The sequence below is a fragment of the Schistocerca gregaria genome, chromosome 4 (assembly GCF_023897955.1).
Source record: "Schistocerca gregaria isolate iqSchGreg1 chromosome 4, iqSchGreg1.2, whole genome shotgun sequence".
Classification (NCBI taxonomy): Eukaryota; Metazoa; Arthropoda; class Insecta; order Orthoptera; family Acrididae; genus Schistocerca; species Schistocerca gregaria.
The window spans coordinates 255728744-255866170 of NC_064923.1; the positions used below are offsets into that span (position 1 = coordinate 255728744).

The 137427-nt window shown below is 41.4% G+C and overlaps 1 protein-coding gene across 2 annotated transcripts; it reads left to right on the plus strand.

Annotated features, from left to right (window-relative positions):
• The first annotated feature begins 45064 nt into the window (after window positions 1-45064).
• Window positions 45065-107954, plus strand: LOC126267023 (cytosolic Fe-S cluster assembly factor NUBP2 homolog). Of its 2 annotated transcripts, none has more exons than XM_049971796.1 (6): window positions 45065-45636; window positions 46242-46330; window positions 72020-72129; window positions 89801-89912; window positions 96837-96990; window positions 107464-107954. In XM_049971796.1, exons 1-6 carry the CDS (start codon window positions 45526-45528, stop codon window positions 107686-107688), a joined length of 801 nt encoding a protein of 266 aa, XP_049827753.1. In that variant the 5' UTR covers window positions 45065-45525; the 3' UTR covers window positions 107689-107954. The 2 variants fall into 2 exon arrangements, with proteins under 2 accessions (XP_049827753.1, XP_049827755.1); XM_049971798.1 differs by having other exon boundaries at window positions 96837-97021; window positions 107464-107600.
• The last annotated feature ends 29473 nt before the right edge of the window (window positions 107955-137427 follow it).

A 137427-nucleotide genomic window follows, 5' to 3' on the forward strand; every position in this document is an offset into this window, starting at 1 on the left:
CTGATCACATATGAACTTGACCACGCCCACAATACGCAGTATTTATCTCACTCTCCGACGTCGAACTCGTCAGTAGGCAAGTCTCAGCGTTGCCAGAAGTACGTATACAGATGCCCAGCGCAGCTCTGGACGAAACGTCACGAAGAGAAAAGTTTCTTCGACCATGGCATACAGGCTCTTCAGTACATGTTACCGTCACTTGACTCAAAAATATGCCTCATATAAGCAAAAACGTATGTATGTGAAAAATTTCGGAAAATTCTCAATGGTACAAATTTTCTCTCACACGAAAATTTGACCAGGATCTTCACCAAAAATCAGTTTTCACTTTCAGTTAAAATTTACTGTAACACTTACTTTTTTCAGCTTGTAAAAATATAAAATTAATCAGTCGCTAGAACTGACTTTCGTAATTTTAATAAGTCTGAGATAATCTGAAGGTGAGAAATTCTCTAACTTCACAGAAATCTTGGGATCTACACGGGCTTCTAATAACATCGACGTAAAGCTCACCACCACACACAAATATTACAGCAAGCAATAAAATGTACAATTTCGTGCTTAGAAAAAATCGCCTTCGTTTTCCATACGAACGGAGCATCTCAGGACGATACGCGAGTACTCCTCCCAGGGCCCGCTCTAGGGGCAGGCAACTCGGGATATTTTTTCGGCGAACCAAAAGTTATGGGCGCCATTTTGGCAGCAAGTGTGCGAAATATATTGATACGTTAAATATCCACTAATAGAAAATTATTATATTACATGAAATGTAATTTGTAGTCATGAGGGTAGTTTCCGTTCCGCCGGTTACCTAAAGTTTCATTGTTATGATGACGCCTCTCGCTGCGCGGCCTTTTGCTGCGCGATCGAGAGCGTCCGTTTGATCTTCACCACTCCGTGCGGTGGCGAAAGTTCCATTCGCTCCGAGACACGATTGTCGCGGTTGTCACTTATTGTTACGTGAGTTGCGTTAAGCCAAGTGGCAGCCGCGTGCCATTCGCATAAGAATCGCCGTAGGAGTAAAAAGGGAGTTCTCACACGAAGCACGAGATAAATCCATCAAAGAGCCAAAAGAACAATACAAGATACTTTTTTTAAAAAATTTAGCTCTCGATAACGCATTTAACCCTTTCACTGCGCATTTACTCTCAGCGGCTCCCGCCCTGTGCGCGTTATTTTCACCCGTTGCGTATATATACGACTGTAGCAATCTACCGTTATTATTGAGATAAAAATGAGACTCAAAATCCAGTGTTGTCGGGGTAAATCGTTTCCTTTTTTAAATCTTTGTTCAGAAAGTCTTATTTTGTTCAAAAAAAGTTCTTTATTAGGAGAAAAAAAAATACAAAACATATTACATTAGTGTGATATCTCTCGAAACAAAAATTCAAACATAAAGGCACATTACTTTTTACACAAATGTATCTTGTGTCACTTCGTTTATCATGTTTTGCACGTACAACACACCTTCTCTGAGCGGCCTTCTTCTTTAAAGATCCTGGGATTAGCGAGATAAAGTGGCGCTCGGTTAGGGGTAAGGGATTGTCATCATCAGCCGATCTCTTTCCACGACGTCCCTCTTCTTCGGAATCGGAGAAAGAATCGACGATAACATCAAAATCTGGATCTGCATTTACTGGTTCAACGTTTGTTGATTCACAAATACTTTTTATATTTGTGGTGACAGATTTATCTGCCAGCTCGTCGTCGTCATTATCTGTTGTTGTTGTTGTGGTCTTCAGTCCTGAGACTGGTTTGATGCAACTCTCCATGCTACTCTATCCTGTGCAAGCTTCTTCATCTCCCAGTACCTACTGCGACCTACATCCTTCTGAATCTACCTAGTGTATTCATCTCTTGGTCTCCCTCTACGATTTTTACCCTCCACGCTGCCCTCCAATACTAAATCGCTGATCACTTGATGCCTCAGAACATGTCCTACCAACCGATCCCTTCTTCTGGTCAAGTTGTGCCACAAACTTCCCTTCTCCCCAATCCTATTCAATACTTCCTCATTAGTAATGCGATCTACCCATCTAATCTTCAGCATTCTTCTGTAGCACCACATTTCGAAAGCTTCTATTCTCTTCTTGTCCAAACTATTTATCATTCATGTTTCACTTCCATCCATGGCTACACTCCATACAAATACGTTCAGAAAAGACTTCCTGACACTTAAATCTATACTCGAAGTTAACAAATTTCTCTTCTTCAGAAACGCTTTCCTTGCCATTGCCAGTCTACATTTTATATCCTCTCTACTTCGATCATCATCAGTCATTTAGCTCCCCTAGCAAAACTCCTTTACTACTTTAAGTGTCTCATTTCCTAATCTAATTCCCTCAGCATCAAGAGACATAATTCGACTACAATCCATTATCCTCGTTTTGCTTTTGTTGATGTTCATCTTATATACTCCTCTGAAGACACTGTCCATTCCATTCAACTGCTCTTCCAAGTCCTTTGATGTCTCTGAGAGAATTACAATGTCATCGGCGAACCTCAAAGTTTTTATTTCTTCTCCATGGATTTTAATAACTACTCCGAATTTTTCTTTTGTTTCCTTTACTGCTTGCTCAATATACAGATTGAATAACATCGGGGACAGGCTACAACCCTGTCTCACTCCCTTCCCAACCACTGCTTCCCTTTCATGTCCCTCGACTCTTATAAGTGCCATCTGGTTTCTGTACAAATTGTAAATAGCCTTTCCCTCCATGTATTTTACCCCTGCCACCTTTAGAATTTGAAAGAGGGTATTGCAGTCAACATTGTCAAAAGCTTTCTCTAAGTCTACAAATGCTAGAAACGTGGGTTTGCCTTTCCTTAATCTGTTCACTAAGATAAGTTGTAAGGTCAGTTTTGCCTCACGTGTTCCAACATTTCTACGAAATCCAAACTGATCTTCCCCGAGGTCGGCTTCTATCAGTTTTTCCATTCGTCTGTAAAGAATTCGCGTTAGTATTTTGCAGCTGTGACTTATTAAACTGATAGTTCGGTAATTTTCACATCTGTCAACACCTGCTTTCTTTGGGATTGGAATTATTATATTCTTCTAGAAGTCTGAGGGTATTTCACCTGTTTCATACATCTTGCTCACCAGATTGTAGAGTTTTGTCAGGACTGGCTCTCCCAAGGCCGTCAGTAGTTCCAATGGGATGTTGTCTACTCCGGGGGCCTTGTTTCGACTCAGGTCTTTCAGTGCTCTGTCAAACTCTTCACGCAGTTTCGTATCTCCCATTTAATCTTCATCTACAATTTCTTCCTTTTCCAGAATATTGTCCTCAAGTACATTGCCCTTGTGTAGACCCTCTATATACTCCTTCCACCTTCCTGCTTTCCCTTCTTTGCTTAGAACTGGGTTTCCATCTGAGCTCTTGATGTTCATACAAGTGGTTCTCTTATCTCCAAAGGTCTCTTTAATTTTCCTGTAGGCAGCATCTATATTACCCCTAGTGAGATAAGCCTCTGGATCCTTACATTTGTCCTCTAGCCATCCCTGCTTAGCCATTTTGCACTTCCTGTCGATCTCATTTTTGAGACGTTTGTATTCCTTTTTGCCTGCTTCATTTATTGCATTTTTATTTTTTCTCCATTCATCAATTAAATTCAATATTTCTTCTGTTATCCAAGGATTTCTACTAGCCCTCGTCTTTTTATCTACTTGATCCTCTGGTGCCTTCACTACTTTATCCCTCAAAGCTACCCGTTCTTCTTCTACTGTATTTCTTTCCCCCATTCCTGTCAATTGTTCCCTTATGCTCTCCCTGAAACTCTGTACAACCTCTGGTTCTTTCAGTTTATCCAGGTCCCATCTCCTTAAATTCCCATCTTTTTTGCAATTTCTTCAGTTTTAATCTACAGGTCATAACCAATAGATTGTGGCCAGAGTTCACGTGTGCCCCTGGAAATGTCTTACAATTTAAAACCTGGTTCCTAAATCTCTGTCTTACCATTGTATAATCTATCTGATACCTTTTAGTATCTCCAGGATTCTTCCATGTATACAACCTTCTTTCATGATTCTTAAACCAAGTGTTAGCTATGATTAAATTGTGCTCTTTGCAAAATTCTACCAGGCGGCTTCCTCTTTCATTTCTTTGCCCCAATCCATATCCACCTACTACGTTTCCTTCTCTCCCTTTTCCTTCACTCGAATTCGATTCAGCCATGACTATTAAATTTTCATCTCCCTTCACTATCTGAATAATTTCTTTTATTTCATCATACATTTCTTCAATTTCTTCGTCATCTGCAGAGCTAGTTAGCATATAAACTTGTACTACTGTAGTAGGTGTGGGCTTCGTATCTATCTTGGCCACAATAATGCGTTCACTATGCTGTTTGTAGTAGCTTACCCGCATTCCTATTTTCATTGTTAAACCTACTCCTGCATTACCCCTATTTGATTTTGTGTTTATAACCCTGTATTCACCTGACCAGAAGTTTTGTTCCTCATTCCACCTAACTTCACTAATTCCCGCTATATCTAACTTTAACCTATCTGTTTCCCTTTTTAAAATTTCTAACCTACCTGTCCACCCATAATCATCTGAATCGGGCATGATGATGTCCTCGTCGTCAATTTGGTTTAGAATACTCAGCAGCTCATCGTCTGTAAACGGACGATAACGTCGCCGTCATTTTATTCGGTGATGCAGAAACGGCCGCACACAAACTTGGTATTATACCGATACGAATGAACTCAGCAGAAAGAGAATTCAGTATTCGCTCTGGCTCTAAAACTCTGGCTACATATGCCAGGTGCAGGGGCAGGTTAAGCAGCGGAGCTGCTGTTCCTGCGGTGACCTCTTTGGGGTGCAGTGGGACCTAACGGGTTGAGCTGTCATCACTGGGCGTCAATTGTTCCTAGATCGGCCTGCAAGAGAAAATTACTCTCGCAGTAGGTCTGGCCGGCGTGTCGTTAGCCTGTGGTGGACCTGGCGGCCCAGACCACGAATCAGGCGGCTGCCAGAGTGTTCTGCATTGCTGTAGAACACTCTGGCGATTTGGCGGTAGCGATCCCGCAGGAAAGGGATGCCAGCTTCGTCATGCAGCAGCCTCGTCGGGTAGCGAGGCGGCTTGTGGAGCGCAAATCGCAGCGCCCTGTTTTGCACGCGTTGGAGCGTCGCAATGTGCGTCGCTGCCGCGTTACCCCACACCACGGCCGCGTATTCCAGTACCGGCCGGACAAGGGACAGATACATGGTGAGGCCGTGGCGTGGAGGAAGTGTCAATGAAGGGTTGAGCAGTGGGTAAAGCGCACGAAGGCGCCCCACTGCCCGCCCTCTGACGTCTCGGACGTGTGGTAGCCCCGTCAGGTGTCTGTCCATCGTTACCCCGAGGTATTTGCCGGTCCGCAACCGTGGGATGGGGCCCACCACGATCGTGACCGGCGGTAGGTCCGGCGGCAGCCTCCTCCTTCTGAAGATGACAGCCTGGCTCTTCGCAGCGTTGAACTTTAGGCGCCATTTCGTGGACCAGGCGCCCAGGACGTCGCATCCGAGCTGGAGGCGGCGGCGGCGCATCTCGGCCGCGTTCATGCTGCGGGTGAACAACGCCGTGTCGTCAGCATAAAGTGCCGGCAGGGGGCCGAGGACCGACCCCTGCGGCACTCCCGCTCGAATCTGCCGGTCGGTTGAAGTGCCCTCATCAGCTCGGACGTGGAATGTGCGCCCCGAGAGATACGAGCGCAGCAGGACCACGTGCGACGTCGGTACCCCGTGCACAAAAAGTTTGTACACGAGGCCGTCGCGCCACACGCAGTCGAAGGCCTTGGAGACGTCGAGAAGCACCGCCCCTAGGTACTCCCGCGTCTCCAGCGCTCGCATCGCCTGCTCCACGAGGCGCAACAGCTGCTGCGTGGTAGAGTGGCCACTCCGGAAACCAAACTGCTCCTCGGGAATGAGTTGCTGTTCCGCCACGTGGCGCAGCAGCCGCTCCACGTACAACCTCTCAAAGACTTCTGAGAGGGACGGGAGCAGACTGATCGGCCGGTAGTCCGCTGCCTGGCGTGGATCCTTGCCGCTCTTGGGGATGGCAGCCACTTCCGTATGTTTCCACGCGGAAGGGAAGGTCCCAGAGCGGAGGATGCTGTTAAAGATGTCCGCCAGAGATTGGTGTACCTCCGGCGGTAGCATCCTCAGCAGGCAGTTGGTGACACCATCTGTGCTACCCGCCTTCTGCGGGTTGAGTCGACGGAGCTGCAGCTCCACTTCCTCAGCTGTGATTTGCTCGATCGAGTCGCCTTCCTCCCTTGCAGCGAGGAAAACCGGCAGGCGGTCCTCCACCAGACGGAAGTGGTCGGGATCGATCACACCACCATCGAGTTGAAAATTTTCCGCGAACGTGTCCGCGAGGATGCTGGCTTTCGCATCTGGCTCGCAGACAACGTTCGCACCCGTATGGAGAGGCGGGACTCGCTGGAGACGACGAAGGAAACGCTTGGCGGTCCGCCAAGCACTACAGTCTGTCGTTGTTAGGGTGGCCACCAGGTCCGCCCAGTCCCGATTTCGATGTTCATCGATGGCGGCCCGAATCTCGCGTCGCGCCCTGTTGAGGCGGCGCTTCGTCTCTGGCTGCCGTGTGAGCTGCCACTCCCGGAAGAGGCGATTCTTCTTTGTTATCGCCTCTAGGCGCGACATCTCTCGCGGCCGTCCCGGCTGCCTAGGGGTGGCCGCCTCCGCTGCAGCCAGTGTGTGCCTCTTGAAGAAGACCATCGCTTCGTCAGCCCCATGCACAGCGGGATCTGGCGCGCCCTCGAGGCGGTCAAGGACCTCGTCACGAAAGCGTGCCTCGTCGATGCCACGGAAGTTGCGGCGGTCGGACGGCATAGATGCACCGATGACATCCATGTCGAAGACCACCGGGAGGTGATCGGACGACATGGCACATCTAACGGTGGCAGATGTGAAGTGGCCAACACCTTTGAGCACGGCGATGTCGAGCGCATCTGACTGGCCGCGATGGGGGAAGACAGTCCGATCGTAAGGCCCCAGTACTATCGCGCCATGCCGCTGTGTGGAGCGAAGGAGGCAACGGCCGATGGCCTTGGTGATGCGGGAGTTCCACTGCGTGAGCTTGGCATTCAAGTCACTCGCAATGAAGACTTACCCGCGCAGAGCCAGCAGGGCGTCGACGTCAGCCTCCTGAAGCAGTCCCCTCGGCGGCCTGTAGGCCGCAACGAAGGTAATGACCCCAGCCGTCGTGGTGACAGCCACTCCAGTGGCCTCCACTGCAGTGAGGGGCGGTAGCTGAACTTCATGATGTTTGAGGGACGCCTTGATATACACTCCTGGAAATTGAAATAAGAACACCGTGAATTCATTGTCCCAGGAAGGGGAAACTTTATTGACACATTCCTGGGGTCAGATACATCACATGATCACACTGACAGAACCACAGGCACACAGACACAGGCAACAGAGCATGCACAATGTCGGCACTAGTACAGTGTATATCCACCTTTCGCAGCAATGCAGGCTGCTATTCTCCCATGGAGACGATCGTAGAGATGCTGGATGTAGTCCTGTGTAACGGCTTGCCATGCCATTTCCACCTGGCGCCTCAGTTGGACCAGCGTTCGTGCTAGACGTGCAGACCGCGTGAGACGACGCTTCATCCAGTCCCAAACATGCTCAATGGGGGACAGATCCGGAGATCTTGCTGGCCAGGGTAGTTGACTTACACCTTCTAGAGCACGTTGGGTGGCACGGGATACATGCGGACGTGCATTGTCCTGTTGGAACAGCAAGTTTCCTTGCCGGTCTAGGAATGGTAGAACGATGGATTCGATGACGGTTTGGATGTACCGTGCACTATTCAGTGTCCCCTCGACGATCACCAGAGGTGTACGGCCAGTGTAGGAGATCGCTCCCCACACCACGATGCCGGGTGTTGGCCCTGTGTGCCTCGGTCGTATGCAGTCCTGATTGTGGCGCTCACCTGCACGGCGCCAAACACGCATACGACCATCATTGGCACCAAGGCAGAAGCGACTCTCATCGCTGAAGATGACACGTCTCCATTCGTCCCTCCATTCACGCCAGTCGCGACACCACTGGAGGCGGGCTGCACGATGTTGGGGCGTGAGCGGAGGACGGCCTAACGGTGTGCGGGACCGTAGCCCAGCTTCATGGAGACGGTTGCGAATGGTCCTCGCCGTTACCCCAGGACAAACAGTGTCCCTAATTTTCTGGGAAGTGGCGGTGCGGTCCCCTACGGCACTGCGTAGGATCCTACGGTCTTGGCGTGCATCCGTGCGTCGCTGCGGTCCGGTCCCAGGTCGACGGGCACGTGCACCTTCCGCCGACCACTGGCGACAACATCGATGTACTGTGGAGACCTCACGCCCCACGTGTTGAGCAATTCGGCGGTACGTCCACCCGGCCTCCCGCATGCCCACTATACGCCCTCGCTCAAAGTCCGTCGACTGCACATACGGTTCACCTCCACGCTGTCGCGGCATGCTACCAGTGTTAAAGACTGCGATGGAGCTCCGTATGCCACGGCAAACTGGCTGACACTGACGGCGGCGGTGCACAAATGCTGCGCAGCTAGCGCCATTCGACGGCCAACACCGGGGTTCCTGGTGTGTCCGCTGTGCCGTGCGTGTGATCATTGCTTGTACAACCCTCTCGCAGTGTCCGGAGCAAGTATGGTTGGTCTGACACACCGGTGTCATTGTGTTCTTTTTTCCATTTCCAGGAGTGTAGATAGCCGTCCCGCCGCCGTGGGTCGACCTGTCGGTGCGGTAGCACCGATAGTTGGTCATCTTGACACGCTGGCTTCAGGAAGGTCTCGCACACGAGGCAGATGTCAATTGCCTCGTCGCGCAAGAACTCCCTGAATTCCCCTTACTGGGGGACCAAACTGTTTGCATTGAAAGCGCAAACGGTGAGGCCATGGATGTGGCGATTATCCATGGCGACGCGGAGTTGCAACGCCGGCCTGGAGGGCCGACGTGACCGCAGTGACGAGCACCGGAAGTTGTTCGAGCAGCTGGCTCAACGACCGCAAGAGCGAACGGAGCCCGGCTGCGTCGGTGGCCGAGGGGGCGATGGTGGCCGCTGGGGCGGCCGGTTGCGGGCGCTCCGTAGTAGACGACTGCCGTGGAGCGTCGACAGCTGGTCGCGGTTGCGGCGCTGCACGAGGTGCCGTCCTCTGCTGCGGCAGTCCGATGTCCAGCGGCAGGGGTGGCCCGGCCCGCGTGCCGGCGACGCCTGCTGGTGGCGGCAACCCGCGCGCTCTGCGTGGGCGCGGAGGTTGCCATCCCCCCGGGCGAAGCCGTGGACGGCGCAGTCGGTTGCTGCGTCTCGCCCGCCACCTGTTCCGAACGTCGGGTGGTGGCGGCTGATGGTCCGCCCTCGGTGGCGGCAGCAAAGCTGGTGGACGGGTACACCTTTCGAGAAGGAGCAGCCCCTCCCCTCCGTTGGTTTCGGTCCCTTTTAAAGGCCGAACAGCCTCTGTAGCTGGCAACGTGCGCGCCGCCGCAGTTGCAGCACGTCGGCTTTTCTTCCCTAGCAAGCCTGCAAGACTTGCTCTCGTGCTGTCCCGCGCACTTGACGCAGCGGGGCAACATGGAGCAGTAGCGGGAGACGTGGTCGAGCCTCTGGCAGGAAAAGCACTGGGCCCTCTTGCCTTTGGCCCTGAGAGGTTCCGCCGCGACCTTGACCCGGCCGACCCGCTGCACCTGGAAAATCTTCCGGTTTTCCAGGTTGTCAACGAGGACAAACTGGTACAGCGGCATGTCGCGGTCCGTGCGTGGAGACTTCATCAGTCCAGTGGACCGGAAGCCGAAGTCCATGTCGTCTAGCTCCTCTCGAAGGTAGTCCGCTCCAAACTTGAGGGGAAGGTGGCGGAACACCACCTTCAGAAGTTTGAGGGGCTTAGAGGGGTGCGTATAGCACGGGTGGCCATCTTTGCAGATGGTGTCCATCACCGCGCGGTACTCCTCGTTGGATGGAACCGTGACCTTGTAGAGGTCACGGCCAGCGTTCTTGACAGTGGCGGACGTGGCCAACCTGTCGCCTGAGCTGGCCCCGACGGACGGCGATCTGCCACACCCTTCGCAAGTAAAGCATCCTCTCTCATCGACATCTCGAACAGCACTGCCGCGTGCGTAATTCAGCATTCAATAGTCGTTCAGGTATTTATAGTATTCCAGCAATTAAACTGAATTTTGCGCAACAATTACCTCAGACTCGGTGGTCCGATTGTCGGCGTTATACGTAACTATACGACTGTAGAAGGGAACCGCTGTAAGTATTTTTATAGCAAATAGTATATATACGTCTGGAGCACTGAAACGATTAGCATATATTTACGTCTGGAGCAGTGAAAGAGTTAATAAACTAGATGATGAATCTGAACAACTTGGTAATGATAGTAACTATTTTCGCTTCATATGCAATATATACGAGTTAATGCCATGTCAAAAAATGATACTAAAACACTGTAAACATTTAGAATGTATTTTAAGTGACAGCGATTCTGTTGACATAAATAGTGTAAAATTAGCAAAGGAAATTTCAGCACTATCCGCACTTTTGGGCAAGAAAGAGAGCCTAAGCAATGTACTGAGTTTAATTACAAAGTTAAATTTTGGTCCAAATCTTAGTAATCCTTTAAGAATATTGCTAGCGACACCAATAACTGTAGCAAGTGGCGAAATGAGCTTCTCTAAGTGAAAATTGATTGAAAACTTTTTACGTTTGACTGCAGAAAATCGTCTTAATGGTTTGGCCATTTTAGCAATTGAGCGTGAAGCTGCTGATCAAGTAAATTTAGAAGATATAATAAGGAAAAAGTTTACATAACTGAAAGTAAGGAAAAAGTCTTTTTCGGTACTGTAGCGTAGTTGTCGCCTTGTTTTATTTTCAAAACATGGGATTTAAAAATGTAAAAGTTACTTGCTTAACAATCTGCAGCTAGGTACAGCTATTTCTTAGTTAATTTCCGTTATTTTGTGCTGCTTGATTGTAAATATTATGCTATATGTTTCTATTTAAAAAAACGCTCCTCTTAAAACTGAAGTAAAATTATTTCATTTTTATTGGAAATAAAAAACAAATATATTTATATATGTATTAATGAGCTGCAGTTTGTGTTCTCGTCGGGCTACGAAACCTCTAGAGCAGACTCTGACACTGTCCTAGGCCTTCCACCACTGCAAAATCCCTGACAGTGCCGGGAATTGAACCCATGTCCTCGGCACATCAGTCAGACACACCGACGAATTAGCTACAGAAGTGGAATACAAAAATGCCGTCTCTATAAATATTGCTCACAGAATAATATTCGTATGCTGTGCCACTATCGTAGACAAACAAAGATTATTTAAATTTGTTCGATACATAGAGCATTACCTTGCAGTTCACGTTAGTTTTACCTCTGACTAGCTGGCCACAAGGTGTCGCTTCAGCGCCGTACGCTATTATGCTTATATGCAAGTTATGCTTTACATCACTGCTACTCAAGGAACACCTGGCATCACGTGCAGGGCTCCCAAATCTAGCTGGGACCTAGTCGGGACCGTTTGATATGGGAGTGTGGAAATGAGGTAAAAAATTTATTTAATATAAATACTGTTTTATTTAGAACACAATTACATGGAACTTGTAGCAGTAGAAGCAGAGCCCGCTCTAGCACTAAGGCCGCCCCGGACGCAAAAGTTAAAATGCCGCCCCTCGTCAAGAGCGCATCCAAGGGAGTGAGGGTTTGAGGCGCTTAGCCATGGTCCACACATTATAATAAAATATTTATATTTCTGGTTTACGAATTTCTAGATTTTGTCGCTTTATTATTATTACTATTGCAGTTGTTGTAGTTGTATTCATTTCACACAAAATCCGAATCATGACCATCTCAAAACCGATAGCCTTTCCCATCCCGAAAACCTCCATCCGCGCCTGCCGCATATAATTAGGTAATTTAAATATTTTATTTATTGAAATAAAATTTAAGTCTTTTAAATAACATAAAAATTATGTATATAAATGGATATAAGTTACAAAATTACATTATTTGCAAGGCAGAAAGTGACATCACCAGAATAAACGAGTACAGCATAGTCTCATAGTTACACAATTTACGAAAGTTAGGTAAACATACAAATAACACTGAAGACTTTTAAATGAAAACAATTTATAAAGTTACATGCTGTGTAAGACACTAAATGATGCTTCATTAGAATAAACAAGTAGTGAAATCTCATTACTAAGTTTCTTAATATCGGCGTTCCTCGCTTAGTAAGTCCTTTCTGGCGACCACCTCATCTTTATTGTTTCCCACTCAGCTACACAGAACAACGCCCTTACATTGATCTATGTGTGGAAACAATATGTCCCAAAAGCACGGAACACTGCCAAACATTACGAAAGAGCGAAAAATGGAGCGGAAAACTGTTGAGTGAGTAATACACACATCAAAAAAAGTTTTGCATCAGGAGAAAATATAAAAATGCAGTAAATGAAGTAGGCAAACAGGAATACAAACGTCTCAAAAATGAGATCGACAGGAAGTGCAAAATGGCTAAGCAGGGATGGGTAGAGGACAAATGTAAGGATGTAGAGGCTTATCTCACTAGGGGTAAGATAGATACTGCCTACAGGAAAATTGAAGAGACCTTTGGAGATAAGAGAACCACTTGTATGAACATCAAGAGCTCAGATGGAAACCCAGTTCTAAGCAAAGAAGGGAAAGCAGGAAGGTGGAAGGAGTATATAGAGGGTCTATACAAGGGCGATGTACTTGAGAACAATATTAGGGAAATGGAAGAGGATGTAGATGAAGATGAAATGGGAGATACGATACTGCGTGAAGAGTTTGACAGAGCACTGGAAAACCTGAGTCGAAACAAGGCCCCCGGAGTGGACAACATTCCATTGGAACTACTTACGGCCTTGGGAGAGCCAGTCCTGACAAAACTCTACCAACTGGTGAGCAAGATGTATGAAACAGGCGAAATACCCTCAGACTTCAAGAAGAATATAATAATTCCAATCCCAAAGAAAGCTGTTGTTGACAGATGTGAAAATTACCGAACTATCAGTTTAATAAGTCACAGCTGCAAAATACTAACGCGAATTCTTTACAGACGAATGGAAAAACTGATAGAAACCGACCTCGGGGAAGATCAGTTTGGATTTCGTAGAAATGTTGGAACACGTGAGGCAATACTGACCTTACGACTTATCTTAGAAGCTAGATTAAGGAAGGGCAAACCTACGTTTCTAGCATTTGTAGACTTAGAGAAAGCTTTTGACAATGTTGACTGGAATACTCTCTTTCAAATTCTGAAGGTGGCAGGGGTAAAATACAGGGAGCGAAAGGCTATTTACAGTTTGTACAGAAACCAGATGGCAGTTATTAGAGTCGAGGGACATGAAAGGGAGGCAGTGGTTGGGAAGGGAGTGAGACAGGGTTGTACCCTCTCCCCGATGTTATTCAATCTGTATATTGAGTAAGCAGTGAAGGAAACAAAAGAAAAATTCGGAGTAGGTATTAAAATCCATGGAGAAGAAATAAAAACTTTGAGGGTCGCCGATGACATCGTAATTCTGTCAGAGACAGCAAAGGACTTGGAAGAGCAGTTGAACGGAATGGATAGTGTCTTGAAAGGAGTATATAAGATGAACATCAACAAAAGCAAAACGAGGATAATGGAATGTAGTCGAATTACGTCTCGTGATGCTGAGGGAATTAGATTAGGCAATGAGACACCTAAAGTAGTAAAGGAGTTTTGCTTTATTTGGGGAGCAAAATAACTGATGATGGTCCAAGTAGAGAGGACATAAAATGTAGACTGGCAACGGCAAGGAAAACGTTCCTGAAGAAGAGAAATTTGTTAACATCGAGTATAGATTTAAGTGTCAGGAAGTAATTTCTGAAAGTATTTGTTTGGAGTGTAGCCATGTATGGAAGTGAATCATGGACGATAAATAGCTTGGACAAGAAGAGAATAGAAGCTTTCGAAATGTGGTGCTACAGAAGAATGCTGAATATTTGATGGGTAGATCACATAACTACTCAGGAAGTATTGAATAAGATTGGGGAGAAGAGAAGTTTGTGGCCCAACTTGACCAGAAGAAGGGATCGGTTGGTAGGACATGTTCTGAGGCGTCAAGGGATCACCAATTTAGTATTGGAGGGCAGCGTGGAGGGTAAAAATCGTAGAGGGAGACTAAGAGATGAATACACTAGGCAGATTCAGAAGGATGTATGTTGCAGTAGGTACTGGGAGATGAAGAAGCTTGCACAGGATAGAGTAGCATGGAGAGCTGCATCAAACCAGTCTCAGGACTGAAGACCACAACAACAACAACGGTCCCCAGAACCCCTGAAGACAGACGTTGACTGTGGATATTGTATCACAGACACAGTCCCTTTGACTTTTCAGAGATGTCACTAAACTCTCCCAAAGATGAAACAACCGTGCATGAGCAGCGACTATTAGCGGTGGGGGTCCGACAGCCGATCAGTTTCAGTCATTCCACCAGGAAGGAGGTACTCGGCTCGTGTTGTCTGTAGTTCAACCATGCCTAGACGCTGTGTCGCGGGCTACCGGCGCAGCTAACACATGCGGCAGCCACTTACCCCTGGCCTTGGGTAGGGTCGCTACGCCTGCAAGGCTGCGCGATCGGACGCCGAGGCAGCAGATTCCGGCATTGGCAGTTGTGCTGACCCACGCAGGCACGCCGTGCGGCGCCTTCACCGGGATCAGCGAAAAGCCGGCTGTGTACCGTCGATACAATAAAGTTAATGACACACTTGTCGGTGTTTCTCTGCACGCTTCAGCGTGAGTCACCCCTCTCTCCTAAGACATACTTCTCGGTCTTTCTGACATATTACAGCCCCTGAGCTCGGGGGAGGGAGAGTGCAACACAACTAATCTAGCAGACACCACGGGGCCCTGAATTGCTTCGATGTCTTCCTTTAACTGACCTGCTGCGAATTACAAACATGAATAGTACTGAACAGTGTGTAATACTAGTGTTCTGAAAGCGGTCACCTTTGTAGATGAGCTACACTTCCCTTAAATTCTTCCAATAAATCGAAGCCAGCCATTTTTCTTCCTTATAAACGACCTCACATGCTTATTACATTTCATATAACTTTGCAACATTACACCTAGATATTTAATTGGGCTTAGCTGTGGCAAAAAGCGTACCTCTTACACGGTGTTAGAACATTACAGGATTGTTTTTCCTACTCATACTCATTAATTTACATTTTCCTGCTGCCATTCATCATACCAAATATAAATTCTAAGTCATCCTGCATACTCCTACAGTTACTCAACGATGATACTTTCCGGTATATTACAGCATAACCAGCAAACATCTCGAATTGCTGTTCACCCTGTATTGCTGCTCACCTTATCCTTCAAATCATCTATGCACATAGAGAACAAGAACGGTCTGTCACACTTCCATGGAGCACTCCTGGCGATACCGTTGTCTCTGATAAAAACTAGGCGACGAGTACAACCTATTGGGTTCTATGACTCCTTTTTTGAACCGAGAGTGTAACAATCTCAGCATCCTCAGCATTTTCCGAGTTTTGTTATTAACACTGGAACGCCCAGTGAAGGTCAATTGATCATTTTTAGATGCGAATTTCTTCAGTGTATAAAATACATTTTTCTGATTTGATCCATTATAAAACACATTTGCTATTGGTTCTCGATGGCGGTCAATTGACAGCTTCTCACAGAAATGTGTTTTACCTGTTTTATTTGGCTCCTTTGTTAGCAAAAAATGATGAATGTCATACAGTGTTGCGTGCAACTGTTCTTTCGCCTCTGTCTGTTGTTGCTAACATTTCCACTGGTAACTGTAATGGATCGTTGTCGCAGTCTTGGCCTTTCTGAAGTTGAAACTAAAGTATTGGCTGCTCACAGAAGCTAGATATGTTCTGTCTCGTTTTCCTTACCTGGGAGAAGATGAAATGAGACACGCCGATATTAGCTTTGGGCAACATATAATGCTACGGTCATGGAACCTTTCTTACGAAAGGGGTAGAAATGTTACAACAGACAGCTTCTTGACTTCTCTCAAGCCGGCAAAAGTGCTCAGAAAGTGGAATACAAGTACTGATGTAATTTTGAACTGCAATCGAAGGGAACTGCCACAGTGTGAGAAAAGGACAAAATGTACTTTATTCAAGTGTTTCTTTCAATGTTGATGGCATGATTAAATGGGGCATAGATCAAACGTCACGCAAATATAGCGTAAAAGCCATGGCGAAGACCTAGCCCGTACTTGTATCTATGACGTTCTTTATCTCGTTAGAATCACTTTGCACGCCTTGTAGAATTTGATAACTGGCTCTACCATCTCTAAACGGTCTGTTGTAATGAAAGTCGTGGAAGTATTAGTGGTACTAGTCAGGAAGTATCGCCCTCAACAGTTCCAAGCTCCATTCATTTTGATTGACAACTGGGAAGAGGGAACATTTGGTTCTAAACGAGAAACTTGCCAAGCTGGACTGTGTATTAAAAATAATAGTAGAGATAATTGTTTTAAATATAAAAGCTTGCATGCAGTTCATATCTAAGCAAAAGGATGTACAAAGAGTGTAATTGTGCTTCTCCGAATGCAGAGTTCTCCAGAGTTGTCCAGTAAAACGTTACTTATTTGTTACAGGAGATGAAAATATTTGTCACCTTTTGTTTACAAATGTGACAGTATACATGTGATGTGTTACCATAGCGAAAGGAAACTGTGACCACTGGAGGTACTCTAGTTTACTTATTGTTTACCATTAGACATCAGCTTAATTTTTTTGTCAGAAGTTATCCAAAACCATGTTCTGAAATAGCGTCTTGTTTCTCCACTAGGCAGTGCCACAAGTTCCTCCAAAAAAAAGCGTAACACAACACACACACACACACAAATGTCATACTAACTAATGTTAATCCACCCGATGATGGAGGTTTAAACCTTTGAAACGCGTCGTGGAAATAATAAAAACGGTGACTCGTAACAGTGAACTCATTTAATACTGGAAATATATGATGTCCATACATTGTCTACCTAAAGTGCTAAAAACAGCTGTTATATACTGTGAACGATGTCCATTTGTACGACATGGTTTCACTTGTCGCACAACCAGCAGTCACGGCCGGCCCATGAAGTCAATGCAGCTGACGGAACAACAATGCGGTGCCTTCCACAGACGCCAATGTTATGCGGACGGCCAATGAGCAAGTAGCCTGTCATCCCGGCCGGCGGCGGCCAATAACTTGGATTGGCATGGTAATATAACTACTGCCTCTGTAGTTGGTCTACACTCATTCCAGAATGAAATCACAGTGTATTCAAGGTGCGACCAGTCCACAGTTTACACTAAGTTTACACACAGTCTACACTAAGAAGGCAGCAAACTACCATTTACGGCAATCGTCAGAGGATGGTGTCATTTCCAGTACAGTGGACCTCCAGGAAGTCATCTCAGAATATACCTTAAGATAAGGACTTTTGAGAGGAACTATCAGACTTGTACTACATGTCAAGTTGCGGACATCGTCCTTGGAAGTTATGTGTTTCAGGAAGTAGTTGTTATACTGAGGCCCGACGCCTGTGGTGTCAGCAACCAACATCACATCAGTGCTTCGAAGATGCCTAACACACAGGTGACAGTTTTCCGGAAGATAGACGGCAATGTCCCGACTGTCCATCAGGAGGTGGCCCAAGCACCACTCAAGGCCACGGGCTGCACCAGCCTGTTTTCTTCCACAAGACACGTGATCGAAATTGGCCCGGATCCGTCCTAGTGCCGAGTGGTACTTAGGGCAGGGCTCGGGCCAGACCAGACCAGTTCACTCCGAATGAGTTTCCTAGGCCAGGCGAACGCCTCCACAACATCTTTGCCATTCACATCTGACTTCGCAATCCTGGTAGCCACCAGCTGTGGACATAGGGTGTTCTAGGCCTCCTTGCCAAAGAAGTCAGGGACTGTGTCGTCGTGGGAGACTTGTTGGCTCCAAAATTTATTCCCATTTAACTTGAAATGGCTACACGCCAGACTTAGATGATTTTACCCCTACAGGATTTTTATTTTTATAAATTGTGTGTTTAATAAACTTAGAATCAGTGACAATACAACCGGCTGAAAGGTGGCTACATTGAGTCACTGCGCCAGAGATTGCGCCAAAGATTATTATTCCGCCGCCTCCACTGGTGCAGTAGTAGTTCAGAGGATGTCGAGGGCAGTAATAGTTCAGAGGATGTCGAGTGCAGTTGCTGTTCTGTTGGGCGAGAGACTAGATGCTGTTCGGTTGGTGTAATGTATAGATGGAAGATGTTGCAATGATCACAGTGTATTTTTCGTCAATATATATTGAGGTTAAAAAAATATATTACAGATTTCTTTAACGACAATGCCTCTTGGTCACAGGTTCAGTCAACAAAGCATCTGGCTCGTGTTCATGTATTAGACTTGTAATTCTGGTTTCTATGTGCAGTTATAGTATTTCTGGCTTTTCAATTAGTTCATTGTAAATGGTGTTTAAAATATCTTGTATCGAGGAAGAACCGAGCCAGATACATGTACGTTGAGTCCCACTACCACACACAGAACAGTTACACTTCTGCTTTGTTGTTTCGTAGCTTTTATAGTTGCAGGGTCTCAATTAATCAATTGCGTTAATGGAAATTTCTTGTCATTCTTTATTTTTATTTTATGCAGTCAGATTGCTTGCTAATACTAGTTAGGGCCAACCGGTTACGTGACTTCGTAACCGGTCACACGGCTACTAAAATTATTGCCTCTTATTCTTTTTAATTAAGCACCCATGCACGGTCTTTAGTTGCCAGAAGTATTTTTCTTCTATTTCCAGAAGTAACTTACTTCATGTTTTGTTTCAATCAAGGTCGGAGTGGACCTGATAGAAAAATGCAGTCAATGATTGCTACCTGGACAGACATACAAGTATTATTCGTTATTTCTGTTAAATTATACGAGAGTTCTATGTTCTGTTTGAGTGTTCTAATTTAAAAAGTGATATACAGATAGACACATCGCAATATCACAACTACTTATCTGGTCCGTTCAGCTCAAAAACTCTCCCAGACTTCTTGATGAATTTATTAACTTTATTAACCATCGTAGCTATGATGATATCGCAATCTCCTCCACTCCTCCAAAATAGCAGAAAGAATGACTTCCCGCACTCAGGCGGAACCGATGGAAGGAAGCAGCATTTCCCTTCATTTACTCGCTCATATAGCCGAAGTCATCACACCTGTGTTCACAGTCGCGGTGCTTAGTGAAATATTGATAATGCTTTGATTTTATATTGGGTAAATTCCGAAGATGTAAAAGCTGTGAGAGTTTCATGAGTGCACGAATAAATTCTTCACTGTCGTATTTATCTGTTCCTAAAATACAAACCTCTAGCTGGAAGTATTACAAAATTCAGTTGATATGTGAACCATCTTAAATGGCGATTAAGGCGATATCTCGGTCGACGTAACTTTTAAACAGCGTTTATTCCATCAAATGGGATTCAGTGCGATCATTCGAAAGCAGGTAGAATCGACTTGGTACCTCGAACGTAAATAAATGTAGTATATTGCGAACAAGTAGGCGAAGAAATCAGTTACTGTACAAACACATTATTGGTGATAAATAGCTGGAAACAGCAGCTGTCGAAAAATACGTAGGAGCGATCTAACGTGGCACAACCACACATCATATAACATAAATCGTTGGAAATGCAAATGCTGAGATTCATTTGTAGGTTATTAAGAACAAACAAATCACCCACGAAAGAAGTGGCTTACAAAACACTTGTACGACCGATTCTTGAGTAGTGCTTATCAATCTGGGTCATTTACCAGGTTGGATTAATAGGAGAGATAGCAAAGATCCAACGGAGAGCGACACGTCTCGTTACGGGATCGCTTAATGGGCGCGAGGCATCACGGAGATTCTCAACAAACTCCAGTGGCAGACGGTACAAGAGAGGCGTTGTGCATCAGGGAGAGAGTGACTTCTGGGAAGAGTCGAGCAACATATTACTTCCACATAGTCTCATGAAATGACCATAACGAGAAAAACCGATAACTTAGAGCTAATATGTAGATTTCCCAACATCATTTTTCCCACGCACCGTTCGCGAATTGAACAGGTTCTGTTGTTCGGGCGTCAGTCACAGTCCTTTGGATACTGAACAGAACAGGTTCTGATGTTCGGGTGTGAATCACAGTCCTTTCAATACTGAGACTGACGCCCGAACAACAGGGAACTAACATTCATCGAGATTAGAAATTAGTGCATTGATAATGGCTAGGCACTAGCCGAAATCTGGATTTGCGTAATAAAACCTGCAAAAAAGGACGACTGATTGCTGTGCTCTATAATTTATAAATTTTATTTCTGACGAATATTTCTCCAGCATAATAGGTAGAATCATCATTGCCACATTTATTCACAGCGATGATGGAAGCGGCTACTGTGTGGTGTGACAAAGATGGTAAATGCTTATTTTAAGTGATCAATGGCTGAGATCCGACAGAGGACGTGTTTTGTAATTAACCACAAAGCCGTGATGTGCAATGTCCCCGAGGAAACGGCGGTCAACAATCAGTGGCAGAACAAAAATCACGATTGCTTTGTTCACAGCATTTAAAGCTAACCTCTAAAAGAAAACTTAAAACAGAAAAAATTTAGTTTCAGCGCTAAAAGAAAACTAGAATTTCTTGCTGTCACAAGTTAACTGAAACTATCCTCACACTGGCCGCATGAGCTGCTCCACTACCAATCAATGAGCATTCCTGGTTGGCACTTAGTTGCAGATTATAGACAACACAAACAGATTCCACATGACAAAGGAATAATAAGAAGAAAAATATGAGCAAATAAAGAAATCAATACATGATGAAAAAGACGCGGCAAAGTATAGGAAGTTAAAAATAACGTTTAAACCAGTTAATTGAATAAAAATAAGAATCAAAATCTTTTCTCTATATTTAGAAACAAAAAATTCCAATGAAATTGGCGAGATTCGGACCTACGACCTGGTGCATATGAGATTTATACGCTAACTACCGCGCTACGATATAACGCTGTGAAGACTGTATTTATGACTGAAGAGTCAGTCGCAACGATTAACATTCATTCGTCAAAAATTGATGGCTATATCACTCAACAATGACGTTGGTATCACGTATTTCGGGATAATACTCTCGCCTAGTTTTCACGCGATGTTACTCGTGTCCTGTATGGCTATGGGTTCTTCCACGAAAAATCTTGCCAAGGTATATCGATTGCTTGTGTTTGATTGGGAATTCCACACTGCATCTCTCAAATATGAACTCTGGATTGGGTATTAATTATAGCGCTTGTTTGGTCTTAGCTTGTGTAATTTTGATTTTCTGACAGCTTTTACACCCCCGAATGAACTTTGCAATGTCTGCCTTCATCCCCGAGCAGTTACAGTACTGCTTTATGTGCTCATATGTTATACCCGCCACTTTAAGTCCTCCAACTGATGAAAGGTGCATTTGTGGTATAATGGCTAACTTTTCTTCCAGAATCCGACAATAGGAGCTGGAGAGATCTATCTAGGTCAGAATGTGGTTTTTGAAAAGGTTGCCTAAGACTAAAAAATAAAGGCTCTGAAGTCTGAACAGATTCATTATGCAAAAAATTGCTTGTTAAGTGATTCAACATTTACATAATTACAATGTGTATTGCTCATTATGCGAGTCACTCTTGTATAGGAGTTGCTCGTTAAGTGTGGTTTGACTGGTCTTTGTTCCACGTGATAGTAATATTGATGTAAACATTAAGCTATTTCTTCTTATGCGTTTTCTATTATCTCATTGTCAGTTCTTTCCAGAGTTGCCAACCGTTCGATATGGAGAGTATATGTACGATAATTTAAGATGGAGCATCAACATGTGATTCACCCTTCGGATCGCACGTCTGTTGGACTGTGTTCTGAAACGCTTACTATCATTAAGATTTCATCTTTTTACGATTTTAATTTTTATGATTTATTTAATTTTTGCCAGTTTATTTCACACATGCAATTCTCAGCAGCCCACATGCCAGTCTGTTCTACCGTGAAATTTCCAAATTTCATTGCGCTGCAGCCGACTATTTCAACTTAGGTTATTTCCCTCTGGGGAAATTCACCGTATTGACTGCTTTGCACCCTGTGTGGTGTTCATACATGAATGAAAACGTTTACAGTTAACTTGTTATCTAAGGTGAGGACAGTGAGCGATTTGTAAGGTGTTAATTAGTGCAAAAGTGTTTCAATGGAAACAGTGATAGTGGTCCTAGTACGCCCAAGAGATCTACAGCTGGCGTGTTTAATGTAAAAGGCGAAAGCAAAGATACAGAAAAGTCTAGGAAACTAATCCTGAAATTTAAAGGTTGGTTGTGTGCTGATGAATCGAACTCAGAAAGGCCTAGATGTAGAACCAGTAATGTAACTTTTGTACCTGAATTTAAACGTGTTAAAAAATTCTAAAAGTGAAAATCATGTCAAAAAAGTGGAGTTGATGTAATCTCAAAGCTAGACAATTTCAAGTAATTTGTGAAATCAGCTACAGCTGGTGCGTCTTTAAATAATAAGACTCACATTTCTGAAATTAAATTTGTAGAATTCGTTGCAGAACACAATCTTCCTTTCAGTGTTGTAGATCACCTGGAGGGGGTAGTTAAGAGTTGCTTCCTGATTCTAAAATCACTGACGCTATAGATCTGCGTTGAACTAAAGGTTCCCAGATCGTAAAGAACGTAATAAGAGATAGCCAAAAGCACGAACTTGCAGAAAAACTGAGACATACAGAATCCATTTTTCTTACTGATGAGTCAACAGACGTAGGATCTGTTAAAACGTCGTGTGACGTGTTTCGGTATTTTGATAAAGACAAATAAAAGTGAAAATAAATTTTGGTGATCTTCGTGAAATTTTTTAAGTAGGGTGTACATGATAAGGTAAACGAAGGTGCAACAAGTAAAAAAATCTTAATTTCTGAACTAATGCTTTAATTTTCTGAGTACAGTGTTTCTGAACTGATGGTTGTAATTCTATGATGGAGTCAAGAAACTCTGTTCCTACTCGATTAACTGGAAAATGTTCTGGACTGATTATTCTCAAATGTGTATGTGACTCACTTCACACATGTGCCAGTGAAGTTTGTAAATGTCTTCCCAGACATGGTGCAGATCTAGCTAGGAGTAGTTGGGAGATGGCGACGCTAGGACACATTTTATATCAAATTGATATGCAAATTAACTAAAGTGATCAATCCACGCACCCCCACCCCACCCCCAGATGTCATCTGTTTTCCACAGCCAGCAATCTGATCCCTGCCCCAATACCCTCCCCACCACTCCCCCCCCCCCCCCCATAACTAATCTATTGGCAGGAATTTCGAATTTTGGCAGGAATTTTGAATTTTGGCGGAAATTTCGAATTTTGGAGGGAATTTCTTTATCCCAGGGATGTGCTGACGTCCCACCCCACCAGGAAATTGGTGGGAAATTAAAGTTAGCGGTGCACTTTCTGGGACTCGAACCCTGGTTCTTCTGGACAGAAAGCCCAAGTGCACCCCCAGCACATGGAAACTGTTCAGATGCAGGTGAGGACGGTTAGGTTAGTGTAATCTATTTATTTTGTTGGGAAGCCAAAGTAAAGACTGGTCCTATTTACACAACTATATGCGTAGCGCTACACAAGGAGTGACTAAAATCGCAATACAGCTCAAAAATTGACGATATCATACAGCAGGTAGTGGAAAGGATTATCTTTATTTATTTAGTGGGAAATATATTCAGCTAACAAGATTCTGGTGTTGGAGAGAGAGGAGTTTAATATGTGTATTATCTGTAAACGTACAGCTGAGAATTTTATCTGTCACTATTTGACATCAGACTTAACTAGAGATGCCTGCTCGCAATCTCCCTCCAGCCGAGGTAATCGAAGCCAATAAATGCTACCACAGCTGATGCAAAATGCTTCACTGTTCTAATTACACATCGAAATTGTCGTGAAAAATACCAGCACTCGTAATCGACTGGTCATAATGCAACACATATACTGGGGAAAATCATCGGCTCAAAAGATTGCGTCAGGAGAGAGGGGCGGCAGTTTCAGCTGTGGCCTCCCCTGACTCTGTAACGTCTCCTAACAAAACACATATTATATGTGGTAAAAAAGGAGAAAAGAATAATTGAACTGGATGATTGTAATTGCATGGCCAATGATTGAGTCAACATTATGTAATAAAGAAAAACCATTATGTGCCATGTTTTATACTTGTATAGAATTACGTACCGATCTTTTTTAACGATAATATCTGTGTCGGCGAGTACTGAAACCACCACAAACGATACTTATTAAATATCAAAGAAAGATGAGAATATGTCACAACGAGTATAAATAGTAGTGACCGAGCATTAATATCTCTGTCGTCTTCTTGGAGTTACTTGGGTAGGAAGAGCCTGTGACCTTATATTGTACCCTTGTGTAGCATTTTTTTGTCAAGACAGAGAAGGACGTCATTAGGTACTGATTTGTAAAAGTGTATAATAATTTAATCTATCTAAATGTTTTGAATAGAATTACTTAATGAAAACTTGCATTATGATTTGTAATAAGCTTGCCTGGTATTTTATCCCATAGTTTTAAAACATTTTCAGCTATTTAAATATTATTCGTGGTGCAGAGCTGTGCTACGAATGAACGAGCCGCTGCCGGGGCGCATTCAAATTGCATTAAATGAAGCCAATCATACCGCAAAAAAAGCGGACAGGTAATAGTGAACTAAAATAATTTCTTTCAGATTTCGCAGTAAGCTATTAGTTAGGGATCACACAGAAACTTGGTCTGATGTGAGGGCAATTTTGTTAGAAAATTACGAGAGTAAACGCACTATTGACTACTATGTCCTCACCATGTTCAATAATAGACAAGAAAAAGGGGAAAGTGTGGCTCAATGGGGCTCTCGCGTGGACTCCATGCAATTCCAATTTCGAGAAGTAATGAAGACGGTCATGGAGGACGAAGAAATTACAGGATGCATTGCGCTGATAGGGAATTTAGGATGGGCCGTGTTTATACAAGGGTTGTGTGATGAGCGAATAAACACAGTAATACGGGCCCCAGATGAACGGATCACCCTGTCCGGAGCTATTGATTTAGCAGCTAAAGAGGTGTGTGCAATACACTCGGAAAGAGATAAACGCCGCGTAGCAGCTGTAGCTCGCCCGGAGAGAAGAATTAGTGCGAAATGTTTTAACTGCGGGAAAGAGGGGCACATATCGCGTTGAGTGCAGGAAAAAGTATACTGTCCGGATGACGGACGCTGTAAGGGAGGTACCCCGAAAGACAGAACGTAGTCGGCTGCCCGTAAAAGAAATCGATGTTCGTGAATTCAAAGGGACTGGGTCGCGGGTACAGTGTCCCCCACCAGAACGATGTACGACATTTAATCTGATGGGGCAGTCGCCTCCGTGTACTAAAGCCAAGCCAATGAGATGCTTCACATGTCACTGAAGGGGTCACTATGCTCGTGATTGTCGCGAAAGTATGTGGGCTAACATACGTAAGAAAAATGTGCAGGGAAGCGAGCAGCGGGCGTTCCATTACGCTGCGTCAGGCATCATAAGAGCTGCTGACTGCACAGGGAAAAATGATTACATATGCGTACAGAGCAAGGATGTGAAAGGCTCTGAAACAAAGTTATTGACAGATAGTGGTGCCCGTATTAACCTTATAAAGTCCAAAGTTCTGAAGGAACACTTGAGGTGGGATCCTAGAAGGGCGGTAACGATAAAAAGTATCGTAAACGAAGAGGTCAGGGCAGAGGGTCCTTTGGCAATACGTTTAAGCAACGATGACGTAAGCAACTGGGTCACGCAGTTCCAAGTAGTGAATGAGAGTATTGGTTCAAATGGCTCTGAGCACTATGGGACTCAACATCTGAGGTCATCAGTCGCCTAGAACTTAGAACTACTTAAACTTAACTAACCTAAGGACATCACATACATCCATGCCCGAGGCAGGTTTCGAACCTGCGACCGTAGCAGTCACGCGGTTCCGGACTGAAGTGCCTAGAACCGCACGGCCACCGAGGCCGGCAGTGAGAGTATTGATTTGCCATTTGGTGGATTACTGGAACGGGAGTTCCTGAAAATGTTCAAATGTGTGTGAAATCTTATGGGACTTAATTGCTAAGGTCATCAGTTCCTAAGCTTACACACTACTTAACCTAAATTATCCTAAGACAAACACACACGCCCATGTCCGAGGGAGGACTCAAACCTCCGCCGGGACCAGCCGCACAGTCCATGACTGCAGCGCCGAAGACCGCTCGGCTAATCCCGCGCGGCGGGAGTTCCTGGACAAAAATAAAGTCGTGTTGGATTATGGCCGTAGAAGAATGCAGGAACGAGGGGAATGAATAGAGCTGCGGGAGGAATACGAAGAAGCAACCGTCAATAGATTCACTGTAGAAGATGATAGAAACAGGAAGACTCTACGAGCAAGTTATGCGGATGTAACGAGGTTTGGAAAGATACCGGCCAAGGTCGCCGCGCGCACAAAAACAGTAGCCGCAACGCGACCGGGCGATAGATAACGAAGGTATCGGTCAAGACAAATACACGGCGAGGCGTGTCAGCCGACCGATGTCTGCGCCGGCCCAAGAGGGTTGTACGCAACCAAAGAAAAATGAAAGTAAGCGAGGTACTGGGTGATCAAAAAGTCAGTATAAATTTGAAAACTTAATAAACCACGGTATAATGTAGATAGAGAGGTAAAAATTGACACACATTCTTGGAAGGACATGGAGTTTTATTTGAACCGAAAAAAAACTAAGTTCACAAAACGGCTGACAGGTGGCGCTGGACAGCAAAACGTCAGTGACAGCGCATGAAAATCGTGTATAAAAGGAGCTGTAATGAGAGAGAGAATCATCTCCGCCAGCACCGCCTCCTTCCCGTTACCCAATGTGGCTTTCGGCCATCCTTCTCTTCTGACGACCTTCTCCTTCACCTCACTCATCTCCTTTCTGAATAGCTTAATTCCCGTCGCTCCGCAATCTTCCTCTCCCTGGCCCTCGAACGTGCTTATGACCGCGTATGGCATTCCGGTCTCCTCTTCAAGCTCCAAACCTTCGCCCTTCCCATTAATTACGTCCGTCTGATCGGTTCCTTTCTCTCCCACCGTCCTTCCTACGTCACCATCCATAACACGGATTCCTACACCTTTTTTCCCTCCGCCGGTGTGCCCCAAGGCTCCGTCCTCTCTCCCCTTCTGTACCTTTTATATACGGCGGCCTTGCCGCCGTCGTCACACCTCGTCCACCTTCTCCAGTTTGCCGATAACACCACCTTCCTTGCCCTTGCCCCCACCCTGCAGCGCTCCCAACACGTTCTCCAATCCCATCTTGACCAGTTCACCGTTTGGTATAACCAGTGGTTGCTCAAGATCAATCCCTCCAAAACCCAGGCGATCACTGTAGGCAAAACCACCCCTTCCTTCCGCCTCCTTGATTTCTATCTCACCATCTATGGCCGTCCTATCGCCCTCATCCCCACCCTTAAGTACCTTGGCGTCACCCTCGACCGTCGACTCTCCTGGACCCCCCATATCTGGACAATCCAAGCCAAGGCACGCTCCCGACTCCGTCTCCTAAAGCTCCTTTCCAGCCGTACGTGGGGTCTGGACCTCTCCACCATACTCCACGACTATAAGTCCCTCATCCGCCCTATCCTTTGTTACGCCCATCCGGCTTGGATCTCCGCCCCCCCTACCTTTTATAAATACCTCCAAATCCTTGAACGCCATGCTCTCGCCTCGCCTATCGCATCCGTCTCCCCTCCCCACACAGATAATGTACGATCTCATACCATTCCCCCACCTCCTCCTTTTCCTTGAGAGGATACGGATCCTGTACACCTCCCGCAAACTCGATCCTCCTCACCCACTTGTCTCGCCCATCCTCTCCCGCCCCCGCCCGCTTCCGCACCTGTATTCCCACGTCCCACCAGGTCTCCATCTCTCCACCCACCTTACCCTCTCCAAAGGTGGCTTCCGACAGCTCCCCCTCCCTGATGATGCCCTCCTCCCATCCATATACCCCTCCTACCAACTTTGATCCTCCCTCCCTCTTCCTCTGTCTATTCCTTTGGACATCCTCCCTCCCTCCTCCCTTTCTCCCCACCCCTCCCCTGGGCTTCCCCTCCCCTGTCCCTCTACCCCTCCTCCCATCTCCTCAGCCATTGGCATTTTTTTCTCCCCCCCTCACCTTTCTTCCCCTCTTGGCAGGTCCCCGGACTCGCACACGCTACAGACTCGCACACGCTACGTGCACTTTTGCGCGCCGGAGATCATCGCCATCTGTGTCTTGTGTGTGTGACGCCGTTTTGTGTTTTTAGTGTCCGCCGTCACGCTTCTACGTTCACTTGTGCCGTCGAATTCGTCAGTGTTCTGTGCGCTGTGTCAACGTGTTTTCAGTGTCGTTATCGTCGAGTGTGAACGGTTCCGTGTTTTTTGTGTATCTGTGACCACTATTTTTTAGCCCGTCATTATGTTCATTCTGTTTCTCCAATCTGTGTTTTGTCATTGTCAACACTATGGCCGAAGAGCGGCGTAGCATGCCTCTGACAGCCTACCTGATTGTATAGGTATTAAAACAACAATAAAGGAAGGAAAAAAGAGAGAGAATCAGTTGCGCCAGCAGTCGCAGCGTGTTGATGTTACCTGAAAAGGCGCTTTTAGTGAAGCTGTATTATCAGAATGGGGAATGTGGTAGTTCAGTGTTACGATCCTTTCGCCATGGGAAGGGGATTCGAACGGGTAAACGTCCGTTGACAAATGCAGCTGTGGCGAGAATGATTTCGAAATTCGAAGCCACGGGTTGTTTAGACGATAGACCCCGTAGTGGCCGATCGAGCACAAGGCGTAATGCTGCTTAGACAGTTCAGGAAGAAATGGAGACTGTAGCGGGTTCGTCTATGCACGGGGAAGTCAGCGCTCGCGCAGTCGTACGTCGCACCGGCATTCCATACACTACTGTTTGGTTGGCATTGAGGCGTACCCTCCGATGCTATCCGTACAAAATGCATCAGCATCATGAACTGCTACCTGGCGTTTTAGTGAAGCGGAGGGCTTTTGCAGTGTGGGCGTTTCAAAAGATAGCGGAAGATGACAATTTGAGTAACGTGTTGTGGACCGACGAAGCTCATTTCACCCTCCGAGGGTCTGTCAACGCCCACAACTGCAGAATTTGGGCTACCGAAAATCCTAGAACTGTCGTGGAAACTCCATTGCACGACGTGAAAGTCACGGTATAAGTTAGATTTACCACATCTACCCTTATCGGGACTTTTTCTTCGAGGAAATGCGTGATTCTGGTTTTGTAACTGCTACCGTGACGGGTGACAGGTACGCCGATACGTTACAGAATCGCATCACCAGCCTGGCTGATAAACACCTGCTGGAACGTACGATGTTTATGCGGGATGGCGCTCCACCCCATTTTGCTAGACGCGTGAAAGACCTCTTGCGCGCGTCGTTTGGTGATTATCGTGTGCTCAGCCGCCACTTTCGTCATGCTTGGCCTCACCATAACTCCGGACAGTGCTGTTCACAACATTATTCCTCGACTACAGCTATTGTTGAGGAATGATGGTGGACATAATGAGCATTTCCTATAAAGAACATCATCTTTGCTTTGTCTTGCTTTGTTACGCTAATTATTGCTATTCGGATCAGATGAAGCGCCATCTGTCGGACATTTTTTGAACTTTTGAATTTTTTTGGTTCTAACAAAACCCCATGTCATTCCAAGCATGTGTGTCAATTTGTACCTCTCTATCTACATTATTCCGTGATTTATTCACTTTTCAAATTTATACTGACTTTTTGATCACCCGGTAAATATCCACCCGGAAGAGCGAAGAATCAGTTTAAGGTCACGACGAGTAGGAGTGACATGTCTCCAGCCCCAGAGGATTCGGAAGAAATAAGAATCGGGCCGCGAGAAGAAAGATTTATAAAAGTTCGCATGACACGAAAACTAGGGAATGAAGCGGTAATTCGAAACAAGAGATTAGTCCAGGGGTCTATATACCGGAAGCCATAGTGACTATCCGGGACGAGATGTGCGTAACAAGTGTGATGCACACAAGGGAACAAGAGGTCAGTTTTATCGCGACGGAGGTATTCGGAACGAATACCGCCACCAAGCAGTTGTAAAATCCGATGTGTACCGCAGGGAAAGAAAGACGGGAGAAAACCGCGGTAGAGCTTGTTGAAAGAAAAGCTGCGTATAGAGCACTTAAACCAAGAAGAGCAAGAAGCCATACAGTAGTTGTGTTTGGCGTACAATGATGTCTTTCATTTACCGGGAGACGTGCTCACCTACACCTCTGTAGTGAAGCACCAGATTCCAGTAGTACCTGAAGCAGAAGGGACAGTCATAAATCAGAGGCCTTACCCAATTCCTCAAGAACAACAGGAAGCACTGAAAAAGCAACTAGATGGCATGCTGGATGACGGCACAATATCGCCGAGTACCAGTCCATTTAACAACCCTCTGTTATTACTACCGAAGAAGCTTGACGCGAGCGGCACACAACAATGGAGAGTGGTTGTCGATTATTGGAAATTAATGATATGTCGTTGAATATTATCTTCCCACGGCCCAGAATTGATGAAATACTGGATAGCCTAGGGAAGGTAAAGTATTTCTCAACCCTAGATCTCGCGAAAGGGTATTATCAAGTCCTGATAGACGAGCGGGATCGAAAAAAGATGGCATTTAGCACACCTACAGGCCAATACGAATACAATAGGATGGTTAATGAACACCTAGACGACATTGTTGTCGTAGGTGCGTCACTTGAGGACCATAATGCGCGACTTGAGGAAGTATTTGTTCGCTTACAAAAGCCAACCTAAAATTGCAAGTCGACAAATGTGAATTCCTAAGGACAGAAGTTACTTTTTGGGGCACGTTTTGACAGCGGAAGGTCTGAAACCCGATCCTACTAAAGTAGCAGCAATAGAAAACTATCCGCGACCAAGGACAATCGCTGACTTAAAAAGTTATCTGGGCATGATGGGATACTACCGAAGATTTTTGAGCAACTTTAGCAAAATTGCAAAACCCCTACACGAACTATTAAAGAAAGGAGTTCTGTATGTTTGGGCGGAAGCGCAGGAAGAGGCGTTTCAAACTTTGAAAGAGAAGTTCACCAAGCCACTGAATCTACAGTATCCAGACTTAACTAAAGGATTTTTACTAACGACTGATGCCAGTAAGTACGCGTTAGGGGCGTATTTGAGTGAAGGCACAAAGGGAAAGGATATACCAATTGCATACCTATCACGTTCTCTCAACCAGGCAGAGTTAAATTACAGTGCAATAGAGCGAGAGTTGCTTGCCATGGTATAGGCAGTTAAGTACTTCCGACCGTATCTCTTTAGCAGGGAGTTCAAGATACTCACGGATCATAAACTACTGATGTGGTTAGGTAGCATTACGGATCCACCGTCGAGATTAATGAAGCTTCGATTAAAACTGAAATAATACGATTACCAAATCGTATATAAGGAAGAAAAGCAAAGTCGCGTGGCCGAAGCGCTATCACGCATTCGGAGCGTGCAAGATGGCGCCAAACAAACACAGTAGTTTACAAAGAGGGGCACAAACGAGACTGACAGGCACGAAGATAAGCGAAGGGACGCCGCTACCCAGACCGCAGTCAAGGACTCGAGTAGCGACGAGATAACGGGACAGAGGCGACAGCTGAGATAGCAGATCCCGAAGAGACAGCTGACGCGACCGAGATAAGCAGATGCAGTAACACATCCCAGTTAAACAAAGATGATGTTCTGAGTGCAGAGTATAAATTAGGAATTCTAAACAGATGCACATATCTCCCATAGGAGGCCGTCAAGGAATGGGAAGGACGTATGAACGAATAAAACAGTACTATATATGGCCGGGTATGAAAGCTGACATAGAGCAGTTCGTAAGGACCATGCGAAAGTTGCCAAAAGAACAAGATCACGCAAGTTAAGATTAAGCAACCACTATAGCTAACTCCGCCACAGAAATTTATATTTGAGCGCTGTGATATTGATATAGTAAGTCCATTACTTGTTACCCATTCCGGGCACAGTTTTTTTTTTTTTTTTTTCAAGGCTCTCTCACGCAGTTTGAAATAGCCGAACCAATAGCTCGACAAGACGCCGATACAGTTGCACGAAAATTGATGGAAAGCATTATTTTAAAATTTGGGATCACGACGGTTCTGGTGCACGACATGGGAAGCAATTTCATAGGCGATACCATGAAACGAGTCTGCAAATTACCGAGAATAGAGAAAATACAAACGATGGCGTACCATCCGCTGTCCAATGAAGCACTAGAACGTACACACCGTACCCTGACGGAGATACTGCGACACTATGTGAACCGGGACCAGACAGATTGGGACGGATTGGTTGCATTCGCATGTTTTGTGTACAATACTACTCCTCATAGTGCCACGGGATACACACCATTCGAATTGCTCTTCGGCAGGAAGTGTAATTTGCCGGGATGGCTACAAAAGAAACCAGGAAACGTAATCTACAATTATGACGATTACGTGACGGAGATTCGACAGCGACCACAAATGTTACACCAAGATGCCTGTGAGGCAACACAAGCGAGCAAAGAAAGAAACAAGAATAACTATGACATAACACAAAACCCGAGGCAGTTTAGAAGGAATGATCGCGTATTGCTGTATGATAAGGGTGTGCGCCGGAGACGATCGAAGAAATTGGATAGCCAATAGCGAGGGCCATTTACCGTGGTTGATGTGCAAGGACATAACGTAGTAATTAGGTTAAAAGGGAAGAAATGTATAAAAGTGCATGCTAATAGGTTGAAGGAATTTTACTGAGCGGAAATGTGGACATTCTGTAAGAAGACGTGATGTAAAAGGAAGAAGGACCACAGGCGATAAAGCAGGAGAGACCCAGAAGAGTGACAAGTACGTTTCTATTACAGATGCCAAGGATGAAGGCATCTTGGCTGACAGCGATAGTCGGGAGTATCTTGCAAATGAGCCTCGCGGGACGAAAAGCGCCACCGCAAGATGTACGAGTGCAAAAATTCCAGTCAGCGCCGTGAATTTACTACGATAACCAGGGCAGCATGAGTTTGTACAGCACAACATGGAGAGTGGTGAGCTATTTTAACCTCCAGGAACTGCATGACAATTTTGAGGACACACAAGTTGTTTGCCAATAGAGCGGTAACACACTGCATGTGTAAGATGAATCAGGCATAGTCAAGCACTGGAGTGTGCGAGAATGTACAGCAAACCGTGAAGTGGCATGTGAGTAAAATTACTAGATCGAAAGAGTTGATTGATCACTTGGCTGGGCATGAACGACCAAGGATCAAAAGAGGAATATTAAATTTTATAGGGGAGGCAAGTCAGGTATTGTTTGGCACGTTAGGCGAAGATGATGAGGCATTCTTCAAAGCTATAATAGACGTTAACTGACAGGGGTGAATCAAACACTTAACGCGGTAACTAAGAATACTCAGATAATCGCGGGCGGAATAAGAAAACTAAGTATGCATGTAGAGGATTATGAGAATAGCACTAATAGAAAGGTACAACATGCCCTGATTCTCTTAACTATTACAGAGCAAATAATGCAGATTACTGGTATGTTGCCGGCCAGAGTGGCCGAGCGATTCTAGGCGCTACAGTCTAGAGCCGCGCGACCGCTACGGTCGCAGGTTCGAATCCTGCCTCGGGCGTGGATGTGTGTGATGTCCTTAGGTTAGTTAGGTTTAATTAGTTCTAAGTTCTAGGGGACTGATGACCTCATAAGTTAAGTCCCATAGCGCTCACAGCCATTTGAACCATTTTGAACTGGTATTTTCAATTAACTCGAGAGGGAATACGACTTATTAGCCTCTGCACTAGTGAACGCGCAGAAAGGTCTATTAGAACCACACTTGGTTAACCCCGTACAAGTGGCCTGATAGAAGAAGATTTAAGAGACAAAAAGTTCCCCGTTGAACTCACGGAAGACCAAGGGCTATCTGTTACTTCGTATAACAGATATAGATGTAGTTCTTGCCGGCACTAGGTTAAGTTATGTGTTAAATGTACCTCTAGTGGATAGTAACGTACATACGTTATATAGAATGTAGCCATTACCCGCGGAATATGATAAGGCAAAGAAACTAGAGCCTGAGAAACACTACTTGCTTATTGATGATGCGAAACGACAGTACGCGCTACTGTCCCGTGACCAGTTGCAATGCAAAACGGTCACGCTAAGAAGTCAGATTTGCAAGGAGAGGTTTGTTTTAATGTCCACCTATGACCACGAGCGATGTGAAGTTCGTATGCTGCAGCTTATAAGAAAAGTTCCAAAAGTTTGTAATCAAAAGTATATGTTGAATGAAAGTATCTGGACGCAGATACAAGACAATGAATGGCTGTTTGTCGCACCCAAGGACGAGGGTTTGACGATATTGTGCAATGAGTTACCCCCTAATGATCTTATCATAAGAAGTACCGGTAAATTAACATTTACAAGCCAGTGTAAGGGATATGGTGCGTAAGTCATTCTACAAGCTGACCACGTAATTAGTACTAATGCAAGCTAGGATGACATAGTACCTATGTTAAGTTTAGATATAGACTGTTGCATGGTAAATGAGGAGAAGCAGGAGGTCACAACTGTACCTGTATCGTTACCCTTAGAACATACTGTAAGACATTTAGATGTCCTAAAGATAGAAAGTCACAAAATAGATGAACTACAAAGCGAAATAAAATACCAGCAACGAACGACCTTCCGAGGATGGTCACAAAGTAAGTATTACGTGTGGGGATACACAGGTTCAGTAACCCTAGTTGTAATTATTACAATATGTTGCTCATGTATCTATTGTAGGTGTTGTCGAGGGTGTGGCAGAAGATTGTGTGAAGTAGGAGGAAATTGTTGTGCTAAAGTGCGTGTGACAAATACGGTGGTAACAGATAGCCCCTTCCCTCCATTCTGTACAGTGTGGAGAGGAGGAAGATAGTGGACAGTATGAATTAAAGTGTACACGACGTACGCCTCTCCCCGATCGATTGCAGTGGAGACAGCAAAATCAGTCGCCATGACACACTAAACAAATCGAACCACGTGCAAATGCAGTGGAGTCGTTGGTACTCAAGACAGATATAGGAGATGTGCCAGGGGTGCTTCCAGTGTATATATTCGCATGCACGAATTTATGACTGCATCCAGTGTACCATGAGCTCCCAGCCGAGTTCCGTACCCTAACTCACCCTACTGCCCTCTTTTCACTGGAGCAGGTGCACAGCAGGCAGCCCGCGACTGTCAAGTAAGTTCTTTGACGCGCAATCTTGCAGTCCTTCTACTCCCTCTCAGGACTCATCAGTGGGACACGACAGGATGATGAAGTAGCACTCCCAGAGATTTACATTTATTTTGTCCACAATGTTATGCATTTATTTAATACAACTACAGAACACTTGGAAATTGGTCATATACAATGAAATAAACCTCGGGTGAACAGCCTGGTATGAGTGTGCATAGGACACAATATTTCGGCAATCGACCACGTTGCCAACATAAGGTGCTCTGATGTACTGACCGGCGGTGGACCGGCGCCATGCATACAGGGTGGTCCATTGATCGTGACCGGGCCAAATATCTCACGAAATAAGCGTCAAACAAAAAAACTACAAAGAACGAAACTTGTCTAGCTTGAAGGGAGAAACCAGATGGCGCTATGGTTGGCCCGCTGGATGGCGCTGCCATAGGTCAAACAGATATCAACTGCGTTTCTTTTTAAAACCGGAACCCCCATTTTTTATTACGTATTCGCGCATTATGTAAAGAAATATGAATGTTTTAGTTGGACCACTTTTTTCGCTTTGTGATAGATGGCGCTGTAATAGTCAAAAACATATGGCTCACAATTTTAGACGAACAGTTTATAACAGGTACTACGGTCGCAGGTTCGAATCCTGTCTCGGGCATGGATGTGTGTGATGTGCTTAGGTTAGTTAGGTTTAAGTAGTTATAAGTTCTAGGGGACTGATGACCTCAGATGTTGAGTCCAATAGTGCTCAGAGCCATTTGGACCATTTTTTTTTTTTTGGTAGCAGGTAGGTCTTTTAAATTAAAATACAGAACGTAGGTACGTTTGAAAATTTTATTTCGGTTGTTCCAATGTGATACATGTACCTTTGTGAACTTATCATTTCTGAGAACGCACGCTGTTACAGCGTGATTACCTGTAAATACCACATTAATGCAATAAATGCTCAAAATGATGTCCGACAACCTCGATGCATTTGGCAATACGTGTAACGACATTCCTCCCAACAGCGAGTAGTTCGTCTTCAGTAACGTTCGCACATGCATTGACAATGCGCTGACGCATGTTGTCAGGCATTGTCGGTGGATCACTATAGCAAATATCCTTCAACTTTCCCCACAGAAAGAAATCCGGGGACGTCAGATCCGGGCCATGGTATGGTGGTCCGACGACCAATCCACCTGTCATGAAATATGCTATCCAATACCGCTTCAACCACACGCGAGCTATGTGCCGGACGTGCATCATGTTGGAAGTACATCGCCATTCAGTCATGCACTTAAACATCTTGTAGTAACATCGGTAGAACATTACGTAGGAAATCAGCATACATTACACCATTTAGATTGCCATCGATATAATGGGGGCCAATTATCCTTCCTCCCATAATGCTGCACCATACATTAACCCACCAAGGTCGCTGATGTTCCACTTGTCGCATCCATCGTGGATTTTCCGTTGCCCAGTAGTCCATATTATGCCGGTTTACGTTACCGCTGCTGGTGGATGTCGCTTCGTCGCTAAATAGAACGCGTGCAAAAAATCTGTCATCGTCCCGTAATTTCTCTTGTACCCAGTGGCAGAACTGTACACGACCTTCAAAGTCGTTGCCATGCAATTCCTGATGCACAGAAATATGGTACGGGTGCAATCGATGTTGATGTAGCATTCTCAACACCGACGTTTTTCAGATTCCCGATTCTCGTGCAATTTGTCTGCTACTGATGTGCGGATTAGCCGCGACAGCAGCTGAAACACCTACTTTTTTTAAAAAAATTTTGTTCACTCATTATTATGATACAATTTAACCTACTACCTAAATACATTAGTAGGTTCTATTTTTAACTATTACAATGTACAATCTGCAGCTATTATTATTATGTCCACCATGATTCCGACAAGTACTTGTGTGGGGCAGAGTCACAGACATCCGCAGCCAGGGCGATTGCGTCAGACGCCGATCGTCCTGTCCGAAAACCGAATTGTCTGTCACTCATCCCGCACAGGACTCGGTGTGCAGCCAGTCAGTCTGCTAGCAACCTCTCAAAAAGCTTGCCCAACAAGTCCAGTAGACATATAGGTATGTACGACTTGGCGTCTATGGGGTCTCTGTCTGGTCCTTTTTTGATTATAACTACCACTTGGGCATCATCATTTGTTGCTGGTCGTGGTTGACGTTTCACATGTCGCTGAACACGTCCTGTTTCCTTAAATAACGTAACTATCCGGCGAACAGTCCAGACACTTGGATGATGTCGTCCAGGATACCGAGCAGCACACATAGCACACGCCCGTTGGGTATTTTGATCACAATAGCCATACAACACGATATCGACCTTTTCCGAAATTGGTAAACGGTTCATTTTAACACGGGTAATGTATCACGAAGCAAATACCTTCCGCACTGGTGGAATATTACGTGATACCACATACTTATACGTTTGTGACTATTACAGTGCCATCTATCACAAAGCGAAAAAAGTGGTCCTACTAAAACATTCATATTTCTTTACGTACTACACGAATATGTAATAAAAATGGGGGTTCCTATTTCAAAAAACGGAGTTGATATCCGTTTGACCTATGGCAGCGCCATCTAGCGGGCCAACCCTAGCGCCATCTGGTTTCCCCCTTCAAGCTAGACGAGTTTAGATCTTTGTAGTTTGGTGCTTATTTTGTGAGATATTTGGCCCGGTCATATACAGATAACTAAAATATATTCTGTATTCGTGAAGTTGCCTATGGAAATTATTAATAGACAAAGAAATAATATCTTCGGATTCAAGGTATTACAAGAGCTTAAAAAATGTCAAGCAAAATTTGTCAGAGGAGCTCAGCAAGTATACACCTGGATTCTGGAATATGTAGAAAAATAGTTTGATTGCAGTGAAGATTCATTTTTTAGACTTAGCTCTCAGTTAAGTCTTGAAGAGCCGCTTAAAATGGAGAACATAATGAAACTTCTAGATTTGTTTCCACATAAACAGTGACGATCATTATCTGAAATATGTGCACTGAATGACATTAATTAAGGACTTAGCAGACTCAAACATTTCAGACAAGTGGGTGACATTTCTTAAGAGGTGCAAAGCACATAATTTTCTGAAAGTTGTTAAACATGTGCTAGCACCGCCACCGTCAAACGCGTTTGTAGAGCAGATTTTCCGTGTGATGCTGAAGAACTTGAGCAATGAGAGAAACTGACTGAAAGTGGGAATGGTGAAGGCCGAACTACTTGTAAATTTTAACTAGAGTGTAAAATGTGCTGAATTTGCTAAATTTTTCAAATCTGGCAATGGGAAAGAACTTGTTACAGCTGTGGAGTAAGAAAACAAGTATAACTTCAAAATATAACAAGCAAAATAAAACGTTTATCCATTATGGATGAGGATTACTGCGATTGTGATGTATAAAGGTTTCTTGAAATTGCTGCAACCAGTTGTATTTTGCTTTATTCTTCAATTTTATTTTTCCATTATCGGTTTAGAACCGCATATTTGTTGGTTGTCTGCAGCAGTGTGGAGTGGCACATCTTGCCACAATTTCACGACTCCCATACTGCTGCAGACAATCAATAAATATGTACTATTTCATGATGAATCGCTAAGCGGCTCAAAACCGGTAATGGGGTCGTAAAATTTAAGAAAAAAATGCGTCTGGTTGCTGTAATTTCAAGAAACCTTTAAAACAGGCAGAGACACTAAGAGGCTCACAGAAGTGGCTGGATTCGCAGTATGAACAGTGAGCATCGTGTTAAATAAATGCACGCTTCCTGTTGTAGCAGCTATAATGCATGTCTGTGGAATGTGTTGTGAATAATAATAATAATAATAATAATAATAATAATAATAACGGTAATATAATTATACATTTTTGAGTTGCCCGATTTTGGCTCCAATTAAGGTTGGCTACCCTAAAGAAGACCGGACTCCTGATAAGCCATGTGTCAGTACCGAGAAGGAAGACTGTCTTGTTCGACATATGACTATTGTGGGTCATATTGCATGTGTAGCAGCAGTTTCAAGAAGACAGAATAGACAGAGGATATACATTGACCCAAAATTACAACTCTGTACAAGCTTCGTGAACATAAAGGACAAATAAATTTTGTCTAATCTCTGAAGAACACCAACACGTCCTAATTCAGAATACCAATATAGCTAATAACAACAAATAATGGTGCAGAACAATTAGAAAAACCTCTGTTACTGATAATTTACCAAAATATCTCTAGATCTATGTTGACAGCAGCAATATCCCAGATAATGATAGAGTGGGTTGCACTTTCCTGTCCAAGCACAAATTACAAGGAATTAATATCACTTCCCAGTGAAACTTATAGCTTTTCAGCAGAAGCTATAGCTATACTCGCAGCTTTAAATTATTTGCAGACCTTCACAGCAAGAAGAATTTTGATTTTAATGGAATGCAGAAGCTTGCTACAAGACTTGCAGACACTTGCCATTCCCAAGAACTCTTATTCACTGGTAATGGACATCATGAAGGCTACCAAGGAAAGTAAAATTTATGTTGATCGTAGGACACGCCAACATTAAATATAATGACAAAGTAGATGGCTTAGCGAAAACCGCTGCTCAACACAGTACTTTTATAACTATCTTATTCCCGTCATCAGACAAGGTGACAATGGAACAACGAATATCAAGCCTCATTCCGCATTTAAGAGAAATGTTACAGTCTAATACAGCTGCACATTCCTTCAAAACCCTGGTTCTACACATTTTAGGCGAACAAAAAATCTATAATCTCCTTAATCCTAATGATATTTAATCATGAATCTTCCCTAGGCATTATCACTGATTACATGCCCGAGAGAATCCTTATTGTGAATGTGTTGCAATAACAGCAGGGGATATGAATCACATCTTCTTCGAATTTAAACTACATGAAAACCAGCAAATCGAATTTATTCAGCAGTTAATCAGACCCCATCAACCATTACCAACTTCCTCAGCAATTCTGCTGCATCAAAATAATATATTAAATATGAAATTTTTACATAAATGTAACCCCAGTTTGTAAAATCCCAATACACTGAACATGGCTGTATGGGGTCAGACCAAAAGTCTAAATAAGTAAATAAATACTACTACTACTACTACTACTACTACCAATACTACTACCAACACCACCACAGCTACAGATATGTCTACGCCACTATTATTATTAATTTTTTTCTTTCTCAGAGGTTATGTCTGGTTAAAAATGGAAAGTGACGTGGACCTTGATCAAGTGTGACTTCCTTTTATCTGTATGGTGTATTTTACATTGGATTTAGGAACTTCTGGGTAATTGAACATATATCAATAATTACAGATTTCTGTAACTGTATATATATGTTTGGATGTAGCTGTATTGCGTTTAAGTACTGGTGGATATCATGTGGTATGACTCCTGTAGTTGATAGAATAATTGGTATAATGTCAACTTTATCCTGATGCCACATGTCTTTGACTTCCTCACCCAGTTGGATGTATTTTTCAATTTTTTCTCCAGTATATTTGTTGTATTTGGTATGGATATTCCGATTAGTTGGGTTAATTTCTTCTTTTTATTGGTGAGTATGATGTCAGGTTTATTATGTGGTGTTATTTTATCTGTTATAATGGTTCTGTTTCAGTATATTTTGTATTCATCATTCTCCAGTACATTTTGTGGTGTATACTTGTATGTATTATTAGTTTATGTTGTATGGCAAGTTGTTGATGTATTATTTTTGCCACATTGTCATGTCTTCTGGTGTATTTTGTATTTGCTAGTATTGCACATCTGCTTGTGATGTGATCTACTGTTTCTCTTTGTTGTTGGCAAAGTCTGCATTCATCTGTTGTGGTATTGGGATCTTTAATAATATGCTTGCTGTAATATCTGGTGTTTATTGTTTGATCCTGTATTGCAATCATGAATCCTTCTGTCTCACTGTATATATTGCCTTTTCTTAGCCATGTGTTGGACACCTCTTGATCGATGTGTGGCTGTGTTAGATGATACGGGTGCTTCCCATGTAGTGTTTTCTTTTTCCAATTTACTTTCTTTGTAGCTTTTGATGTTATGTGATCTAAAGGGTTGTAGACGTGTTTATGAAATCGCACTGGTGTAGCCCATGTATTTATATGAGTTATTGCTTTGTGTATTTTGCTGGTTTCTGCTTGTTCTATAAAGAATTTTCTTAGTTTGTCTACGTGTCCATAATGTAGGTTTTTTATGTCGATGAATCCCCTTCCTCCTTCCTTTCTGCTTAATGTGAATCTTTCTGTTGCTGAATGTATGTGATGTATTCTATAATTGTGGCATTGTGATCGTGTAAGTGTATTGAGTGCTTCTAGGTCTGTGTTACTCCATTTCACTACTCCAAATGAATAGGTCAATATTGGTATAGCATAAGTATTTATAGCTTTTGTCTTATTTCTTGCTGTCAATTCTGTGTTCAGTATTTTTGTTAGTTTTTGTCTATCTTTTTCTTTTAGTTCTTCTTTAATATTTGTATTATCTATTCCTATTTTTTGCCTGTATCCTAGATACTTATAGGCATCTGTTTTTTTCCATGGCTTCTATGCAGTCGCTGTGGCTATTCAATAAGTAATTTTCTTGTTTAGTGTGTTTTCCCTTGACTATGCTATTTTGCTTACATTTGTCTGTTCCAAAAGTCATATTTATATCATTGCTGAATACTTCTGTTATCTTTAGTAATTGGTTGAGTTGTAGATTTGTTGCTGCCAGTAGTTTTAGATCATCCATGTATAGCAAATGTGTGATTTTGTGTTGGTATGTTCCAGTAATATTATATCCATAATTTGTATTATTTAGCATGTTAGATAGTGGCAAGGCACAACCAGGAAGGACTTAATGAGTCTTTTGGTATAATCCACACTTAATCTGTATTATTACTATTACTATTATTATTATTACTTCTACTAACAGTATTAAAATATGTGAGCTCGCTTCAAAATTTTGTGTATTGAACTACAGTCTAACATAACAGTCATTACACTCACTGCTGCAAAAGTTGTTACCTTTCGACTGCTGGAGTGGCACTAATGCTCCAAGCGGCGAGAGAGGGGAACTTCAAATGCGTCATAAGCATCATGTTTGTTTTGCATTCCCTTCCTAAATATTTTCATTTTTTTGCCTCCAAGAGTTTGTGTAATATCAGAAGGCATAGATGTTTCTAAAAATGATTCTACAATAAGCTCAAGTAGCGATAAAACTCATGAATCCAGAGGCAATTTACAATACATTCGTGAAGAAACATTTGTGATGTTGCATAGAACTGCAGCTTACCACGTTGATATCAACGGAATATAAACATATAGATTCACACATTTGAATAACAGACATGTACCTCTACATGCAAAAGAGATCGACACCCCATTTGTCGTTCCATACACCTACTGCGCTTGAGTCATTGTCGTCTGTTGCCACAAGTATGAACTTCATCTTTCTATTATTCTAAGTGGAAGAAGCAACTACCAAACAGTGGGAGAAATATACTGTGAGAGAAAATCCTAAGTCCTCAAAGCCAATAACACTATCAGAAGTGCTGACATATGTTAAATTTGCCATTAGAGACTTTTCACCCAATGACATATGCAGTGGTGTATCAGTATCGCAGAAATGCTGTACCTTCTGCTTTAAAAGGTGGAACAAAATGTCACTTATCCCACATTTTATTTGTATGCCTTCCATGTACCTCTGTAATGTACACACAGATGGAAGCATAAAACATTCTGATAAAACCAGTATGCCTGAGTGCTGTAATGTAATAAATTTAGAGCAAAACAGTTTAGTTTTGTCTTTCCATCTTTCAGATGGCATGCTAATCTGGTTTAACAAAAAGCCAAGGGCATCTTTTTTTTAAACATTGGGATCCTATAGTCTTCAAAATTTGTTTGTCCTTCTTCAATTGATCCTTCTGATAAAGTATCTATTGCTGTCTGTACTTAAAATGATAGATACTTTCCTAGTCCCATAACAGCTTTTCACAAAGTCTAGCGATCTGCACATTCTGATATTCCACAAGCTTTTTCTAAATACGAATAACTGCACTTAATTTTACCACTTCCACGTTAAAGCAGGTCTGTGTTGAGGAATCAGATGAATCTGGCACTGGTAAATGGAGAGTTGGCTGCTTTTCTACCATGAGTGTTCTACAGCTTTAGTCGGATTGTCGAACCTTTGGGGCAGTCTCCTCTTTGTCAGTTGAGGTTGCGTATTTGGAATGTCAAACAAACAATGTGCTTAACTGCATTCCACACGAGTTTATTATTGTCTGCATTCATGAACTGGTTTTGTTCGACATGTAGCGGACAAAACTTATTATTGTAAAGGTAAACAGGGTATTTTTTCATAAGATCTTCTCGTCTGATATTCACTAGCCATTTTGTACTCGTAAAACGAAACATTAATCATCAACATAAGTGTAATTTGCAAGCGAATCCTGACGATTCAGTTTAGTAACATAATGGTATATACCTCTCAGGGTTCTTAGGAAACCTAAAAAAAGACAACTGTAGTCTCTTCTTCTTGTTCGCGTTCACGATCGCACCAAACTCAAATTACTGGACACTTGGCACGCTGCTGCCGCAGTAGGCAACAATTTCGAGGCGAAGTGTAACGACTGTTCGGCCTAGTTTACACGACGACACTAGGTTGCAGGCAACTACGCTACCGGCTACTGCGCAAGCGCGTCACACGTTTGTGCAACTCGTTGGTGAAACTTAACAGTTTCGGCGTGTTCAGACTTTTGCGACACTAGTTGCATGGGTTTTGAGGTTATATGTGGTCGTAGAATGTAGACAAACTGAAATATGAAGTGTGGGACGGAGAGTAAAGTTCGCTTTTTGTATATATATGCTTTGCATAGGTGTTTGTGGGATTTCAGTGATGCTGATTACAAAAATAAGACCATATTGCTGCTCCTGAGACCGTGATGTGCGATCAGAAAATAGTTTGACAATATCTGAGCTGCAGGGCAAAAGTTATTTAATTAGGAGCACATATACAACTGAATTAATAAAAATGCAAGCAAATGTAACTGTAGCTGTAGAAATGCTCTTGTCTACAAGACTAAAATCCAATCGTTCGAGTTGGCCCACTCTTTTTTTAAAAAGGGAAATTGTTGACAGGTGGGAGGCTAAGCAAATCAAGTAGCTACATTCTTTATTCAATATTCATCTATTTAAAACGTCGCAGCAATGCTCCCCATTCACGTATGTTTGAATTTTGAAACATTTGCAAACCATTCTTTTCTTAAATGCGGCCTGCTTCGAATAGTTATTGCTGTTGATGTTAATAATCATTACTGTTAATAATTATTGGTGTTAATGAAAAAGCGTCATCTCAACTGAAACCGCATCTTATAACATGCCGAGTGTTCCAGATTGTAATGCATGCAAAGTGATATGTAATTTCAGTTCTGGCGACAGTGTTTCGTGCATTACAATATCTTTATTCCTTATCGCATAATTAACTCTATTTAGAAAAGACGTTAACATTTCTGGTGACGTTATAACATAATTAAAAGAGCTTCTTGAGTCTTCCATTACACATTATTTTAGCAAGGAGGCTGAGCATCTGAGCTGACGTCTTTTCTTCATCCAGTCACGAATCGCAACACGTTTCTTATTTTTATCTTATGCAGCGATTCTACGCAACAAGCTTTAACTCCATCACAACTCGTGCGACATGCAGATGCCAAAACTTTCATATCAGTCACGACTCAGGAATCCACAAAACGACGAAATTCAAGTATATTCTGGTTTCGCCGTGTCTACAGTCAAATATGAAACCATTTGCGTGCAACTTATTCACGCAACGAGTGGTGCAACCCAATGTCATCGTGTAAACTAGGCTTTATGGTAGATTGATTGTGCGACGATTTTTTGTGATTGGTACGATGTTTTTGTATTTAAAAGTTGGCAACCCTTTGCTATAAAGTCTGTGGCTGGAATGTGAACAATTGAGTGATGTTGGAGAGGGCGTGTTGTCAATTGTCATAGATGACTGTGTGATTGTTTACATCAGCGTGGAGGAGGATGTCGTATGCCATTATTGTATTGTGCAATTGTCACGCATAGAAAAATATTCGTACAAATAATACGAAAAATTCAGAATGCTTGACGGCGTGAAACACATTATACTTGTGTTGTCGGGAAAGGGTGGTGTAGGAAAGTCAACAATAAGTACTCAACTTGCGTATGCTTTCAGAGACAGCGGTTATAAGGTAATTATCATTTATTGAGCCAGTGTAACTTTATCATACTGTTCCAAATGCCTCTTCAAAACGTGAAGCGCTTGTGTGGTCTTGTCAGCAGTGTGCATCCGACAGAATGACTGCTATGGTAGGCTACTATTTTCGTGAAAGAAAGAGCATGTGGTACGTAATCGTGCTTTTAGAATGTGGCGCTGACGCTACGTAGATTTCAGACCAGACCTATTCAGCACAGACTTTTACAGAGTTATGCATAATACCGGTGGTAGTAACACTTTGCGCAGAGGTGTTTATAGCATAGCTCTGTGACAAAGTTCCTCCAGCAAAACTGATGCAGTTTTATTTTGGATGGTCTCGACTGCACGTTAGTAAACATACGGAACTCCAGTGTTACAGAATTTCTTGTCAGCGGTTCATGTTTCCTATTGATAGAGAAAAATGGAAATGATAGTAGGCTATTTAATGTTTACCAAAAGAGAAACCACTTTGTCCACCCTATACTGAGGGCGCACTTCCTTTTCGTACTTCTTGTTTCTTAGTACTTAGTTTTGTTTTCTCTATGTCGTATAACAGTAGGCTCATAAAGTGAACCTGTACAATTTTCCATTTATTTGTAGGTTGGTCTCCTTGATATTGACTTATGTGGACCAAGTATTCCATACCTTCTGCATTTGCAGGGTAAAGATGTCCATCAGTGCCCTCAAGGGTGAGTCATATACCACACAGATTGAAGTGTTACTAACATGTTTACACAATAGCTCATAGGATAAATGTAAGTGATAATTGCAAGTTGTGTTCTTCAATTGTTGCTCTTCATAACAATAGTTGTTGTAGGTAGTAGCTGTAAATTACCCATGTTTTCAATTTTTAGAAATTGTTAATGTTACTAGTCTTACCTAATTACATCCTTTTATGTTCATTTCACTTGGCATGTTGTTCGTACCATGTGTTTCTAGATTATTAGTACTAACAGAAGCATGTCACCGTCACAGTGTTTGAGTAAATGTTTCAAAATAGCAGAGCACTTTCCATTCCAAAGTGTGAAGATTATGCTGCTTGTATGTTGTTAAAAGGGAGATGCAGTTTGTTTTATTTTTTATTTGCTCTTCTTTGCTGAAATTAGTATACATGTGTGTGTGTGTGTGTGTGTGTGTGTGTGTGTGTGTGTGTGTGTGTGTCGGTGTCGTACTCTCCTACAAAGTTCATTTTACACTCTGTTTCTCACCTAACAAGGTGGAACAATGAATAAGACACTGGAACTAGAAATGAATTCGTTTCTTTTTTTCCAATGACCTGCTGTGTAATCCTATAAACACAAGAACTAATTCTATGATTAGTTAAAGATGTAGACACTAAAACAGTTATGCTTTCGTGTTGATACCAAATTAAACTGGGAGGAACATATTTGCCTTGTCTAACAAGTGTGTGCTATATCATGGAGAAATTGACAGATGCAATCACTAATAAGTTTCTGAAGGTGGCATATTTCAGTCATGCAGTTTATATGGCATACTGATAAGGTATCTTTCCTGTTATCTAATTGAAATTCTGATAATCCATTAAAAAGTAACCAGAATAATGAGTAAAGTGCGACCTAAGGAACACTGCTGAGGCTTCTTTATCAAGCTAAAAATACTGGTTGTGAAGTTATGTATCTATACAGCATTTCTTTATGTCAGAAAGCAACTTAAGTAAGTTTGACATCAGAGAGAAGGTATGCCTCAGCAGCACGAGAAGCAAACTGGACTTCGTTATATCAGACATACACTAAGACTCCAAACTCTCATCAAATAATGTGCTTAAAATTTTTCAATAAACTTCCAATATCTGCTTGATCCTTGCCCTGTAATATTTTCAAAGTTAAGATTTATGTCTGACTATTGAAAATACTATTTGGTTTATAAAAGAATATTTCTAAAATAAGTGGAATTAAATTGGAAACTTCTCTATAAGAAATTATTATTAAGTGTATATTTAAAATAATTTTGGAGCAAACAGTGATCTCTACTAGTGATCTGTACTTTTTCTGTGTCTTTGTGTCCTCAGAATTTTAGCATACAAACAAAAGCCCATTTTCCAACTTAGTGTGTGTATTCTACCCCCATGTTCGTATTACAGTAATAACCTAATCAGATTCAATGACTTTTTTTTAAATGTTTTGTTTCTCTGGACTATTGCCATATGGTCTTCATGTCAAGTTGACCACTGTAATCTCCCCCCTCCTTCCTTCTTCCATCTGTTGTCCACATTAAACAATGCCCAGTCCAAGTAATTAATAAGCAAAGTCTTTTATGAAGATTTGAGAGGAGCGAAGATTACAATAAACTTTCAACTTTACTTAGTTTGTCATGTTGAGATTGCTCCAGTTCTTGTCTAGGATTCTGATTCTTGAAGCTGAAAATCTAACATCAGATCCGCATGATTGGTTTCAACTAAATAAATTGGAATATTGTTGTTGCAGAATTTTTTATGTAAATATATTTACCACTGATTGTCAGAAATACAGAAGTGTCCGATTCCACCTGTCTGCTTTGACCCATGATGTTACAAATATGGCGGAAGTGACTATACACCATGACTCCAATATGGCGCCTATTACGTCATTACGTAAACATGACAACAAACAAGAAAATACATTGAAAAACCAACACGCACACGTACCATAAAAAAAAAAAAACCTAATGACACTAATGGGACAAGCGTGGGAAATTGGGAGTTTTGCGGTGGGGACAAAGTAAATATAAACAAATTTAAACACACACCACCATACCAAACTGCAAAAAACTACGAATAAAACCGACAACACAAAACTCTCCAAATTCCACGACACACAATATCCTCTGGAATCAAACACTTCCCTTGGCGTATATAGCTCAACAGCAACTCCCTATACCAGAACACCCACAGCCACAACCACACATTGTAATGAAACCCTTCCCTTAACCCCAACACACAACAAGTACAATAAGGACAAGAAAAATAAAAACTTACAACAACAAAGTTCTGGTACCGCAACCTACGCCGGCCACCACAATCACACACAGGCACACACACCCACACACAACCACAAACCAATAAAAAAATATACAACCTCCCCCCTCACCCCAAAATGAAATACCCATAAACAAAAACCAAACTAAATAAAAAATCTCAGTCACACACTACAACTCAACAAAAAGTGCAACAAAATAGATCCTCCACAACTTAATCGCAAACCAACACACTCCCTGGTATCAACAACTAACCCCCCCCCCCCCCCCCCAAGCCGCAGCCACCCACCCACCCAAACCACACTAACTAAAAAAAATAGCCCTCAGGAACACTCTTCCACCAACAGTACTCATCTGAATCAGACTGAGGGTTAGAAGAGCGCCTCTTCACCCTCCCAAAAACTGACTTAATGGCCTCCAACATCCCTTCTATAGTATTTGTGCAAGCCCCCATCTCGTAATTTTTGAAACTCTAAACTATGGTTAACAACTAAATGATTGTACCCCCTCTTACCCAACCCCCTATCAGAAAAAAAAAGTGTCGGAAACTATAGTGGATCCCGGTTCTATAAGCTCCTCAATTAACCCCACTAATTCCATCTTATACCACCCATCCACAATCCTAAAAACACATTCCAAATCCCCCCCTCCGGTACAACAGCCCTACACACCCAGAGACCAACCACAGACTTACCCCTCCCATACGTCCTTTTCTCAAACTGTGACTCCTCCACCACAACCCCAGGCCCACCTAACTTAACCCTGTGCTTAATAAACTCAGAACATACTTCACTGCAAAACGAAAACCAGTCAAGCACACTCCTGTCGCTCACGCCAGTCTCATGCATGCGAAAACTTTAATAGGACATATAACAAAAGTAATATGTCAACAACACAATCTCACGCATGCCCAACTTGGACTTCTCGTATTAGGAATGTATGGAGCGCCATAGGTTATCCCTACGGGACCGCCATATATAACCGTCCCTGGTCTGAGACGCCGGAACTTTCGCCATTGTCATTTCATTCTGACAGACACCGGACTTAACCACTCCGCAATCAACCCAAAAAGCTGTAGAAATTTGATCAGCTCCAGCTGAGTCGGGCCCATAACAGCGTGGAGTTGTATACTATTTATTTTACCGGTCATATCCATACCTAACAAGAGCAACAACAAATTAATTTATTCACATTAACACACAACCTACAGCGAACAGCACTCCAATAACTTTTCACACAAAACCACTAAATCGTTAACTCACTGAAACCAATTCCACTCCAAACACAGCTAAAACAAGAACCAGCCATTAGAACCAGTAACACCAAACTAAACTCAATACACCACACAACACGAAACCCCTAAACACACCACTAGAGGGTACCACGAACCGCAACACAGGCACATCTACAAACACACCACAGTCACAAACCAAACTCCGCCCTGTCGTGACATCACACAGCCTTATGTCACAGGTCAAAGCCGATGGGTGGAATCGTACACTTCGGTTGACCCCTGATTGTCTCACATTTTAGTATGTGATACAGTATTTTGATTTTTCACGTTAACAAAGCCAAAATTACATTGTTCACACCTATTATACAAAAATACATCCGTTCATATCAGAGGCAACCTTACGACATTCCACACTATGCAGGAATAACAACATTCCGAAGGGTTTATAATTTTTCTCTTCATAAAATTCAGAAATAAACATAGTAAACAGTAGAGGAGTGCATAATTAATAATAGAAATTTGAAGTGTGCAAATAATTTGTAATTTCAGATGATTTAAAAAAAAATAATTTTAATTTTACATTTGGAACTAGTATTTATCGATTATAACATCCAAAATAAAGTAATTCCTTTTCATAAATTTTAGCCTGAAATATAGCATACTGTCTATAAAATTATACCAAAGTATTTAGAAAAGCAACAGACATAATATTAAACTGTCCAAAATTCGAAAACTAATACTAGTATTGCCAACTACTGTTGAAGAAAAGTAATGCTAGAGGAGGCTGTTCTTTTACACCATGAATGAGTTAGAAATCGGTATTAAGTAATATGGCTTCAGTCTGTGAATGGTCGGATAAATTTTTTGTGTGAAAATGATTGTGAAAAAATCATCACTGTATCACATAGATACAAGGGCTGATTTCTGACCTCTAGAAAAATCTAAGTAATCTATGGAAAGGTTCTGAAAAATGCAGCCATTTTTATTCTCTCAGCTGTATATCTGCTTCTCAAAAAATAGTTATTGATGGATATGAAATTAAAGTGATATGGGAGAGGGGGATGGAGGTCAGTGATTCACTTTGAGGTTGAGTCCATCAGAAGAAACATTCAGTGTTCTTCACAGAGGGTAATTGGTGAAGAGAGAGGTAATATCAATGCTGATTTGTGGCATGTATATTGGTAGTGGAACAGCCATAGTTTTCATTTTGTCGTATGAATTGTGTTTAACTATACTCTGTTGTAGAAATTGACATCAAAGACAACACTTTGAAACTGGCAACTACATAGTAGCCAAGATAATTAAGTTAGAACATTGTCAAAGGAGGGTGATTGGTGGTTATATGTGGCTTAGACGGAGTAAGAAGTTGGCAACTGGAATTTGTACAAACTTTGAGAGTCTGTCTGAACTGTGGATTTGAAGCCATAATGGGAGTTTCTGTAATGGAAATATCAGAAATCGTATCTCTCAGAAAGTATGGTGTGGTTGACTTGAGTGTCCATCAGCTTTGACTGTTGATGGCACTGTGTTGTGTTGCTTGATGTTATGGTGGCAGTGCGCTTGTGACATGTATCGTGTTTGCAGAGGGTGTGTTGGATTATGTGGTGGCATGTTACAGTATGGGAGGTTTGTTGTTGTTGTTGTTGTTGTTGTTGTTGTTGTTGACTCCAGTCCTGAGACTGGTTTGATGCAGCTCTCCATGCTACTCTATCCTGTGCAAGCTTCTTCATCTCCCAGTACCTACCGCAACCTACATCCTTCTGAATCTGTTTAGCGTACTCATCTCTTGGTCTCCCTCTACGATTTTTACCCTCCACGCTGCCCTCCAATACTAAACTGGTGATCCCTTGATTCCTCAGAACATGTCCTACCAACTGATCCCTTCTTCTAGTCAATTTGTGCCACAAACTTCTCTTCTCCCCAATCCTATTCAATACTTCCTCATTAGTTATGTGATCTACCCATCTAATCTTCAACATTATTCTGTAGCACCACATTTTGAAAGCTTCTATTCACTTCTTGTCCAAACTATTTATCGCCCATGTTTCACTTCCATAAATGGCTACACTCCATACAAACTCTTTCAGAAACGACTTCCTGAAACTTAAATCTATACTCGATGTTAACAAATTTCTCTTCTTCAGAAATGCTTTCCTTTGACAGTCTACATTTTATATCCTCTCTACTTCGACCATCATGTTATTTTGCTCCCCAAATAGCAAAACTCCTTTACTACTGTAAGTGTCTCATTTCCTAATCTAATTCCCTCAGCATCACCCGCCTTAATTAGACTACATTCCATTATCCTTGTTTAGCTTTTCGTTGATGTTCATCTTATATCCACCTTTCGAGACACTGTCCATTCCGTTCAACTCCTCTTCCAAGTCCTTTGCTGTCTCTGACAGAATTACAATGTCACCGGCAAACCTCAGTGTTCTTATTTCTTCTCCCTGGATTTTAATACCTACTCCAAACTTTTCTTTTGTTTCCTTTGCTGCTTGCTCGATATGCAGATTGAATAACATTGGGGAGAGTCTACAAACCCTGTCTCACTATCTTCCCAACCACTGCTTCCCTTTCATGCCCCTCGACTCTTATAACTGCCATCTGGTCTCTGTACAAATTGTAAATAGCCTTTCGCTCCCTGTATTTTACCCCTGCCACCTTCAGAATTTGAAAGAGAGTATTCCAGTCTACATTGTCAAAAGCTTTCTTTAAGTCTACAAATGCTAGAAACTTAGGCTTGCCTTTCCTTAACCTAGCTTCTAAGATAAGTCGTAGGGTCAGTATTTCCTCCCGTGTTCCAATATTTCTACGGAATCCAAACTGATCTTCCCCGAGGTGGGCTTCAGCTAGTTATTCCATTCACCTGTAAGAATTTGTGTTAGTATTTTGCAGCTGTGACTTATTAAACTGATAGTTTGGTAATTTTCACATCTGTCAACGCCTGCTTTCTTTAGGATTGGAATTATTATATTCTTCTTGAAGTCTGAGAGTATTTTGCCTGTTTCATACATCTTGCTCACCAGATGGTAGAGTTTTGTCAGGACTGGCACTCCCAAGGCCGTCAGTAGTTCTGATGGAATGTTGTCTACTCCGCGAGCCTTGTTTCGACTCAGGTCTTTCAGTGCTCTGTGAAACTCTTCACGCAGTATCTTATCTCCCATTTCATCTTCATCTACATCCTCTTCAATTTCCATAATATTGTCCTCAAGTACATCGCCCTTGTATAGACCCTCTATAGATTCCTTCCACCTTTCTGCTTTCCCTTCTTTGCTTAGAACTGGGTTTCCATCTGAGCTCTTGATGTTCATGCAAGTGGTTCTCTTGTCTCCAAAGGTCTCTTTAATTTTCTTGTAGGCAGTATCTATCTAAACCCTAGTGATATACTCGCTTCTACATCCTTACATTTGTCTTCTAGCCATCGCTGCTTAGCAATTTTGCACTTCCTGTCAATCCCATTTTTTAGACGTTTGTATTCCCTTTTGCCTGCTTCATTTACTGCTTTTTTATATTTTCTCCTTTCATCAATTAAACTCAATATTTCTTCTATTACCTAAGGATTTCTACTAGCCCTCGTCTTTTTATGTACTTGATCCTCTGCTGCCTTCACTACTTCATCCCTCAGAGCTACCCATTCTTCATCTACTGTATTTGTTTCTCCCATTCCTGTCAATTGTTCCCTTATGCTCTCCCTGAAACTCTGTACAACCTCTGGTTTAGTAAGTTTATCCAGGTCCCATCTCCTTAAATTCCCACCTTTTTGCAATTTCTTCAGTTTTAATCTGCAGTTCGTAACCAATAGATTATGGTCAGAGTCCACGTCTGCCCCTGGAAATGTCTTACAATTTAAAACCTGGTTTCTAAATTTCTGTCTTACCATTATATAATCTATCTGATACCTTTTAGTATCTCCAGGATTCTTCCATGTATACAACTTTCTTTTATGATTCTTGAACCAAGTGTTAGCTATGATTAAGTTGTGCTCTGTGCAAAATTCTACGAAGCAGCTTCCTCTTTCATTTCTTCCCCCCAATCCATATTCACCTACCACATTTCCTTCTCTCCCTTTTCCTACTACTGAATTCCAATCACCAATGACTATTAAATCTTCTTCTCCCTTCACTACCTGAATAATTTCTTTTATTTCATCATACATTTCTTCAATTTCTTCGTCATCTGCCAAGCTAGTTGGCATATAAACTTGTACTACTGTAGTAGGCATGGGCTTCGTATCTATCTTTGCCACAATAATGCGTTCACTGTGCTGTTTCTAGTTGCTTACCCGCATTCCTATTTTCCTATTCATTATTAAACCTACTCCTGCATTACCCCTATTTGATTTTGTGTTTATAACCCTGTAGTCTCCTGACCAAAAGTCTTGTTCCTAATGCCACCGAACTTCACTAATTCCCACTATATCTAACTTTAACCTATCCATTTCCTTTTTTTAAATTTTCTAGCCTGCCTGCCCGATTAAGGGATCTGACATTCCACACTCCGCTCCGTAGAATGCCAGTTTTCTTTCTCCTGATAACGACATCCTCTTCAGTAGTCCCTGCCCGGAGATCCGAATGGGGGACTATTTTACCTCCGGAATATTCTGCCCAAGAGGATGCCATCATCATTAACCATACAGTAAAGCTGCATGCCCTGGGGAAAAATTACGGCCGTAGTTTCCCCTTGCTTTCAGCCGTTCTCAGTACCAGCGCAGCAAGGCCGTTGCTTAGTCTTACAAGGCCAGATCAGTCAATCATCCAGACTGTTTCACAACTTTTTGACCTTCAACTGTTACAGTTATAGTGTCTTTTTTGTAGGCACTCTGGAGAGAACAGTCCCTTTTATCTTCCAGATAAAATGACTGCACTATTTGAACTTGATGTGCTTCTACAGGATGACCATAATAGGGATCTGGTCTTCCAAAGGCTCCTTCTACAGACCTCACATTTCTTGAATTGTCTACCATGTTTTGGTACTGACGGAATGTGGTTCAAAATTGTTTTCTTTAAAAATGTCTCTTGAATAAAAGTTAAAACTTGCACCTTTTCACTGTAGGATGCACAATATTCAACAGCTGACTTGATATTTGTGATAAATTCCTGGCAAGAGGTGCAAGAGTGCTTTAGTTCATTTTCTTCTGAAGATGGAATTTCTACTTTGAAGAGTGTGGTCAGTTTTGCTGTAGTGTATTCATCCGTAGCTTTAGTAATTTCTCTGTGCTTTCTTGATCCATAGAGCTTATGACTCAACTTCACTGGCCACGGTTTCTTAACAGGACTGACACCTACATCTGTAGTTGACTGATTCAGGGTATTTAATTCTTCTTCTATACATGCAAAATTTGTGTCATCTGCACCATGAGAGGCTTGTTCAGATACTATCATTGTTGTTATTCTGTCAAAATATTTAGAACACAAAAAGTCATCACTGGAAACATGTTCGTTTTGAAACAGGCTTCAAATGAGAACACTTATTCCCAACCTGAACAAAGTCTGTTTTTTTGTTTGTCTTGTATGGCACTCTTTTTGTGGATATGCAAATAATTGGCACACTTTTCTCCTGTGGCCCCAGTCAGAAGACATTTCAAACAGTCCTTTTCACAGAACACACTGTAACTGTGTCAACTGGCAAACTCCTCACAAAAACACAGAACTCACTGGATAGTCTTAGATTTCGTAGAAGCCTCTTCAGTAACCGAATTACCACTGAACAGCAACATTACAGAAACTTGCAATGAACAACCATGACAAAGAAACTGGCAAGAAACTACAACAAAGTGTAAAAAAACAAAAACAAAAAACCTCTTAACAAAATAACCACAACTGTTAAGAGATACAGCATTAAAAAAAATAATAATTTCTTAACTTGCATCCTTCAAAATGGTGTTTGCAATGTCATCTTTGGAGGCCTGTATCTCGAGGCAGGAATTTTTTTGTAGAAAACAAAATAATACGTGTTTCTTACTTACTCCTCAATTTTAACATATGCTAATTTCAGTAACATCCGAGACTATGAAGGTAACCCCCTACCTGAATTGATACAGATGTACAGATTATGCCTAGTATATTTAGCATTGTCAGTGGAACAGCATATAACTTTGCATGCCTTGAGGTTCCTATGTTGAGAAGACTGCATTGGCTTGCTGTTCAAGGGATTGTGTTGATGGCATATTATTTTGCTGTCACTATAATTGCTAGATTTGTGTGTCAGATGACATTGGATTGAAAGTAAGTTTTATGGTTTTATTTTACTCTCTCTCTCTCTCTCTCTCTCTCTCTCTCTCTCTCTCTCTCTCTCTCTGATTTTTAGTATGTGTGGTATCTGTGTTTGTGAGTGGAATCATGTGCTTCTTGTATATCGAAAATCGTGTTATGCAGTTTATGAATTTTTTGGTTCTGTGGTAGGTATTATGGAGTTTCTTTTGCCTAAGTTGGTTAAGTTAGGTTTTCAGTGTTAGTTATATGAGCAAGTTTGGATTTTGTGGTGTTGTGGACAGGTCGACTGATATTGTTGATACTGCATTTTGCAAGTTTTCATAATTTCAGTTTGTTAGTTTTCATAATTTTTCTCTGGGTGGGTAGTGCAATTTCTATTAGGATTTCTTTAGTGGTGTCATTCTGTCAGGTTGGGCCATGTAGTTCAACTCATGTTGGCATTACTGAGTTTTGTAAGTTTTTGTGATGTTTTGCTAGGTGTGCAGTGCAATTTTTTATTTATTTATTTCCCTGCCCCCTCGATTTTTCAAGATGAGCTTAACAGCTCAACTTAGGTTGTTGAGCCCTCAGGTGCTCAGAATTCATTTGCTGAATACCGTCTTGGCGACCCCGGGCTTTCTAAGCTGGGGACTGGTAAACAACGCCAGTCCCCTGTCACTGTAAGCTGTTGGCATGCTTCAGCGAGCACCATGCGGTTCGGTGGTGGAACATGTGTCTCAGGGAATGAGGATCTTGGCATGACCACCTTTATTGCAAGGTTGGTAAAAGCCTCTATAAAAAACCCTCGATCTCAAGGTGTGCTGCGCACTGGTGGGATGCATGGCTGTTGAGGTTGAACAGTCATTAGCAGGCAACCTCTGGGGAACCTGCTGCACCCCAGTCGTATAAGGCTTACTCAGGCATGCGGGGCTCTGTCTGAGTGGACCCTTGTTTCTCCAGCTGCTCGTTGGACCGAGACAAAACCCTTGAAATCATCCTCTTGTCCTCTCAGCAGGATGGGTATAGAGCCTGGGAGTATACACACCCAAGATCCAAAGAAGAGTGGCGATTTTCGTCACAGGGTTATTTGGTAAGTGTAATAGCATTATGGAGATGTGTAGAAAACTCAAGTGGCAGACTCTGCAAGAGAGAAACTCTGTATCGCGGTGTAGCTTGCTGTCTAGGTTTCGAGAGGGTGCGTTTCTGGATGAGGTATCAAATATATTGCTTCCCCCTACTTATACCTCCCGAGGAGATCATGAATGTAAAATTAGAGAGAGATTCGAGCGTGCACGGAGGCTTTCTGGCAGTCGTTTTTCCCGCGAACCATACGCGACTGGAACAGGAAAGGGAGGTAATGACAGTGGCATGTAAAGTGCCCTCTGCCACACACTGTTGGGCGGCTTGCGGAGTATAAATGTAGATGTAGATGTAGATTCATCCAAGAGAATGAGAGAGGTTAGTCCTCCTGATAATAAGAATACTGTGGACTTCAGTAACAGAGCTCATGGGTTCGTGAACAACAATGTGTTTGTGGTGATAAAGAGGAAGGAGGGGAAATTTGAAGAAATATCCCTCTTTCGTGTCCATAAGTGTTTGGAAGGCCTGGCTGGCACTTTAAGATCTATAAAACAAGTGTGTAATGGCTCATTGTGGCTCATTGTTGGTCAAAACTTACAGGTCGGAGTAAGTGAATCTCCTTCAGAAATTAAGGAAATTGGGTGTATATGATATCATTGTTGATGCACACTTCTCAGCTCCAGTGAGGATGTTGTCACATGCCGAGATATCATGGACATGGACATAGCAGAATTGAAGCAAGAATGGCCATCCCAGGGGATAGTTGATGTGGAGCAACGAACATGAAGGAATAATGAAGAAACTGAAAAGAGAGCCACTTTCACTGTCACATTCAATTCCCCAACACTGCCTGAACATATTATTTCAGGATTTCTTTGACTTAATGTTTGGCCTTACATTCCAAACCCTATGCGGTGCCATACAACCATGAGTTGTGGAGGTGAAGTGCGGAAAATCTGCTCATGAAGTTGGGACTAACTGCCTGTCTCCAGTGATCTGCATCAAATGTTCCGGGAACCACACGGGCTGGAGCAGAGACTGCTAAGGAATGCAAAATACAGGAAATAAAAGTAACCAAGTGGATCCCCTGTGCCGAAGCAGAAAAAAAAGGGGGGGCGATGAAACCCCTTGTCTTTGCCACCTCATGTTCTTCCATGGTGCAGAAATGTATTCCCAAGGTGGACACTTTGATGCAAATGATGTCTAGTGTGCTTGTATCCACCACAAGCACTTTTATGTGCACATGTACATGCCAAGGAAACGAGTAAGGACGAAGCAATCTGGGCAGCTGCATCAGGGAAGACCAACAACAGTTCCACAGTTAGCATCCAGAAGGTACAAGAAAAGCAGAGTGCCTCTCAATGCCCCCACCTCCTCCCAATCCTCAAAGGGGCAGGGAAAGGTTCACGACGTTCAGGTCAAAAGCTGTCCCAAGCGACATCAGATCTCATTATTTCCCGTCTGACTGATGAGGAGAACATCATGGAGTTAGATGCCTTGGATCCAGGCAGCCCTTCAGTTCGCCCTCACTCTACAAGTGCTTCACCTCTGCAGTACAAAGGTAGTGGTACATTAAAAACCACCTCGATGAAATGGCTCCCATCCTACAGTGGAATTTACAGGGGTTCAGGGCGCATGTGGAGGAACTGTGCCTCCTATCTCAGGGTAGACCACTGTGTCTGTGTCTCCAGGAGACTAATTTCCATTAATTGTTTGCCCTGAGCTATGAGGCTATATCCTACACAAAAAGGATGACATGGAGAGAGAGATAGACTACCACTCCTTGCCTCTCTCCCTTACAATGACTTAACAAGCAGTTGCCATAGCATTGCATGTGCGTCATCCATTGACAATTTGTTCCCTCTACTTGCCCCCACACTATGTGCTTGATGTGGAGGCCCTAAGAAACCTTATTACACAGCTTCCCCGCCCCTTCATCCTCTGTAATGATTTTAATGCACACAATGTGCTTTGGGGCTCTGCAACTTCCTGCCCCAAGGATGGAGCAACTGAGAGGCTTCTCATGTCATCATGTGCATGCTTGCTTAATACGGAACAGTGCACAGCAACTGGGTCGTTCTTTGCCATTGGTCTCTCACTTTGGTCTCCAACTCCAGCTCTTGCTCACACTGCTCAATGGGAAGTGGTTGACAACTTGCACAGAAGTGATCACTTCCAGATCTGGATTCATCTGCTAGATGGACTGGAACCTGAAAGGAAACCACCACAGTGAGTGCTCGGTAGGACACACTGGACACTTTATAGCTAGTTGACCCAGTTTGAACATTGTGCCAATGTCGAGGCATGGGTGGATCATATTACCAAAATGATCCACCATGCCACTCCAGCATTCATTTCACACACCACAGGACAACAGAAGAGGCAACTTGTCCCTTGGTAGAGTGCAGCTCTGCATAGGGTGAAGTGTCTGCCAACTATGGAGAATCTTGCAGTATTTAAAGTGGTGAGGGCAAAGTGCCGCCAAATTATTAGAGAGAGCAAGAAGAGGTCATGGCAACTGTTTTTGAATACCATTAATTGTTCCAGCAAGAGTTATGTTGTATGGGAGACTGTCAGGAGAATTTCTGGGACAGGAGGGAGGTACTCCATGGCTGCTGTAATGGGGAATGGCACTCTCCAAACAAATCAACAGATTGCCCATACTATGGTGGCCTATTTTGCCTTAGTTACTGCAGTTGCCAGTCAGGATCCAGATTTCCAGCACCGTAGAGTGGCTGCTGACAGGTTTTAGTGTGGACCTCTGGTCCACCACTGATGAACTGCCTCTTTCCCATGTGGGAACTGGATTCTGCATTGTCTGTGGCTCATGACACATCTCCTGGTCACGACAGAATTCATTATAGTATGCTGTGGCACCTGTGAAAGGCGAAACAAAGACATTGCCATTTGGGCCTTGCCTCACTTTTCCGACTCATCTCATGAGGCAGTTTTAATTCCTCTCCTAAAACCCGGGGAAGACTGTACATTCCTGAGTGGTTATCATAGTGTTGCACCCACTAGCTGTGTGGGAAAGACGTAGGAGCAGATGGTCAACAACCATTTTGTCAGGATCTTAGAATCCAGGTGCCTCCTTAGTTGCTTTCAGTGTGGGTTCAGGAAGTGTCGTCGCTCCACCTTTCATAATCTGATCCTACTGGAGGCAGCTATACAACAGGCTTTCCTAAGCTGACTAACACCTTCTCGGTGTATTTTTTGACATTTGGTAGGTCTATGATATTACTTAGAGGCATCATATCCTCGAGCAGCTTCAAGAATGGGTTTTTCGTGGTTGTCTTCCCATTTTTATTCGGTCCTTCCTCTCACCACAATGTTTTAGATACAGAGTTGGTGACATCCTGTCTGATCACTTTGAGCAGGAGAACTGTCCACCTCAAGGTAGCATTTCGAGTATGACTGTCTTTGCCATAGCTGTTAATAGCATTACGTCCATAGTGAAAAAGTCTTGACCAGTGTTCTTTGTTTGTGGGTGACTTCTCAGTTTTTACTTGCAACGACAACACATCAGTTGCAACTAACTCTTCAATGTTTGGATGAGTGGACACAGAACAGTGTGTTCTTTTTAACAGTTCTTGTTCCATTTTAAACTTTGCTAAGGTGAGGATGAGGGACACCGTCCTTTCTTTTAAAGTCACAGTGAGATTTCTGGGCCTAACATTTGACTCTAAGCTTACGTGGTTACCACATCTTAAGGGCCCAAAAAAACAGTCATTTAAGGCTTTAAGTATTTTAAAATGTCTTTGCCACAGTACGTGGGGAGCAGACATGACTTGTCTGCTCTGATTTTACATGGTATTTGTACGATCTGGGCTCGATTATGGGTGCACGATGTATGAATCTGCGGGACCCTCTTATTTAAAGATGTTCGACATGATCTCCATGAAGGGATTCTGTTGGCCTTTGGAGCATACAGAACAAGCCCCTTACATCGCCAACCCAACGTGTTGCTGTCAGTATCAGAGGTTTAACGATACCAGCCAGTCATGTTCCAATACGACCAAACGTGTTACTTGTGGCAGGGACACCCATGAGGGTGATTTTCCACCCCCATCTCCTTGTTGAATCAACTGTATGGATGACCGCACTGGTTCCTCTAGAGATTGCCCTATTTTTAAAGATGAATGAATTATTCAGGAAGTCCGAGTGAAGGAAAAGGTGTCTACCTTTGCTGCTTGTAAGTTATTCACCAGTAGATAGCCACTGAGTTCCCCATATGTAAATATTGCACTTTCCTCCTCTCTCCTTGACCTACTAAGGAAGTAGCCACACAGACTTGAGATCTCACCTTTAGTACCATGGTTGTCAGATAAGCCAGCCCAAAGATCGCCTGTTCACCCTCCCATTATCACCCACTCACTCTAAGGCTCAACCTCCATCAGCTCCTGCTAAATCATAGGCCCCAAAATCAGATGCCTGGACTTCTAAAAAAGTGTCTACTCGTGAAGATTTTTTACGTACCCAGACCTCACAACCATAAGCTCCTCCATCTCAGTGTCCTGCTTCCAAGAAGGCTCATAAGAAAAAAGGTTCCTCTCCTTCTCCGCCATGGCATGTCTCTTCTACAGTGCCACCCAGCGGTAGCCATCCTTGGCCATCTTCCGTGTCGCTGAAACGCACCGCTGGCGGTTGGTCAACCAGCTGACCACTGGCAGCAGGAGTTGCCCCCAAAAAACCTATGGATCAGGATCTTCTGCCTCTGGCTGTATGCCATTCCACACCGTCGGCCACTGGCTCTCAGCGGTCGCTGAGTTGACGGCAACTGTGGTGAGATTTTCCCTCTCTTTTTTTTTGTGTCCATGATCTTCCCTCTGTTGCTGGCGTTCCGGCACACGGCGGACTTACGATTCTTCTCCTTGATACTATCCATTATCACCCAATGTACTTACACAGTTCCTTCCAAGGTGTCGCTATACATCTTTCCCTTTCTGGATTCACCTTCTCTCTTTGTACCTTATACATTCCATCATCTACACCAATGGCAAGAGTCAATCTCCTTCATCTCCTTGGTCAGCTCCCAACCCCCAATTTGCTGGTTGGGGACTTCGACGCCCACCGCCCGCTTTGGGGATTTCCGTGTCCTTGTCCAAGAGGCTCCCTATTGATTGTCCTCTTCCACCAAAGGGATCTTGTTTGCGTCAACACTGGGTACCCTAGATTTTTGTCTGCCTCCACATCAACCTACTCTCATTTGGACCTTTCGGTCAGTACTGTTCGGCTAGCTCGGTGCTATGAATGGTTCACTCTTGGTGATACATACAAGGGTGACCATTTTCCATGTGTCCCTTGATTACAGCCACAACTGCCATCTATGCGACCAAGACACTGGAAGTTTCCCCAAGCCGATTGGACACTTCTCCTCTCTAGCAACATTTGATGACCGTCAGTTTCTTAGCATTAACGGTGAGGTCACTCATGTTATGGAAGTTATTCTTCTATCAATACCTCGTACGGTGGAATGAGGCATTCCGTGACACAATATGCGAGTGGATATGTGCTCTTCACGTTTTCTGCCATCATCCTATGTTAGCCAACTGTATCTACTATAAGCAGTTGTGTGAGCAATGCTGTTGCATCATACGCGATAGCAAAAAGGCAAGCTGGGATTTCTTTACCAGCTCCTTTAATAGCTTCACTCCCTCATCAGTTGTTTGGAGTCGAATCCAATAGATATCTGGCACGTCCAGTTTTTCCCCGACCTCTGGGCTAACTGTCGCCCATGATACCTTACTGGACCCAGTCACAATCTCTAAATAACTCGGTCGACACTTTGCTGTGATTTTGATCTCTTCTAATTACCCATCAACCTTTCTCCTGAAGAAATGGGTAGCGGAATAGCGAGATCTTGCATTTTCCTCTCCAAAATCGCGAAAGCCATAATATCGTTTTTTTCTATGTGGGAACTCAGACGTGCACTCTCGTCCTCTTGCCATTCTGTTCTGGGACCAGATGGTATTCACATCCAAATGTTGCTGCATATATCATGCCCTAGTCTGTGCTACCTCCTTTGCCTTTATAATTGCCTTTGGGTCAACAATACCTTTCCCAGAAGATGGCGGAAAGCCATCCTCATTCCTGTTCCAAAACCTGGAAAGGACAAGCATCTCCCCTCCAGCTAGCAGCCAATCTCTCTCATGAGTAGTGTGTGTAAGGTTTTGGAACATATTGTAAATTGTCGTTTAGGCTGGTGGTTGTAGTTCTGAAACCTTTTAACAACTGCCCATTGTGGTTCCTGAAAACATCATTTTACTGTTGACCATTTTGCTGCTCTCTCCACTTGTATTTTTTGATTTGGCGAAGGCATACGATACCTATTGGAGGACAGGCATCTTGGGGCTGTCAAGGTTGGCTATCCCTTTTCATCTGTGAATTTATGATAGAGTGCAGGTGAACACTCCTCTATCCCGTACTTTCTCCCAAGAAAACAGGGTGCCCCAGGGCTCTGTGCTAAGTGTTGTACTATTTGCGATTGCCATAAATCCATTTATGGCTTTCTACTTCCCCATGTCTCAGGCTTCCTATGTGTTGACGATTTTGCAACCTATTACCACTCTCAATGCAACAGCCTTCTTGAACGACGTCTTCAAAGATGTCTTGATCACCTCCACTCACGGAGCATCGAAACCTGCTTCATATTTTCTCCTAGTAAGACTGTTTGTGTAAATTTTTGGGTCACACGGAGTTTTATCTGCCTTCCCTACATCTAGGCCCTGTTGACCTTCTGTTCGTGGACATCGCCAAATTCTGGGGACTTACATTTGACAGAAAACTGCTGGTCTTTTCACGTTTCATATCCTTTGGCTCGCTGCCTACGGTCCCTCAACACCCTCCATGTTCTGAGTGGCACCTCCTGGGGAGCGGACCAAACGGTCCTTCTCCACCTATATTGCAACTTAGTGCGCTCGTAATTGGACTATGGAATTATAGTTTACTCCTCTGCTGCACGGCCTTCTATTCTTCAACATCTAGATTCTGTCCACCACCTTGATTGCGTTTAGTGTCTGGAGCTTTTTACACTAGTCCTGTGGAGAGCCTTAACGCTGAGACTGCTGAGCCTCTGCTGTCCAATTGTTGAGCTGTCCTGAGTCATTACGCTAGTCGTCTGTCTTCCATGCTTGCTCATCTGACCTATGCCCCTTTTTTTTTTTTTTTTTTACGCCTCCTTGGATTTATGGTATGCAGGCAGCCCTCCCTCTCTATTATCACCAGGAGTCTGTTTCTGTCAATTGCTACATTCACTTTCCTTTTAATTTCCTAAAACTTTCTTGACAAATGGGTGTACAAAGCCACCTTGGCTTCACCTCCAGACCTGCCTTCTCCGTGATCATTGTCAGCTTCCCAAGAATAGTACCCTCTCCCCCCCCCCCCCCCCCCCCCCTAGTTGTTTATCGTCGGGATTTTGCTCCTCTATGCGCACAAATGGAGGATGCCACATTTATTTACAATGACAGCTCCAAGACCACCTTTGGTGTTGAGAGTGCCTATATTATTGATGACACCCCTATTAGATTTTGTCTTCCTGAACAGTTTGGTTTTTACTACGGAGCATTCCGCTGTTCTCCAGGCTATCCAATACATCCATCACCATCAGCGGATACAGTATATTATATGCTTGGATTAACTCAGCTCTCTTCTCAACCTCCAAGCTCTTTATCCCATCCACCCTCTGGTCCAGCAGATTCAGGACTGCCTCCACTTGGGGGGGGGGGATCATCTCTGTGGCATTCCTCTGGGCCTCAGGGCATGTTGGTACACACAGAAACGAGGCTGCCGATATAGCACCAAAGGCTGCCATCTCTCTTCCTCAGTCCCCTGTTCGCATTGTTCCCTGTGCCAATCTACAGAGTGTTTTATGTCATCATGTTGCTGTTTTATGGCACACGCATTGGTCTGCACATCAAGATAATAAACTGCGGGACATAAAACCTCTTTCCTGTGCTTGGACCTCTTCCTCCCAGCCTCGTCGGCGGGAGGAGGTAATTTTAACTAGACTCCAGATTGGGCACTGTCTTTTTATCCATCGACATCTTTTAAGTCGCGATCCTCCCCCCACTTTGTCCTCACTGCTCTCAACTGTGGACGGTGAGACACCTTTTACTTCACTGCCCCTATTTTAATCTGCTGCACGCCATTTACAGCTGTCGCCTGATACATCTTCTCTTCTAGCAGATGACATGCACTCAGCTGATTGCGTCCTTGAATTAATAAGTGTTAATGAGATGACATCGGTTATTTGAAGCTCTTTTCAGGAAAACCAACCCTCCTTCAATAGCACTTTTCTAAGATTTCCTTACATTTTTAGTTTTCCTCCTCCTTGAGTTTAGCTCCCATTGCTGCTGATTTAAATTCCTGTTATTACCCTTCACTAAGCCAGAGAATGGGGTTTACGACCGTAGCTGTTTTGTGCCCTAAAACCATAATAAATAAAAAAAATTCTACTGTACAGTTGCACATGTAGCATCTTTCTGTATCACTTTATATTATTTTTTTAAGAAACCATTTTTACTTCTGCAAAATTTAACAAAATTGAGTCATCAGGTTTTCATGGCTGACCATCAATATATACTTCGGAAGCCACCATCTCATCTCATTTTCATGGTCATTCACAAAATGTATGCTGATGGCAGTAGAATCATTCTTCAGTTGGCCTCAAATAATTTTTCTCTGTTTCTGCAGTAGTGCCTCAGGTAAAGACTGTTGGCTTCTCTCCAAGGATTCCTATTTGAGTTCACAAAGTATCCTCTTAATACGTGCATACTGATTGAATCTACCAGTAACAAATGTAGTGGCATGCCTCTGAATTTCTTCAATGTCTTCCTTTAAACTGACCTGGTGGGGATCCCAGACACTCGAGGAGTGCTCAAGAATGGCTCTCACTAGCGTTCTATACACCATCTCCTTTATAGATGAGCTACACTTTCCCAAAATTCTTCCAATAAAACGAAGTTGAGCATTCGTCTTCCCAACTACCAACCTAATGTGCTCATTCCATTTCATATTGCTTTGCAACATTATGCCTAGCACACTACTAGTGCTGGATTCGAATGTTAAATGCTTATTTTTCTTACACATTCTTTTTAACTTACGTTTTTCTACATTTAGAGTGAGCTGCCATTTGCCACGCAGACTAGGAAGTCTGTCTAAATCATCTTGTGTCCTCTTACAGTCACTCTATCATGACACCTTCTTGTACACTACACTGCAAGGGTGCCTGTATGATAGTTTGTACGGGGTGTGGAGTATTTTGGAAGATGAATGGTGACTTATAAGTAACCATAAAAAACTGCCAACTCTGGCACTGTTTGAAAACTTTGTTCTCATACTAAAATAATAGGCCATGGTAATCATGATCTATAAAAAAGATAACATGTTTCCATTTCTGTGAAAGCTAGCATGCCCCCCTCCCCTCCCTACTCCCCACCCACCTGTCACTGGTCATGAATGTCCTAGTCCCAGTGTCATTAGCAAACAGCCATAAATTTTGTTGTTAACCCTGTCTGCCAGACCATTTACGTGTATAGATAATAATAGTGGATCTATCATACTTCACTGGGACACTCCAAACAATACCCTTGTCCATGATGAAAACTTACTGTTGAGGACAACAGACTGGTTTCTATTTCTTAAAAAGTCTTTGAGACCCTCACATATCATGGAACCTAATCTGTATGCCTGGACTTTTGTCAACAGTCTGCTGTTGGACACTGTGTCAAAAGATATTTAGGAATGTGGAATCTGCCTGTTGTCATCCATCTATGGTTTATAGGATGTCATGTGGGAAAGGAACAAGCCGAGTTTCACATGAGTGATGCTTTCTAAATCCGTGCTGATTTGTACGCAGAAACTTTTCTGTATCAAGGAAGTATATTATATTGGAACTCAGAATCTGCTCAAGAATTCAGCAGCAAACCGTTGTTAAGAATATTGATCTGTAATTGTGTGGGTCCATTCTTTTACCTTTCTTATATGTAGGAGTCACCTGTGTTTTTTCCAGTTGCTTAGGACTTTGTGTTGTGCTGGGCAAGAGACCATCAGTAAATGCAAGATAAATAAGGGGTCAATATGCCGAGTACTGTAAAACCAAATTGGGATTCCATCTGGACATGGTGACTTATTTGTTTTCAACTTTTTTTTCTCTTGCTTCCCTATATAGTATGTCACATTTTGACTGAAAAATTAGAAATGAAAAAAAAAAAAAATTATCTGCAAGATGGGTACCACGACTCTTGACACTGGACCAAAAACGCATTATAGTGGACATATCAGAACAACAATGTTTGGCCTGTTTTAGGAGAAATGAACAAGATTTTTTGTGCCGGTTTGTGTCCACAGATGAAACTTGGGTGCCCCAGAGACAAAACAACAATCAAAGCAGTGGAAACATGCTGATTCTCCACCACCAAAGAAAGCAAAGACAATTTCTTCAGTGGGAAAGGTCATGGCATCAGTGTTCTGGGATGTGAAGGAGATTCTGTTTGTAGATTATCTCCCTACTTGGCAAACAATTACTGGAGAATACTAAGCTAACCTCCTGGACAAATTGCAACAAAAGATACACGAAAAAAGGCCAGGTTTAGCAAGGAAGAAAGTCATCTTTCATTAAGGCAATGTGCACCTGCACTGTGCAGTCGCCGTGGCAAAATTACAGGAAGTAAGGTATGAATTGTTGCCGCACCCACCTTATTCACTTGATATGGCTTTGTCGGACTTCCATCTCTTCCCAAAATTTAAAATTTTTCTCAGTGGACGAAGATTCACTTCAAACAAAGAATTGATAGCCAGAGTTAACAACTGTTTTGCAGGCCTGGAGGAAATACATTTTCGAGATGGGATCAAGGCACTGGAACATCGTTGGACCAAGTGCCTTAATCTACAAGGACACTACAATGAAAAATAAAAAAGTTTCAGTGATGTAAGTACTTCTTTTGTATTCTGTTCTGAGAACTTTTCAAATCACCTTTGTATCTATCATGCAAACTGGATGAAATGTGATGAACTAATGTCCCCTGCTGTTGTGAGAAGGATGTCATTGCCATCTTGTGCTGGAAAGGCAGAACTCCTTGGAGTCGCTGTACTTCTCATGACCTGACACTGCAGTTGGACAACTTTGTGTGGCAGAGGGTGCTTCTTAGCTGTGTTTTATGGTACAGCATGTTGCTACCAATGCTTCATAGTAATGTTACATGACAGAGAGTTCTGTGTATTAGTGTTTCATTTCAATGGGTGCTATGTACATATGTTAAGTGGCAGAGGGTGCTCTGTACATTAGTTGTGTGACAGGGGGTGCTCTGTACAAATGTTTTGTGGCAGAGGGTACATCTTATCTCTGCTGCATGGCAGAGGGTGCTTTGTAGTAATGTTACATTGAGAAAAGCTCACACAGAGGATTTAGCTCATGCCAAACTGATGATGGAGTTGGGTGACTGGCCAGTGGCTCTAGCTCGTGCCGAACTCAGCTTCACTTGGGTGGACTGCGCCATACTGGTGCTGCAGTTGGCCAGCTGGCAAATGGTCCTAGCTCACAGATCTCATCATCGCCACAAGTTGTCACTCCAAATGTCAATTAAATATGCAACAAATAACATTTGTGTCCTGAGAACTTTAAGGCATGTTGAATTGCCCTCTCTGTTTATTGATTGGATAGCCACTGAATTGCTATTTATTTATTTAATGGGACAATAATAATTATTAAAAGGTGGCAATTTTATTTAAGCAGTTTTTACTCTTTCGATTGTTGGGAGTCAGCGATAGTGCAATGCTGCTCGCTTTGGAGAATACACATTTTATAAGAATTATTTGGTCCAGGAAACACTTTTGTGATCACGGTTGCAATTTAGAAGCTATTCACGTAATTATACTGATTAAAAGTTATTGCTTCCGAAAGACGCAGGTTCGATTAAAGCTGTGTGCACTTTTGCACTTATAATGAAAATATTCATAACACGTCGCGTAACAAAAAGAAACATGTGAATCACAACCGTTATCAAACGAAGAAAATATAAAAATGTTCTTCGCTGTTATTCAGGACAGGCTCAGATTGGGCCTTGCAATTTTTAGTTATAGGAAATCACAAGACGTTACACTTTAGAGATATTTGTTTTGAATAACTTGTATTTACCTTCTCTCTCTCTCTCCTTTTTACAGCCTTTATACTTCCACATCGATTAAGGAACTTTTCCTTCTCTACCGACCAGTACGAGAACGAAATTCAGACTCAACAAAATGTCTTACATCTAATTATTACAAGCTTGACCCTTAACAATCATATATAGTTTTGTAGTACAAACAATGCTAATTTATTCCGTGCACTATAAAGTCTTTGATACACTGAGCACAAAAATGAAAATAACAAAATTATAATTACATTTTTAATATCATGAATATTTCTTTAAATCATGAAAATAAGGTTTGACATCGTCGTAGTATTAATTTTCATCGTTGTAGCACTACAATGTGCTGCTTGAATTATTTAGGTACTGGAAAGTGTTGTTCTCTGTTTGCTGTGCCAGATAAGTTGTCAGCTGGTAGATAATTAGTGCTACCCATGCAAAGCTGGGGTGGGTCGCTATTTGTGTAACATTTAATGAAGTAAAATGTGCTGTAAGTATGATCAACAGAGTTCATGTAACTGTAATAAAATTCATGAGATCAGTATATTTTTTAAATGTCAACTGCCACTAGAATAGTGATGACTGCACAGGCCAATACAAAATAAAATTACTTTCATAAACCTAAGTCAACATATGAATAATATTATCATCATTACTGACTGGTCATTCTCTGTAGCTAGACATGGACAAAATGAGTGTAATGGTAAAGAAGGGATAGTTAAAAGATAAACATGAAAGGAAAACTAAGAAAGACCCTTAGATCACATATTATTTACAACAGATTTGTAATATTCAGATCATCAAAGTTAAGTTTTATTTCCTTTCTGTTAATCATACACATTCTGACCTTGTAGAATGTTAAAGGCTTACTGGACACAGAAGTTGGTATAACTTTTAAGCTATTTGTTTGGTAAACTTGGATACAAGAAGGGTCAACATACAATTTATGCAGCCTTCAGGACCCCCAAGGTCACTTCATTGGCCCAAATGGGATGGTATTTGCTGGTTCCAATTCCACCTGTACTTGCTGTTGTTGAACCTCACAAAACATTAACTGGAAGAACTTAGTAATTTTCAGATGAGTGTATGTACTCAAGTCAGAAAAAAGTAAAACTATAATAATTTATGTTTATTGTTTGTAGCATTGATTAAATAAATGGAATTAGATTATGTGTCTTTCAATACTGTGGGTTGAGACTGTTTCTTGTGTAAATGTAATAAAATTCCACATCTGTCAAATGTATATTGTTCAGGGCCTTTGAAACGTCAAGGGAGAGAGAGAGAGAGAGAGAGAGTGGGGGGGGAGAACAAAAACAATGTCAGTTTTATTTTCCAAGTGGCAGCCCATGCTTTACTCACCCAGGCACCTGTAAATTTTAAAGCACTGCTTCCAGGATGGGGATGTGCTGACTCCAGATCGAAAGATGAGGGTCAGTGTGCCGGCCAGCCTGGATGTGATTTTTAGGCTGTATCCCACATTGAAATAGGTGAATAGTGGAGTGGTAATAAATCCCGTCGCAGTTACATGATTTGGAAACATTTAGGAGACATTCACACACTTTCACCTGAATTAAGCTACACACACACACACACACACACACACACACACACACACACACACACATACACACACAGTTGGGACACACATATTTTGTCCTGAGGGGTAACAGGGTGGCAACAGAGGGGACATCTGGCCACCCCTTAAATTAACCATGTCAAATCTGTTAATAATCATGGTGACTCTGCAGAGATGTGATACAAAGGCACAAGAAAAAGAAGAAAGTAACCCATGCTTTGAGGATTATTTTGGACAAAATTATTGTGCATTATCACTTTCCTTTTATGGTAAATTCTGTGTACCGTCGATATTTTTTTTTTCCCCCCAATATAAAATACAAGGATGTAAGTATACATTTCTCTTGCATTGGTAGTATTGCCTAAAGGCATGAGACTTTTTCCAATCTTTAAAGTATAGAGTACACAAGTTCCAAATTTCATACAGATTGGGCAATAAATAAGAAAATGTTAATATATTTTCAAAATGTTAGCAAGTGTCATTTTGCATCATGGAAACGTTAAAATGATAAAGTTTCCAAACATTGAATAGGCATAAAATGAAAACATACAGAGATAAAATGTTAAAATTTGAAATGGTTACTTATCTCCATAGAAAAACAAGTAAGTGGACATTTCATCTAAATCTTACATGGTAGGTGAAAAAAATGCTTTTTTTCTGGTTAAAATGACATGGAATGGCCCTATGTTATTTTTGTGTTCTTCGCCATTTGAGTCATTACCACAGTATTTCCCTTATTGTGATAGCTGTCAGATATACATTGATTTTGGAGGAAGGGGGCTGTACAGTGGGGATAGGGGGGTTTCTTTTTTATGTACTTTTGCAGTTAACTGTAATGTGAAAGCAGACATTCATTTTTTTTAGGTTAAATGTGAATTGTACGAATCATATTGCCCTGGCCCAACCAGTAGAAGTTTCTGGTGTGCAGAATAGATTCAAAGTTTTATGTAAGCACATTACAGTGAAGTAATTTAAATTTATGAATTATTATTTTTTTAGTACTACTTTAAATTATAATCAAAATTAGTTTAACAGAAACTTGAGTCATTTTATATTGGTTTAAGAATCTCAGTGTGGATATTCATCTGTAGGGCTGCTGACCAACAGAGAATTAAAAAAGAATTTAATTTCTATCCCTTCACAGATCTCAATATGTACTATTTTGTAGTAAATTATCATTTTGTCTGTCTTTCCAGGTGGGTTCCTGTGTATGCCGACAAAGAGAAGCAACTGGCAGTTATGTCAATAGGATTCCTTTTAAAAAATGACAATGATAGCATTGTATGGAGAGGACCAAAGAAAACAGGTGAGATATGCAGGCACACTGATGCTGTTACTTGTCTGTTGATTTCAGTGACTCACTGCATCCAGCACTTTCTCAACTTAGTAATACATCTCACACAATACTCCCATTTCACTGCGAAAGGAGCAGAGAAATAATGTCAAATTGAAACCTTTTGTGTCAGGGTAAGGTTTGCTAGAGCTTAGTTTGCAAAAGGCATAAATCTTGGTTAGAAAGCCAGTTCAACACACAGTTTGAATCATTTCGCATTGATAACTCCAGTGCATGACATACAGAGTTTGCTTTTTTAGTAAGTACAAAAGTGACAATTTTAAATTGTAAGACTGTCATTTAGGTAATATTATGTGACATATTATAAGGTTCATTCAAATAAACCTGGTCCGTGTTTCTGCCATTGCTTTAAACGTAACATGTTCTAATGTTTCTCGGGCGACAAGAGACAGTGTGTTATTGGGTTTCAAGGCACACACATCTCTCAATTCAGTTAACTTGCACGTTGTGTGTATCCGATCCTCTTCTCTGGGTAATCAGCTACGTTGATCTCCCACAAGCTTCTTTTCCAAAGACTATAGATGGTTAAGGGAATTTATTAAAATACTTCTCTATTCTTGAAATTGTTTTGGTACTCGTATAATACTTTTCAGTTCAATCACTATATATTTTCAACTTTCACATATAATAACTTCTGCAAGCTAACTTATTCCTTAAATGTTAGACTCATTTACTCATATTGAAATAGCATACGTGTGTCTTGCTTTGTTCGTAGCCAAAACATGAAACACTTCAAAAGTCTCTAGTCTCAAGCGAGTCCAATACATGAATGTGTGTACCACTCTATATTCAACTGTTCAGTAGTCGTTTTTACAATCATCACAGACACCAACACATCAAAGAATACGACATAATTATTCATTGAGTTCTCCTCACGTCTTCTGTTGCGCTGGCGGCAAACACTTGTCATCGTCAGTGACTTGCCCCTCTTACAACCTTCACATAGAAACATGTGGATCGGTAGAAACGTTCTCATCGGTTGAAGGCTGAGTGTTTCTAGAATTTACACTGAAATTCTTGAGACACTACAGTGGCACCACGTAACTGTGGCTGTTGTGGCGCCATCTATTCGTGGAGAGACTGATGTGTGTACACTTTTGATGTTGCCTAGTGCCAGTGTTGTTCCACACCAAAGAAAAGGTGGTCGGTGGTCATACAAGTTATTGTCCACTATCGAACATGCAGGCGAGTAAGCAGGAACAACAAAGTGCAATTCAATTTTTGTCAGCAGACGGAGTTGGAGGCCGTGAAATATATTGATGCATTAAGGCCATGTATAGTGAGTACAGTATGAGTCGTTCAAGTGTTGTGGAATGGCGCAAATGATTCCTGGAGGGGCACGAGTCACTGGAAGACGATGCTCATCCTGGACAGGCTCATCGTGTCATCACACTGGAAATGGTTGCGGAAGTGAGTGCTTTAGTCTTGGACATCCGCAGAATCACCATGGACGAGATCCATCGATTATTGGGTATTAGCGTGGGCCCTGCCCACACCATAATGAATCAGCACTTGAACTTTCGAAAAATCCGTGCGCAGTGGGTTCCCCACCAACCGACTGCCGAACATTGCTATGCTCAAATGGCACTGTCTTTCAGTCATCTGCAACGTTATCATGAGCAGGAATGCGGCTTTCTGCTGCTTATTGTCACAGGTGGTGAAACATGGTGTCACCATTTTGAACCAGAAAGTAAGCATCAGAGCAAGCAGTAGAAATATGCGACTTCACCACCTCCAAAGAAATCATAGAATGTGCACACCAGTTCTGGTTAAGTCATGATGTCCTCCTTTTTTGACTACAAGGGCCCACTGCTTGTCAAGTTCCCGTAACGGGAACCACCACCAATGGCCAGCGTTATCAAGCCGCTTTACAGAACCTTAGACAAGCCATCAAATTCAAACACCGAGGCATGTTGTCCAATGGCATTATTCTCCTGTGCGATAATGCCTGCCCACACAAGCCCAATGCGGTGGAGACGACATTGCTGCAGTTTTGGTGGAAAACGCTGGAACGTCCACCATATAGTGTTGACCTTTCACTGCGTGACTTTCATGTGTTTGGACCTCCAAAACAAGCTATTCGCAGACATCGATTCGCAATGGATGACAAAATGTGTGACTGGGTCCAGGCCTGGATCTGACAGCAGCCTACTAGCTCTTCGGGGATTGAATCTACTGGCTAGTGTGGCAATGGGGATAAATGTGCCAACAGTTTTGGCAACTATTTTTGAATATGTGTACTGTGTCAATAAAATCATTACCATTACCTTACACTATTAATGAGGTTTCATTTGACCTCATATTAAGGAAATGGGAGAGTAAAATTTTCCAAGAGTGAGCAGATATTATTATTCAATCATGTGGAAGTATCAACAAGTGCCAGCTGGTAACTGTAAACACTTCAGCTCCAACATTCTGTTGGGAATACAGCAAACTCGTCACTCTTGAGTGAGGCTGTGAGCGAGCTCAGCAGAAAATAATTAGAAGTGTGAGGACCAAACTGTCCTCATAAAATCGTGTAAGATACATTAGGTGGTACAGAACACCACCTAGCTGGGGTTTTACTAAATAGTAAATACACTGGAACAGATTCAATAAGTGAACGTAGTGGAAATGAAGACCTCTGATGACTCAAGAAGAGCAGAACTGATTCAGTCATTATGAATGATGTAGAGTAGAGCCTCTCCTCATAAAGTACTCCACACCCACTAGCCTAGAGCAATCGATCAGTAGGATGAATGGAGTTCATGTCATTCACACTTGATTCTCTGGTTGTGGTATGGTGACATGTTGCGTGTTTGACTGTTCTAGTGTTGGTCTTACACTTGCTGCCTTATGAGGAAAATGAGCAATCTGTAGCCATGGATAATGAAGTCCAGCATCCAGTACTGGTGTCAGCACAGCAGCCAACATGTTTGGTTAGTCCAGGGATCTACAATCATGGCTCTGGTCTAGGGAGGAAGCTACTCTAAAACTCCAGGATCACATGCATGGGACAGCCTACCATACCATGAACTGTTTCCCTTGTTGCTGGCTCACTCCTTGTAGCTGAATCTAAGTCTGAACCCTTCATGAGATCTGTCACCTGATCTAATGTCAGATGTACTTACTTTCACCCTCTTTTTTTTTTAAAAAAAAAAATAGTAATCTGGTAACCATGGTTGATTCTCTTGAAGTAGAGGTGCCTCTGAAATCCCGTGTATAGTTGAGGAAAGGCTTGACTTCATGTTCTGCCGCTGTTATTGGCACAAAAGAAGATAACATACTCATATCATGGAAAAGCACATCCACTACTTTCCTTTTACAAACACACATTTTCTTGAATGGGTGTTCAGATCTTTAGAGTTACTTGTGAATTAGAGTAGAACACACCTTTTCTTACTACATATGCCTTGAGGGCTCAACATGATGTGCCAGATGGCCTAAACCTTCGCTGATCTCTTTTCCACTGCCTCACCTTACCTTTTCCCTTCTCTTCTGTCCACATCACTTCTTCGTTGTCCATATCATGTATGGCCTTGTCCCCTTACCACACCACTGTTCCTCCTTCCACCCCCATTAGTCCAGGCAAATGATGCTCAAAAAAGCCAAATAGCGAAAAGTTTTGTAGAAGTTTTTTTGACAAGCCTTTGAGGGTGTTGAACACAATTTTTCGAAGTCTCACCAAAATTTCAGCCTGAAACGGGTTAGAAATGAAAAAAAGAAAAAAGAAAAAATGAACTTCTTCGATTTTTCACTTGTAACTCTGAAATGACACAATTTTCAGCAAAGTTGACTATTCATGAAAATAAAGACAATTAAAGTTCCTACAAAATACAGCTGAGTGACTTTCTTTTTGTCAGATCAGCCATAGTACATGAATTGTTTGTTGGTGCAATTTCAAAGCTTAGGACGTACCCCTCATGCCCTTACAGTAGTTTTTTTGCACATCCATTGTCGAATTCCATCCTCAAGTAGTATCATTATGTTATTGGAGTGGTTGATGGTTGACACTTGTCTTGGTGGAAGTATAAGATGTTTGTGAGATGCTAATCACCTCCCCCTCCTGACAGGTGGAAGGCTTGTCCTTTATGTTGGCCTCCTGTAGTGGCAGATGTTTGAGTTTGCCCTCAGATGGATGCTTAGAGCATATCTGCAGTCAGTAAATTCAGTTTAAGTGGATAAAATGTCGTCAATAATGAGTTCAAGTGGGACATGTTCTATGCGATGTTGTACGGTATCGGAGAAAAGTGTCATCACTTACACCAAAAATGGGCGTGAAGAATGCTCTTGAAACAAGTAAGAAGGGGAAGAATATGATAGCTGCCCTTAAAAGGGCAACATTTTCATTAAGGTTCATGAACCATGTCAAAGAAAATACACTAACGAAAAACTATAAGGGACATTCTAAAAGAAATGAACCGGAGGCATAATTACAGAAACCAAAACCTGTATGTTAGAAGTATTGACCCTGGCTGTTGAGACACTTGTCCCACTGTGATACAAGGTGGTGAATGGCTGTCTCATAATATTCTTGGGGCTGCGATATTAACCAGTTCCTCACGTACAGCTGGACGATGTAATCCAAGGTGAATCATTTGCCCCTCAGAGTCATTTTAAGGGTACCAAAAATATCATAATCAGAGGGAGAGAGGTCCAGACTGCATGGAGGGGGCTGAAAATTCCCATTTGAATTTCTGCGGGAATGCCACAACTGTGTTGGCCGTATGAGGCCTTGTATTGTCATGAAGCGGAATGACCTCACTGGTGAGATTGCTGGGTTGTTTTGATTTGATCACTTGGTGAAGGGTGGTCAAGGTTTGCGAGTAACGCTGGGCGTTCACTGTTGTCCCATGCTGCAGGAAGTGAATTAGAAGGGGGCAATCTGGGTCAAAGAAGAATGGCAGCGTAACCTTTCCTGCACTCATGTGGATGGCAAAGTCCAGCTGTAAGTGCAGAACTGGTTATCATTGCAGCCCCTGCAATTTTATGAGACAGCCATTCACTGCCTTGTGTCACAGTGGGACAAGTGTCTCAACAGCTAGGGTCAATATACAGGACTGGTTTCTGTTGTTGTGCCTTTGGCTCATTTCATTTTGAACGCCCCTTATAATTGTTTTGCAGGCTAAGAAGGCTGTGGCTGGTTGCAGCGGAAAAGATACTCGATCTGTTCAACCAGATTTTGATTTCAAAATCAACAATTTTTTGTGTGGGTTGGCTATTACACCAGAATTTATGGCTCAACAAAACAAGCTCCCAGCCAATCGTTGTAACCTAATGTATTTTATGCATTAGCTGCGGCTGCGATGGGCTGCTCTGAACCTTGCTGTGAGACGAAGCAATGATTTAGGACACTCAGTAATATGTTGAAATGCAACAGTTCCTGTCGTTGTTGCAGCAGATGCCCAGGATCAAATTTAACAGATGAAGGTCTTGCATGGGAATCCAAAGCAAGTTTTTTTGTGAGGGTGGGTAGGGGGTGGCAGGTCCATATGCCACAGAAATTGATAGTGCTATGCAGCAAATTTTCAACTAACTCAGTCAAAATAATGAGGAGTGTCAGTTTTACATTAAACTGTTAACAGAGCAGACCTGTGGTTACTACAATCAAGATTCAGAAAACTCAACTGTTGAAGTATGGAATTAATAAAGTGACTGCCTCATCTGCGGCGATATCAACTGTTGTTTGTTTCAAAAGCACTGAGGAGACAATTCTTACAGATAGGTGGTATCAGTCAAAAAGGTCATTTCCACAGGAAGTGTGTGTATGTATTGAAACAGCAGCACATATACATGGTGAAGATACCAATCGCACGCATATCACACAGCAAAATATCCCTCTCCAGACCAGTTCCTTGCAGAGATCGATATCCTCCTCCCTAATACTGTTCAAAATTTCATAAATCAACTAGCGATGCAGGAGAAGCAACAAAACTTCAATAAATGAAAGACCAAAAGTATGCTCACTGCGCACAGCACAATGGCAGTTGAGAGATTCAACTCTTTCTTGTCACCATTGCAAATTGGCCTGTCCACATTCGTGTATAAGGTGACTGGCTCTCTCAAACTACTTCATGTACTGTCTACTGTAAGACAAAGGATCAGTATGTTGTGAGGTGTTTGCAATGATACCAAAGGAACTGGAATTTGATCCATCCACATCATTTCAAGTTGTCTTCAACAATGTTGACTACAACACCCAAAAAATCACACGAAGGTAAGCCATATTTCAGATTGTTCTTGTTATAATTTTGCATTTTGAAATCTCATGACCAAGTTATTGTAACAAACACTGTACACTGGTTTCAACTCTAATTATTTACTTATCACCTGGCATGAACTGAAATTAGTCACCTTTTATCTTACTTAGCTGTAACGTAAATAAAATAGAAAGAAACTTCCACATGGGACAAATATATTAAAAACAAAGATTCCAAGACTTACCAAGCGGGAAAGCGCCGGCAGACAGGCACAATGAACAAAACATACGAACACACACACAGAATTACTAGCTTTCGCAACCGATGGTTACTTTTTCAGGAAAGAGGGAAGGAGAGGGAAAGACGAAACAATGTGGGTTTTAAGGGAGAGGGTAAGGAGTCATTCCAATCCCGGGAGCGGAAAGACTTCCTTTAGGGGGGGAAAAAAAGGACAGGTGTACACTTGCGCACACACACACACACACACACACACACACACACACACACACACACACACACACAGACACAAGCAGACATATTTAAAACCCACATCCTTTCGTCTTTCCCTCTCCTTCCCTCTCCTTCCCTCTTTCCTGAAGAAGCAACCATCGGTTGCGAAAGCTAGTAATTCTGTGTGTGTGTTTGTGTGTTTTGTTCATTGTGCCTGTCTGCCGGCGCTTTCCCGCTTGGTAAGTCTTGGAATCTTTGTTTTTAATATATTAGCTGTAACGTACCTACATATGTTCTCATTTTGCTGATGAATCAAGTAAAGACAGGGACATTAGTGCACAAAGCACGAAGAGGATGAAACTTCTTTGAATTTTTTTTTTTAATTCATTTATTAATGATATAATATTATGATAATTATTAGTATTGTTACCAGCTGCAAACTACATCATAATGATTGTCATTTACATAAATTATTTGAACACCTTTTGGTTGTAGGAATGGTGAAAGCTTTCATTTTGCCACTTCAATGAACATCACAGCATACTGCAAGATGAGGAGTTGGGTTTTAGTGGTGGTGCCTGAAGTGATGTTCAGACTAATTTTTTTTTTTCATGTTTGACCCACCTTCAGGCCTAAATTTTGGTGGGTCTTTGAAAATTTGGATTCAGCACCCTTGAAAACACATAGGAAGCTTGTCAGGAAAACTCCTACAAAACTTCCCTGTAAGAATTACCATTTGACTAAATTATGTGGACATTTGTCTCTCTCTCTCTCTCTCTCTCTCTCTCTTTCTCTTTCTCTCACCCCCCCCCCCCCAATCCCCCCTTTTCACCTACCCCTCTTCCTCCCTCTGTTTTCCTCTTTTCCATCCCTCTCCTTCTTTCTCTCTTCTTTCCCCGTCTCCCTCTTCATCTTCACATTCTTCTTCTTCTTCTTCTTCTTCTTCTCCTCTCCCACCTTTCCTCCTCCCTCCCCCCCTCCCTCTCTCCTTCTCCCATCTCCCTATCTCTTATATGCTCTACCCTCTGAATTCCTTTCGCCTTGTTGTGCAGCGACTGGATCACCTGTCGGAAGACCTACGCTGCACTATCCCATTACCCCCTCCCCCCATCTCACGCATCCTTCCCTATCCCCTCTCCACTTCCATCTGTCCAGGCACCTGCTATCAGTAATCAACAGTCAATCTTACCATAGCCACGGGTGTATGTGTTCGGGCACCAGTGTGTGTGTGTGTGTGTGTGTGTGTGTGTGTGTGTGTGTGTGTGTGTGTGTGTGTGTGTACTTCTGCTACAGAAAGAGCAAGAAGTGGAAAGCTAGTACAAATATTATTTTCTGTTATGTGTTTCTATGCACCACACATCAGTCAGTTGTAAGTGAGTGGCTTTTTTCTCTTTATTTTGCATAAATACGAGAATCAGAAATTGGGAAGAGGAACAAATGCCTTTTTCCTTCTGGCCATGATTAGGACATGCAAAACAGGTCACAAAAGCTAAATGCTTCACACTTCAGGTACAGAATCTACTCACTAAAAAAAGTAGAACAAATTGTAATAAGGAGCTCAAGTGCATTTTTAACCCAAAAACACAGTATTTCGCTTCCAAGCCAAAACATTTTCTCCTTGTCCCTGTATGTTAGATGAGTGGAGCTCAAACTTGTGAAGAAGTTCTGACACTAACTTGTCACTTTGTAAGAAAACACTAGAGAGTGACACACCTCAAACGAAATGTTGGTCTTCTTACACAGTTAATAAAATGTTGCTGGCTATTATGCTGTGGTCAAATAGATTTCATCTCTTTCAGTTATTTCATCCATTATCTTTTAGCAGAGCTACATAGAGCAAAGTAGATCTGCAAATTTTGAAGCCAGTGTAAGTTCATCATGTAAATGATATTGTTAATATTCCTGTTACTGCACCTGGTAACTTCATATTTTTGAAAATTGTTCATTCTTGTATACCTTTTCAACCATTTCAAGTATAATTAACTATTGACCGAAGACTGTGTAGTAATATTGATAAAGAAAAAAAGAAAAGAAGAGGAGGAGGAGGAGGAGGAGGAGGAGAAGAAGGAAAGGAAAACATTTGCAGGCAAGTCATGTAACGTACTTTTCATGTTTTTATTTGCAAACAAATATTAAGCAGCTCCGTAATATTTCCTTATCTTCTGCAGTAATAACCTGAAAAATTCTCGTGATACAGAAATAAAATTTTTGTGGGTTTATAATTTGCAGAAAATTGAAGAAAGTATGTATCTCATCTGAAAATATATCTCTGTCATCCTGAAGATTGACACAATTGGAATCCAAAGAAGCTTTTATATATCATCTCCAGACTGATGTTAATATCAGTACAGTTACATCATTGAACATGTTAGTTAGTAACACAAGTGAAATATTTAAATTTATTCCACCGTAATGCGTTTTACCAGATAGTTCCTCAGTTCGATCTCAAATATATATAATGCTACTTAAGGACTCACTTGTAAGCTATATAAATTTTTCAGGTACTCAACATATTGTCCTTTGATAAACTTACAAGGCCTTTGACTGGTATCAGCTTTTGACAAATGAGCAGAAATGTCTGTATCTCAGTAAAACAAGAGTTTTCTTAGTTCATGTACACACAGTGTTGTTTTATGCAAATGCAGCAGTTTCAAGAAATTTTACCAATGAAGGAAAAATATATTGCTACTGTAGGGGTTGCCCACTGTTCGGCTGGAAACCCCTGTTGTTTTGTCAGGGTGTAAACCAAGGGCCAATAAAACAATATTCAAAATTATTCCATTTATTACTCAGAATACAAGTCATTTTTGTGTCTTTTGCAATGATTGGTGGCTCCATAATCTGGAGAGGAATCCATTGAATGGAACAGCAGAGTCAAGGCTGCTGAGGATGCTGCATCAGCTCAGAGTGGAAGTCAGTGACATCAGGGTGCAGCAGTTTGCCACCCACTGGTGAGGTAGACACGCATCATCAGTAGCCCAACCTGGAGATGACAGTGACTGCAATGTGGGTGTTTGATTCGCATTCCACTTTGGGGGGGGGGGGGGGGGGGGGGGGTTGCTCAGTCCCTCCCAGACCACTGCCCACATTGTCCTATCATGTAGACCACAATTTCGGATGCTGTGGTAATGTGCTGGATGCTGAAACTGGCCCACCATTTGAGGTGTTATATGCCATTTAGACAAACAACATTTCACACTCCGTGTGCAGTAAAAGGAAAGATGATAGTGACAAAACAATATCAAGTAGGGAGTAAGTCACAGAATATATACTGTGCACGGGTGTTTGTTTTCGTTCGTGCAGACATTAAACATCAGGTGTGGAATATGAGAAAATGGCAAGGTACAATGACAAACAAATGGCTTCACTTGCTGTGGCTGGGACCTTTTACATTTTGGTATCCTGACTTGACCATCGAAGAGCATGTGTAATACGAAAACTTTTGTTCTACTCTAATTCACAAGTTGCTTTAATGGTTTGTACACCCATTCAAGAAAATATATGTTTGTAAAAGGAAAGTACTGGATGTGCTTTTTATGAGTAGAAGTTATCTTCTATTGTGCCAATAACAGCTGCAGCACACAAAGAAGTCAAGCCTTTCCTCAGCTACACATGGGATTTCAGAGGCACTACTTAGCAGGACCTCTACTTCTAGAGAATCAACTATGTTAACCAGACTTTTTTTTTTTTTTAAAAAAAAAGAGAGAAAGAAGTAGAAGAAAGGGGGTAAATACATCAGACATAACGTCAGGTGACTGATCTGATGAAGTGTTCGGAGTCAGCTTCAGCTATAAGGAGCGAGCCAGCCGCTACATAAAACCTTAAACCAGTGGTTCCCAACAGGTGGTCTGCGGACCCCAGGGGGTCCGCGAGCTATGCCAGACGGCTTTGCAAGATTATATCAGAATAAAAAATATGTTAAATATGTTTCGTATGATAAGATTTTTTGTTTTGGCCACTCAATATTTTTTCAATAATGAATATGTCAATTTTTTTTCTAAGTATCAAAAATAGAAAATGTGTAAAAACTCTCTTAATTTGGCTTTTTTAGGTACTTGATACTGTGATATGACAAGGTACCAATCATGCTCGATGAGGGAGTCCTCGGGAAAATTTTGTTGGGAACCTCTGCCTTAAACCCACAAGGGAAACAGTTCATTGAACTGTGACCACACCAGTTGTGCAGTACTCCCATTACTGTAGTTGAACCACATTCCATCACAAAAATAGTTGTTTACCCAATCTACATAAATCAGTAGACTTGAAGTTCATGTTGGAAAATTACTTTATTATGTTAACTAATCCTTCTGCCACTTCTTGGTAGAAGAACATTATAAGAAAATGAAAAGCACAATAATGTATACTTTTTACAGGATTAAGTTACTCAGATTAACCTGTTTTTGGCTTACAAGGCTGTCATCATACTTTGTAGCTCCTTTGAAGACGTTAGTCAGTCAATGTTCGTAAAAAATATTGGAAAAGATGTTTCTCGTCTAGACTGAGGCACAAAAACACAGTAAATGATATCTTTGACAGTGTGGTGGTAACGGAATTTAAAAAGTAAAAAGTTGAACAATAAATAAATGTAAAAGAAGCAAACTAGGAAAAACATTAACACTGAACTTGAAAAACAGTTCCTATGTAACAGTTTACAATAAACAAACAAACCTGTGAAAATAAACTTAGTACTTGACTTACACGAGGTATTAGCACATGGAAATTGATCCAGAAATGAAGTGAAAGAAAGAATTAATAATTGTAACAACAGGATTGTCAAGTACATAAACAGTCACAGTAAAATAAAAAGAAATGAATAAATACGTGTACATGGAGTAATAGGAAGTAACAGTGTTAGAAGTAATAGAAAACAGCAATTATGTGAATTTTAGAAAAGGGGAAGTATTAAGCTTTGTTTGTCATTTAAGATTAAATCAAGACTGTGGACTAGATATTTTTTTATTTCCAGGGCTTCTAATAGATTAAGTTTTTATTCTTTGCTTGCTAAGTGAAGACATGAGACTGACTAGTAGTTGTGGCCCTCACTCGGTACATGTCAAGCAAATGTGGGGTCATGATTCTGCAAACTCTAGCTGCATTCATGTTCAGCCAGTCTAGTTGCTATATCTCTGCCTGATTGATTAGTGTGAAACTTATCACAGTTAGGATACAACAATTTTTATACCCCATTGTTGGCTAATAATTGGGTTCTATTTTTGCTACTGAACATACACTGGCTTGTGGTGTTCTTCACAGAGTAGGAAATCCTATAGTTGCAGGTTTACAGCGTTTTTGCTACAATCTGTGATGTCTATCTTGGGTATGATATTCTACACCATTTACTGCAGGCAGTGGAAGAGGCAGCAGAGAGAGCATAGAGGAGGGATAAAATTTTCAGATTTTGTTTTGTATGCAAGATGTGGTCAATCATGACAGTATTGTAGCCACTGGTTGAAGCAATAAATTTTATTGTGTCTAACTCTGCTTTGACATCTTTGGACATGGGAACACATACAAGATTGTCTACCATTGAGTGGAAAGCTGCGTCTTTGTGCGTTCCCGGGTTTTGTGAAGAAGAAGGTGTTACTTTGTCTGTAGATTTTCTATAAATTTTGAAACATTGTGTTTGTTTAATTATGTCAATGGTGAGATTTAGGAAGTTTATGGATTTGTTGCCAGTCTTCTTTGTTAACAGATTATTAATATGTTGACAAAAGGTGTTGAGGTCTCTTGTAGTTTTTGCCCACGCGTTCGAGTGCGAGCGCGCGCGAGGCCCCCCCCCCCCCCCCCCCCCCCACACACACACACACCATCTACATATGTGAACATTTAAAGGCAGAGTTAGACACAGTATAATTTATTGGCACAACCAGTGGCTACAAATCTGTAATGACTGACCACACCATACATAGGAAACAAAAATTGAAAATTATGATCCTCCTCTATGTTCCCTCTGCTGGCTCTTCCACTGTCTGCAGGAAGTGGTGTACAACACTGTGCCCAGGACAGGTATCACGGATTGTAGCGAAAACACAGACATCCTGCAAGTACAGGATTTTCTACTATGAGATGAACACCACAGCCCAGTGTATTTTCAATAGCAAAGACCCAATTACTAGCCAACAGTGGGGCATAAAAAATTACTTATTATAATCAGGATAAGTTTTATATTGGTCAGTTAGGCAGAGACACAGCGACACTGTTGGCTGAACATGAACACGACTGGACATTGCAGAATTAAGACTCCACATTTGCTGAGCATGTACTGAATGATAGCTGCAACTACCAGCCACTGTCACATGTGCTTCACTTAGCAAACAACGTCCAAAAACTCAGCCTGTTGGAAGTCCTGGAAATTAACAAACGTCTGGCCCACAGTCCTGATTTAATCTTAAGTGACCAAAAACACAGCTCAATAATTTTTGTATTCCAAATTTTACATTATCAACTGTTTTCTACTACTTCCAACACAGTCTGTACCATCCTGTTCCTCCATTTTCATGTATTTATTCATTTCTTCTTATTTTATTGTGATTGCCTATATACTTAATATATTCTGTTATTACAGTTGTTAATTCTTTCTTTTACTCAGTTTCTGTATACTTTCCATGTTTAATATCTCTTGAAGTTGTCTTTTCAAGTACTAATTTTACTTTATTTTAATGGGTTTGTTCGTTCAGTGTAAACAGTTATGTAGACACTGTTTCTTGAGTTTAATGGTAATGAGTTTCCTGGTTTATGCCCTTTATATTTATTAGTTGTTCAACTTTTTACATTTCAAGTTGCATTGCCACCATACTGTTGACGGTGGTATTTCAAGTTGCATTGCCACCATACTGTTGACGGTGGTAGTTAAGTCAGCTAAAGTCTGTTAATGACCTTGTGAGCTGAAAACTGGTTAGCTTGAATAAATTGACCCTGTAGAACACTTGTGATGCATTGCTTTTCATTAGTGATCACTTTATTTCCACTCTTGATTACAGAACATGTGATGTCTCGTAAGATACTATCATGAGATGTTTATCCAGAAACTTCATTTAAGAGTGTGCCTAATTGTACATCCAAACTTGATATTCCCTCGTTCGCTGTTGTTAATTTTGGGTTCATGGAATCCTCCATCCAGTGTATTCCTTGAAGCTGCATTTGCTCCGACATCATAACATCAGCTACTGTGTCCCAACACTGCCCATAGCCCAACGAATATCTGAAACAGAAGGTACACAAATAAAGGTGAGACAAGTGTTGCTTACAATACATAAATAAAACATGAACACACAACACATCATCTTACATAACATTAATCAGTACAAGAGTGACACTATAACTTGATACTTGATATGTTTACTCATTCATAAATGACATTGAGGGAGCAGAAATTTCAGTGTAATAACATTCGCAAATATTTCAAGGATTCTTTACTATCAAAGTTTCTGCATCCTTTCACTGCATTTGCTTTGGATAGCTCACAATTACCAACATTTAATGTATAATAAAACACAAATAATTACAAATACAAAAACAATTCAGTAGATTATATCACTTTTTGATGCTTGTTATAGATAGTGTGAAAAATGCAGGAGGTGCTTTCTCTAAGCAAACTGGAAACACGACATTTCAGTTGCAGTGCCTGTCACCTGGATTCTGAAGCCACCCTCAGTTGCAAAAGTAGTTTGTAGGAGCAATGTAGCATTGTTTCAAGAGGACAAGTAGGACTTACCATTTATAGTCTTCTGCTTAAAAGTGATAGAGTTTCTCTGGTTTGGAAATTTATCAATGGACATGGCTGCAGATTTCTGAATCCATGGAATAGAGTAAAGACCTGTAGAACTCCAGTTGGTAGGTTGGGAATAGAGTAGACAGTGGAAGCAGCTCCTTTGCAGCACAGTACATGCATATGTGTAGGATGCAAAAAAATTTATTTTTTCCAGTAGGCAAAAAATTTGAAGTCTTATGATGAATCTACAAATAGATGGAGTAAAATCAAATGGCAAACAGAGAATAGAGACTGAAAATTGCAAGAGTCTGTACAGTTAACTGCTGAAGCATTCGTAACTAAATTCCAAAATTCACTGCTCTACAGGTAGTTGTCATGCTCAAATTATACTCTGAACAAGGTGAATGAAGCCTGAAGAATTATTTAATGAGATATAGAACATATATTCAAAAGATGAGATAGTTAAAAAAAGGGGGGGAGAATCCATTGCAATGAACAAAAACATTATGTTTGATATACTACAAAATTCAGTCTGACTGCAAATTTATCAAGAAATGAATAACCAACAGGGGTGCACTCAAATTAGTCATAAGTTGCTTTAACTTGTCACCTGATTCTGCTGCACTAGTTGCAGAATCAACCGAAGAAAGTCTGACTTCCACAGTTAGAAAGTACCTAGTTATGCACTAATAGTTGGAGGAGACTTTAACTTCCCTAGTATACAGATTGGAGCAGAACTCCACCAACAAACTTCCAGAAGTTGTTCAGGGATACCTTCTAAGTATTTTGCAATAAGGGCCCTATGGTCTGGTGACTCATTCCAGAATAATGTTGTCACAGTCACCCTTGTTTCTGAGAAATCATCTTCACAACCATAAAGAAGCCTGTAATATGCAATAACCAAAATGTACAATACACAGCACAGAGTAATGTGACAACCCTCAGACGAAACACTTCTATCACACTGTGTAACATCCATTATGTCAGTGTACAGTACAGTGCATACCAAATCCAGAGCTGTTCCCTTACACATATTGTACAGAATGTTGACCACCATAATCACACCAGAGCACACAAAAACCCACTACTGACTGCCTTACATGCTTAAGAATCCCAGGAATTTGATGTACTGGTATCACAGCTGTGGTGACCATAGCAATGAAGATCATGTAAATATCAAATGGAGTATCGAAATGAAGTGAATGGAACATGTTTGTTTCCATGATGAGACACACGGCACATACTGTTGACATTTACACTGTTGTGCAAATATTTTCAGTGCATTGCAGATACAAAGATAATCAGGGGTTAACTCTGTAACAAGCTTTTGGAGACCATGTTTCCCTTGTGCAAAAATACTCAGAAGGTGTCGCTGAACAACCTCTTAAATTTTGTCAGTGGGATTCTTGTTCTCCCAGTAGATTTGGATTTGTACTCATTCATTGGTTGAATCAATGCACTCTCATGAAGTATCCCTAATGTTGGTCAAAAAATTGTCTTGAGTTAACTATTTCCACATCCCAAATGATACACATTTATTTTAGGTCTAATTGCTATAGATAGACTTTACATTATAGACAGCAGCAGTAAAGAGAAAGGTGTTAATGATCACAGCATAGTTATAACCATGCTGGCTGCTAAAGTTAGTAAATCCATTGAAAGCAACAACAGCTTTTATGCTTTGCATTGCAGATAAGTAGTCATTAGAATTCTACTTACAAAATGATTTGACATCATCTAATTCAAATACGTAGGACCTGGGAAACACACACCCTGCTTTAGTTACATTTGAAAGATGCTGAGGACTGATACTGTGGATGGGGGGGGGGGGGGGGCAGAAATGCCATCAGGCAGATTTAGTAGAATTTCATGTCTGTATGGTGAGCTGTGTATGTCACATGTAACAGCTTACAGTATTGTATATGAACAAAAGGTCTTTGTGAGAATCTGGGAAAATTATACCCCTATTGTAATGCCACTAAGCAGGTAAAATTGCCTATTCAGTCACTCTGTCTAATGTAGAAACAGAAGACTGCAAAAAAAGTCTAAACTTTTTCATTTCAAATATCATTCCCACAAAAAAGTGCGTTAGAGATCTTTGGTATCCTATCCTAGCTTCTTAGGTCCAGGTTCCATATAATGTGATATTTGTTACTGGCATAATTAAATCTACTCTTCACAGAGTTCAGCCCATGGAAGTCAATGGACTGTGGACGGAATGTAAGTGATCCTGTGTGATGAACAAACCACTTCTGCTCTCCTTTCAGGCTGCAAAAAATCTTAAGAACTGTAATCTCTGTAGTCTGTTTATGCTGTGTCATGAGCCACAGAAATAACAGTTTATTGAAAACACACATACCATCCAAGAGGGATTTGTACCAGTGACATAAAGATGCCTTCCAGCCTCTTGTGGTTTACTTCCATGTGATTTGGTGGGTAGGTAATGTTATGGCTTTGGGCATTTTTTTTTATTTTAAAAGTGTGTATAATCATAATGGTTTGTTTCACAATGATTAATAACACATATTTTGTTGAAATTGTGTCAAAAGCTTTCTCAGACTGTGTGAATTCCAGGCAGAATGATAATTCATACTGATTGATCTGCTTTGTGATTTCATTCACCTTCTGCAAATGATTCATTTTGCAGCATTCATTAGTAAAATCAGCTTTTTCACTTTACCTGACTAAAATTTTTTCTATGCAATAGGTGATACTTCCTGTGAATGTCTTGTACATTGAGAGAAGGCTATTAGACAAGACCAAAACAGCTATGGATGTGTCTTCTTTCATGTAAATGCTGTATTCTTCTGCGAGCATACTATAAGTAATTTCCTTTTATATTACCTTTGCCCCTCCTTCATCCTCAGCCATTTTTACGGCTATCTCCCAGCACCTTTCCTTTTGTTGCACCTCAAATGACTGAGTGTACATCAACTGACATTATTTGTGGAATGTCATTTTTAACTCTGTGTGTTTCCAGTTAATATCTTGAATTAAAAAAAAACTGTTTAGTACACTGATACTCTTGTACAATTTTCTCTTTTTGCAGCTGTACACTAGTGATATTTTATTGTACCAGCACAATTTTTTCCCCTCTTTTCCTTCTGCTTGATCGTGCAGTTTTCTATGCTTTTCACTAGCATATTTGCAGAGTGGACTCTGAAATATCAGTCAAGTTTCAGATTTTATCAGCAAACATAGAGGTTAAGTTTAATTATGACAACTTATCTTTGATGTTGATAATACATTTTAGTATCTATGAATCTCCCTTCTCTCTTCACAGCAATGATAAAACAGTTCCTGACTGATGTATTTTGGGAGGACATAGATTATTTAATAATTGACACTCCACCTGGAACTTCAGATGAGCACATAACTGTCATGGAAAACCTGAGGTCAGTATTAAAAATTGTCATTGTAAATATTTTTTCATTACAGCAAATGAGATGGTAAACAGTTGCTGAGTGGTTTATTGCCATGATCTTCAATCTCACCTAACAGCATGATGTCTGCTGTTTATTTTGAGGGGAAAAATTCATAAAGCTGTTGTACAAACATATTGAAAAGTATGGGTTTATATTTTATGAGGCTTTTCACCATTTCCTCAAGGAATCTCTCAACTGCATTGCTGTTTAGTATATTTCTCTTTATTGGAACATATTAAATCCTAAAGAAGTAATTTGAGACAGAAGGGAAAGTAATGACATTAAGTTTTCATAGTAGAGGTGAAAGGTGTTGTTTCTGCTTGGAACAGGTAATGTTAGTATATGTCCTCTCATCAGTTATGCCATTTGAGGTCAGACCTGGTGTAATAAGAAATTGTATGTTGATCAAAATTATTTATGTATATATAAATATGGTAGGAAACATACGATAGAGTGTAAATAATTTAGGAGTGAAGTAGATGACTCATTGAATTGCAGAAACATAGAGTCCTTGTCAGACTTAAACAACAGAGAGAGAAAATTAGGTGGGATTGCATTTCAGCTGGCAGACTAGGGTGCAGTGAGGGTTGTGTCGGATGTTACAGGTGGAAGGAGAGGGGGATGGGAGGTTGGAAGAGGTGTTGGGGATGGATAGCTGTAGTATCTTAAAAGGATACTGTATACTGAATGGAAAAAGTGTGACTGTAATGAATAACTAAGGTTTTTTTTTTTAACTTACTTGTGTGTTCTTTAAATTATTAGTCTTCAATATAATATTCCCATCTGACCCTATAACATTACTGAGCTGTTGAAAGTAGAAAAATAATGCATTTATTTGTTTTTTTTTAATATATTTAATTTATACTTGCTTCAGACATTTTTGTAAGTAGATTTAAAACCCAAAAGGTCTCATTTGTGTACCTAACAAACAATTTACGTTTCAACTTGGAACATAATTCAAATGTTTATCAGTTGAGAGGCACTACTCTTCTTCTTATTCTTCTTCTCCTTCTTTCTCTTTTCTCTTCTTCTCCTTCTTCATCTCTGTGTGGTTCTTGATAACAACAGATTCGGTGACCGATGGATTGGTAGAGGCGGACCAATTCCATGGCCTCCACGCTCTCCTGACCTCAACCCTCTTGACTTTCATTTATGGGGGCATTTGAAAGCATTTCCGGACACATGTCCACATAACATATTTTCTTTCTTTGTGTGTGAGGAATGTTTCCTGAAAGTTTGGCATGTCTTCACATGCCTTCCGTATCAGCGATGATAACCTGGAATCTGAGTTGGATTTCTTAAAGAAGACAATAAAGGCAATTGGCTATGGTAGTTGTTCAATCGACAGGGCTTTTAGGCAGAATATTAATCACACTAATAATATTGACGAGGAACTGCCTTCTCACTCTGTTAGGTTACCATTTGTTTCTAGGGTCACTGACCACATAAGCAGAATTCTAAAGAAAAATGGTATCCAGGCATCTTTCTTCAGTGAAAACAAAATAAAAGATTTTTTCCAATGAAAAACAGATGCACCTGATTGCCTCCACAATGCAGGCAAGTGACATGTTTCTGCGGCAAAGTGTATATAGCTGAAACAGGAATAACTGTTAAAGGACACATTAAGGAACACAAACGGAACATGTGGCTAAAACAGAGTGTAAAATTGGCAGTAGCAGAACATCATGAGGATTGTGGCTCTGGCATCAATTTTAATAACATACATGTGCTGGCTATGGAACTTACCATTTATAGAAGAAAGGTCTGAGAATCAGTTGAAATTTCCAAAAATGCATGTAATTTCAAGAGAGAAGACAGCTTTAGGCTTCCGGCATCACGGCTCTCCGCCATCAAGGATGTAAATATGCAGTCGCAGTGTGCTAGCGATATAAACAATGTGCTGCAGCTCGCCTTGGTGGACAATAATAATTTGGGTAAACATTCCCCCTCTCTTCCTCTGTCTGTTTTGCATCTAGCCAATTATGATGGCGAACCAATAGCAGCAGGAGGAATTTCAACCAATAATCCTACTTCAGCATAAGTGTGGAATAGTGCCTTCCTATCCAATGACGATGGGCCACAAATCGTATCCATAATAGTTTAGCCAAAGATGCCCCTTCTTCTAATTCAGCACAGGAGTATTAGCCGGTGATGATGGCCCACAAATAGTGGCCACAGAAATTTTAACCAGGTCTCTGACAGTGTTCTATCAATAGCGGACACTGGAACATCCTGAAGAAGATTTCAGCAGAGGGGTCGAAATTTTGATTATTATGATGCGGCTTAACAACTCAGAAATTTTGTCTTTAAAGTTAAAACTTGTTTCTGGAGGATAACCAGCTAACACTGATACATCCCAGGCCCATATTCATCTTGGTTATGATGATGATGTTCTCCCTCGCTCGCTCGCTCCCTCACTCACTCACTCACTCACTCACTCGCTCATTCACTCACTGAATATCAAGAGCTCAGATGGAAACCCAGTTCTAAGCAAAAAAGGGAAAGCAGAAAGGTGGAAGGAGCATATAGAAGGTCTATACAAGAGCGATGTACTTAAGGACAATATTATGCAAATGGAAGAGGACGTAGATGGGGATGAAATGGGAGGTATGATACTGTGTGAAGAGTTAGACAGAGCACTGAAAGACCTGGAAGAGCAGTTGAATGGAATGAACAGTGTCTTGAAAGGAGGATATAAGATGAACATCTACAAAACCAAGATGAGGATAATGGAATGTAGTCGAATTAAATTGAGTGATGCTGACAGAATTGGATTGGAAATGAGACACTTAAAGTAGTAAAAGAGTTTTGCTTTATTTGGGGAGCAAAATAACTGATGATGGTCGAAGTAGAGAGGATATAAAATGTAGACTGGCAATGGCAAGGAGAGAATTTCTGAGGAAGAGAAATTTGTTGACATCGAGTTTAGATTTAAGTGTCAGGAAATCATTTCTGAAAGTATTTTTGTGAAGTGTGGCCGTGTATAGGAGTGAAACATGGACGATAAACGGTTTAGACAAGAATAGAATAGAAGCTTTCAAAATGTGGTGCTACAGAAGAATGCTGAAAATTAGATGGGTAGATCATAACTAATGAACAGGTACTGAATAGAATTGGGGAGAAGAGAAATTTGTGCCACAGCTTGACTAGAAGAAGGGATCGGTTGGTAGGACATGTTCTGAGGCATAAAGGGATCACCAATTTAGTATGGGAGGGCAGCGCAGAGGGTAAAAATCGTAGAGGGAGACCAAGAGATGAATACACTAAGCAGATTCAGAAGGATGCAGGTTGCAGTAGGTACTGGGAGATGAAGAAGCTTGTACAGGATAGAGTAGTATGGAGAGCTGCATCAAGCCAGTCTCTGGAATGAAGACGTTAAAGCTCTTTGCATATTTAGCAAACCAGGTATTGCCATCAATTTCATAGACAACCAGGCATTACTGTCAATTCTATAGCTTTATGCCTTGACATTGTACCATAATTGATTCTTACCAGAGCGTCCAGCACACCAATTTTCAAAGTATTTAGTCCTGCTGGAACAGTTTTCCAATCAGTTCACATATAGAGTCATTAAAATTCTCATTTTATTTTGAATCATACCATGTAAATACTTCTCTGATAATCTTGTGTCCCTAAGATCCCTACACATAGATTTTACAACTTCCATTGCAGTGAATGGCAAAAAATGCAAATGTTTTTGTAGCTATTATCTTGAGTAATAGCTCTCTGGTAGCCACACAGTGACTCACTGCCACGTGGGCAGAGTGCATGATACGGGCAGTTACCTAAGAATAATTTATGAAAGATAGTGTCCCATACTGCCATTCTCAAAGGATATAATTTGATATATTTTAAAACATTTCGACTGCTACATAAATTTCCTGAAGCTTTTGGTAGAGAACCTTAGAGAACTCTCAGATAATTCCATTACTTCACTGGAAACACAAATGTTTGCCACAAAATAATGACTAAACTCTCTGTGTAAACAAAAGTGTAGCAATCATAATGCTTTTGCTGACAAGAGACTAAAAATTCATAAAAAGCAAATGAGTGAGAACCAAATTCTGTTTTTAACAGAGCTGTCGGCATTACATGGGGACATCATCATGGTTGCAGCCACTTTTAAATTCCTTTAATTTTGGGGATTCTGTGGTCAAACTTCTTCAAAGTAAACTTCTTCTTTTTCAGAAAACTACAGAGAATTTTGTAAGTCAAAAATTTTAAAATTGATTTTTTGACACACATTCATGCACTAGTCCACTTAAGTGATTAAGAGTACTTTTTCGTTATAGAAAAGTGCTAGAAAACATTTGTACGTTAACAGCACACAATTAAAAAAAAACTTTGCAAATTAATATTAAAAAAATTTAGTACACAGGTAATTTATCACGGGAAGATCCTGTTGAATGGCTGACCTTCAGGAGGTAAAAGTATTCCTAGTTAGGAATAGGTGCCTCCACTTTCAATTGTATCTGTTGGAAGTACTTGGAATTTAGCCTCGTGAAAGTGAGCACAGGCTAGCTATTATGTCTCCATGTTGCAGACCATAGAAGTAATCACTATCCATCAGTGGGCACAGGTAGATTTCGTTGAGATGTAAGAGTCTTCCAGCGACTCATCCTCACCCATAAATTGCTCATAATGCTCACTCGTAGACAATCAAATGTTGTGTAGAAGAAGTTGTGCCATTTGCCTCTTGCAGGTAGTTGCTGTTAACCTCATACGTCCAAGCAAATGTGGGCTCCTCGTGAAACAGAGGAAATTCCAGGTTGGAGTATCAACAATATAAGAAAAAGATAGATTGCTACTCACCTCACAGATGACACGTTGAGTTGCAGGCAGGAACCATATGTGTAAGTGTCTTTTTGTTGTGCCTGTCTGTAACTCATCATGTCATCTTTATGGTGAGTAGCAGTCTATCTTTTCCTTATATTGTTGGCTTCTTTATGAGTTATACTCTGCAATAATGTGGTGAAGTAATCTCGCATCCCTCTAAATCTGCTGTCCAGGGTTACATAACATTTCCTATCATCCAAACCTCCAGTCCGCAGATTACAAATAATTGTTGTCAGTATGTGTTGGATGCAGGGTTCATTGAATTCTGACAGGAGCAACTAGTGCACAAACAACAACAGCAAATTCAGAGGTAATACTACAAAAACTACAGAGCCACTTGCTGAAGTGCATGGGAGATTGGGGCAGTGTTTTGCAAGTAACACTAACAATATTGATATCCACACTAACATTCTCAGCACCTGGATACCAGGTGGTATGGCACTTAGTAGCCCTATCGGTCAAACAAATTAATAGCAGCTTGCACTGTACGTGCTTGAGCATTGTCCTGCAGAATGATTGTCTGATCCTGTAGAAAGTGTCATCACTTCTGTCTCTAAGCTGGCTGTGGTGTGTTTGGTGTAGAATTGCATGTAGGGTACTGGAGCAGATGAGATCTACTCAGATTGCAAAATTTCTTCTCTGCTCTGACTCATGAGTGGTCTTCAGTCCAAACAAAGTTGTACCAGGCAGGTAAATTAATCCAGAATATGCAAGACACATTGCTTTACCTACAGAGAAAGAGATTCATCCTGGTGGGCACAAGAGCACATGAGAATTCAAGGAACTGGCAGCCAAGTAGGAATGTCCTGGTAATGCAGTGGTTCAATTTGACATCCCCATACATCACATGGTTTTGGAGATATACTATCATGTATAAAAGGGGAAAAGTAGCTGCAAGTGAATAATGAACACTAGTTCATAAAGCCAACGACTCAGCTGTTACATGCCTTCTTCTAGCCACACGGAAGAGATAAGGCCCATCTCACGTATAGGGCACAGTCTGGTGCTCCATAGAATCTTGCTCCAGTGGGAGGGCGGGCCGTCTTGTGTACAGTGCTCATGGTGTACATATCACAGTGCACCAATTTTAAGTAAATGTATTTCATAGTCAGACGAGAGCACAGAGGCTAATTTACTAGCAGATCTGTCCTGTAGTGTAGCTGACAATGAGACGAATGTGGTTCAAATTTCAAGATTCTGAAAAATGGCAGACTTGCTCCCTAAAATATTAGGGAGGAGTTTTTGTGTCATCAGGATGGCTGGCCCAACCACACTTTTCATAAATAATCAACCGGCAGTATATCTCTGTGTCATGACTTTGGTGTTATTGTATTATTCATGTTTTTTTGTTTTAGAACATTTGATGAATGTTGGTCTTTTTAAAGGTTTTGTAATAGTGTGAATGTGCTAGTGGAGCCAAGGGAGATTGTGAGAGAATGACTTTGATCTTAAGCAAGAGTGTATTTCTCTCTCTCTCTCTCTCTCTCTCTCTCTCTCTCTCTCTCTCTCTGCCACCACTAAGATAGTATTGACAGTCAGTCTCGAGCAATGCTGCCAGCTATGTCTGCCCAGCATGTGTCCAGAGGAAGTTTTTTATATTAAATTTAGTGGCATCAACTTCTGTTACTTCTTCTGACTGACAGTAATCAATGGACTGTGCACTTTTGGTGTCCACTTAGTCTGATGAAATTTTCTTAGCATATTAGTATGTGTACAATTCTTTCTCACAAACTCGCAGGCTATTTCCAGTTTGTTCTAACAACTGCAGAACAATTCTATCTTGTTATTCAATTTTGAACTGATTTTCTGGTTTTGTATTAAATATTTTCTTTGCTTATGTCAGAACATAAGTTTATCGTTTTGTGTCATATTTATAGTCTCTAGTATTTTAGGCAGTTGATGAGCATCTCACTTGATGGGACCACCTAAGTAAAAAGAAAAAGTTTTTTTTTTTTTTTAATTCAGTTTTTGGTTCCATTATCTAACTTCAAAACCTTCTCATTTTATTAGTGCTTGTAACTGTCAGATTAGTAACTTTTGATTGTTCTGTTTTTCCAGGACTTTGAACTGTGATGGAGCTATATTAGTTACAACTCCGCAAGCTTTGGCTGTTGAGGATGTGACAAAAGAACTAACATTCTGCCGCAAAACTGGCATTCCAGTTGTTGGTGTGATTGAAAATATGAGTGGTTATGTGTGTCCAAGCTGTGCAGTGAGTATACAAACTGCTTTTGAGAGTAAAGGTGATTCATATACAGAGTTTGACGCAGATCCTATTACAAGCTTCTAGGGATGCTAGAGAGGGAACTTAGTGTTTTGATAAGGAACTCATGTGTAGAAATGTACTGTTTTGAAGTAAAACTTATTTAAACATTGGATCATTTTCACATCTGCTTCATGATACTTACACAGCAGAGACAATGGGTTTAGACCTATGTAATAAGTAGGAGCAGTACAGTGTGGTCACCCTGCTGTTCATTGCACAGGGTATATCTGTGATGCATGTTTTCAAATACGTGGTCCACAATCCATGGTGAACATCTGTATAGCAGCACAGTCAACTCTCTTAGTTGTGAATGTATCAGTTTCTCACAGTCATTATTATAGTCTGATGAAAGTAGTGTGTGATAGATCAAGGTGATACAGAAAATGTTCTCAGTACTTGTGTTGCGCAGCTCTTAACCATTACATATTCTTCTGTGAAATAGTAGTCTCTCCTAAGACCTATCTATGCCCCTAGAAGCCTACAATAGAAATTGTGAAACACCCTGTATAAGCTGCAATCCAATATTCATATAGATGTTCTACATCCTCTGTGTGTTGGAACACATACTACATCTCTCTCTCTCTCTTTCAGTTTCTCTCTGTTTGACGTCTTCAATTTAAATGTGCTTTGTGCTTAGTTCCCTCATCTCATTCTCATAATTTTACATTCTTAGATAATGCTGGATGTGTTTATACTTCATGTACATGTTGTCTGAATCACACATATTATTGAGTTCAGATTTGGTGAACACGGGCTGTCCATATTGTGGACTTGTCAGTGTTGGCAGTTTCACACTTGTGAACTTTGGTCAAGCTTCAGTAAGCACTGTTGGGCGCAACAGTGAAGTATCATAGGGCATGGAAATTTTGGCTTACCTACCAAGATAACAAGGATATTAAAAGCTACTATTTAAGAAGCCTCACATGAACTATATGCTAAGGATACGAGTGGCTTGTGAGGAGAATTGATCATTAAAGAGCAGCCTGTGGGCCACATGCTTCACCCACATACTATCTGGATTCCCTAGGTACTTAAGACTCTGCCTAAGTACACTTAACATATCACTGTTCAGCCATTCATTCAGTCATTCATTTATTTGTGTTTCATAGTTCCCATCAAGAAGGAGAACATTCAGGGATGTAGACTGGGTTCATGTGCATGTTAACACAAAAGACAGGCATCATAGAAACTTAACCTGTATATTGTATTAATGAAAAACCATCACTATACTACTCAATGCTCTTCACACTTACACCACCTACATTTAATCAAGTAAATTAGCTAGAAAGCTGTCTCCTTGGTTTTACTGTGTAGGTGCTGCTCCTCTGCTATTACTGGCATCATATTTATTTGATTGCAGTGGTATTTTTCAAAGAAAATAGTGTTACATCTATAGATATTTAGTCCTAGTACATTATTATTTGTACAGCTTTATAACAAAGGGAATTTTCAACCCCTTCGTCTGTATATTCAGGTAATTTGTAGAAAGGGTGGCTATTGAGGTATGTTTTTAATTTTCTTTTCGGTGTGAAGGTTTGCCAGGAATGATGTATTGTTCGAATTCCATGTTATACTGTATGTCCCCTTTCTCCGATAGGCTAACTGGGATGGACGTGGGCAAGCAAGTCACTGAAGTGACATCCAATTGAAAGACTTGCATTAGGCTCTTCAGTTACATGAAATTATTATTAGTTTTCTTTTAAATTGGTTAATATTCCCAATTTCTTGCTTTATGGTAGATGGGAGCTTGTTGCATGCCTTACTATCAGCGTATAATTTTATTCTGAACCCTGGACAACGAAGCAAAGTCTCCATGAAAATTATTTTTGTGTCCTGTATTGTGCTTGTTCAGTTGAAATTTATTTTTATCATCAATCATAAAAACCATTAAGAGTAAATATATTGAGAAATGAGTATAAGCATTCCAAAATTATTAAAAAATCTTCTGCAGAATACACTATTATCTGCTTCATACAGTATTCTTACTACTCATTTCTGATGAACAAACACTTTAACTAATTAATGGAAAATCTCATATAAAGATGTGAAACAATTACTAACAAAGAGATAGAGGGGCTGGCCAGTACTTACCTCAGCTCAGTACAGCCGATAGAAACACAAAAAACAACCGAAAATTTAAGCTCCTAGCTTTCGGAATAAATGTTCCTTCATCAGGGAGGAGAGAGGGGAAAGAAAGGGAAGAAGGGAAAGTGGATTTAGTTACTCACAACCCAGGTTATGAAGCAACAGGGAAAGGAAAACAGGGAAGGTAGCAAGGATGGAGGCATGGTTGTCAGAGGGAAGCCAAAGATATTCTACTGCAGGTACTGTGCCAGCTTCAAACCAAAGAGGATGCATACAGAAGTAAAGAGGTGTATAGTATAAAGATGTAGGATGGAAAGATGCATGAATGGCTAAAGAGGAAAGGGAAAGAGGAGAAGACTGAAAAGTAAATGGGAGTGAGGTTGTTTAACGAAGGTTTAGTCCAGGGGGATGGCGGGATGAAAGGATGTGCTGGAGTGCAAGTTCCCATCTCCGCAGTTCAGAGGGACTGGTGTTGGGTGGGAGAAGCCAAATGGCACATACAGTGTAGCAGGTTCCTAGGTCCCTAGAATTATGCTGGAGGGCATGCTCCGCTACTGGGTATTGGACATCTCCTAGGCGGACAGTTCGTCTGTGTCCGTTCATGCGCTCAGCCAGTTTAGTTGTTGTCATACCGATGTAAAAGGCTGTGCAGTGCAGGCATGTCAGCTGATAAATGACATGTGTAGTCTCACACGTGGCCCTGCCTTGAATTGTGTGTGTTTTCCTAGTAGCGGGGCTGGAGTAGGTGGTTGTGGGGGGATGCATGGGGCAGGTTTTGCAGCGGGGTCGGTTACAGGGGTAGGAACCACTGGGTAGAGAAGGTAGTCTGGGAATATTGCAGGGTTTAACAAGGATGTTACGGAGGTTAGGGGGATGACGAAAGGCAACTCTGGGTGGTGTGGGGAGAATTTTGTCAAGGGATGGTCTCATTTCAGGGGTTGACTTGAGAAAGTCATATCCCTGGCGGAGTAATTTATTGATGTATTCGAGACCAGGATAATATTGGGTGACAAGGGGGATGCTTCTGTGTGGTCTGAGGGTAGGAATATTGTTGTTGGACGGGGAGGAATGTATTGCTCGGGAGATCTGTTTGTGGACAAGGTCTGCAGGATAGTTGCGGGAGAGGAAAGCACTGGTCAGGTTATTGGTGTAATTGTTGAGGGATTCGTCACTGGAGCAGATACGTTTGCCACGAATACCTAGGCTGTAGGGAAGGGAGCGTTTGATGTGGAATGGATGGCAGCTATCAAAGTGAAGGTACTGTTGTTTGTTGGTGGGTTTGATATGGACAGAGGTGTGGATGTGAGCTTCAACAAGATGAAGGTCAACATCCAGGAAGGTGGCTTTGGTTTTGGAGAAGGACCAGGTGAAATTCAGATTCGAAAAGGAGTTGAGGTTATGGAGAAAATTAAGGAGTGTTTCTTCACCATGAGTCCAGACCACAAAGATATCATCTATAAACCTATACCAGGCCAGGGGAAGCAGCTGTTGGGTCTTCAGGAAAGCCTCCTCCATGCGGCCCATGAAGAGGTTGGCATAGGATGGAGCCATCCTGGTTCCCATGGCAGTTCCCCTGATTTGTTTACCCTGCAATATTCCCAGACTACCTTCTCTACCCAGCGGTTCCTTCCCCTGTAACCGCCCCCGCTGCAAAACCTGCCCCATGCATCCCCCCACAACCACCTACTCCAGCCCCGCTACTAGGAAAACACACACAATTCAAGGCAGGGCCACGTGTGAGACTACACATGTCATTTATCAGCTGACATGCCTGCACTGCACAGCCTTTTACATCGGTATGACAACAACTAAACTGGCTGAGCGCATGAACGGACACAGACGAACTGTCCGCCTAGGAGATGTCCAATACCCAGTAGCGGAGCATGCCCTCCAGCATAATTCTAGGGACCTAGGAACCTGCTACACTGTATGTGCCATTTGGCTTCTCCCACCCAACACCAGTCCCTCTGAACTGCGGAGATGGGAACTTGCACTCCAGCACATCCTTTCATCCCGCCATCCCCCTGGACTAAACCTTCGTTAAACAACCTCACTCCCATTTACTTTTCAGTCTTCTCCTCTTTCCCTTTCCTCTTTAGCCATTCATGCATCTTTCCATCCTACATCTTTAAACTATACACCTCTTTACTTCTGTATGCATCCTCTTTGGTTTGAAGCTGGCACAGTACCTGCAGTAGAATATCTTTGGCTTCCCTCTGACAACCATGCCTCCATCCTTGCTACCTTCCCTGTTTTCCTTTCCCTGTTGCTTCATAACCTGGGTTGTGAGTAACTAAATCCACTTTCCCTTCTTCCCTTTCTTTCCCCTCTCTCCTCCCTGATGAAGGAACATTTATTCCGAAAGCTAGGAGCTTAAATTTTCGGTTGTTTTTTGTGTTTCTATCGGCTGTACTGAGCTGAGGTAAGTACTGGCCAGCCCCTCTATCTCTTTGTGAACAAACACTTTATTCAGAGTATACCCATTATGTGTACTTCTGGCGTTAAAAGCTCATTATCATTTGTCTCAGTTTGCATAATATGAATGTTTCTAAGATTAAGACTTAAACCATTAGCTGTGAACCACTTGTAGGCCTGTTCAGTAGTCATCTGTGCTGTCTCTGCTCCGGTTAAGTTTGAATCCTTCATTAATATGCTTGTGTCGTCAACAAACATTACAGTTTTTGAACTTATTTTTAAAGTCATTGGAACATCATTTATGCAGGTTAGAAACAAAAGTGGGCTCAGTTATGATCCCTTGGCACAAACATATTATTTTTACCCATCCTGAAGTTATTTTCATATCTGAGACACAGTATGTTAATGAGACCCTCTGCCTTGTGTTATGGAGGTAAGATTCCACCCATGCAAGGAAGATGCCATTAATGTGATAACTCTTTAATGTGGTGTCTAGAATTTTGTGATCTATAAAGTTTTTGGTCCAGTGTCACAGAGTATACCACCAGAATATCTCTCGTTGTTTAGTTCCACTAACACTTTTATGAGGTCTTCTAATGTCTGTTGGTGGCGTATTCAGTGTCTGCACAAGTAACTCTAATGTATCTCTATTTGGTTGTTTATTTCTGGCTGCAGTGTTTGCTGCCACTGTAGGAAGTAATCATCGAATTTGACTGCCAAAGATTTGAAAGTGTCACCATTTCTGCTACAGATATTTTCTGGGGGCACAGTTTCATTTGGTTTACTAATTTTGCTTGTTTCCTAGTTTTGCCTCATTCTTAGAATGTTTTATTGTTTTGAGCGCAGTACATGAGTTTCTCTTTTTTAATGACTGAAAGTAGGATTTAACAATACTGGTGATAATGAAGTTTCAGATCTTGCCAACTGCTTGTTCTCCAAATTACATAGTGCTCTCTCTTCCTAGCACAAACTAGTTTAATCCCTGGAGTTATCTATCCCTATCTTGCTTCTGTTCAGTTTTGTCCTCATTCATTTTAGGGGAAAACAAGACTCAAAATACTGTAGTAATAAGTTTAACAGAGAGTTACAAGAATATGTATAACAAAGAGAGAATATTCCATAATATGTATTACCTTGTTTATAAATTTCTCTCAAGCAATTTTTCATCGTTTCTGTAGTGTTATTATTCAGTTGTCAGTCAAATTCACTGGGTGTGCCATACAAAAGTTCTAAGTTAATCAGTCTCGCAGCTTGTCAATGCTATTGAGATGGAAGTGTCTACATCATTAACAATGGTCCATTAGCTCCAGATATTATGAGAACACCATGGTTAATTGCAGATGATTTCAGGACTGGCTCTTGATGGTATTTGGAACTCAATTTGCCTACTCACATATTTCACTCCTGTCGTGTATCGTAAAATAAGATTTGTCCTCTCATTGACCAACTTCTCATCTTGGATGAGACTCACAAACCCACTCTATATTCTGTCATCACAGTTTGCTCCGTCACAAATATAAAAGCTCATAAGTTTCCCCAACACTCCCCTACTGAAATGACCCAGTGTAAAATAATGTTCATAAAATTAATTAAAGATTGTTAAAGATTGCTTCACAAAATGCATGTTGGAAGTAAAAAACCTATTTTGTTTCACTCGTAGATGAAATTTTGAAGCTACAAGAAACAAACATTTTTGCTTGTTCAGAATTATAACTAAAAGAAATGTTGAAAAGTATCATATCAGTGTTATAGTGTTGCAAGTTCCAGTATATGTGTTTTTTACAAGCACCAAAATGGTCATATTCAGGCCTGTTGTCTGTTGATAAGTAGAATAACAATAAAAGGCTTTTTGAAAGAAATTTGTGCTGTTTGACTGTAAATTACTGTTTACTTATTTCACATATCATTAACAGAAAGAGAGTTCATCATATCTTGGACTTTTTGTGGGCTGTCACAACCAAACCTGCATCCTGAAGGTCCTTGACTTCTTATCATTTTGAAATGTCAAATAATTGAAAGTGCTTATGGAACTCCCTCTCCCCTCCCCCTCCTCTCCCCCCTCCCTCCTCTCCCTCTGTCTGTCTCCCTTCCATCCTCCTCCTTCTCAGCCACCCCCTCCAAAAAAAACTGCAAGAATAAAAAAATCTGACATTACTATGATGGTTTACACTTCACTCCTAACAGTGTAATGACAATAGGTCCAGTATTGAGCCATGTTACATGTGACCATTTAGTTGTCAATACCTATAGTTTAATCTAGTCATCTGCCCCAGCGTCGTATGAGCAGCACTAGGTATCTACGGCCTAATTGCGGTAACAAATTACACACAAATTTTCTCTGTGAATTAGTCTAACTGTTACTGAAAACTGTATCCAAATCCCTACAGTAGTTCCTGAGGTTAGCCTTCACACATAGACAGAAAATGAAGAGGCTTCAATTTACAATATCTATACATTCCAGTCAAGCTTTGTTGCTCTCTGGAATTACCACAGCTGTTTGCTTTACTTCTTTTTCCCTGAGATAAAGCTTCTTCGGTAGCTGACCAGCACATAGCTTCCTTCATTACTACAGAAGTCACTCCAAATGCCACTTAAATATGGAACAGATAACAATATGTATGTTTATTCACTCATCATTTGTGTGATTGTAAACTATATACACAAACCTATCTTGTAAATCATCCTATGTATCAGTGAAAACCATATCAAAATTCCTTCAGTGGCTTTTGAGATTAGCCTTTACATACAGACAAGAAAATGCTGTAGCGGACCTTAATGTAGTAATACGTATAGATAATTATGTTACCCAGTTTTATGCTCTCCCCACCCTTTGTGTATCTTCTGCTAAGGAATACTTGATGAATATGAAGAAATTGATGCTTAATTTTAGTATTTTATTCATTCCTGTTCATCTATTTTCCTTGGAGTAATTCAGTCTTAGTTTTTGACGGGTCTTCTGTCTATAACTGCAATAGTCAATTTGTGATAGTTCCTTGCATGCAAGAATTTTTGTGGACAAAGTTACCATGTGTTAATACATGCTCATCATAAAAAAATTAGGAATCCATGCAACTGTAAGACAAAACAGGGAATTTTGTTATTGCTCTTCATTACATGTTGCCCTTAGGCAATATCATAAGTTCATGTATGATAAAAGGGATTGGTATAAAATTTAAAATGTTTTGGAGCTAATGGTTCTGTGCATTTCTGTTCGTTTTCCCCTTCATGTCTTCATTTTTGTTTCATCATAAGTATAACTTTTATTCCAACGACATTATGAATAGGATAGATTGTTACTCGCTGCAAAGATGGCACATTGAGTTGAAGACAAGCACATTTAGCTGTTGGCCAAAGCCTTCTTCAGAAAGGAAAACACACACACATTCACACAAGCAAGAACTTTTCAAGTGTACATGATCGGCATTTCCAGCTGCTCCAGCCAGAATTCTGGCTTTAATCTGCTGTAACGCATTGTTTGACATATGCTGAAATATCTAAAATTCCGTAACACCTGGATTTTAGATGGAGTCAGTTTACACCTCTGGGCCATTTCAGATGTCGAGAGAGTTAACGTTGGGGTGATGTATTTGATGCTGTCCATTCTGTGAAAGTATCCAAGCCACTGTTAGTGGAGAAAATAAAAGACATATTATTGAATACATATTGACAACATGTTACACTTGGGACAGACTCTCAGTGTAGTAGACAGTTGTATTAGCTCACTTAACAGCTGCAAATAAGTGCTCACATAATAAACTGAAAATAACTCCACTATATAAACACAAACTCAGTGAAACGATTTTTAATATAAAAGAACTGTGGATGTATAATCTGTAAACTGAAAGGCACTGAAGGTGGAGAAAGTTGCCTTTCCTGGAAGAGTGCTACAGCTGCTGTACAGTATGACTAAGCATAAGTTTCTCCTCTAGCAGTGTAGATGGGTGGGCAGAGATTTATGTAGATTCTGCCCATATGCATTTCTTATGTTAGTATTGTTAATGCACTTTGTTGAAAATAAACACACCTTGGGCTTGTTTGCACAGCAGTGCCAGTGATTCATAAGCTGCACTGCACACTTTAGTTGCCTCTTGTGATGTAATAGGGCAGAGAGAGCAGATGATTACCTGCTTGATCTTCACTTTGCAGATCCTTGAAGGAGGGAAGTGCATGACCCTCAACCTGTTACTCCTCCAGAGCACATTTTATCTCTTAATAAGGCTCTACATTCAATATTTGCTTCTAACTCACATCATTTATCAATAAACATTAATTTTATACTATTAAAACACTACTGATAATAGTCTGCAGTTTTTCTTCCAGCTGCAACACAAAAACTATTAGTCCTAGATAAAAAAATGAATAAAATCTTATTTCAGGCAATTTAATGTAGTTTAATTTTGTTCTGGGAACATTTTTGCTGGAAGCTGCAACACTTTTCAAGTTATTCAAGAAAAACATGATTAAGTGACTTTAAATGCCACTCCCCTCCCCCACCCCCCCACCCCGCCCCCTCACCACCACCACCACCACCACCACCACCACCACCACCACCACCACCACCACCCACCATCATACTGATTAGGATTTTTAGTGTGTTGTTCTTGGCACTCCCTCCTACCACTGTGCAAAAGTTTGCTATTAAATGCATTTTCTCCACTAATTTTCCTTCATTGCCTGGTCTAATAATGTGCTAGAAGCAGTGTCTTTGCCTTGTAGTATGACATTGCATTTCCTTTACAGTTTGGGGAACCAAAATATTATTTTGGTACATAATCTGCATAAAGAAAAGTACCAAGACTGTCTGTGTCCAGATAACAAAACATTTGAATGGCTCCATCACTGCCTATGTTAACATGGATATTTATGTTCTTCCAATTCATAAAACATGACAGCCAGGAAGCACAATCTCAGTGCAGAGTATACTATTTTTTATGTGGATGAGTAATATGGACATGACTTTTCAGGCTTCCTGGTAGATATGTTCAATGTCAAGTCTGTCACTAGATCATGTTTTATAAATCTCACACAGTATATCCTCTTGACAACTGCTCTACATCATCACGTTTGTCGCTGCTGGTTACTGCTGGCAAGTAGCAACCACTTAACAATGTCAGGCAGTTGCCTCAACAAAATATTGTGAGATTTGCGAAACCTTCCTTGGCAAGCAGACCTGAGAGCCATATATGGAGTTGAAACACCCGGAACAGCAATGTAGGATGAATCCAGACTTTCAGCCTTTGTGCTGTGAATTCCTCTGTGGGACCATTACGTCACCTGTGTAGTGTACATCTTAAGTTCCCAGCTTTCCAACAGTGTGGCTGCCAACTGTGTGCCTTGCAGATCTATTTGTTAGCATTGTGTGCCATTGATTTGCTTAGTTTATGGATTTCTTCAGTGCCTTGACTGACCACTTTTCTGCCAGCATAAGGATACTTCTTATTATTATGTGATGCCTCCCATTATGTGTCTCTTTCTTTTTTTATTTAATAGAATGAGTGAAAATGATTTGAAAATGTTCTGGGTGATAATGAGGACAGCTTGATTATCTTTCGAACTTAGCACCTGAATATATGTCTAGTGTTGGAATGCTTTTTATTTTGTTTAGTCATGAAACTCCTGATTGTGGACTGAATGTGAATTCTCCCTCTAAATTGCTGATGCACAATACCTGTTTATTTTATTTGTTACTAACAATGAATTATAGGAAGACTGAGTGTGGATTTGTTTCATGATGCAAGTTTTGATTTCTTTCATGATGTAAATTTTGTCCAAACATTTGTTAAAAGTTATTCTCAGATTATCGGGGCAGTTACAAAACACAAAAGTATCACCAGACAACATTTCTTCAGAAAGTAACATTTTTGATTAGTTTATGCTACTTATCCATTGCAGATCTGATTTTATAATATGTTCTATCAGGAATGTACCAATATATTTTCTTCTGGTGGTGGAAAATCACTGGCTGATTTGGCTAAAGTTCCATTCCTTGGATGTGTGCCAATTGATCCTAGAATTGGCAAGTGTGCTGACAGTGGTGAAAGCTATGCAGCACTCGCCCCTGAGTCACCTGTTACAGCAGTTCTGAAGTCCATAGTTCAGCGTGTAACAGTTACTTCTGAAGTCCAATCAACAGAGAAGACCTAAATGTACTTATATTAATAGTAGTAAGTCAGTTTACACAATAAGCTCTGTTGGGATAAAGTAAGTCAGTTTACACAGTAAGCTATGTTCGAATAAATTATAAAACTAATGCCTCCTTTTTTATGTAAGAATTGTGTGAGAAATTTTTGTAGAATTTTTTTATGCGGGACTTGTAAAGCAAATTGACTAAGTTGTTCATTGTTGTGAAACATGACTGTATATGAAAACCTATTGAAATAATTGTGTATTTCTGTTTTTGACTTTCAAAAGTTTATTTTCTTTACCTCTCATGAGATATTTCCATAAGCATTAAAATTTGAATCTTAATAGTTTTATATGTACTGTTGTATTATCTGAAGTACTGTACATTACTGAAATTAATGTGTTGGGAAATAATAAATTCAATGTCTGTGTAAAAATGGGAACAAGAGATTTGTTTTAAAAAGTAAATAGAAAGGAAAGGGAAAAAGTATTCTAAATTTTGATAGTAACAGCTTCCAACACATAGGAAAATCAGTGCATCATTGTAATCAAATTAGCTTTGTTTAAATGACTCTGTTTATTACTTGCATGGAACCATCCCACTGTAGTTTGAGGTAGGTGAAAGTAACAACTCAATCACGAATGGTTATAAGAATGTTGTGAACTGTTTTGTTTCTGCCTTGCGAAACAGACTATTTGTGTTCCTTGATATCACTTGTGTTTCTGTTCAAGAACTGTGGAACTGAGATAAATGTTTTTGTCTCATTTATTGCAGAATATCTTGCCTGCGGTATGCTCTGTAAGAAAAAGTGAGATGTGGTCTTTAACGAAGTATGGGAAGTGCAAATGTTACTATTGGTCTCTTCAAGATTGTTTCCCAGATATTAGAGTTTCTCATTTATTAATATTTTGTTTATTTTTATTTGTTTCAAGTGTTGGCCATCAAAGGACGACAATAAGCTTCCAACCATTATGACAGTTGCTCTGATTTTAATTTTTTGCTTTGTCTTTCCTCTTGGGATGCGGAAATTAGTTTTCCCTCTCTGACTTAGGCAATTGAAAAGCATGTTTTTTTTACAGACAGGGGTTTTGTAACATAAAGAGAAAAAATATTGTCAGCAAGCCAGTTAAAAAGATCACCTTCAGAGTCTGGAATTAGAATAAACTCGTGGTAGTCCCACCTTTCATGAAATGCAGCTGAAAGAGTAAAATGTGGTTGGTTATTGATGGTAGATACACAATAAAAGGTCAAATAATGTCCAACTGTTGAAACAATGAAAGAAGCATGAATCTTGTTTATTGCTATCAGTTGTCCAGCTGGGTGCAGTTGTTTACAAAACAGTTGCTTCATCTTCAGGTGATACCTGTGGAATGAATGTCTTTGTTAGATAGGACCTCCTTTATTTATTGCTTCCCACCACTTATCTCACTACAGATTTCACATGCTGTGGCAGGCACCCAACTACATGCTGTGTAGGGTGGAGTACTGCAAAGGGAGGGTCGGCGATCACCATATGCTGGGTGTGAACTCTGGTCTCTCAGTGCCTCAGTGCTTGCAGTGCCCCTACTGGATGCGGGGTTCAGAAGTCACTCTCGGATGACATTTTGGCTGGATTCATTAATTTACTGAAAGTGTGAAACCACAGTCTCTGTCGATCAGGCCACTGGCCACCTATATCCCAACAGCCTCCTCTAAAACACAGTCTCAAAATGGCGAGGTCTGTCCCAATTGAGTCCCTTGTGACTATATTGTGTGCCTGCATAGTTTGCATGATTGATGTATGCCTTGCCACATGTGATCGAGGGATGCAGTAGATAGAGCCCCAAGTCATTTTTCATCATACCTAAGAGTGCACACATTTTAATGTTATGCAGAGTCTGAATTCTGCTGATTTTATTAGATGCTTTGCTGTTGTACAGCAGGTACCTCATGGTCTAATCCTTTTTATCATGTTCTGTTTGGTGGGCCTGTATCTTCTGCTCAAAAACATGTCAGATTTGGCTGTCATCATATCTGCTCTCCTTGAACGTGTGCTTACGATGGTAGAGCTGCCCTGGTATACTGCCTTCATACAATATTGCATGGACGCTGTGTACCAGTGTATGTAGTATACCCTCACACTGTGAAATCTGATGGCAGCTGGAGGCATGCAAGTAAGAATCAGTGTGAGTAGTTTTCCTGTGCACACAGTGTCCTATAGTGCTGCCAGCTTACCACTTGACTAGGACATCCCCAAAGGGGAGTTTGTTGTTCTCTTCCACCTCCACAGTGAATTTGATGTTGAGTGCACATGGTTCAGATGATGGGGAGGGACTCTTGAAGCATTTCAAGCCCGTGTAGCCACACCACAAATGTGTCGTCAATATGCCTGAAGAAACAGGTGGGCTTCAGTGCTGCTTTTTCAGCACTTTCTCTTTGATGACCTCCATGAGTAAGGAAGGTAGATTTGTGTCTACTGTCTAATTGACAATGAAGTCCTTAGAGAAGGATCCAGGAATAAGTTAGCCACAATTGGTGATACAGGAAGAGGTTAGTCATTGTAGAGCTGAACTTCTCATCAGCTTGTGGAAATCAGAAAGTAGCGCTCTAGTGAACAGTTAGACCACATCAAAACTTGCCATAAGGTCCTGGTTACAACGTGATAGTTCTTGCAGCCATTCAGTAATGTGTTCAGTGTTCCTGATGTGCTGCCTGTATTTACCAATATAGAGGCTTGGTACTGCTGTCAGATATTCAGACAGCTGGTACATAGGTGCACCTATGTTGTTTACAATAGGCCATAGAGGAATATATTGTTTATGAATTTTTGTTAAGCCATCGGTCCTTGGCAGTGCGGCAGCCCATGGTCGAACATTCTTGATGGTTGTTTCTTTTTAATTTCCTGTATACTGGATCCTCAAGTATGTTGTACATTTTGTGATTGTACTCTGACAGAGAAAGTAGTACAATAGCGTTTGCTGTCCACAGGTAAAAAAAAAAGACTTATTTAGGATGATTCATTAGTTCTCAAATGACAGCTCTCTCCACTTTCGACATGTTTGTCATCAGTGAAGCAGCTCTGGTGACCATGTGGTATGTTTCCCAGTATAGCTTTTCAGTCCAATAATACCCGAATACATTAAAATAGGATTTAGTGGCCTAAAAGTGCAACACTGTATTCTGAATCCTGTTTTGCTTTAAACGGAAAATATTGGGGCACGCAAAAGTTGCATATGAAGTAATGTAAGCAGAGAAGAAACTGGATCAGCTCACCTTGCTGTTTTTCTTCATGTTCTATTAATTGCTCTGTTGGCTCTGTGGTATACGGCAAGGACTTTCCTGTATTCATAGATGAGAAAAAATTCATGAAGGAAAGGATGCCAGTGAATATCTTATGATGTAACAAGAATAGCATTACTATCCATGGTGTCTACTACAAAGTTTGAGTCAACCTCGAAGTATCTTCACATCAATACATAGTGCAACACACTTAATGTATACATCAAAGAATCACTTAAGTACTAATATTATGAAAATGATTGAATACTATTCAGCATACAGATAGAGTGGAGATTTTGTGTCACAGACAGTAAGGTACATCAAACAAACTGTTGAACAAGTGAGCACCACACACACACACACACACACACACACACACACACACACACACACACACACACACACACAAAAAAAAAAAAAATCACAACTCACACACACATGCCAACTGTCTCTGGCTGCTGAGCTGGTCTTGCGGAAGAACTAAGGATCCCAGGAAAGCGTTGATTCTCACACTACATGAGACATATTTTAAAGAAATGGATGCATTTCTGCTAAGGAGGGCACTTAAAGGATGATAGAGATGGCCGTAATTGTTAATAGCATATGCTACTCTTCACCGGTACCACTTATGACTAAATTACAAGCAGTTACTGTCGAAATGAGCCTAAAATGGAAGATAGTTCTTAGACAATTATGCTATCCACTCCTCATCTACAACAGCCATTCTCATCCTTTCATCTCATGTTCTGTCACCCTACTCTTTGGACACTGGAGTGGAAGCCAACCTGAAATGGCAATGACTGAAAGCAGCCATCTAGATGAATGCTCAGAAAAGTAGCCTGGGCATTATGCGGCCACCTGACTAAACTTTAACACTTGAACAGAATCTAATATATAATTGACAAAATTAACTATATGATATGCCGGATTACTAAAGAATCCATAAGGCCAGTTCAGACAGTGAATTAGGTGTCGGCATTAGGTAAGTGGCTCTTTGAAGTTGAAGTATTTCAATTCTGCTTCATCCGTATCTCTGTGTGTGTTACTGATGGAGTACAGAAAGGCACTGTCCATTTCTGAATCAGATTTCATAATATTTATGGACATTTAGGTTCAGATGCAGATGTAATTTAGACCTATAGTGGATTTTTCTGAGTGTTTCTTTGTGTGTATTTATCACTCAGAAGCAGGCAGAGGCATCTAAATCAGCTGATTTCTGCGAGATACACACTTTTTCTGATGATTACAGCCATAGAAAGGAAAAGTTATCAGTCAGTAATTTTTGCAATGGATGTGAACCACAGTTTGCAGTAATTATCAAGAATAGTTTATTAATATATCCATAGCAATTACATAATTCTTTCCCAGCCATAAGTAAATCTGTTCTACCTATTCCACGAAAGACAGTACTACACAACAAAGCAGTCACAACAACAGATAAACTCCTTTGCAGATCCCAATAAAATTATTTAAAAAATATTGTCTTGGTGCTATAGTAAATGAGGCACTGAGACCCAAAAAAGCCCAAAGCAAAGATATAAAGTTTTGAGAAAAATAGATATTTGCGAAAATATAATTTATAGATAGACTCCCAGCCGCATAGACCTGAATTGTTTTTTAACCAAATGTCAACATCCTGTACTGCCTATGAAAAAATAATGTGCCCACTGCACATTATGGAATATTAATCAATATTTAAGATAACATTTATTATTAATGTGACTTCTCAAAATTTCCATATATGCTCGAGTGATGTAGTGTCTTCGGACAGTTGTAAAATATAATTAATGTGAAACTAGAATCAGAATATAAAGAACAGTAAATGCACCACACACACAACTGTGACCTATTCCAGTACTTAATGATCCTCATCATTAAGCATGTTCTGTGGCTTGAGGTTCAGATAAAACTGTGTACACCTCTGATTATTGTCATGAGGCGACAGGTCGATTTTAGACTGCAGCACAGTGTACACCACGTGTCCTCTCAATCGAATATTAGTTCACCATACCATATGTTGCGGCTGCGGTGCAGCATCACAAATACCACTGTATAGGCACTGCAAATAGTCTTCGATAGAAAGGCCTCTTGATGCCATATGAAGCACACTCTTAGCCCGCCTCTGGGTAGCATCTTCCGATGTGCAATACGCATACATTTTTGATACATAATTGACAATCCATTCGCCTCGTACTTCATAAGGCCAATAACCTTTTACTGCGGAACAATACTGTGAGTATTATTGGCTGTGTATAAGGATATGTAGAATATGTTACTGCACTACATCATTACTTCATATGGATCACAGTTCTTCACTCAATAGATGAAGCTATCTTTATCCATATAAAGTAATTTATGATCTGTGAAATGAGTTTTCACAAACTAATAATGAAACCAGTACATGTGGAGTTTGGATAGGTCTAGTATGTGCAACCCCACATAAAAAGGTTTCATAAACTTTACAGCAGTCTTTGCCAGCCCCGCAGCAACAAAGTTCTTATTGAATGTGGTGACCCGCCTGAAATTTGGTCTGGCAATGCATTTTCCTTCGCCATAATGCCCATCCCATTTGGTTCTAATCAAAATTTCACATCGTTCCCTGAAAGTCTTTATTGTTTTACTGAAAATTGAATTATACTTTACTTTGTAAAAATCTTTCTCAAAGTCACATGTCACAGAAGCTCTCTGTCTCATATTCAAATCGATATACTCCTTCAACCAGGAGGACTGCTTGAAGGAGATAGCCTGGGTCATTCTAACCAGCTCTGTCCCCAAGCAGAGACGCTGATGGAGATTATGAAAATGACTAATGTGTCTCCACTTATTCCGCAGTGTTGTCACAAATTTTAGGGTGGAGCCTCCTCACGGAACTAGTTGTTCTGGACATAGCGGCAAACTTGTGTGTGTGTGTGTGTGTGTGTGTGTGTGTCATGCGAATTAATAGGGTATGTGACTTTTACCTCCACCACATACCATACATCAGAATCAGCTGCCATACCTCCCATGAATTATGCACCTAATCCCTTGCATTCATCTTCGGGCATCCACTGAAACCCACCAATCGACAGTGATTGTTGCATTTACATTCAGGTACATTATGTAACTCAAATCAAGGGATGTGCTGAACCTGTCACTCTATAACCCCACCACTACTGTTATAATTTATTATGCTTTTACCTAAATAAGAGAAAACCCTGTCTCTATGTTGCCATGTAGTACCCTCTTACTAAAATTTAGTTTAGTTTACAAATAAAGTACGCTATGGGAAGATAGTCCTGTTAATAGGAAAAGCTAATCAACAGAGCTACTCTTTTTGAAGGATTTGACCATGTGTTGTGTCTAATGGATATATAGATCAGACTTTTCATTTCTTTTCCTAAGGTCTTTCCAGTGGTTAGATACAAAAACAGTATGAATAGTATTATATTGAAGCTAGAACAACTCAGTTCCAAGTTCATTTAGTGGTTTAAAACATGTACTAACAGTCGCAAGTCTATCCAGGCAGTGAAACAATGAAGATTGGAAAAGAAGTAGTATGAATTTTGCCTACTTTCTTGCTACTGTTTAAGTTACTTCTTCAAATAAATATTACTCCACGTAAACAATGTTGGTGCAGGCAATGGAATTATTTGACTACTACACCCTTATAGATAATGTTTTTAAAAAAAGAATAAGCCCAGTAGATAATTTCAAAGAAGCTAAAAAAAAATTTAGGCTAGGGCGGCCTTTAGGAAAGCACTTTACATAACCAAAAACTCGAATACTTAGATACTACAGCACACACTTTTTATACTGAACATTTCACTTCAAGAAAATCTCTTTCTTACTGTAGTTTACTATCAAAAGCTATTACTCTTTGAACTAACTCTGTATAGTCATTTAACAGATTCTAATAACTTGGCTTCGCTGTGATTGAATTTTATGTAAGCAAACATTTACTAGAACACTGGATTTGTTAAGAAAACTTATAAAACAAGAATAGTTTCATTTTATTTCTCTATAATATACTAAAGCATGGATGTGTTATTACTCTATCTAAAATTCTTATTACGCCTTTCAGTGAAACAACTAAGACAACTTTTTACACAAAAACGATTTAAATGGTGCCTCTTTATATTAACTTGGCACTTTGTTTGTAAAACAGGATACTCGGACTAATCAAACTCTAGGAAGGAACCCTATATAGGTGTACGATTATGATGAATTAATAGGGTGAACTAGTTTCTTTAAAGTTCAAGAATGGTTATTTACTAATAAATCACAATTTAATTTAATGGTTCATGCTGTACAAAAGTAAAATACCAAAAGAAAAATCTTATCTGGTGGCAGTAGGCTTGGGTGTGGCAAACAATTATGATGGCCACACTATACACAGTATGGCCTCCAAGTATCTGGCTACGCACTCAATTTCCTTCTTGGCGTCATTCAATCTTACATATAGTAGCTCAGCAACTCACAGCTATGCTGTAAGCCGTTTTGCAGTCTTCATGCGAGACATTTGTGTGTATGGATGTCCAGCTGTACTATTCAGCTGGGTGCTTTAGCTGACCCTCTGACTTCCATCTCGGAAAACCAGGCCAATATAGCACTCGAGGGGAATTTACGAAACTATTCGGCGACTGATGTGTTTCACCTTATCACATCATCCCCCCCCCCTCCCCCCAAAGATAATGAAGCCTTGTCTTTTCAGTGCCAGAATCAACTTGGGGGGGAGGGGGGGGGGGTGCTACATTTCGATGTAGAGGCCTGCACTGCATTTAATGAAGCAGTATCGCAGATCATTGACTACCTTAAGGAGGTCGTTTTCCACTATAGGAAGGAACTCCCTTAGAAAACCAACAGAGTTGAGGTGCCCTACTGCTGGATTCTCGATCCTTGTGAAGGAGATTTACTCCTGAAAGGCGTCTACAATCACCGAGTATCTTAACTGTGGTATGGTGCCACTGAGCTGTTCTCCTTCACTAAAAGGACGGGAGAGGAAATTGCCGCTACCCACAGGATCATCCCTACTACTACTACTACTACTACTACTACTATTATTACTACTGGTACTACTACAGGGTGATGTTCATCCTGTCGATAATAGGGATAGGGAGGTGCTGAGTGGTATTCGCCATGGCAGACCTATCTTTCTTGGGCGACGATTCTGACAAGGATGGGGAGGAGGAGGCGCTACTGGGTCAGGCAAGTGAGAGCAACCTGGCTGTGGCGATGGTTATTGATGCTTTCGCTGCTGTTGTTGCTACTCCCAGCCTGACGCTGTTGTTGCTGCTGCAAGACTGACCCAATAGCACTACGTAATGCTGCCTTCGTATCTCTTCATCTAGGGCCATTTCCCTGACCCAATTTGGTGTGTCATACTTGTCAGAATTGATGTGCTGCTTACCCATCTCACCTACGTTCCAAGACTTACCAAGCGGAAAAACGCCGATAGATAAGCACAATGAATAAAACACACACAGAATTTCGAGCTTTCGCAACCGGCAGCTGCTTCGTCGGGAAAGAGGGAAGGAAAAGGAAAGATGAAAGGATGTGGGTTTTAAGGGAGAGGGTAAGGAGTCATTCCAATCCCAGGAGCGGAAAGACACACACACACACACACACACACACACACACACACACACACACACACACACATCCATACGTCTCATTAGGCGCTGGAGACAGTTGCAAATGCCAAATTGCCTCCAGCTGGCTATCTTGGCTGCCTAGCAATTCTAGAACTGTTGCTCACACAGCTGCAGCAGCTGCTGCTGCTGCTGCTGCTGCTGCTACTACTACTACTACTACTACTACTACTACTACATAGATATTTCCCTCTATTCTAAAAACTTACACGATTGTTGGCGGGGTGAATTCCTTGCTGCTGGAGATGGTTCCACAGTGTGTGGCTGATGTATTTTTCCAGCATTCAGCAGTGTCTCCACATCCTTCTGGATTTCCAGTATATGAGCTATAGTAACAAGAACAAGAAATAAACCATTGATTAAAAAAATTTATGCTGCTAATACAAAAACATTTTCTTTATACTCATGTCATGTGCCAGTCCCAGGTGCTGTCTTTCCACCTGAGGAGGAGTTTGCTAAGATCCAACCTCTTCCTCCTCCACCTCCCATCTACCCTCGCAATCCAGGATAGTCCAGGAGTTGAACTGTAAAACAAGGAAAAGAAACTGAATTACTGGCGGGAACTTTTAAAAATACGAATTTTTTTAAACACCGTGACCATATATGTAAATTATTTACTTATGTCTTAGTTCATGTGCCCCGTCTTTCTCGATCAATCATTCGGCAGTGCTTGATACTGCCGCCGATGCTGGTGCTGCTGCTGCTCTTCATTATTATTTGGTAAGACACACACACACACACACACTATACAGACGAACTGACGATGGCCAAATGAGACCGGGAGTGGAGGGGGAAGGGTTTATGTAGAATTGCCAATTTTGTGTGAACCAATCAGGAAAAGTGATTCATAGGAATTCCTGAATAATATTTTCAATAGCCCAATAGAAGAGTGGCATTCTGTCCCACTTGCAGATGAATGCTGCTCTGAGCCCACAGGACAAGTTGGTGCTGGTCTGGCCGGCTGCGGTGTTCGCGTGCTCGTCTATACCGCCGGAAAAACCACGCTCCCTGTCTGTCCTTCACTCTGTGGTGACCTACGGGCTGCTGACAGATGCGGCTCCACTTTGCAAGTCCCCCAGTTACGACCGTGCCACATGTAGTAAACTACTGTGATAGTGTACTTAATAACATTTTTTTATGTGATGCAGTATCGTCTTCAGAGTTTTGACGCAGTGTATTTGCTCTAATTTATTTTGGTGATGTATTTTTTTCGAATGTATTTGGTCATAACGTATTCCCGTTCCACGTACACCTGGGAAGACAGTGCAGTGTTTTGTGTGTGAGTGTAATTGAAACTAATTGTTTAAAGCAACATCTGCAAAAGTATTGGAGGGTTAAACACTTTACCTAATTTAATCAAAATATCCACGGGTGTACTGCCGGTCTATAGTGTCCAACGGGCACAATATTTCGGCGATCAAACATGTCGCCATCATCAGGTGAACTGACGGACTGAGCTCCTGTGAACGTGCCGGCACGGAGATCCGTACGCTATGGCTGCTCAGGGGGAACTGGGTTCGGTCTGCTGTCACTCTAGTTTCTTCCTCTGTCCTCAGAGGTTGTTGTTGCGAAGATTAATGTCTCATTCGGACATTTCCTTCAATTATTGTTTTTTTTTTTGGGGGGGGGGGGTGTTTTTTGGATGTGCTTGTCTCTTGTATGTTCTTTTCTTTAGAGTGTTGCGGTTTCTTTTCTGTCACTTTAGTAGTAACGGTTTCTTGTTTTTATTTTATTTGTATATATTTTTTATTTTTTTATTTTCTTTTTTTTAAATTTTTAATCGAAGAGTAGTGCCTTTGGTCTTTTGTACCGGTCCGGCACGTTGTTGTACAGACCCAGTGAGTTTATGAGTTCGTTTTGCGATCTTTCCGCGTTGGCGTAAAACTGCTCCGCCAGGGTACAGAATCGCGTATTTAATGTGTCGATGTCAGCCGCTATGTGGAGGTCTTCCGTCGGGTACCGCGGCGGTGTGTGTAGAGCTCTTCTGAGCGCTCTGTTCTGAATCTTTTGTAGCCGTTCTACCGTCGATCTGGCTGCGTAACCCCATACGGGGCACGCATACTCTAGTATCAGTCTAATTAGACTTCGATAGACGGCTACTACTGTGCTCGGATCAAGGGAACTCGTACTGTTCAGTATTGGGTATAGGATCTGCATCCTGCCTAGGGCCTTTTTGTGAACTTCCTCGATGTGGCACTTCCAAGTCAGGCGCTTGTCTAGTGTCACACCGAGGTACCTCACAGTGTTTCTCCAGGGGAGGTTGTGGCCCTGCAGGTGCAGCATTTGGTAGGGTCTTCTGGGGGGGGGGGGGGGGTTTACCGAGACGTCTAGTCATCAGCATGGCTTGGGTCTTCTCAGAGTTTAGTGAGATTCGCCATTGTTTGGCCCATTCTGTCTGTCGGTTTGAAGACGTCTCGTGACCAGGTTCCTGTTTGTTGAGCAGGAGAAGAATGCCGTGTCGTCAGCATACTGTGCTGTTTGTACGTGTTGATTGGTTGGTATATCTGCGGTGTAGAGACTGTACAGGGTTGGTCCAAGAACCGAACCCTGTGGTACCCCTGCGTGTATTCTTCTCCTGCTTGACAGTGATGTTTCTACTTTCATGGAGAATGTCCTACCGGAGAGATAGCTTTTCATAAGTTTTACAATCTTTCCGGGGAAGCCCTGGGTGTACATTTTGTGGAGTAGCCCGGTGTACCAAACCGAATAAAAGGCTTTTGCCACGTCTAGTAAGACGATTCCGCAGTAGCCCTTGCGGTTGAAGCTTTCAGTGGCTGCTTCAACCACCCTCATTATTTGTGGGGGGGGCAGAATGTTGTGGGCGAAACCCAAACTGGAAATTGGGCAGGATTTGCTCTCTTCTGATGTGATCCTGTATCGGTACTAAGAGGAGGCGCTCGTATAGTTTACTGAGGGTAGGCAGTAGACTAATTGGTCTGTAGTGTTGCGGGAACACCGGGTCTTTTCCAGGTTTTGCGATCGAGACTACTTCAGCGTGTTTCCACTGTGTCGGGAATTTTAGCGATCGCGTAATTTCGTTTAAGATATCTGCTAAGTGTGTTATTGCCATGGGCGGGATATGTTTTAATAGTTCGTTTGTGAGCTGGTCGTGGCCTGGTGCCTTTTCTGTTGGCAGCGATTTGATGACACTCGCCACGTCTTCGGAACTGAAGAGCGGCGTGTATTCATCGTCGTCGTCTGCCTCTAAAAAGGTGGCCAGTTGTCTGCGAACTGTTGCGGCGTGTTCTCTGTCCTGTACCTCCGCTGGCGTAAATTGTTTTTCGAACACGTCTGCTAGCGCATTTGCTTTAGCTTCAGTACTGAATTGCAGTCCACGTTCGCCATGTAGAGGGGGCATTTTTGCGCGTCTTCTCGCGAACTGCTTTGTGGCTTGCCACAAGCTGTGGTCGTCTAGTTTAAGAGTTGATAGTCGTTCTGACCATTGCTGGTTGCGATACTCAGTGAGTGCAACTTTCAACTCTCTTTGTAGTCTGTTGAGCAGCCTCCTTGTGTTTTTGTTCCTAGTAAGTTTCCATTCTTTGGCGGCGGCGGCCGATTTAAATACCCTCCGCCCGCGGCGCGCTCCCTCCGCCGTCCGCGCCCCGCGCCACGGTCTCGCGGTGGAACAGATTGCGACGGCGTCTGAGATGACGTCGGTGTGATGGCTCTGTCCGCCGTGGTCGTCACAACTATGCGTTTGCTCGATTTACTCTTGATTAACCCAATCGCTGGTTCCCAAGCCTTGCTAAGATTATAGCCACAGTCACGGTTTATGAGGTCGTCATTGGTGCGAATTTCGATGGCCTCTCTAACAACGCTGTCCCAGTATCTCGACGTCTGTACCAGAATCCTCGTGCGGTCATACTCCATAGCGTGATTTTCCGACAAACAATGTTCAGCGACCGCCGACTTCTCGGATACATCAGTCGAGTGTGCCTCTGGTGTTCACGGCATCGATCCTCGACAGTACGCATCGTCTGACCAATATACGACTTGCCACATTGACACGGAATCTGGTACACGCCAGCCTTCCTCAAACCGAGATCATCTTTGGCGCTCCCCACCAGTGCACGAGTTTTATTCGGAGGACAAAACACAGTTCTGACACGGTGTTTCTTCAGAATGCGGGCGATTTTCCCCGAGAGTGCGCCTGTGTATGGAATAAATGCAGTGCCTACCTCCTCCCTCGTGACTTCATCCCTATCAACAGGTTGTGCTGCAGTGGTTGGGCGGAGAGCACGTTGGATCTGCCACTCTGAGTACCCAGTTTTTCGAAACACAGTTCTCAGATGTTCCAATTCCTGGGGTAGACACTCTGTGTCAGAGATAGTGCGCGCCCTATGTACTAGAGTTTTAAGTACCCCATTCCTCAGTGAAGGGTGGTGGCAGCTGTCTGCGTGCAAATACAGATCAGTGTGTGTTGTCTTTCGATACACTCCATGACCTAGGGTGCCGTCAGCTCTTCTCCTGACCAAGACGTCAAGGAAAGATAATTTACCCTCCTTTTCAGTCTCCATAGTGAATTTGATGTTGGGGTGTATGGAGTTTAGATGTGTAAGGAAGTGAAGGAGTTTATCCATACCATGTGGCCAGATGACGAACGTGTCGTCCACGTAACGGAAAAAGCAAGTAGGTTTCCATTCGGATGACGACAGGGCTTCCTCCTCGAAGTTCTCCATGTACAAATTCGCTACCACCGGTGAGAGTGGGCTACCCATGGCGACTCCCTCCGTTTGTTCGTACCGTGACTGTGGCTATAATCTTAGCAAGGCTTGGGAACCAGCGATTGGGTTAATCAAGAGTAAATCGAGCAAACGCATAGTTGTGACGACCACGGCGGACAGAGCCATCACATCGACGTCATCTCAGACGCCGTCGCAATCTGTTCCACCGCGTGACCGTGGCGCGGGGCGCGGACGGCGGAGGGAGCGCGCCGCGGGCGGAGGGTACTTAAATCGGCCGCCGCCGCGACCCCTTGAGCAGTCATAGCGTACGGATCTCCGTGCCGGCACGTTCACAGGAGCTCAGTCCGTCAGTTCACCTGATGATGGCGACATGTTTGATCGCCGAAATATTGTGCCCGTTGGACACTATAGACCGGCAGTACACCCGTGGATATTTTGATTATCAAATACGCCGGGAGAAACTCAAGAATCACTTTACCTAATTTGTTTATGCATGCAAATGTTCCAGAGTGATGGAGGCCGGCAGAGAGATTTTGCAAGTGTGCTGCGATCTTCTTTTTTTTCTATTTAGAGTCTGTGTTCAAGTGTGGTGGTATACATTGCAAAATTAAAACATACTACTGTGAAGCGATCTTTTTGAAAGTGTGTTTTAGAGACATATTCAGTTGCATTCAGTAAATCCTGAAGCAGCTCGTGCTCAAAGACAAGGGTATTTCCCACAAAAGTGTGCGAAGTGTCTCAAGGGCAGTTTCATAAGTGTGCTGCGATCTTTTTTCAGTGTCTGTGTTCAAGGGTGGCGTTAGTGGTATTCCTCGGAATAAAACATGTAATTGTTTAAATGTTTTCATGCTCTCTTTTTGCAGAGGTACATTTAGTCCCTGTGACATCTTCAAGATATGTATGTGACAATATTCTGCAACATTAGATGTAATAACTCTTGATGCAGTTCGTATTCAATGACAAAGGGTAGCCATGTGCCCCGGATGGGAAGGAGGATGAGATAGGTGGGTATTTCCAATGTGACAGGAAGTGCTTAGCCCATGGCCATGCCGAGAGCTAGTGTGCTCCCTACCCTAGTCCCTGCCTCCGATGAAGAGACCACGTACCTGAGTGGGTGACTTCTTGCCTCTTGCACTTCGGAAGACTGATTGACTGGACTATTTATTGTCCAATGATCTACAGTTACAGCACATGCATTAATAAGCGTGAGTTGCGAAGTGTAACTTAACCCCACACTGCTGCTACTTCATTATTTCATGAAGTGTATTTACCTTCACCAAATATCATCACTATCGACACATTCCTCATATGCTAGTATACTCCTCCTCCTGCACAGACATCTCGTCCATAGAACACAGTAAACAACTACGTCTATCCTCCAAGTCCACCAGCTAGACACAGACTGAGTCCTTTTCTCACCATTTTGCCCCCATACCGACATCTTGGATTATGTCATGGGAGGAGTGGGAGAGTAGAGGGGGAGGAACGACAGTGCCCTCTGGTGATAGTGCTGTAAACTATGTCAGTTGGGCTCGGGAACTCATGGTGAACACACTGGATGGAGTTACTGCCTATGACAACACAAATTGTTTAAATAGACAATGTATACAGAATTAAGAGTTATGTTCATCCTATCTGGCAGCCTAACACAGACTGAGTCCTTTTCCCTGCAATTTTCATGGGGGGCGGGAAGGGTATTGGGGAGAGGATGGGAGATGGAGTTAGGTTAGTGGAGATAGTCCAATTCACCTATTTTCCCACCAAAATTTGAACCTCCAGCCATGGCATCACTGTGACATTGCCACATCTATGGGCACCATCTTGGGTCTACCATCTTGAATAAATTTGGCAACAGTGCAGTGTGTTGGGGCGCTGGCTTTGCCTTATCGATTTTCTGACAAATGACACAGGCTATAATAAACTGTTGTGCATGTCTCTTGAAGTTAGAATAATAACATTATCTGGATATTTTGCCTGCACATTTGTTAATACGAAAATGTCGGAGTGGTGTGTATACCAGATAAAATCGTCTAAATTTCCTGTTGGTATACAGACTTACCAATTGTCCGTTTTTATGTCCTGTCTGAAGAATAATGCTTCATCCTGCAATTGATAATGCGATCATGGGATCTGCCTTGACTACCTCTTTTACGTTTTGCCATGGTGGATCTGCATCCTGCTGTTTTTCTATGTTCCTACTAATGTTTTAAGAATCATTGTCTGTAAGCATCATCTTTTATCAACAGTACTCGGAATCCTGTTGATCGCTCGACATTGTCTGCGAACTCTGACAGACCCAGTGGATGGTGAGACAAAGCACCTGCAACAATGTTGTCCAGTCCTCTGACGTGGCTAATTTCGAAATCATAATTCTGGAGCACCATCATCCAACATGACAGTCACTCGAGCAATAATCGCATGACACTAGGAAACTTAAAGCTTGGCTGTCACAAAGAACTTCACATCCATTCCATGTACATAATAATGGTACTTTTTGAAGGCCCACACTACGGCCAATGCTTCAACCTATGTCATTGTATAGGCCCTTTCACATTCTGAAAGCACTCTGCTTGCAATCCCGATAATTCGCATTTCCTTCTCCGCCTGACGATTCGTTGGTCTGGAAAAGGCAAGCGCCTAAACTTTAAGATGAGTTATCTGGTACAAGACAAAAAATCCTCACTCACGGCCGTGCGGGATTAGCCGAGTGGTCTGCAACAATGTTGTCCAGTCCTCTGACGTGGCTAATTTCGAAATCATAATTCTGGAGCACCATCATCCAACATGACAGTCACTCGAGCAATAATCGCATGACACTAGGAAACTTAAAGCTTGGCTGTCACAAAGAACTTCACATCCATTCCATGTACATAATAATGGTACTTTTTGAAGGCCCACACTACGGCCAATGCTTCAACCTATGTCATTGTATAGGCCCTTTCACATTCTGAAAGCACTCTGCTTGCAATCCCGATAATTCGCATTTCCTTCTCCGCCTGACGATTCGTTGGTCTGGAAAAGGCAAGCGCCTAAACTTTAAGATGAGTTATCTGGTACAAGACAAAAAATCCTCACTCACGGCCGTGCGGGATTAGCCGAGTGGTCTAGGGTGCTACAGTCAAGGATTGTGCGGCTGGTCCCGGCGGAGGTTTGAGTCCTCCCTTGGGCATGGGTGTGTGTGTTTGTCCTTGGGATAATTTAGGCTAAGTATTGTGTAAGCTTAGGGACTGATGACCGTAGCAGTTAAGTCCCATAAAATTCACACACATTTTTCCTTACTCATGTCAGGGTCTTGTAAAATATCAGAATATACCAGTGACTGATTTTATTAAAGTCATCTTTACACACATTAGTCCAACACCAACGGACGTTCTTCTTTAGAAGACTCAGTAGTGCCTCACTATTGAGTAATCGCTTGAGGATGAAGTGCTTAAGGAATGAAGCAAGTTCCGTAAAAGCTTTGAGTTTTTTCTTGTTTCTCGGGTGTGAGAACTATTTCACTGAGTCCATTTTTCCCATTTCTGGTACTATACCTTGGGGCGAAATTACATGGCCCAGGAATTTTATTTCATGCCATCCGAACTTACACTGAAGCATCAAAGAAACTGGTACAGTCATGTGTATTCAAATACAAAGATATGTAAACAGGCAGAATACGGCGCTGTGGTCGGCAATGCCTATGTAATACAGCAAGTGTCTGGCACAGTTGTTAAATGGGTTGCTGCTGCTACAATGTCAGGTTATCGAGATTAAAATGAGTCTGAATGTGGTGTTAGTCGGTAGATGAGTGATGGGCACAGCATATCTGCGGTAGCGATGAAGTGCCGATTTTCCTGTATGACCATTAAAAGAGTGTACCATGAATATCAGCAGTCCAGTAAAACATCAAATCTCCGACATTGCTGCAGCCAGAAAAATACCCTGCATGAACAGGACCAACAACAACAGAAGAGAATCGCTCAACATGACAGAAGCACAACCCTTCCGCAAATTTCTGAGGATTACAATGCTGGGCCACCAACAAGTCTCAGCATGCAAACCATTCAACGCAACATCATTGATATGGGCTTCCGGAGCTGAACGCCCATTCATGTACTTTTGATGACTGCATGATACAAAGCTTTACACCTTGCCTGGGCCTGTCAATACCAACATTTGACTGTTGATGACTGGAAACATGTTGCCTGATCAGATGAGTCTCGTTTCAAATTGTATTGAGCGGATGGACCTGTACGGTTATGGAGACAACATTGTGAATCCATGGTCCTGCATGTCAGCAAGGGACAATTCAAGTTGCTGGAGGCTCTGTAATGGTGTGGGGCGTGTGCAGTTGGAGTGATATGGAACTGCTGATACATCTAGATACGACTCTGACAGGTAAGCATCTTGCCTGATCACCTGCATCAATTCATGTCCATTATGCATTTCAACAGGACAGTGTGATACCCCACATGTCCAGAATTACTACAGAGTGGCTCTAGGAACACTCTTCAGAATTTAATCACTTCCACTGGCCACCAAACTCCCCAGACGTAAACATTAATTACGCAGGTGTGCAAAAAAATATTATTTGAAAATTGATAACTGAATTTTATGTACTTTTCAGCTCTGATTTCAAAAATGCAATCCATTTTTTTCTTTCACATTGTCAGGTGTTCTCACAAAGAAGGGAGTATTTTTGGATATACTACCAAAATTTAAGCAATTTATTACATTTTGTCCCACTTTATAAAATTTTATTTTATTTATTAATCATGTTCTAAACTACATTTCCAGTACATTTACATTTCTCTTTAAGCCCATAAGTCCTTATAAAACGCTTTCGCTTTCTGTCGAAGTTTCTTGTATTCCTTTTCTGGCTGTTGACTCGAGGATCGTCTCTTTTTATCACCCAGCAGTAGTCCACTATCATGTTGACGTTCCATCTTCCTGGACATCTTCTTTCTGTTTCTTTGATGTCTTGGTGCAATCTGTCACCTTGTTCTTCACTTACATCACCAAGGTTTGCAAGGAAGTAGTCAAGATGTGAGGAGCATACTCTCTTTTGAAACGTGCCATAAGTCCAGTAATATCACTGCAAAACATAAGTAATAAATATCCTTTTTGTTTTTCAAATTGAAACCTCGTATGTTGCAAGAACAAAAATAGCAGTCATCACTATGATTTTTGGGCTCTCTACAAACCATTGGTATTCCAAAATGTAAGGACTGCTTTTTACATTGAAACCATTGCCTCAGTTCTTCAACACACACTGAACAATCTTTGTGTGGGGCCCAAGGCTTATCTTGATCGCCTAACTTTATACCAAAATAGGCGATATATAATTTTTCAACAAAATCGAAAATGTTCCTGTGTTGCTTTTTGACGGTATAGTTATCACAAATGTAGCAGAAGGAATCTGGCGAGTTTATACATCCTCTGGTAGCCATTGTCCATAAAACAACTTCACAACACAAGAAAACAATCACTACTTTACAGCTCTAGTAACAACAACATGTGAATAGCACAGAATGAAGAGGTACTGTGAACTGAAGGACAATAGCAGAAGCTCACTGCTTGGTGGTGGCAGGGTAAGGGGCAGCGCGACAGACAGGCACTGACATGAAAATACTGGTATAAAAACTGCTAAATAACAGTTTATGGAGATCTTAAAAACCAAAATTCAAACTCACTAGAGTGCTGAAATATTGAAAAAAGCCAAAACTAGACAAGCAGTTTGTGAAATAACTGTAAGTGATGAAATTTTTTCACTATTTTTCCCATAATCAGTGTTGAAAACACTATAAAAAAATCACTTAATAAATTAGAAACAATTTTTATCTCGCAGACCTGTGGTAGCATGTCTGGGATGCCTTGCAACATGCTGTTCAGAAGAGATCTGCATCCCCTGTTACTCTTACGGACTTATGGAGAGGCCTGCTGGATTCATGGTGTCAATTCCCTCCAGCACTACTTCAGACCTTAGTCAAGTCCATGCCATGTCAAGTTGTGGCACTTCAGGATGCTCGCGGTGGCCTTACACAATATTAGCTAGGTGTACCAGTTTCTTCAGCTCTTCAATGTACATTTCATTATGCTGGCGGTTACTCCTGTCTCCGCAAACTTAGCCAACACTTTGTTAGTAGCAATAAGCAGATTGTCGACATAAACTGTCACACAAGCTAATAGGTCAAGTCTGAGCACTGCATTGAGCACTGTGATGAACATAAATGTGCTTACATTCAAACCAAAGGGCAGAACTCTAAACTGGTAACTTCTACCAGTGAATACGAACGCAGTGTATTTCTTCGATGGTTTGGACAACTTGATTTGGCAGTGTGATGATTGTAAATCGATCGAGGTAAGGTAGTTGGTTCCAAAGAATTTCTGGAGCTGTTCTTACAGGTTCTCAGGTCTTGCCCTGGCGTTCACGATGAGTTTATCGATGTCGTGCGCATCCAGTACCAAGTGAACGCTATTGTCAGTCACCCCAGTCTAGCATATTTGGTAACTCCTTCATCATTGCCTTTTTCTGAGACCATGACACAGAATACACAGCACAGCAATAGGTCTGATGTTTGTAGACGAAGCTTACTAGCGCTTGCTGTTGTTCGGTGCTTAAGTAGTCTCATTCTGCTACTTTAGCCTGCGCCAAATTATCCACATTACATTCTTCTTCGTTATTGGCAACCTTTATATCACAATAATTTTCCAGTGAAGGGTTGTTATGCAAAAAGAAAACGTAAGGTTGAACACATTTTATCTTGGTGTCATGACAGTACTTACCATGAATGTCAATCGTTTTTACAAGATCCAGTACAATCTTTTCTCCATGGTCTGTTATGCAAATAGACTGTGTGAGAGGTTGATCTGTGTCTCCTTCTCACACATAAAGTCCATCTCAAGATCACAAGAACTGGCAAATTATTTACTAATAGAAAAGTGCAACAAATGTCTCCTTTTCCGACAATGACCGCAGCCTGGACCTGGTGTTTAATCACATGGCTTTTAGCATTAACAGCCAGCCCCCACAACCGTAAAATTTTGTACGGGGAATACAGGCAAATGCTTGATCTTATTGATACGTTTTAAGAAGCTGTAACCCTTAACTGAAATAGATGCTACTGTATCTATAACTAAATGCACATCAACACCATAGATGGAACCGTTAACTGCAGCTTGTATCACTTTCACTTGGTCTTTCGTACAATTATGGGTTTCCTGAGATAACTCCTGCGTCTGGTCATACCCGTCATTGTATCGCAATGTGGATAGTGTCTTTGTGTTATGCCTTAGTTCTGTGCTGTGACCAACTAACAGAGGCATACAGGGGTCACCCACTGTTTGACAGCTGCGAATGTGAACTTACCTTATCTTCTGTCATAACCACAATGCATACACTGCATGACTGCGTCTGAATCGGCGATGCCCATATTTGCGGCGACTGCCTATGTTGCACTTGACTACTGTCTGGCATTGGTATCGCCAGCATGTAGTTTCCATTGTTGTTATTCGCAGCTTGGCAGTTATTAACCATCGCCATTACATTTTTGCCTACTGTTATTGTTCTGAGTGTTGTTTCTGATATTATTTTGCCTGAAACCGCAGTTTCTGCCTTTGTCATCATTATGTTAATTATTATTGTTCCAGTTGTTATCGTCCGATTTCTTGGTGTCCTCCCGAATGAGGTCCAAGGAATCGATTACTGACAGGAAATTCTCCAGGTCAGTATCAGGAACACTGACTGATTTCTCTCGTGCATTTATGGGAAGACAAGCTTTTAATATCCTCAGAACGCCTCTGTGAGAGATCGGTTCATCCCAGTATATGGCCATGTTAATATATTTCTCGAAGTATTTTCTGAGATTTAGCACATTGGGATTGCATAAATCTGGGCTTATACAAGCTTCCTAGGATGTTCCAACATACATGTAGACTAGAACCATCCTACAAAATCTCTCAAAATCCAGAAATGTATTGCATGTCTCTGGAACTTGGAGTGCCAATAGTGATGTATCTCCAGTGACATGACAAACTGAATTTTCTGGCTTTCTGTCCATGATCTTCCCAGAACACTTCTGAAATTCTTTATGAATATCACCATGCGAGCAGCTCGTGGTCGTTCCCGGGTTCGATTCCCGTTGGGGTCAGGGATTTTCTCTGTCTTGTGATGACTGGATGTTGTGTGATGTCCTTAGGTTAGTTAGGTTTAAATAGTTCTAAGTTCTAGGGGACTGATGACCATAGATGTTAAGTCCCATAGTGCTCAGAGCCATTTTTAATCCACCATGTGAATATTCTTATCATCATTGTTGAAAGTTTGGAACTGATGATGTTTGATTTAACTTTCCTCTTGCAGTAAGTTTGTCCAAATTGGTATGCCTGGCTCTGTGTAAGACATACTTCGGTTTGTCTTGTAGCCAATGTTATTACACAGCACTCTTTCATCACTCGTGGATCCATACATAGGTGTAGCTATTTGCATATTACCATACTGAGGAACAGTGTGGCTTACATAATTTTGCTCTGCGTTGTTTCGTTTTCATTATGCATTTGTCTGTCAGGTTGTCTGACCTGCAGCTGTCAATTACCTTGCCACTTGGGGAAGATAGACTGTATGATTTCCCTAATATTGTCACAGAAGAACCTGAATAGCACCGTGTTGTAGTGGTTATAATACTTCACTGTTGCATAGAGCAAAACCCACCTGGACTGTACAGTTTTAATTTCTATATTCAGTTCGAGTACATTCTAGAAGTATCCACAAATGTCAAAAATCATTTTACTGGAATGTTCTGTAGCTGTATATATAATGTCTGTGTACTGGCCGGAGGCAGTTCGCTCTGTGCTCTTGTGTGTGCAAGTGCTGAATAAACCTTCGTTAAGTGAAGTTAGTGTTCATCATTCATCTAATTACACCTTCTTCTACGTGACATTATTCTGGTGGAGACGCTGGGTATTGGAACCTGTGATAGCGCAAATTATCGACGACACTGTGGCTCCCATCAGGTCACGACCGAGCCGCCATTTACGTGGCGAGAAACCCGAGTTCGAACCAGATTCAACAGATCGCAATCTACTGGAGACAAGAAGAAGATGACGTTACGATGACAGAAACTATGTGCCAACACATGAGACGTCCTTACGGGTTCTCTGGTGACGATGGCCAAGATCCAAACAAGTGGCTGAAGGTATATGAGCGCATAGCCAAATTTAACAAATGGGATGACACCGTGTTTTCGCTAACGTATTTTTCTACTTGGAGGGCACTGCCAAGCAATGGTATGAGAACAACAAGGAGAAGTTCACCAATTGGCAAGCATTACAGTATTTTGGCGAGTCACAACGACAAAAGTGCAAGGCTGAAGATAAATTAAAGTGCAGGGCACAGCGTCCACGAGAAACTACAGCATCTTACATTCAAGACGTCTTGGAGCTGTGTAAAATAGTGGATCCTAGAATGAAGGAGGAGGAAGATAAGGTTGCACATCTCTCAAAGGATGTTGCTGAGGACATGTATCCAGACGTACTCCTGAAGGAGGTTTTGACAGCGGATGACTTCATAAAATGGTGCCAGTATATCGAGACAATGAATCAAAAAAGAATTACACGCAAGAAGTTTGAACGGCTTCCAAACATCATATCGATGTGTGTGATGGAGGCAGCAACTGATTTCACAAGTGTTCTTTGTCAGATAGTGAGAAAGGAAGTTCAGAAGGACTTGGATTGCACTGCAAGCAAAAAACCGAGACGCTTCAAGAGGTCATAAGGGGGGGACTGTTAAAGACATTGAACCCAATCTCTCTTTCTTCATTTCCCTTTAAAACGGTGAAAAAGTCAAGACCCAGGCGGAGTTATGTTCCTATAACGCCGCTAGAGGAACCTGTTTGGACGCCAAGGAAGACTGACGTCTGAAGGACCCAGGATAACCAGCCAGTGTGCGGACGACTGGGACATGTGGTGCGCTATTGTCGAGATAGGCAGCGGATATTTGATGACCCCTGCGCCAGAAGACAGGAGGCTGATCTTAGCCGACGCCAACTTTGGGACGACGATGATGAACAAAGATATGTGGGTGTAGGATGACATAGGTCACCATCGCCGCAAGCTAGCCGCTGGAGAGGACGGTCCCCAACATGCTAATCAAAGTCTCAGTCGCCGTTTAGAAGCTCGAGCCAATCACTTACAGGCCGCAACCTGGAAAACTAAAGGGTGCGACCTTCCTTGGAGGTGAGGCCGCCGAAGAGAAAAATCCTCCTCCGTTGATCACTACAAAAATGATAGGAAACTACGTCGATATCCTCATTGCAGGCCGACCAGCCCAAGCTCTGTGGACTGGAGCATTATATTCAGTGATGTCGGAGAAGTACCATCGCCAGTTGCAGCAACAAAACATTTCTGCTGAAGGTGGCTAATGGGAAATATGTAAAACCTACAGGAAGATGAACCATTCATGTGGGTATAAGTGACCATACACAGCCCTTAGAATTCATTGTCTTACAAGAGTGTAGTCAAGATGTCATTATCAAATGGGACTTTTCGAAAGCTTCTCAAGCAATTATAGATTGTGGTTGCTGGAAGATTATGCTGGATGAGATGAGATACCTGGGGCCAGGAAGATGCACAGCTGTGTATGTGGAGGCTATGTATGCTAGATGAAGTGATCATTCCTGCAGTCAGCTCTAGAAAGGTAACTGTCACATGTCATGCCATGCATCAGCCCATGGATCTTGTAGTGGTATGTAAGAGAAGTCCACCTCTTTAATCACTTCCGAGGACTTTACCCACTACATCACAACTTTGTCCTGTGTCATATATCTCCTGAAGCCTTAAAATGCCAATAACTCATTATCTAACATTTAATACCAATAAATTATACCTTTCTGACAGATCTTCATTGCGCTTCTGTTTAGAATAGCACTCAGTTATAGGACATACCATACGTTATAATGTGGTTATAATATAAAAACATATCAAATACGAGCTTGACGAAATCCAGTATGGTCTCACTGGGGCGCTTCAGCCCAAGGATAACTTTGAAAGGTGCGCAGCCACAGTACCTCTCGTAACATATATGCAAATAAAGGGGCATTTTACTGATGTTTGTAGCTCATACAGCTTACCTGCATCAAATTTTAGTTTGTTACACATAAGTAAAATGCTATAAATAAAATTTTATTTTCATTGGAAATTATAATTCAATATATCATTTACACTTGACAAAAAATGTAATTTTAAATATAAGTATAAAAAAACAACAACATGTTGTTCAGATCTGAACCAACGCCACCTAGGAACAAGGCCTCTCAGCGCAACTCATGACGTCATGGCTAGGGGTCTGAAATGCCGAGCGGCTTGTTAGGCTCTGTGCCATGTATATGAAAACATTAAACACTTTCCTCGTAGACTACTCATAGTGTTTTGTACATAAATCTCTAAACAACCACTAATCCTTCTCACAGGAGAATTAAATTGTTCAAATTTCGTAAATTATAGCTCCAAAGGTGAAAATACTTTTTTGTAATTCCCCGTTTTGCTACTGCGAATTTCTGTAATCAGCAGTGTCACGTATATAGACATTCAACACTTTCCTGGTTAATTTATGTATTGTTTTTTCAGTAAATGTGTAAACAAACATTTAAACTTCTAAGTTCAGAATTAAATTTTTCAAATCTTGTAAACTGTAGCTCTGAAGGTGAAAAAACTTTTTCGTAATTTCAGTCACTCGCATTTCGAAAATGCGAATTTCTAATTCCACAACTCTGACAGCACTATTTTCACCGTGTAAATCGCCTTGCACAATTTAATTGAAAATTTGATACCGTAATTGGAAAACCTGACAATGAATCGAAGTAGATACTCTGAGACTTGTATCTAAGTCAAATTTTATTTTTGTATGACAGATACCTCATTTGGCAGTGATCTACAGTTTTATACTTAAGAAAACATTACTGTACAGAAACTAGTGCAAACTTCACTGAACCTTCTACATACTGCTTAGTTTAAGAGATTTGCCAGTAGAAGACTATGTAGTGTTAAGTTATAAGGTATTACAAATTGACATGGGAACCACACATTACAATTATTACAAACTCTGAAAAAATTGCCCACTGTAAGCCATTGTTTATCAACTTGAAAATATTAACTTTTATAAACTTGCACATTTACACTATTTTACTGTATAGAAAGACTAACTTACCAGAATACCAGCTTAGGCAGGATTTACACTCTCATGGAACTGGGGTATAACTGAAGAATGGACACTACCTATCAGCTTCACATAATGACATATCTTAAGAACCAGTTAATAATTTTTACTGTACAAACTGATACATTTATATTCACCCATCCACATACTGATCCCCATATTTTAATTAAAATACTTGTCATTTGATACATTGATCATTGGCAATGGGTATTACAGTGTTGTAAAAATTTTAAATGTCATCTATAGGGCCATTTGTGAAAGTAGATGAGTGGTATCCCAATCTTCAGTAATGCGAGAACCAGAAATAGTAGGCATCTTCATATACTTTGCTGCAGATTATCTAAATCATAAAACCGCAATGTAGTGTGAGTGAAGCTGTTTAACAAACCGCATCTAGAATGGGTAGAAACTTAATTTGATTTATTCAAGCACAAGTAGTACAGTTGGTTATCGGTAAATCCTTCCTAATCACTTGAATGTATGAGTATAAATATCACAGCGATAACTGCTAGGTGAGTGTACCAAATTTCCTTAATGATTTCAATTTAAGATGTGCTACACAAATCGTTTTAGCTTGAATATTTTACTTTTTGGAAAATATGTTGTAACATAGTGTTTTTCAATTTGTGTAAAGTAATTTTTGTATACATGCTGTATTCATTTTTTAACATTTGTAATTTGACTGTCTATTGCCGCAATAGCTAAATGACAATAAAATTCTTTTATATTCACTATTTAATGTTGTCCCAGAGGAAAAAAGCACTGCTATTCCAAACTCCAAAAACGTAATCAAATAAAATTGCATAGAATTTCTCTCAAATGAAGAATAGCTGAAGTTACGTTGTACACCCCCACCCCCAAATATTGGTTGTATTGACAGACTGGATCTGTTCTGCAGATTAATGTTTACTTATCATGATGGCAGACTAACATGCTATATACTGGCAATGAATTGTTCTCCTTGTGAGACTGATTAATTTACTGACTGGACAAAAATATATACAAAAACTTGTCAACCATAGAGCAGGAGCAGCATTAATTATATATTTACTAATGAACAGAAAAGACTATTCCCCTAATTCTATGAGATTCGCATTTCACAGAGAATTTGTGGTAGCAAATTAATCTGTAACAAAGCCTCATGTTTACGGCTGCACCATATCGAAGAGAGCATAAGGGGTCCACTACATAACATTTACCAACAAGATCTATGGTATAATGTACATGAAATAAAAACAGAAAATAAACCTTTCACATCATCTTCCCAAGCCTCATACAGTGAAAATATACAACCATAGTATAATTTAACATTTTTTCTATCTCTTGAATACAGTTACTTTTTTAACAGTAGTTTCATCATTTCTCCTCTTGGTGAAATTGTTTAACAAAATATTTGCACAGAAAAACAGTAAGCAATTCATGACTGAATCAAGTGTGTGTGTATTTTTACAGTGAAATGCATAAACAAGATTGCTGGGAATGTTGTGGGATGCTACCTTCACAAGTACATTTCTCTGGTTTGCCTGTTCTAAAAATAAAATGCCCTGGCCTTTCAGAATTTTCTGTAGAGTTAAATAGGCATATATCACACTCACTTCTACATCATCTGCAGGATATGTCAACCCTCCTCTGTCTTTTACCATAATCAAATCGTCACCCTGATTCATTTCATCTGTAGTAAGGAATAACTTACAATATCCACAAAGCTTTTTTTTTTTTTTTTTTTTTAAAAAATAGCTTCGTGTGATCAGTAACCTTGCAACAGTGGCCAAGTATTCTCATCTATTCCATCAACATAATTTCTGGGTGTATACGTGGATGAGGAAAAAAAAAATACACTTTCTCTCCCGGATGAAAATACACCTTTTCTTTTTCCGCGGTAAGTAACAGTATACTTTTCCTCAGAACTGTAAAACTTATCAATCCTTTAAATGGTTGTGGTTTTATACACCGGCATAGAATTTCCCGGCACTTTAGAAAACGAAACTCGGAGGAAAAACCACGTTTTGGAAAGATGTCTGATGTGCAGCAACATGTACACTGCATATTTTCGTATCGCACAAAAGTATAGATTCGAATTCCACCAAATACCGCGTGTTAGTTTCCGAAGAATTGAAATTGAGACTGTGACGTACTTTTGTAAGCCAGTCATAGCTGATGTCAAGAGACCTCGCCAGCCAATGACAGAGGATATTCAGAGCTTAGGATACGTTGTGTAATTAGCCAATAGCAACATCACTGTTAAGTAGCGCGAACACACAAATTGGAAAAGGTAATGGTTTAAATTAATATACATAGTGTAGCTACAAGAAAAGAAAAGCTTTCACGTATAATATTGGTCTCTAAGATTAATAAGCTGCAAGAGAAGCTAAGCTTTCACACATAATGTTGATCTTTTTTGCTCGTGTTACACTTTAAGATACAACACACAAATGTGCCAGTAAATTTTTTAACAATGACATAAATGTCTGATCTTCTGAGCTCGAAATATTCGAAATGGTCGTCCTCAAAGATTTGATTTTTGAATGAGAGTCAAACGCTCTGCGATTTAAGAAATTTATCGGACATTCGCGCGCAGAGTTCATCTTGCGTAAAAGGAAATTTAGTTTGAAAGTAACACTTTTCAAACAACCATTCGGAATATTTTCCCGCGACCTGTTAGAAATAGATTGGTTTCAGCAGTTGCCAGAGAGCGCCAGATAAGAGGCGACGCCGCACTTGCACAGCTACGATGACCCAGGAAGCCCGTACCATCGTACGTGCAAAACATTGAAAGGTCTTACATTGTGTCATAAAAGAAACAAGACATTAGAGGATACTCCAGGACCATGGGAATTTTGTGAGCCATACTAAAATGCATAATTCGGCTTAAAGTGCACATTCGTATGTCCAGATTCAGATGTACATTTTCTTGGAGTACCAGTACTGTATTATTTCATGTTTGGTTCTTTACTATAGCATAATGCCATACGCGCTAGAAGATGAAAACGTACACTTGAAATGCAGCTAACATTTGAAACTAGCCAATAGTGTGGAATTAAACACTTCGTTTAAAAAAAAATGGACTGCCTCAGCAGAAAAGATTAATAAAAGTCAAATTTCTTTAACAAACCGACAACAATAACTTCATTGTTCTGCAAGGCGATTAACACTTGACTGTCAGAAAGGTGGCAACAAAATAAAATCTGAAATTAATAACATATTTCAGACTTCCGTAATTATGTGAATGCATTTTAATGCACTTGATAGCTCCCGGTCACAGAAATCCGTTTTGTTTTCATTTGACGTGAGAGCAATAAAACAGCAAAATCAGTTCATGTAAACACGGGTCACGTGGAGACTAGCACCTCCCGACTACAACTCAGACTGCTGTGCGCATCAGGTCCGGATGTACGATAGTTCCGAACTGGGGCAATATTAGATAGTGGCGCTACCCCACCCTCGAGCGTTTGAGGTAGGACGCGAAAAATTTAAAAAATCGACTTTTCAAAACTACCTTCATTTTGTAGCGCACATCTTTCTGAAGAGGGAACGTAAGACATGTTGTTTGGTCTCAAGTGTGCCAAAGTGCAGTGCCGCGCCTCTTCACACAGCATTCTTCCATCAAATGTCTCTGGATTTCGCTCTGTGGAACTGAAACGTGTCATATCTTGTAAAGGAGCCATCCATATATATTCAGGCTACGGGAAATTAAAATGTCCTGTGGTGCCTTTCCTGCTCGCAGACTACTGGTTTGACATCCTGCCCCTCTTAAAAAGAACCTTGCAATTAATACTGGATGGGATTATTTGTACCTGGCAGACAAGAACTCTTCAGAAAATCTGCAGTCTTAACTGCCTATTAGCTAGTAACTTGCTGTTCTGTGTGACAAAATTAAATATAGGATACATAATACGAGTAAAGACAAGCAAGACAGTAAACATTTCTTCAATCCTTAAGTGCTAGCTTGTTTTTCTATGTAAACTTGCCACCACTTCATGTGGCGTATTTTCTTTTCTGGGA

Excerpts from the sequence above, each read along its gene's own strand:
- LOC126267023 (XM_049971796.1), top strand. The coding sequence starts at position 45,526 with ATGCTTGACGGCGTGAAACACATTATACTTGTGTTGTCGGGAAAGGGT. Across the intron at positions 72,130-89,800 it reads GAGAGGACCAAAGAAAACAG|CAATGATAAAACAGTTCCTG; the intron begins GTGAGATATGCA and ends CTCTCTTCACAG. Across the intron at positions 89,913-96,836 it reads ACTGTCATGGAAAACCTGAG|GACTTTGAACTGTGATGGAG; the intron begins GTCAGTATTAAA and ends CTGTTTTTCCAG.